Source organism: Mytilus galloprovincialis, chromosome 8 (assembly GCF_965363235.1).
Source record: "Mytilus galloprovincialis chromosome 8, xbMytGall1.hap1.1, whole genome shotgun sequence".
NCBI classification, from domain to species: domain Eukaryota; kingdom Metazoa; phylum Mollusca; class Bivalvia; order Mytilida; family Mytilidae; genus Mytilus; species Mytilus galloprovincialis.
In genome coordinates, this window is record NC_134845.1 from 76866122 (window position 1) to 76991451 (window position 125330).

Genomic DNA, 125330 nt, shown 5'->3' on the forward strand with positions numbered 1-125330 from the left:
ACTTATAATGAAGGCATATATAGAAACATAAATGGTGTTTATAATTTTAAACACATCTATTGTATCATATTATGGTGTTTTAATAGAGATGAAATTATAAAACAAATATTTGATTACATGTGTATTTATTGGTCTACACTATATTTTAATTTTTATCATTACCCCCATGATTTTGATTTTTCTTTTAATCTGATGTTCAGTAATTGTCGTTTGTTGATGTGGTTCATAAGTGTTTTTCGTTTTTTATGTAGATTAGACCATTAGTTTTCCTGTTTGATTGGTTTTTTTCACTAGTAATTTTAGGGCCCCTTTATAGCTTGCTGTTTAGTGTGAGCCAAGGCTCCGTGTTAAAGACTGTACTTTTACCTATAATGGTTTATTTTTATGAATTGTGACTTGTATGGAAAGTTGTGTCATTGTAACTTATACATGTACAACATCTTCTTATATCTATCATGTCTATGACATCATGTTTGATATAAAGTTAAAAAAAGGATAGAAAAATATGTTTTCTTGAATTTGACAGTTATATATGGATATAGATATAATATTGAGGCTATACAAGATGGACGTGTTTTTTTGTTGTTGTCAGAAAATGTAGTGAAAACATCTGTTTATTATATGAATAACATTCTTAAAGATACAAACAGTAGAAGTATAAAAGGTATATTTGCATTCAACACTTATGCCCAGATACAAAAATCCGCCTAATCAGAGCTCAAGACAGAGACAGAGGTACAATTCATCAGAAACTGAGAGTGACTCTAATCGGCCAAATGCAAAACGAATGAAACCTAAATCATATTCTTTGCCAATAAACCTAACTATGTCTTCCAATCCAGAGAAAACCTCTTCCCAGCCTCAGCCTGATCACACGATATCCAATAATGACCTTTATGAGTTAATGATGACAATTAAACAAAATCAAGATTCCCTGAGAATGTCTCTCGAACAGAGAATTACAAACATGGAAATAAAATTTACAGACGAAATAAAGATGAATATGAAAACATTAAAAGATGAAATGTCATTAGAATTCGCCCAGGTTGATAACAAAATAAAGGAATTAGAAATTAAGATGTCTAATTTTGAATTAAATCAACAAGCTACTGTCAATACACAATCGACCGTCATCGAGAAAAGTGTTCAGTCAAAACTTGTATTTAAAAACATTAAATCCGATGGTGTAGATACCGATGGCCTAAAGACATATATTACCGAACTGTTAAATGCTTTAGGATTAGAATTTAGTGTAGTCAACGCTCAACGGATCGGTAATCCTAATAACGGGACAGTTAACGCGGGCAATACATCACGTCCGAAACCAGTCATTGTCACATTCGCAGACGAAAAGCAACGCATAGACGTCCTGAAGAACAAACGAAAATTAAAAGACATTGATGGGTACAAAAACATCTATATAGAAACAGACCGCTCGCGACAAGAAAGAATGCATGAAGCAAACATGAGACAAATAATTAAATCTATTCCAGCGCTCCAATTCAAGGGCGGACGTGTAACTCAGAAAACAAATTAACATTTAAGCCAGTCAAATAGTAACGATGCTAAATTAAACATAGCTAGTTGGAATTGTAATGGTTGGTATATGACACGACAAAATGATGATAGTCGAAATTTAAGGGAAAATATTTTAACGGCAATGAACTATGATATAGTTGGAATTTGCGAAAGTCATTTGAGAAATGATCAAAGTTTAATTCTAGAAGGTTTTAAATGGATTGGAAATAATAGAAAACTAATTTCAAACAAGGCATGGCGTGGAAGTGGGGGAATCGGATTTTTAGTAAAAAACTCAGTTTATGACAATTTTGAAGTTGATATTCTAGATGATAGTAGAGATGACATCTTATGGATTTATTTAAAAGGGAAGCATGACCCAGATCTATGTATATATTTATGCGTGTGCTATTTACAACCCGAACGATCATGTAGAGGTAACATTGCACAGGAGTTTTATGACTATCTTCTTTCTCAAATGTACCTGTATAGTTCTGAGAATCCGATTTTTTATATGCGGTGACTTTAATGGGCGAGTTGGAGGTCTTCAGGATTTTAATGACTCCCTAGATCATCTACCTTCACGCCAACCTATAGACGACACACGGAATGCATTTGGTGATTTCTTATTAGACTTTTTGAAGGACTCAAAATGTTGCATGTTAAATGGGCGTGGGGATCCCTCAAAGGACGATTTTACGTATGTTTCACCAATCGGGAAATCAGTAGTTGACTATATGATTGTTCCATACACAGTACTTCCGAATGTTTGTAACTTTGAAGTAAAACTGATTTCTTCCTTGTTAATTGATTATGACATCCAACTAGCAACGAACTCACGAATACCGGATCACTCAATATTAACTTGTACACTAAATATCTCGGAATATGAAAGAATCCGCAACGAAAGGCTTAATAGATGTGAAACTAGCTCTAAAGGTATGAAATATCAATCTACACGTAAATACATGTATAATGTTTCCGCAATATCACAAGGTTTATTCGCGAGTGAGCGATGCACAAGGTGTCTTGAACATGTGGTTGACTCAATACTTGATGTTCGTAACATTGGCGGAAGAATAAACACTATTTATGAAACCCTCATTGACGCTCTTCACAATGAAATGGACGACAACATGGACTACATAGACTTCACACCAAGCTCTAACAAACGCAAACGACGAAACGCAAAGCCATACTGGAACAACGAATTACGAGACTTATTAATAATTACGAACAAAGCAGAGAAAAACTATTTACATTTTAAAGGAGACAGGCGACTGAAAAACAATTTGAAAAACACATTTAAAGAAAAAAGGCGACAATTTGACAAACGTTTACGCCAGGAAGAACGGAAATATAAAGCTCAGAGACTTAATAATATTAAAACACTTAACCGTACTAATCCAAAAGAGTTCTGGCGGGAAGTAAATAAACTTGGTCCGGGAAAAGCTAATACAAATATCGATAGCGTGATAATGGATGATGGAAGTGTCTCTAGTAACCCAAATGATATTTTGTCTAGATGGAAGTCGGAATATTCAAAACTCTTTTCCAGCGAGATCCAGCAAGCCGACTCTGGATTTATTGAGCAAATACAGCAACTAAACGAACAGTTAGAACATGAATATGAAGCTCTCAATCCTTCTACCGAAACAATTGATACGGATTTACAACTCATCCGATCTCACTGGAAGAAACAAAACGTGCATTGCAAAGTTTAAAGAATGACAAAGCAGTTGGAATCGACAACATCCCCAATGAAATTTTAAAAAGTAACAATTTGACTTCCATTCTTCATGAGTTATATAACGTTTGCTTCTTACATGGTGTAGTACCTGATATGTGGTGTCAAAGCATTATTTGTCCGATATTAAAGAACGGAAAGGATTATCGTGACCCGTTGGGATATAGAGGCATAAGTCTAATGTCAACTGTGGCTAAGGTTTTTAGTCAAATAATGAACGAAAGACTTGTAAGATATCTCGAGAACAACAATTTACTGAGCGAAGAACAAAATGGATTTAGGCGTCTAAGGTCATGTCTTGATCATATTTATTCTTTGTGCACAATTCTGCGAAATAGAAAACTGATGAATTTGGATACATTCTTATGTTTTGTCGACTTTAGTAAAGCGTTTGACTCGGTCAACCACACTATCTTGTGGAATAAACTTTTAAGTTCAGGAATATCTGGGAATATGTTCAAAACGATCAGATGTCTTTATTCAAAACTAAAAGTTGCTGTCCGATTATCGCCTGGTATACTCACGGAATGGTTCTCAATAGATTCTGGTGTTCGTCAAGGTGACAACCTCGCTCCGACACTTTTCGCTTTATTCATAGACAGCTTAGTGCCAGAGATTAACAGTCTATCTTATGGAGTTCCAATTGGAAATGATATGGTCAGTTGCTTACTGTATGCAGATGATATTGTGTTTATATCTGAAAGTGTTCATGGTTTACAAACTCAGCTGGAAACTCTACATAAATGGACAAAGTTAAATTGTTTACATGTCAATATTGATAAAACGAAGATCATGCATATTCGGAAAGCTTCCGCCACTAGATGTGATTCAGAATTTATGCTTGGAAATACCCGGATTGATTTTGCAAATAAATACCGCTATCTAGGCTTAATGATATCCGAAGATATGGACTACGCTGTTTCTGTGAAAGAGCTCTCAACAGCAGCTAGTAGAGCGCTTGGATCACTTACCTCAAAATACATTCATATGGGTAATATGGACTTTGCTACATATACAAAGATATTCGAAAATACGGTTATCCCTGTAATGGACTATGCGTCAGGGGTGTGGGGATCAAAGCGTTTTGATGTATACTTGAAAGACTCCAGTATAGAGCAATCCGAACTTTCTTGGGTGTTGGAAAAACCTCGCCGATTCCAGCAATAACAGGTGATATGGGATGGACTTCTATATTTGTAAACAATCAATGTAATATAGTTCGTTTATGGTGTAGACTTATGAAATTGTCTGATTTCAGGATCAGTCGTAAAGTATTCCTTTGGGATATCGACCTTTCCACACGCTACAAGAACACCTGGTTCAACAGTGTTAAAACAATATTGAACAATAGTGGTCTATCAGCCTTAATTAACTGTACAAACAACCACGATACGATCTCAACAAAATACGTAATTGAATCCGTTAAAACTAAACTGGTAGATACTTTTAAAAGTGAATGGATTATTAATGTTCAGAACATGCCAAAACTAAGAACATACAAGTTACTTAAGACCGAATTTTGTACTGAACCGTATGTTAAAAAGTTCTTGTCCAGAAAACAGCGATCGAGTATAGCTAGAATTCGATGCGGTACACTACCTTTAGAAGTCGAACGTGGTCGATATCGAAATATTCCAGCCGACCGGAGAAGCTGTAAAGTGTGCAACTCCAATGTGACTGAAGATGAAATCCACTTTTTGTTTTTGTGTAACCGTTACTCTGTTAGAAGGAACGAACTCAGACGAGAACTCATCTCAGTTGACTTTGACTCCCCAGAAGAAACACTAAAAGAACTGTTAATCAGCAACCCGAAAACGTTGGCAAACTTTATCATAGACTGTTTAAGGATAAGACAAGATGTTATATAAACATTTTTACTTTAACAAAACTACACGACGTAAAAACTGTAAAACTTAATATTTTATATCAATTCAAATGTAGCTATACATGTATAATAATGTTTTAAAATGACAGTGCTTCGTAAGCCTATAAGGCTGGCTGAAAATAACAATGTTCATATCATATGTATTATATAATGGCAATTCAGGTTGCACTTTAATAAATTATTTATTCATTCATTCATTCATATATGCATATGATGTCAAGATAAACCTGCTTTTCATTGAATAATTTTTTTTAACATATATCTTGGGAGTTTCATAGCACTGTTTTATTTTTATTTAGTCTTTTTATAAAATTATAAAATGTTTTTGAAATTTGAAGATACATGGTTAAATTAATTTTAAAAGCTTGTAAACAGGAAAAAAGTGTTGAAAATTTGTTTACTTCCATTCTTTCAGCTTTGTGCAGTGATGGTCATTTTTTTTAAATACAATGAAATCTTATGTGAAATTTTGCTGATTTACTGGTCAGGATAAAACTTTATTCATATCAAGTATTTTTTATTTGAATATGTTGACACAAATAAATTATGCACACTTTAAAAAAAAAAAAATTAACAAAGACTGATATCATAAATATAGGAAAACAATGGTGGTATTAATTCTAGTAATAATACAATAGTAAACATGGTAAAGTTAAATATATATACATTGATATTTTGACAATTTTTATTATTGACTTATAGTTCTTTATAGATTGGAAATTTGCACTTTATGTTGTTTTTATGCAATTTACTAATGCATTGTTAAGCCAATGCCTTTATTATGATTATTGATATGCTTTAACCATGGTAACTGCATTACAAAATAGTGATCAATTTAAATATTTGTAATATATTTATTTTTCTGTTTAAGAATTATGGTACTTTATAAATATGAAAATAGGCATAGAATGTTGATGGTTATAAACGCCTGAAAACGTGAAACCCAATTTGATGTTAATTAAATTTTACAACTTAATTCTTGTTACCTTTTAATGTATTACAATGTACCTTAAGGCCACACCAATTTGATTCCTTGTTCGACGGACCCGCCCGCACCTATTTTTTTCAAAACAGAATTTTTATGCCCCACCTACGATAGTAGAGGGGCATTATGTTTTCTGGTCTGTGCGTCCGTTCGTTCGTTCGTCCGTCCGTCTGTTCGTTCGTTCGTCTGTTCGTTCGTTCGTCCGTCTGTCCCGCTTCAGGTTAAAGTTTTTGGTCAAGGTAGTTTTTGATGAAGTTGAAGTCCAATCAACTTGAAACTTAGTACACATGTTCCTTATAATATGATCTTTCTAAATTTAAAGCCAAATTAAACTTTTGACCCCAATTTCACGGTCCACTGAACATAGAAAATGAAAATGCATGTTTCAGGTTAAAGTTTTTGGTCAAGGTAGTTTTTGATGAAGTTGAAGTCCAATCAACTTGAAACTTAGTACAAATGTTCCCTATGATAATTATCTTTCTAATTTTAATGCCTAATTATATTTTTTATCCAATTTCACGGTCCATTGAACATGGAAAATGATAGTGGGAGTGGGGCATCCGTGTACTTTGGACACATTCTTGTTTTATTTTTTTTATATTCCCGCTTCCAGCATCCGGAAATGTAATCATGTCCATTTCCCGCACCGTTTTTTTGTGTAAATATTATAAAAAGATATCAACATTATGGCAAATTTCGCCGTTTCAGAATCTAATGCATCATGGGTAATATTCTTTGGTGTACGCTACGACGCCATCTTGTTTCTAAGGACGCCGTACCATTTACCGTAGCTGGTGTAATAAAAACGTCAATAATGTGTAGGAGATGTGCATAAATACCTCTACATAACGCCACGAAGGTTTAAATTGATCGAGTTAATTATAATCATTATGGATGATAATGAGTTAGTGGGAGATGTTGAACAAGAACTAAAGTTTGATGGGCCACTCCCTGTACTAGATAACCCAGATCATTTCCCGTGGGTGCTCACGGAAGATGATATACCGGGAGCATCACTGCAAGGAAAATTGCCACATTTGTTGAAGGTTCCCGAGTTGCAGTTTTGGCTACGCTGTCGTGGTATTTCAGTTGCGGGACTAAATAAGTCCCAATTGGTTTCAACAGTGCAAAATATACTGCCAGTCCAAACGAAGTCAACCCCCTTGTATGACCCAGATTACCCATACTATACTGACAAAAAAATTCAGCAGTTAACGACATCTAAACTAACCGACAAAATAATAGAGAAATTTCCTACTTTAAAGCCTCCTGTCTTTCCTGTTAACGACTGGAAACAATTAGAAAATGTAACGGACGAAATAAATGTATTTATTAGTCTTTTTACATCCTCTGAACTGTACAAATATTTTGAAGTAATGGCGAAAAATAGAGGAACAGACCTGAGTTTCAGAACTTTGAGTCGTGGTGCCAAAATATTCCATGCAGGCTTTGTAAAAGACATTGTCATTTCTCTTCAAAATGTTGCACCTACAACAAGCTTAGTCAGCCACGGACTTTATATTAAAGCTTTTGTTTATGCCTCCATGAGAAAAGAAACACACGAGGTCCGCATTCAGATAAAGAAATATGACCCGCAAAATCAAAACAAAGTCAAGATTACATTTGCTGTTTGCTTGTGCAAAGCCGGGTAAGTGTAATACTAAATAATGCTAAATACAAAAATTACAGATCAGCAAATATAATATGTGGATATATTTATCCTACCTTGAAACAGACTTCCTTTTCTTCTTCATCCTAGATTCACACATGTTTTGTCATGTAATAAAAAATCCTATTTTGTCTCGTGTCACTTATTTAACTCAGCCTATTATGTCGCTCATCTGTATTAATTTTTTCAAAGTCAATGCGTATACGAAACACTTGATATGGTTGCATTTAAGGCACTCTTTGTCTCATTAAATTTGAGAGAAAACACAATTAAGACTGAAGACACTGAAGAATGCAACAAAACAACACATTCCACTGTCATAGTGTACTGCATTCTATACACATATTGTCATGGAGTACACAAATACATTTAGAATTTACCGCCCAATCAACTTCCACAAAAGTGGGTAAGCCAATCAGAAGCTCTTTGGACGAGTCTACATATTAGAAGGTGTTAATCAACGTTAACAAAATTATGAAAAGCTGAAATGTCGAATAAATTAATTTACCAACAAAAATATCGTGAAAAAAATTACAACGAATTTATGATCATGAAGTAAGACAACTTGAAAACTCACCGAAAGACTTTAAGTGGCAAACGTATATGAATTAATGTTGTTGTTTTTTTATTCACTTGTCACGCAATTTTATGAGGAAATATTTAAATTGCTATCAAACTACATGTATTCTCACTCGTGGTAAAAAAAAACTTTTCCTTGACAGCATGTTTCAACGCATACAGGACCAAAGTCATATTTAAGGTAGGAAACAAACTATATTGACGTTCCCTAGTTTGGGTCGTCTTTTTCAAAAGACTGGATCCGCATCCTTTTCTTTATGTCCGATATATAACCTGTCTGATAACAGGGACACGTCCCGGTGACGTATATATTTTTTTCTTTCTACAAATGCACAAAACTGCTTATATATATCAGACAAATGGACACATTCTATGAATCAGATATATAGGGGAATATAGTTGTATTACCCAGTCTGGTGACTTTTACTTTTTTTTTAACAAAGCACCAATTATTTTGAAAATAGGGGGGGGGGGGGGGTCTTTGGCAAGCCGACTTTTGGAGTTAAACTTGAAAAATGTCAATGCACTTACCGACTTACCGAAATCTGCCTAATATTTCAATAAGATGCCCTGATCTGATGATGTTTTTTGGTTTGCTTTCAGATTGTCTGGTACATGCGGTCATGTATCCGCTGTCCTGCATCAGCTTATAGAATGGTCTCAGAGGTACAAACAGAAAGACAACTCATTACGTTGTGAGAAGAAGATTAATATCGATTACAATACTCCTTGCACTTCAAAACAAAACACCTGGAAACCACCCAAAAAGAAATCGCTGTTACCTAAAACATGTATAGCTGACTACACATTTCATAAAAACCTATCTGTATGGGAGAAACAGCCAACAAAACGCAGACAAAAGCGGGATTACAAAACATTCAATTCAGACCCTTCATTAACTGAAGACAAAATAACAAGTCGTGTACAGAATGCAATTGATAAATTACAACTGTCAGACAGAGTTTGCCGCGTACAAACAATATTGCAGCTTAAATATGCCAAGAAGGAATAAATTTGTTTTTTAACACCACGATTCTGTTGCAAATTATGTACTTTTTTGTGTATTTTAGTTGCATGTGAATAAAAATATGTTCTCGTGCCAACCAAGAAACAGATATTCATTCTGACTGGACAACCAATGCCTATATAAATGTAATAAGGGTTCAGATCTTTTCTTTTTTTTTTGCTCATTGTTGAAGGCCGTACGGTGACCTACAGTTGTTAATGTCTGTGTCATTTTGGTCTTTTGTGGATAGTTGTTTCATTGGCAATCATACCACATCTTCTTCTTTTATATTTCAAATGATGCTAATGCTGACTCGTTATCATGCATAGTACAATTCATAATTAAATTTCACTCAAGTTCTGAATTAAATCATCCGGCAAATGACTGAAGACATTCTTTAATCGAATGTAAATTTATTTGTTTCATTATTTCCTTTTGCTGTTGCTAATTTCTATAATATATGTATTTTTTTGCTCCGTATCAGTTTGCTTTTTTTTCTTTTCTGTTATTTTTTAATATATTTTCGTAAGTGTTTGTATGTATGTATGTTTGTTTGTTTGTTTGTTGTTGTTTATTTAAGCATGATATATTAATTATTTGCTATTTATTTTTCACTTTAACTGTACTGCAAGTAATTATTTCTTATGACCAACGTTTTGGAGACTGCATTCTTAGTATTAGCTAATTATAGACAAAGATTTAAGTTTAGAGTTATATCTTTTTAATGTTTTGGATTTTAGATCTGCAGACTAACAAATGCTGTACACTTCATCGGTTTCAATCTCCCCTTCAATTAACAAATCGACTAACCCAAGCACCAGCTCTTCGTCATATTCTCTGACGTCAATCTCAGGAATGTCAGGGTCACCGTCGCTGACGTTTTGTTTTGCAATGATGGGCTCAGCGATGTAGAATTCCTCTATGTTTTCCTCTGTGTTTTCTTCGTTTTCATCTAGTTGTAAAAGCTGTTTGCAAAATTTTTCAATGAGCACTTTACGGCGAGAGACAAGTATTGGATCTGCAGCAGTGACGAATGAACGTTGGAAATTTGTAAGGTAAGCGATGTTTTGTATGTGTATTGAAGCCAATTGAAAAGATGAAATAGGAATTCTCCTAGTTAAGAATCTATACGATTTTATTCTTCCTATCGCCTGTTCTACAAATATGCGGGTAGCTGCTATGTGTTTTGTTTTTTCGACCTGCTGTGGGTTGAATTGTTTCTTATTTTTATTTGCAAAAGGAGGCACAAGAAGTTGCGCACCCTTTTCTTGAAACTGCCTCTGAAGAGTGAAACCTTTGTCGGCCATGTATACCTCGCCTTTTTTAATGTTATCCAATAAACCTGACTTTGTGCACATCTCAACATCTGTTGTACTGCCGGGGAACAAGTCGGAGATGAAAGATAATGATCCCCATAAAGTACAACCAACTAATACCTTTGCTGTATGACGACTCCAATACTCGGACCAAAATACTGACTGTTTATCGAGCTCACTGGGCTCATCGACCTCAAACTCTGTACAGTCCAAAATCATTACGCAGTTTGGGAATTTTTTTAGTATATCAGGGGGACATAATGTCTGTAATTCGTCCATTGTAGGGTTCATATTAATTTTTGAAAATGTTAATTTCATGTGACAGGCCCATGTTGACAAAATACACGAAACAGTAGATATTGAAACATTGAACATAGAGGCAAGAACGGTTTCACTTATGTCTTGTCGTAGCCTCAATAAATACATGAAAAACTCGTCTTGTGGTGATAAAGCTCTGTGTCTACCAAAATTTCCATCTAAAATCTTCTTGTCATAAGACCAGTATTGTTTAGGTTTGTCAAATAACGTAAACAGAATGTCAAATGTGTGATTATCAGGTAATCCGGTTAATTCTTTTATCTTTGTATCACTGTTCTTGAAATTGTTATATCTAAAGAGTTTATTACTGAGCATATTTTTTTCATTTAATAAGTTAGTATTTATGTTCTTTTCTTGTTCTAGCGCTTTTTCTAGATCTCGGATTTTCTCTTTCAGTTTATTATGTTCTGTTTCATTGTCCGTGGCCTTGGATTGTGGTTGACATGCGTCACCAGAAGGCATTGAAGGTAATTGGGATGGAGATTCATTGTTAAAGTGTGTTGAAAATTCTTCTGCTACTAGGCCATTTAGCTTAACTTTAGATTTCTTTTCTATCTTTTGAGTTTTCCGTTCACATTTTTTACCTATTTGCTTTCCAATTGAGAGGTCGGGGATACCGTTACTCAGAACCTTTTCACCAGCGAAAAAATGTTCAGAACAAATTCTTGTTCCCGTATTTACATCTTCCTCCTCTAAGTTTAAGGCATTTAACCACTTTTTCCGTAAATTGTTTTTTGGAATTCTAAAAAAGCTCAAGTTTTGTGTGTTTCTAGATGTATTTGTGCACACGGCACATGTCCAACCCATTAGTATTGACGTTTTTTTGCACCAGCTACGGTAACGTGACGGTACCCAAATTGCACCTATTTTGACAGTTTTTTCACCTACGTTTTTTTATGATCAAGAAAAAGATGTCCATACTGTGTTTATTTTGTAGTCCTATCCTTCCTTATTGTATAGGTACACCAATTTAATTTTGAATCCATATTGAGTCATAAAAAAATGGGTTTGAATCAACCTCCAAACTATCCATGATTCTGTAATGAGGAGTACCCAAATTGCATCCATGCTTAAATTCACATCATCAAAAGTCTAATAACCGAGCTTTTGTTTAATTTCTTCAAATATTTTAAACAATTGGATATTAGTCCATGCTTACTCTTCATATTTTACGAAATAGATACTTATAATATATTGTATTTGCTAATTTTAAAAAGATGACGTTTTGATGACGTCGCATGGTGACGTTTTGGTACATTTTGCTTTTTCAGTAAACAGGCCATCTGTTGATAAATACTGTGAACGTTTTATGTATATCTAAATATGTTTACCTATGTTGAAAGACGTGCATAGTATCAAATCATAAAAATACAAATTGTTTAGTCTCTAGGAAATCTTGTAAGATTTCCGTTGCTATTTTTTCTAAATAGGTGCAATTTGGGTACTCGGTGCAATTTGGGTACCCTTACGTTAAACGTTACGGCGTCCTTAGAAACAAGATGGCGTCGCGGCGTACACCAAAGAATATTACCCATGATGCATTAGATTCTGAATGTATCCCAGACTTTACAATAAGTTCCAGCTTTGCAAGATCGCAATGCATGAAAAGATCAGTAGTCCTTTTCACAAAAAATCTTAAGATATATTTTACTCTTAAGAGTAATCTTAAGATTTTTAGGTTTTTCACAAAAGTAAATCTTGAGAGTAAAAACTATCGTAACTTTAAGAGTGCTATTACCCACTCTTAAGTATATATTTTACACTTAAGAGAAATCTTAAGAGAAATATAGGAAATTAAAATGGCTGCTATATTTCTTTTTAAAATGATAAACAGAAGAGCTTTAAGAAGAAATCACGTTTTTCGAGACCTGACCTGACCTGACCGACGACCTTGATTTGTTAAATAATGGCCAATTCAATTGCACGGTATCGTTTCCCAAAGCAGTCTATTTGGATTTAACAGACACGCTCAGAGATGTCTTTAAAAGAACTTCCAACAAATCAAAGGCAATCCCTCATTATATTCAAGAAGTATAACAACACAAATCAAACTTTTAAATGTGCAAATTTGGTGCTCTCTATCACGTCCGCTATAAAGTGAAACATTGCAAATTATGTTACGCCAATCCCGAACACTTACACACAAGCATGACCCAAGGTTGTACATATATTAAGAACGTTTAAGATCAATAAACCTATTTTCCAAAGCCTAAAATTTGTCAGTTTGATTATTGTGCACACAGTTTCAGAAATGGTCACATTTGGAATGAGATATGAGGGTACTCGGATAGAGGGGGAATTGTACGATGACCTGTTTTCAACCTAACTTTAATATTCAATCCACTTCAACTGCACATCTGCATACAAATGATTTCATGTTCGGATTTTATTAATTAGAACAACAGTGCATGCTTTTCCGACTTAGAAATGTAGTAGATGCTTTCAAAGCCGGACATATAATTTATTATTACAAATTTAATACAATGTTACTGTTTCAGTCATGTTTTAAAGGTAATACATTGCTTCTTAAATGTTTGTTTAAAATTAAAAGACATAATGGGTTTCATGAAAACACTTGGTTTTCTGCATATCTTACATTAATTTCCATATACAACTAATTATACAAGGTACATTATATATGTACGTCCCATGTCCTTGCTTCAGTAGAGCTGCAGAATAATTTGCCAAAAATAGGGTCAGACATGTTGGTGACGAGTGAAAATTACAATAATAATGAGGCCCCTCATGGGGGGGTCCTAGTAATCACATAATCACCATTTTTTTGCCAATATAATCACATAATCATTAAATATTTGCTTATCTTTAGTAATCAAATAATCATAAACTAAAAATACAGTCTTAGGTAATCAAATAATCATGAAATATTTGGCTTAATAATCAAATAATCATTAAAAAAACGGCCAAGTAATCACATAATCAAAAACCCCATGAGGGCCCTCAATAATCGACAACATTAAAAAAAAAAAACAGATAGAAAACCTATAATAAATCATCTAAAATTTAACAAAGCTTCCACTGACTAAAGTTTCTTTTTTTCAATAAATATTATTTTAGAACGATATAGTCTATATACTGTTTCATCATAGGAACATATTAAAAAAAAAAAGGCAAAAGATGCAAACGGGTCAATTAAGCTCAAAGGTCGAAAACAAAACAATAATACTGTAACGAGTAATAAAAAAAATCACAGGTCTCCACTTACCCCAACATAAAAAAAAACTTAAAAACTAATCATAAGCAACACCCCTCTCCCCCCCAAAAAAAAAACCACGGGTGATCTCAGGTGCTTGTTTTTAAGCAATGATGGCTTTCATTATACTGCATGCATTGAAGGCCTATTGGTGACCTTCTGCTGTTGTCTGTTCTATGGTCGAGTTGTTGTCTCTTTCACACATTCCCTATTTCCATTCTCAATTTTTTTTTTAGTATGTATAGTTGTTTTATCAAAATTAACGCTAAATCAACACATTTTTTTTTAAAGTATATGGATTTTGTCCAGTGTCCCATCGTGATACATGATCATTCACGGCGCAGGTATATATATGATTTATCCGTTTAAATCAATGTTTCCATTCACGTTAGATTTCGCAATTTCCAGTGCTGAGTACACTACTTTCAATATCCCGTATACAAATTGTTAATCACATACAGTCATACAGATGTTCAATCCGTCCAAGCAAATATATCCTAAGTTGACAAAATCTTTGAAAAATCTCGCAAGTTGCAGGGCGTAATTTCTGCGACAGTTATGTTCTGAATAGGCAGTGGCTATTTGTCCGGAACCTAGGCCTCTTAGGGGCTATTTTGCCGGCTCCGGCAAAACAACCTCCTTGGCGCTATTTTGCCGGCTCCGGCAAAATAGTGATTTACATAGAGTTTTGCTATTTTGCCGGTCTTAATTAAGATTTTAATAGAAGTATAGACATTAAGAATTAAAAAAAATTAGAAACATCTATACCAAAATGTCTTCTTTTAAAATTTATCTAAATTGATATTCTTTACTTTTAGAATAAGTAGTCTCTTAAAATGTGTATTTTTTAAATATCTCATTCATTCATTCATATATGCATATGATGTCAAGATAAACCTGCTTTTCATTGAATAATTTTTTTTAACATATATCTTGGGAGTTTCATAGCACTGTTTTATTTTTATTTAGTCTTTTTATAAAATTATAAAATGTTTTTGAAATTTGAAGATACATGGTTAAATTAATTTTAAAAGCTTGTAAACAGGAAAAAAGTGTTGAAAATTTGTTTACTTCCATTCTTTCAGCTTTGTGCAGTGATGGTCATTTTTTTTAAATACAATGAAATCTTATGTGAAATTTTGCTGATTTACTGGTCAGGATAAAACTTTATTCATATCAAGTATTTTTTATTTGAATATGTTGACACAAATAAATTATGCACACTTTAAAAAAAAAAAAATTAACAAAGACTGATATCATAAATATAGGAAAACAATGGTGGTATTAATTCTAGTAATAATACAATAGTAAACATGGTAAAGTTAAATATATATACATTGATATTTTGACAATTTTTATTATTGACTTATAGTTCTTTATAGATTGGAAATTTGCACTTTATGTTGTTTTTATGCAATTTACTAATGCATTGTTAAGCCAATGCCTTTATTATGATTATTGATATGCTTTAACCATGGTAACTGCATTACAAAATAGTGATCAATTTAAATATTTGTAATATATTTATTTTTCTGTTTAAGAATTATGGTACTTTATAAATATGAAAATAGGCATAGAATGTTGATGGTTATAAACGCCTGAAAACGTGAAACCCAATTTGATGTTAATTAAATTTTACAACTTAATTCTTGTTACCTTTTAATGTATTACAATGTACCTTAAGGCCACACCAATTTGATTCCTTGTTCGACGGACCCGCCCGCACCTATTTTTTTCAAAACAGAATTTTTATGCCCCACCTACGATAGTAGAGGGGCATTATGTTTTCTGGTCTGTGCGTCCGTTCGTTCGTTCGTCCGTCCGTCTGTTCGTTCGTTCGTCTGTTCGTTCGTTCGTCCGTCTGTCCCGCTTCAGGTTAAAGTTTTTGGTCAAGGTAGTTTTTGATGAAGTTGAAGTCCAATCAACTTGAAACTTAGTACACATGTTCCTTATAATATGATCTTTCTAAATTTAAAGCCAAATTAAACTTTTGACCCCAATTTCACGGTCCACTGAACATAGAAAATGAAAATGCATGTTTCAGGTTAAAGTTTTTGGTCAAGGTAGTTTTTGATGAAGTTGAAGTCCAATCAACTTGAAACTTAGTACAAATGTTCCCTATGATAATTATCTTTCTAATTTTAATGCCTAATTATATTTTTTATCCAATTTCACGGTCCATTGAACATGGAAAATGATAGTGGGAGTGGGGCATCCGTGTACTTTGGACACATTCTTGTTTTATTTTTTTTATATTCCCGCTTCCAGCATCCGGAAATGTAATCATGTCCATTTCCCGCACCGTTTTTTTGTGTAAATATTATAAAAAGATATCAACATTATGGCAAATTTCGCCGTTTCAGAATCTAATGCATCATGGGTAATATTCTTTGGTGTACGCTACGACGCCATCTTGTTTCTAAGGACGCCGTACCATTTACCGTAGCTGGTGTAATAAAAACGTCAATAATGTGTAGGAGATGTGCATAAATACCTCTACATAACGCCACGAAGGTTTAAATTGATCGAGTTAATTATAATCATTATGGATGATAATGAGTTAGTGGGAGATGTTGAACAAGAACTAAAGTTTGATGGGCCACTCCCTGTACTAGATAACCCAGATCATTTCCCGTGGGTGCTCACGGAAGATGATATACCGGGAGCATCACTGCAAGGAAAATTGCCACATTTGTTGAAGGTTCCCGAGTTGCAGTTTTGGCTACGCTGTCGTGGTATTTCAGTTGCGGGACTAAATAAGTCCCAATTGGTTTCAACAGTGCAAAATATACTGCCAGTCCAAACGAAGTCAACCCCCTTGTATGACCCAGATTACCCATACTATACTGACAAAAAAATTCAGCAGTTAACGACATCTAAACTAACCGACAAAATAATAGAGAAATTTCCTACTTTAAAGCCTCCTGTCTTTCCTGTTAACGACTGGAAACAATTAGAAAATGTAACGGACGAAATAAATGTATTTATTAGTCTTTTTACATCCTCTGAACTGTACAAATATTTTGAAGTAATGGCGAAAAATAGAGGAACAGACCTGAGTTTCAGAACTTTGAGTCGTGGTGCCAAAATATTCCATGCAGGCTTTGTAAAAGACATTGTCATTTCTCTTCAAAATGTTGCACCTACAACAAGCTTAGTCAGCCACGGACTTTATATTAAAGCTTTTGTTTATGCCTCCATGAGAAAAGAAACACACGAGGTCCGCATTCAGATAAAGAAATATGACCCGCAAAATCAAAACAAAGTCAAGATTACATTTGCTGTTTGCTTGTGCAAAGCCGGGTAAGTGTAATACTAAATAATGCTAAATACAAAAATTACAGATCAGCAAATATAATATGTGGATATATTTATCCTACCTTGAAACAGACTTCCTTTTCTTCTTCATCCTAGATTCACACATGTTTTGTCATGTAATAAAAAATCCTATTTTGTCTCGTGTCACTTATTTAACTCAGCCTATTATGTCGCTCATCTGTATTAATTTTTTCAAAGTCAATGCGTATACGAAACACTTGATATGGTTGCATTTAAGGCACTCTTTGTCTCATTAAATTTGAGAGAAAACACAATTAAGACTGAAGACACTGAAGAATGCAACAAAACAACACATTCCACTGTCATAGTGTACTGCATTCTATACACATATTGTCATGGAGTACACAAATACATTTAGAATTTACCGCCCAATCAACTTCCACAAAAGTGGGTAAGCCAATCAGAAGCTCTTTGGACGAGTCTACATATTAGAAGGTGTTAATCAACGTTAACAAAATTATGAAAAGCTGAAATGTCGAATAAATTAATTTACCAACAAAAATATCGTGAAAAAAATTACAACGAATTTATGATCATGAAGTAAGACAACTTGAAAACTCACCGAAAGACTTTAAGTGGCAAACGTATATGAATTAATGTTGTTGTTTTTTTATTCACTTGTCACGCAATTTTATGAGGAAATATTTAAATTGCTATCAAACTACATGTATTCTCACTCGTGGTAAAAAAAAACTTTTCCTTGACAGCATGTTTCAACGCATACAGGACCAAAGTCATATTTAAGGTAGGAAACAAACTATATTGACGTTCCCTAGTTTGGGTCGTCTTTTTCAAAAGACTGGATCCGCATCCTTTTCTTTATGTCCGATATATAACCTGTCTGATAACAGGGACACGTCCCGGTGACGTATATATTTTTTTCTTTCTACAAATGCACAAAACTGCTTATATATATCAGACAAATGGACACATTCTATGAATCAGATATATAGGGGAATATAGTTGTATTACCCAGTCTGGTGACTTTTACTTTTTTTTTAACAAAGCACCAATTATTTTGAAAATAGGGGGGGGGGGGGGGGGTCTTTGGCAAGCCGACTTTTGGAGTTAAACTTGAAAAATGTCAATGCACTTACCGACTTACCGAAATCTGCCTAATATTTCAATAAGATGCCCTGATCTGATGATGTTTTTTGGTTTGCTTTCAGATTGTCTGGTACATGCGGTCATGTATCCGCTGTCCTGCATCAGCTTATAGAATGGTCTCAGAGGTACAAACAGAAAGACAACTCATTACGTTGTGAGAAGAAGATTAATATCGATTACAATACTCCTTGCACTTCAAAACAAAACACCTGGAAACCACCCAAAAAGAAATCGCTGTTACCTAAAACATGTATAGCTGACTACACATTTCATAAAAACCTATCTGTATGGGAGAAACAGCCAACAAAACGCAGACAAAAGCGGGATTACAAAACATTCAATTCAGACCCTTCATTAACTGAAGACAAAATAACAAGTCGTGTACAGAATGCAATTGATAAATTACAACTGTCAGACAGAGTTTGCCGCGTACAAACAATATTGCAGCTTAAATATGCCAAGAAGGAATAAATTTGTTTTTTAACACCACGATTCTGTTGCAAATTATGTACTTTTTTGTGTATTTTAGTTGCATGTGAATAAAAATATGTTCTCGTGCCAACCAAGAAACAGATATTCATTCTGACTGGACAACCAATGCCTATATAAATGTAATAAGGGTTCAGATCTTTTCTTTTTTTTTTGCTCATTGTTGAAGGCCGTACGGTGACCTACAGTTGTTAATGTCTGTGTCATTTTGGTCTTTTGTGGATAGTTGTTTCATTGGCAATCATACCACATCTTCTTCTTTTATATTTCAAATGATGCTAATGCTGACTCGTTATCATGCATAGTACAATTCATAATTAAATTTCACTCAAGTTCTGAATTAAATCATCCGGCAAATGACTGAAGACATTCTTTAATCGAATGTAAATTTATTTGTTTCATTATTTCCTTTTGCTGTTGCTAATTTCTATAATATATGTATTTTTTTGCTCCGTATCAGTTTGCTTTTTTTTCTTTTCTGTTATTTTTTAATATATTTTCGTAAGTGTTTGTATGTATGTATGTTTGTTTGTTTGTTTGTTGTTGTTTATTTAAGCATGATATATTAATTATTTGCTATTTATTTTTCACTTTAACTGTACTGCAAGTAATTATTTCTTATGACCAACGTTTTGGAGACTGCATTCTTAGTATTAGCTAATTATAGACAAAGATTTAAGTTTAGAGTTATATCTTTTTAATGTTTTGGATTTTAGATCTGCAGACTAACAAATGCTGTACACTTCATCGGTTTCAATCTCCCCTTCAATTAACAAATCGACTAACCCAAGCACCAGCTCTTCGTCATATTCTCTGACGTCAATCTCAGGAATGTCAGGGTCACCGTCGCTGACGTTTTGTTTTGCAATGATGGGCTCAGCGATGTAGAATTCCTCTATGTTTTCCTCTGTGTTTTCTTCGTTTTCATCTAGTTGTAAAAGCTGTTTGCAAAATTTTTCAATGAGCACTTTACGGCGAGAGACAAGTATTGGATCTGCAGCAGTGACGAATGAACGTTGGAAATTTGTAAGGTAAGCGATGTTTTGTATGTGTATTGAAGCCAATTGAAAAGATGAAATAGGAATTCTCCTAGTTAAGAATCTATACGATTTTATTCTTCCTATCGCCTGTTCTACAAATATGCGGGTAGCTGCTATGTGTTTTGTTTTTTCGACCTGCTGTGGGTTGAATTGTTTCTTATTTTTATTTGCAAAAGGAGGCACAAGAAGTTGCGCACCCTTTTCTTGAAACTGCCTCTGAAGAGTGAAACCTTTGTCGGCCATGTATACCTCGCCTTTTTTAATGTTATCCAATAAACCTGACTTTGTGCACATCTCAACATCTGTTGTACTGCCGGGGAACAAGTCGGAGATGAAAGATAATGATCCCCATAAAGTACAACCAACTAATACCTTTGCTGTATGACGACTCCAATACTCGGACCAAAATACTGACTGTTTATCGAGCTCACTGGGCTCATCGACCTCAAACTCTGTACAGTCCAAAATCATTACGCAGTTTGGGAATTTTTTTAGTATATCAGGGGGACATAATGTCTGTAATTCGTCCATTGTAGGGTTCATATTAATTTTTGAAAATGTTAATTTCATGTGACAGGCCCATGTTGACAAAATACACGAAACAGTAGATATTGAAACATTGAACATAGAGGCAAGAACGGTTTCACTTATGTCTTGTCGTAGCCTCAATAAATACATGAAAAACTCGTCTTGTGGTGATAAAGCTCTGTGTCTACCAAAATTTCCATCTAAAATCTTCTTGTCATAAGACCAGTATTGTTTAGGTTTGTCAAATAACGTAAACAGAATGTCAAATGTGTGATTATCAGGTAATCCGGTTAATTCTTTTATCTTTGTATCACTGTTCTTGAAATTGTTATATCTAAAGAGTTTATTACTGAGCATATTTTTTTCATTTAATAAGTTAGTATTTATGTTCTTTTCTTGTTCTAGCGCTTTTTCTAGATCTCGGATTTTCTCTTTCAGTTTATTATGTTCTGTTTCATTGTCCGTGGCCTTGGATTGTGGTTGACATGCGTCACCAGAAGGCATTGAAGGTAATTGGGATGGAGATTCATTGTTAAAGTGTGTTGAAAATTCTTCTGCTACTAGGCCATTTAGCTTAACTTTAGATTTCTTTTCTATCTTTTGAGTTTTCCGTTCACATTTTTTACCTATTTGCTTTCCAATTGAGAGGTCGGGGATACCGTTACTCAGAACCTTTTCACCAGCGAAAAAATGTTCAGAACAAATTCTTGTTCCCGTATTTACATCTTCCTCCTCTAAGTTTAAGGCATTTAACCACTTTTTCCGTAAATTGTTTTTTGGAATTCTAAAAAAGCTCAAGTTTTGTGTGTTTCTAGATGTATTTGTGCACACGGCACATGTCCAACCCATTAGTATTGACGTTTTTTTGCACCAGCTACGGTAACGTGACGGTACCCAAATTGCACCTATTTTGACAGTTTTTTCACCTACGTTTTTTTATGATCAAGAAAAAGATGTCCATACTGTGTTTATTTTGTAGTCCTATCCTTCCTTATTGTATAGGTACACCAATTTAATTTTGAATCCATATTGAGTCATAAAAAAATGGGTTTGAATCAACCTCCAAACTATCCATGATTCTGTAATGAGGAGTACCCAAATTGCATCCATGCTTAAATTCACATCATCAAAAGTCTAATAACCGAGCTTTTGTTTAATTTCTTCAAATATTTTAAACAATTGGATATTAGTCCATGCTTACTCTTCATATTTTACGAAATAGATACTTATAATATATTGTATTTGCTAATTTTAAAAAGATGACGTTTTGATGACGTCGCATGGTGACGTTTTGGTACATTTTGCTTTTTCAGTAAACAGGCCATCTGTTGATAAATACTGTGAACGTTTTATGTATATCTAAATATGTTTACCTATGTTGAAAGACGTGCATAGTATCAAATCATAAAAATACAAATTGTTTAGTCTCTAGGAAATCTTGTAAGATTTCCGTTGCTATTTTTTCTAAATAGGTGCAATTTGGGTACTCGGTGCAATTTGGGTACCCTTACGTTAAACGTTACGGCGTCCTTAGAAACAAGATGGCGTCGCGGCGTACACCAAAGAATATTACCCATGATGCATTAGATTCTGAATGTATCCCAGACTTTACAATAAGTTCCAGCTTTGCAAGATCGCAATGCATGAAAAGATCAGTAGTCCTTTTCACAAAAAATCTTAAGATATATTTTACTCTTAAGAGTAATCTTAAGATTTTTAGGTTTTTCACAAAAGTAAATCTTGAGAGTAAAAACTATCGTAACTTTAAGAGTGCTATTACCCACTCTTAAGTATATATTTTACACTTAAGAGAAATCTTAAGAGAAATATAGGAAATTAAAATGGCTGCTATATTTCTTTTTAAAATGATAAACAGAAGAGCTTTAAGAAGAAATCACGTTTTTCGAGACCTGACCTGACCTGACCGACGACCTTGATTTGTTAAATAATGGCCAATTCAATTGCACGGTATCGTTTCCCAAAGCAGTCTATTTGGATTTAACAGACACGCTCAGAGATGTCTTTAAAAGAACTTCCAACAAATCAAAGGCAATCCCTCATTATATTCAAGAAGTATAACAACACAAATCAAACTTTTAAATGTGCAAATTTGGTGCTCTCTATCACGTCCGCTATAAAGTGAAACATTGCAAATTATGTTACGCCAATCCCGAACACTTACACACAAGCATGACCCAAGGTTGTACATATATTAAGAACGTTTAAGATCAATAAACCTATTTTCCAAAGCCTAAAATTTGTCAGTTTGATTATTGTGCACACAGTTTCAGAAATGGTCACATTTGGAATGAGATATGAGGGTACTCGGATAGAGGGGGAATTGTACGATGACCTGTTTTCAACCTAACTTTAATATTCAATCCACTTCAACTGCACATCTGCATACAAATGATTTCATGTTCGGATTTTATTAATTAGAACAACAGTGCATGCTTTTCCGACTTAGAAATGTAGTAGATGCTTTCAAAGCCGGACATATAATTTATTATTACAAATTTAATACAATGTTACTGTTTCAGTCATGTTTTAAAGGTAATACATTGCTTCTTAAATGTTTGTTTAAAATTAAAAGACATAATGGGTTTCATGAAAACACTTGGTTTTCTGCATATCTTACATTAATTTCCATATACAACTAATTATACAAGGTACATTATATATGTACGTCCCATGTCCTTGCTTCAGTAGAGCTGCAGAATAATTTGCCAAAAATAGGGTCAGACATGTTGGTGACGAGTGAAAATTACAATAATAATGAGGCCCCTCATGGGGGGGTCCTAGTAATCACATAATCACCATTTTTTTGCCAATATAATCACATAATCATTAAATATTTGCTTATCTTTAGTAATCAAATAATCATAAACTAAAAATACAGTCTTAGGTAATCAAATAATCATGAAATATTTGGCTTAATAATCAAATAATCATTAAAAAAACGGCCAAGTAATCACATAATCAAAAACCCCATGAGGGCCCTCAATAATCGACAACATTAAAAAAAAAAAACAGATAGAAAACCTATAATAAATCATCTAAAATTTAACAAAGCTTCCACTGACTAAAGTTTCTTTTTTTCAATAAATATTATTTTAGAACGATATAGTCTATATACTGTTTCATCATAGGAACATATTAAAAAAAAAAAGGCAAAAGATGCAAACGGGTCAATTAAGCTCAAAGGTCGAAAACAAAACAATAATACTGTAACGAGTAATAAAAAAAATCACAGGTCTCCACTTACCCCAACATAAAAAAAAACTTAAAAACTAATCATAAGCAACACCCCTCTCCCCCCCAAAAAAAAAAACCACGGGTGATCTCAGGTGCTTGTTTTTAAGCAATGATGGCTTTCATTATACTGCATGCATTGAAGGCCTATTGGTGACCTTCTGCTGTTGTCTGTTCTATGGTCGAGTTGTTGTCTCTTTCACACATTCCCTATTTCCATTCTCAATTTTTTTTTTAGTATGTATAGTTGTTTTATCAAAATTAACGCTAAATCAACACATTTTTTTTTAAAGTATATGGATTTTGTCCAGTGTCCCATCGTGATACATGATCATTCACGGCGCAGGTATATATATGATTTATCCGTTTAAATCAATGTTTCCATTCACGTTAGATTTCGCAATTTCCAGTGCTGAGTACACTACTTTCAATATCCCGTATACAAATTGTTAATCACATACAGTCATACAGATGTTCAATCCGTCCAAGCAAATATATCCTAAGTTGACAAAATCTTTGAAAAATCTCGCAAGTTGCAGGGCGTAATTTCTGCGACAGTTATGTTCTGAATAGGCAGTGGCTATTTGTCCGGAACCTAGGCCTCTTAGGGGCTATTTTGCCGGCTCCGGCAAAACAACCTCCTTGGCGCTATTTTGCCGGCTCCGGCAAAATAGTGATTTACATAGAGTTTTGCTATTTTGCCGGTCTTAATTAAGATTTTAATAGAAGTATAGACATTAAGAATTAAAAAAAATTAGAAACATCTATACCAAAATGTCTTCTTTTAAAATTTATCTAAATTGATATTCTTTACTTTTAGAATAAGTAGTCTCTTAAAATGTGTATTTTTTAAATATCTAAAAGAAAAGCATAAACATTAAAATTGATACTACATGTAGTACTTTTTTCTTTGATAGGAAGACTAAAATAGTAACACCCAACAACTTCAAACTGCTTGACGAGCGTTACAAAACCAGTGCCTTGCTTTTTATGAAATTTTCTGTCGAGTCTAGCTGCAGACATGAACTAAACACACCACTTGTTTCTTTTGCATCTGCATCACTTTTGCAGACTGAAATTCATAATTCACTTGCCCTAAAAATGTATAAAGCAACTGCAGAAAATAACTCTAAATCCTATTGATATTAAAATGTATTTAAAACCATTCAAGAGAGAATCAACGATATACCTTCCAGAAGCAAGAGACTGACATAAATCAAACTAAACAAATTAAACTTTTTTAATATACTATATAAACCTAGTAGAAGACCCTCGTATGTTGATCAATGCAAATCCAAATGTGATAGATCAACATTATGTAGATTAAGGTTAAGTGCTCATACTTTATCTATTGAAAGAGGGCGATATATAAAAATACCAAAGCAGAGAAGGGTATGTCTTTGCTGCAACAATGGAGACATTGAAGATGAACTACACATTCTTTTAAAATGTTCATCCTATTACTATGTGAGAGATAACCTCATAAAAAGGTTAAATAATGTTCTATTGATCAACAAATTACCTTCTTTATCATATACTTGATTTCTGTAATAATGTATTACGCTTCTCTTTTATTTTTATATAATTTCTCTCATAATTATCCACTGTCACTTCTTCATTGTATATATTTCGGACCATATGAGTATTTGGACCGTACGCGTATGATCATGACCATATGCATATACTCATATGGTCCGACCACACCCGTATGGTCAGACCGTCCGCGTATGGTCAGACCATATGAGTATTATACTCGTTTGGTTATTAACGGCCCGGACCATATGAGTATTTCGACCATATATGTATTTTTTTTTCAAATATGCAATAAAAACATTTAAATAATACAATAAACTTGTATCTTAAAAATGATGGGTACATATAAAACATGTATTAATTTTACAATTCACAGGCTACATAAACATTACATATAGATGCCACAGTCAGCTGATCTTAGTTTTCATCGCTAATTGTAATCTTGCATGTATGCTTAAAATGACATTTACTTCCACACGGTACCATAGCTTCTTTGCATTTGCACGTCTTGTTTGTTCATGAACCTTTTTCGTTATACCACCTTTTACTTGCCGCAGTAACAAGCTAACACATTTATGAGGGGGAGGACAGGGGGGTACCCTTCTCCCTTATCCCACACCTCTTCTCCTTTCAACTACCCCTGTTCTCCTTTCTCCCATTAGAATAAAACATCTCCTTTTGAGATATTTTTTCTTGAAATATTAGAAATTTTTTTAAAAGGAGAGATATTTTATTTTTTCTCCTTTCTCTAACTTTTTCTCCTTTCTCCCAGCCTTCCTCTCCTTTCTCCCACCCCCTTTCTCCTTTCTCCTACCCCCTTTCTCCCTGTCTCCCTTACCCCTGTCCTCCCCCTCATTTATAATATTGTTTTCCGCTTTACCCACTCATTACATATTTAATCGTACATCGGAATTTGCCGGTGGTGTACTACATATTGATGCAGCGTGTAATATATATTATATATATTGTTTTCTTTTTCGTAGGTTTTGACAACATTGTATTGTAATTTGAGAATATTGGCAAAGGGGTGACTATAAGTGATAATCGGAAGTCGTCATTGCGCATGTGAAACGAAAGTGAAACAAGGTTGCTATGCAATTGTTTATCTTACGATTAGTCGTAAGTTTTTACTTAAGATAAAAACTTAAGAATACTCTTAAGATAAAAAATAATCTTACGACCGCCTTTGTGAAAATGACTTAAGATTTCTCTTACGATACTCGTAAGATTAAATCTTAAGATTTATCTTAAGATTTTTTGTGAAAAGGCCTTCAGAGTCTTAACCTGTATATAACGATTTTAAACATAAAAGCACCCCACCACACTTTGTAAATACCTGTGAGAATATTTGTTTCAGCATGAAACCTATTTATCCAAAGCGGGAGTGCTCCGATATAAATTTAAAAAACAAAAAATTGGTTACTTTCCCCCTTACTTATATTCCCTATCAAAAAAATGTTCGTTGTGTTTGAATAAAGTACAAAGAACTTCTGAAAGATTTGCCTTCAACTGCAATTATATTGTATGCTGGCAAAACAAAACTATCCATAGCCGCTGCATGTTTATGCACCTGTCCTGATTGATTGAGGGGCCTGTCGTTCAGCAGTTATCGTTTCGTTCAGCAGTTATCGTTTGTTGATGTTGTTCATTTGTATTTTCCCGTTTAGATATACATGATTGATATATAAATTAGATCGTTGGTTTTTCTGTTCGAATTGTGTATGCTAATAGTTTTGGGGTCCTTTATAGCCTGCTGTTTGGTCTGTATCAAAGCCCTGTGTAAAAGGCCGTATTTTGACCTGTGTTTGTTATTATCAGGTTGAGAACAATCCTCCCTCAGACAAGGGGTCATTTTACTGATGTAGAAAAGAAAATAGAAATACCAAGGATTTGTATAGTTCTTCTATACAAAACCTTTGAAAACTTAGAAATTTGTACTCAAAGAAAGGAGAGTTACATCATATTTGAATCATATTTTAAACAAATTTTTCTAAAAGAGGGGTCCACTTATTTTGAATAATATTAAACTGTTGAAGTAAATGTGTTAACATGGTTATTAAAGTCCAGGAATATTACTAAATTCTTGGACATGTTTTGACCATTTAATACCAGATAGATATATAGTTCTCTGAGAAAATATGACCCCTTTTGTACAAACAAATATATTATAACTTATATTGATCCCTCATATTAAAACATGTAAAAGGGATATTTATAACATAAAGGGGTTGTCCTCAAACTGATTATGACTTGGATGGAGATTTGTGTCATTGTCAGTCACACATACATAGACCAGATTTAATTATTTCTTGGTGAACAGGGAAAAATACTTCAGAAATTAAAGAAATGTCAAAGTACAAGTGATAAATCAAGCTTTAGTATTGTCAAAACCTACTATTTTATGTTTACAAAAAAAAATTATAATCGCTCGCCTTTACTTTTCAAGCTTCGCCTCAAAAATTTGCAAATTAAATATTTTTTTATTAAAATTTTCAAATCGCTCGCTCGCCCCACATTTTGGAGTCCAAAAATCCGTAGAACAAGAAATTAAATTGGTGTGGCCTAATATTTGTCATAAATGTACAACATGTACATAGATAAAAACTTTAATAAAGAAAAGTGATAAGTAGGAATAGTTAATTTCCGGACATAACTTTAGTTTAAGTGAATGGATCTGTATGAAATTTAAACTCAAGGATGGAAACTTGAGAAGGATAGTTGGGATTGATTTTGGGGGTTATGGTCCCAACAGTTTAGGAATTAGGGTCCTAAAAAGGGGTCCAAATAAGCATTTTATAGTTTCCAGACAATAACTTGTGTGTAAGGGACGACATCAAAAGTTCAATAAAGGATAAAAAAAACTTAATTCTCATAGTTTTTTCACTGACCCCCCTCTTAACTTAATTTGGGGAAAATTGATTGACCCATATGGATATATGTAAAAATCAATGTCGGATAATCAAATCTTGCAGCCGTTCAACCCCCCTACCCCCAAACTATTTGAATCAAGTTTTTTTTTTTATCTTACATTGATCTTTTGATGTCGTTGTTAAGTTTATGGATCTTTCTGAAATTGAACCACAAGGTTCCATACCAAAAAAGGAAGTTTGGGATTGATTTTGGGGGTATGGCTCTAACTGTTTAGGAATTAGGGGACTAAACCAATACTTTTCTAATTCTTTGTATAAATTGCTTAATTTTTTTACCAATTTCAACGTCGTTTTATTTTTGAATTCTTTGGGTTCTTTAATATGCTGAATTTTACCATGAATTATATTTTTGGATTTTGGGCCCCATTTTTAAGGTCCGCATTGAGGTCCAAAGGGTACAAAATTAAACTTTGTTTGATTTTAATAAAAATTGAATTATTGGGGTTCTTTGAAATGCCCAATCTAACTCTGTATTTAGATTTTTAATTTTTGGTACCGTTTTCAAATTGGTCTACATTATGGTCCATAGGGTCCAATATTAAACTTAGTTTGATTTCCTCAAAAATTGAATTCTTGGTGTATCTTGATATGCTGAATCTAACTGTGTAATTAATTTTTTTAATTTTGGGTTCGGTTTCTAAATTGGTTTACATTAAGGTTCAAAGGGTCAAATATTAAACTTAGTGTGATTTTAACAAAAATTGGCTTTTTGGGGTTCTTTGATAAGCTGAATCTCACCACGTATTTACATTTTGATGTTTGGGTCCCGTTATGAAGTTGGTCCTCATTGAGGTTAAAAGGGCACAAAATCGAACTTTTGTTAGCTCTAAAACTACTCAACCAAATTCAACCAAACTTCATTTGAATGATCAGTAGGGTGTATAAAATAAAGTTTGTATTTTATTTTCTATTTCGTCAAAAAACATGGCCGAAGGCATTGTTTACCATGTGAGCGATTCAGGCTCTTGAGAGCCTCTTGTTTGATTTATGGGGTTTTATTGTATACAAAAGGGGGGATTTTCCAGTTTTCGGACAGCAAACTTTGGTAAATTGTTTATATCTATATTGTTGTAAGCTTTCTTTTGGTTTTTATAAATTGAAGATTTTACGCTTCCGAGTTGTAAGTTTTTTTTCATAAAAAGGGTTGATTTTCAAGTTTTGGACAATATCCTTAAAGTGCTTAAAGCAGTTTTTATTAAGATTTTATGACTGATTTTTATCTATTAAGATAACCTCTCTTTAGTTTTTTTTTTTTATAAATTTCTGATAAAACATTGAGAAGTTATTGAATAAAATTGAGAAAGGAAATGGGGAATGTGTCAAACTGACAAAAGATTTACTAAGTATTGCCCAACAGCATACTTAGTATTGCGCAACAGCACAGTGTAGAAATCTTTTGTTGAATTTAAATTTAATTTATACAATGTTCATTTAAAATTGTCTATTTACATGGTTTACTTTAACAAAAATGTAATCTGAAACTTGTAGGTAAAATTTTACCAGACATGGCCACAATCATAATTTTTGTAAAATATGTACGCTGAACCCGTCCGCCTGCCAATGAAGATGGCAGACATGGTAAAAAAAAGGTACACAGTGTAAAATGCAAATTTTGTCTATTATATTATTTAGTTATTTACTGTAATGAATTGAGATAATCTGACAAGAGCAATGTTGGAGAGTATGTGTCCTCTGTAGAATATGCACTTAGACTAAGGTCAACAACACAGACTCTTTAGAGCCTATAGTTATTTTAAAGTTAAAGAATTGAATGCTTTTTACATTTTATTTTTATGCAGAATATAATGTTACAAAGTTATAAATGTTTGTTATATGTACATGTCATTGACCTGATTTTCACTGTTGAGTTACTGCTTTTTATTTTAAAAGCACTTGTTACATTTTATAATGATGTTTAAATGGCTGTTAGCAGGCTGGTAAGTCTTTTTCGAAGATTTTTGTATTCCTTTTTGGAAACTATTTATGGGCTATAGCTATTTAATTATAAAAAATGTAGCACTATTTAGTTTCTGGATAGGTTGCAATTGTTCAACTTGATTAAACTATTACATTTTAGAGATGGTATTAGATTTGCATGATTTTTTTATTTCACAAAAGATGGTTAAGTATATATCCCTTATATTTTTAAGTATTGATTGAATTTGTCATTATGAGTTTTTTATTTATTCTTATTTTTATATGTTTTTTTTTAATGATTTGAATGTTGGCAATTTTAAGGCAAACAGGTGGTACTTGTTTGAAAGACTCTTAAACTGTAGAACAGGGGTACTTGTTAAAATCATTTGGAAGTTGTGGAGTTTGGCGAACAGGATTATGGGATTATATCTATATATCGATATCCCTTCTGAATAACTAGGTTTTGTTAGCTTTGAGAAATAACAACATTTTTGTGTTTTGTATAGTATATTACCATAAAAGGTTGGTTATCAAATACCTAATTGTCCTAAACATGACATTTAAGATGTCTGCATGTTGATTTATTTATGAATTATGTCTTTGTATCAATGATGAAATTTATTTAATGTAATGACTAGTCAGTGATAATGAAAACCCTGGTGTAATAATTTTTAAGTAATGCAGAGATTTCTTTAATTTAAATTAAATGCATTGTTACAAACACAAGCGAAACTAAGAAGATGTTATATTTAAATAACATCAAATATATTTTAAGTTGGCGAACCTTCATTATGTTTAGAATGTTGGCGACATTGGCGGCGTTGGCGAACAGGGGTACTGGTTAGAATGTTGGTGACATTGGCGACGTTGGCGAACAGGGGTACTGTTTAGAATGTTGGCGAAGTTGGCGAACAGGGGTACTGTTTAGAATGTTGGCGAAGTTGGCGACGTTGGCGAACAGGGGTACTGGTTAGAATGTTGGCGACGTTGGCGAACAGGGGTACTGTTCAGAAAGTTGGCGACGTTGGCGAACAGGGGTACTGGTTAGAATGTTGGCGACGTTGGCAAACAGGGGTACTGTTCAGAATTTTGGCGACGTTGGCGAACAGGGTATTGTTCAGAATGTTGGCGACGTTGGTGACAAGGTTGGCGGGTTGGCGAACATTTTCCCAATCCTGCATACCGCATAGTCAGCTATAAAAGGCCCCAAAATGACAATGTAAAACAATTCAAACGAGAAAACTAACGGCCTTATTTATATTAAAAAATAAACGACAACCACTGACTTACAGGCTCCTGGCTTGGGACAGGCACATACATATATAATGTAGCGGGGTTAAACATGTTAGCGGGATCCAAACCCTCCCCTAACCCGGGACAGTGGTGTAACAGTACAACATAGGAACGAACTATAAAAATCAGTTGAAAAGGCTCAACTCATCAGATGGACAAAAATACAAGTGGACGTGGCCGGGTAATGTTTATTTCAAATAGAAATAGATTTTTAAAAACCTCAAAAGAAAATGTAAGTAAATGTAAGCAAATTATCTGGAAGGGCAGGACGAATTAGGAAAGCCCATAAAAAGCTAAAGAATTAGTAAAATTCTTATTGAAAAAAAAAAGAGTTTTATAAAATTATTTGATAGCACATGCTTACAATCCTACTTTGAAGGCCTATAACTCTGCACAAAATCATCAGACTAGAACAAAATTCGATCTTGATCTGTCACTTTATACCAATTATCAAATCAATATCTTCTAGCATGACGAAACAAAGTGTTGAAAAATGATTTGTCATGAGTGAATTTTTTAAGTTCAAGGGTCATAACTCTGCACAAAATCATCAAACCTGAACAAAGTTTAAGGTTACAAGAGCGCAATTATTTGTAATGCATTTTCCATAGGACCCCAGTGGTATTCAAAAAATTATTTCTTGAAGAATAAACAAACTAGAAAAAAATAGGTAGCAGTTCCTAAGACTATAGATGTCAGCCTTTTATTACAGCAAAAAAAAGTATAGGGTCATGCGGCAAAAAGTGCCCTAAAATGCAGTTGTTATGGAAGCTTCCTAATTCCGCACTAAATTGGAAAGGCTAATTTTGAATGGATCCTCAGTTAATAAAAAAATTCTATCTTCTACACATTGTGAATTATGAATTTAATTTTCACCAATATTCAAACCTAAATGGAAAAGCTTTCAAATAAAAAATAATTCCAACTTGCATCATCCAATCAGGAGCTTCAAAGTTTTTTTTTCTGAGTACCATCTTTGGGGTAAAAAAGTTGCCGGTTGAATGTTAACAAATAATTGCGCTCTTGTAACCTCAAACTTCAACTGTAATCTTTCATGATTAAACTATATACCAATTATCAAATCAATCTTTAAGAATGACAAACAAGAGGCTCCAAGGAGCCTGTGTCGTTCACCTGATATTTTTATAAACAGTTGATACATGAAATTATGCAACTGTTATACTTTTGCTTTAGTTTCAGAAAACTTTTGTAATAGATTACCAAAAATTTATGAAAAATTGTTAAAAATTTACTTTAAAGGGCAATAATTCCTTTTAGGGTCAATTGACCATTTTGGTCATGTTGACCTATTTGTAGATCTTACTTTGCTGAACATTATTGCTGTTTTGTTTATTTCTCTCTATATTAATATTCAAGATAATAACCCAAAACTGCAAAATGTCAGTAAAATTACCAATTCAGGGGCAGCAACCCAACAACAGGTTGTTTGATTCATCTAAAAATTTCTTGACAGATAGATATGGCACGCCTGAACCACTTTTAAAGATAATCCTAGATTATCTCAGATAAACTAAAACTTCGGATACAATTTATAAATTAGATACCCTAAGGAACATTCAGTTAATGTTTGGAAGTATTTGGCCTAGTAGTTTCAGGAGAAGATTCTTGAAATAGTTTACGACGACAGACGATGGACGCCAAGTGATGGCATAAGCTCACTTGGCCCTTCGGGCCATGTGAGCTAAAAAGTTTGTATAACTGTGATTTTCAACAATTTATCAAAGTTCAAAGCCAGTAATTTCAGCAAAAATTAGTGGAGCGGAACGAAATTAAAACTTGATCTGTAACTCATCATGGTTAACTCACATACCAAAAATCAGCCCAAAATCTGAAGGCGTTTAGAAGAAAACTCTGTATAATGGTTTGTTGCGGAATGATGGAATTTCGAAAAAGGGTAAAACTATATGGCACCGACAAATTCGTTGCAGGGCCATAAAAAGCAAAGACAAGTAAAACACAAATGTTTTCTCCTCATGGTCTTTCCGACTGATGAATGGATTTGAACAGTTACTAGAACAGCTCTTTCCATAGGCAACAAGGGTAAAAGTGGAGGTCAACTGATAGAATAGTACCAACCATCATACTAGGCAGAAAAAAATCACAAACTAAATGCAACTGTCATTTATTGTTACTGAACCAACTTCAAATGATTCAAATTCAAATTTAACAGAACAAAGAGATCAAGTTTAAAACAATGGATCTCTAGTTAATCATTCAATGATTTGATTTTCTCTCATTCTTTTAAATTGTATATCAAATAATGTCAAATGTGAGCAAAGAAAACCCAATATTTCCTGTATTTTTCTAAAATTAAAGCCCTTGGTACAGAAACCGTACTATTTCTTGTTTTCTTGTAAATATTTACAATTACTATTTAAATCATGGTGAACACATATATTAACTCTTTGAATTTTTTTTTTTTTTATCCTTTGTGTGGAAGAAATAAGATTGTTTCCAACAATAAATTTGCATGATACATATAATCTACAGATTTCATTCAAATAGAAATGTGTGTAAATCTCAACCACTTAAACAAATGGTTGTGGAGAGTTGTTTCATTGGCAATCATAGCACATCTTCTTTTTTATATTTACATTGAACAATTTTTGTGTGTGAGGGCTATTCCAGAAAAAAATGTATTGGGGGGTTGGAAGGCACATTGTATTAATAATACATGGGTGATGGGTATCAGAGCAACTTTTCACACTATAATGCACTATAAGTCTCAATTACAATTGCCTGGGTGGCGGGTGCTGACAAAAAGTGCCTTCCAACCCCCCCATACATTTTTTTCTGGAATAGCCCTGAACAATTATGACAAAAAAATTCAGTAGTTTTTCACAAAATTGTTGAAACCTACCAGATGAAATATTAATTGCTCAGAAAAGAATAAATTAAGTTATTTTTTAAACTTGACCATAAAAACTTAATACCAGTTTAATAATCTAAATAAGAAAGAATACATTAACTGATAGTATTTAGTACAAACTTTTAAATAGCACCTTATGAACAAAGACATGCAAAGAACATATAAAATCATGTCATAGTCTTTTACAATTTAAATAAGAATGTCAAAGATCATTTTTCAGATTAGCACTTGGTTTTGACTAATAACGGAATACACTCAATAGTTTTTAGCTTGTAAAGTTTTTATTTTTCTTTTGATATTGAACTTTAAAATATTTGTATGTGATATAATAAATAAATTATTTGCCTTAACTTTCATGAAAACTATTTCAAAGCCTTTCATCTTTTGCCAAATGTCTTAAAAAACAGATATTTCAAAGGAAAATTTGTCTTTGACTGTAATTTATGGAATTAATCAACTTAAAAAAAAAGACAATCTTTTCACCAAGTTTCCATGAAATCTTAACATTTTAGGAACCAACATCTTACCGTTAAGTTTTAAAAATGCAAATAAATAATTAACAATGTATAAAAATAAATCAATTTATCCTGCAACAGGTTACAATCCTGTCCAGCCTTCTATCACAGTAGTCAAAATAGCTGTCAACACCACTTACAATGATACAAAATTTGTCTTGAAGGTCATCCATAATTATCAATATTACTCACAAGTGTACAGAGAACTAACTATATCAACATTCTGTCTGTATTATATACCTGTGCAAGTAATGTTAGAAAGTTTTAATGAATTTGAATAATGGTTTCTGTTGAAAATATGACCATTCTTCCATATATCACAAATGCATTTCAAATTTATAGGAATCTTATGAATTTGGCATTTAGATGAGTCCACTTGCTTGTGAGATGATTTTCCATACTGTAAGGTGTTTTTAATGCAGTTCCATATCTTTCTTTTTGGGACTTTTAAAAATTGTTTGAAAGAGCCTTATATCCAAAGTTCCTAATCAAGAAGAATCGTAGTAATAATGCTGGTCTTCAACTAATTAACTTTGCTACTATATATATATGACATAAGTTTCCCAATTGACTACAATCTTGACAAATGTAGAATTGAGAAAGGAAATGGGGAATGTGTAAAAAAGACAACAACTGGACCAAAAAAGTGTACACATGTGATTAACTCTGATAGAATATGGCTGACCCCATTTCAACAATTATCAATTTTAATGCCTGAAGTTAGCACTTACAAATATTTTATATAAATAATAAACTGTGGATAATACTTGAATTTCACGTTGCTGGTCAATTTCTCTACACTTTCATTAATCGTTGACACATAGTCAAAATATATTTTGGCATTAACATTTTACAAGGGTCAGATAGATATTCAAACGTAGTAAAAACAGTTGTCAAAAAAAAAAAAGCCTTACTGCATTTACAACCTATGATATATGAGACGACTATTTCTGCTATTAAAAGCAAATGCCCTTGATTCAAAATTCATATCATCAATTACACAATACATATCCCAACAAAAATAATTTCAGAATCCTCATCATTTCAAATCTATCACATGATCATTAACAAATTGATAATTGACAGCTATTTTTCCCTTGAGCGGCAAAAGGTCTTCTATATATAGCTCAATAACATGCATAGAGGTCAAAGTTTGCTTCATGCTCCAATTGGTCTTGTCGTAACACCACCAGTTTGCCGCGGACAGCCCATGCAGGAAGAATTATTTGTATTGTTGTTAAAACAATTTCAGTCCTCGAGGAAGAAAAAGTTCCCAGTCTTCTTCTGTTCTGAATCCTGAAATGGAAGATCAAAAAGGTTTAGATATTTTGTCAATTAATTGAATCATATAAAATGTACAAATTCCTTTCACGATATAAAGGAGTTACATTATTTTCATTTAGGATCATAACGGCAAGAAGAAAAGAACTAGAGGCAAAATACCCATGTTCAATTTGCCACACTGTCACCACATAGCTATGACCAAACAAGACAGCAATTATCAAAGTTATGTAGTGATGGCATCAGTTGAGACTGAAAACATCCAAGACCAAGTTTTATGCAACATTGACTGTTCTATTTGATGAAAAGCTATTCCATTGATAACACAAGAAGGAAAAGGATTGTTTAATTTGTTGGCATGGTGCATGCTGGTAATATAGCATATTTAGGATAGTTTTTTTTCATTTGATTTATTCAAAAGAATGTGTTGACAATATTGTGATTTTGAAAGTCCACTCTTACCCTCACACATCCATTTTAATGGAATACATGTTTTAACAAACATTGGCTCCTTTATAAATGCAAACCAACATTATTACGCTAATTTCATGTGCAATTGATGGAGGCTAAAATGATTGACTGATTACTGCTTAACAACCAGTACAAATACTTCCTGCATATTCAGGACAATAACACATTGATGTGTCAAGAAAATACCTTTCTGTACTAGAATGAAATGCAGAATCTTTCAAACTGGTAGACCACAAGGGAAGTCTTCTGTAAAGACGAAATCAACACAATTTTCCACTAAATAGTATTTCAATAATTACATCATTTTCGGGAAAATATTTCAGCAGAAATAGTTTATTCAGTCTCCGTAATATAATCATCTGCAATCATGAGATACTTCATGAGTGGAAATTATTTTGTGAAATCTAATTTGATGCTTGCCAAAGATGTTATGCATGGAGGAAAAAAATTTTGTGGGACCAATAAGGTATAATAAGAACTCAACTAATGGAAACCTTGAAATAAATGATAACTAATGGAAACCTTGAAATAAATGATAACTAATGGAAACCTTGAAATAAATGATAAAACCACAAGCGAAGGCCTCTATTTAAATAAAACTCTTCGATCAGTATTTTTAAGTTCAGTGTATATTTTACCTTGACTGAGTGGCGTTTGTTGATTCTTGGTCTGAAGTTGTTGGGATCTCTTCTGAATGTTATCTCCAAAGACCTCAAAAACTTATTCATTCCATTGAGTAAGGATGATGGTCTGTCAATAAAATAAACACAAAAACAATTTAAAAATTATTCTTCCTATTGTATTACAATTGTACCTTTGGAATCCAGGACTCTTACCTATTTCATTTACTTTTCAAGAACTCGTATTGTTTTATCATGGCAGGTGATCTTGCATATCAGGAGATGCCTACCCTGTTGTAACAACTGGTCTCATTCTATTTGTAGATGATGAATTTCATCATGATTTTTCCTTTGGTTTGTATAATCAAAATAGATTTACAAGTTTTCAACATATAATAAATTACGCCCTTAACTGTTCTACATTTTGGGGGCCATTTACAATATGTATTTTTCTCTAATTGATGAAGGCTAAAAAACTAGTTTACAAATTATCCTTTTTTTCTTTTTTTTGTTATGTAATGTTAACGGCACAATAGATGGAAATATTGTTCCACTTATCAGGCCATGCAAAAAAGATTGTTGTTAACCCTTAACCCTGCTGGGTACATTTTGTGTCAAGATATCATGAGAAAAAAATCCAAGCCACTTACGAGTTTGCAATTGTATCAATGCCTGGGTTTCCTTCAAACACAACAACTCTGTCAGCTAGGTAGGTAGCCATGATGAAATCGTGCTCTACCACGAAGGCTGTTTTCTTGGCATGAAGAATAAATCTGTTGAAAAATAAAAGTGATTCAATATGCATGTTAAATTCATTGGAGTATGATTGAAACAACGGTTTGACTAAATAATTACTAGTCTGACTAAATTTCTTTTGCTATTGGTGAAACAAATCTTCTTTTTTTCATGATTTCAGGTGATAACCTAAGGCTGTAGCAAGCTGTCTTAATTAATGGAATTTTTCACGCATGACTTTTATTATTCTTTTTAAATGTTTTAATGAGAAAAGAAGTATATTCCATTACACTGTTTTGGTCTAGCTAACACACAAAATATGTTAATGAAATTAATAAAGCCCTAGTTCTTGTACCCTTTTCTTCATGTCAGATTACTGTATCATTTTCGGGAAAATTACTCAACATTTAAGTTCAGCATCCGTAATATAATCATTTACAGTAATCTTCCTTGTTAATAGCATTTCTGTCCATTATCAAACTTTTCTATGTCCATCAAACAAATAATTCTAAAGTAGATCAATATTATATTTTTAGTAATTAAAGACTTATATTTCAGTTTCTATTGTGATTTCGCACTAAACTTTATAATTGAAACAACCCTATTTATAACTTTTTGTATTCCCCTTCCACTTCACTTCCAGCTGAAAAATTTGAAAAAAAAATAAACAAGAATGTGTCCACAGTACACGGATGCCCCACTCGCACTATCATATTCTATGTTTAGTGGACCGTGAAATTGGAATAAATTCTCTAATTTGGCATTAAAATTAGAAAGATCATATCATAGGGCACATGTATACTAAGTTTCAAGTTGATTGGACTTCAACTTCATCAAAAAGTACCTTGACCAAAAACTTTAACCTGAAGCGGGGCAGACGGACGAACGAACGGACAGACGGACGCACAGACCAGAAAACATAATGCCCCTCTACTATCGTAGGTGGGGCATAAAAAATAGTTTTGACTAATCAACATGATCAACTTTAACACTAGTTTTCATGATTATTATTTTTACTTAATGAAAGATACTTGAGTTATTAATTTTGTTGTCTTCACAAATCAAGCTATCAGTAAACATTAGTAAATCTTCCTAGTTGCTAGTTGCAACATAAATCACAATATTTTTTTTACACTGAATGATAACTGTATCATTTTCGGGAAAAATGAATCAACAAAAAAGTTCAGATTCCGTAATATAATCATTTACAGTAATCTTTCATCCAGGGCCAACATAAGATCCATATATGTTGTATTTATTTTGAACAAAAAATTAGGCCTTAAATTTTCTCATTTGAATTGTTTTGCAGTTGTCTTTTCAAAGCCTTTTTAAATAATAGCTTACTATGCAGTATGGGTTTTACTCATTGTTGAAGGCCGTACAGTGACCTATAGTTGGTTACTGTATCATTTTCGGGAAAAATGAATCAACAAAAAAGTTCAGATTCCGTAATATAATCATTTACAGTAATCTTTCATACAGACCAACATAAGATCCATGTTTGCTTTACTTGTTTGGTACATAAATTAGTTGTCTGCTCTATGTTCGGGGTTGTCTCTTTGACACATTCCCCATTTCCATTCTCAATTTTATTTTCATTAGTTCTCTCATATGGCCTATTTTTATATTTGTCTTTTGAAGCCTTTTATAGCTTACTATGCAGTATTGATTTTGCTTGTGGTTGAAGGCTGTAGTGACCTTTAGTTGTCAACTACTATGTCGTCAGGTCTCTGGTGGAGAATTGTCTCATTGACACTATTCCATATCTTCTTATCTTAATAAAACTTAATATTTTTCTTTGCATCACTACTGTATCATGTTCGGGAAAATTACTCAACATTTAAGTTCAGCATCCGTAATATAATCCTTTACAGTAATCTTCCTTGTTTAAAAGCATTTTTGTCTATTATCAAATTTGTCTAGTGTCTGTCAAACAAACGAACTTTTTAAAAGATCAATGTTAACTTTTCCTTATCAGAGTAATAAATCAGTTCTTACTGAATGTATATATAATTAATTTCAAAGTATAGTACACAGTAACAACTTTTTAATATCTGTGGGTGACATGTACCAAGGCTAAAGGTCTTAAAACTTTTGAACTGGACCCCTTTTTGAAAGTGGCAGTTTTCATTCACTTTATCCCATTTAAAGCAGAAACATCTTAAATTAATTGAATGTTTAATTCATTCTGATCGTAAATATGTAATATGTGCCACTCAATGTTGAGCTAAGCAACACACTATCAAGGAGACCAGAACAGTTTGCTCACCTCTTAATGACCTTGGCAGCGTGTAAACGCTGTTCAGAGTCCAGATAAGCTGAAGGTTCGTCAATCAGGTATACATCAGCTGGTTTACCTAGACAGAGTACTAAGGCCACTCTCTGCAACTCTCCTCCAGATAAATTCTGAACCTGTAATTACAAAATAGGTGTAACTGAAATAAAATACCAAATATACCTTTGTTTTCTGCAGATTTACTTTATTTATTGTGTTTTGATTTGAGAATAAAATGTACTTTTTCAATTGTAAACAAACATTATACACATATATCTGCATAAAATATAGGTGTGTCTAGTATGCAGCAAGAGAAGAGATTAACACTGGATATTAAAGATAATTTATGGATAATGTAGAACTGATTCACATGGAAAATGCTGACATCAGGAGAAAATACCTGCAATGCTAAAAGCAAATGTAAAATTAATCTTTCTTCAAAATTTAGAAACCTAAAAATGATTTGCATATTTTTTTCCATGCAGATATTAAGGTCCATGCATTCCTAGCTAAAATGTTATTATTCAAATAAAATATGGATTTGCATGACAGTGGCGGATCCAGGGGGAGGGTTCCGGGGGTTGGAACCCTCCTTTTTTTTGGATGATCAATGCATTTGAATGGGGACATATAGTTGGAACCCCCCTTTGTCCTGAGTTGGGAACCCCCCTTTTAAAATGGCTGGATCCGCCCCTGCATGATTAGAAAATATGTTCTCGTAAGGGATACTTGTACTGCTTATTTTGACATCTACTCATATTTAAGCTTCTGAAAACGGTCGCTGACATAACTCTATAAAATGTGTACATCTCATGATTACTGTTATCATTTTCGGGAAAATTGAATCAACAAAATAGTTCAGTTTCCGTAATATAATCATTTACAGTAATAATCAACATCACTCTAAGCTTACTGTATGTATATACTTTCCGTGTAAATTAAGATTTATTTATTTTCACATTTGAATAAGATCATTCTCAGCAATCCTCATCAGACAATTCTGATCATATTTTTTTTTTTATTTGCCCTCATTTTCCTAGCTGACTGACATACATTCTATAAGGCATCAGATGTCAAACAATCCACTCTTTCAATTTCGTACAAAAAAAACTAAAAAATTTAATCTATAAAATTGTCACAACAAATAGAGGAATAAATACCACCAGCACGATGAAGACAAAAGTATTTGCTAAAACAGTGTACAAACCTCTTGGTCAATGATAGCTTCCATCATCATGGGTTTCATCACATCAGTAACAAACTGAGGGTGGATGTAGGCATCACGGATCCTATCGTGCAATAACTGTCGCACTGTTCCTTGAGACTTAGGACTGATCTTCTGGGGTTTATAACTCACATTCAATACAGGACAGGAGCCTGAAAAACAATATTTCATTTGAACATATCATAAGAAATATATTATAAGTCTATACATAACATCATGAACATTGATCAATGTTTTCACATTTCATTTAGTAAAATAAACAAACTTTTCCTTCAGGTACACAAACAAACTTTAAGTTACTGTGTGAACATAAAACTAACATAACAATACCCCCTCTCCACATAAATCAATGTTAGTCTACATTTTGCTTTCAGGAAACACCAAATATGAAAGGGCAGTACATAATGATATAATATGCTATATACTGAAAAAAGTTTAATGCAAGTCTGAAATAGGTATCTAGGAGAAGCAAATACAAAGGTCCCTTTGTGTTGAGAAGTGTAAGGATATGATAAGTACCATGCCTTACCAAAGTTTACCCCAATAGTCATTCCCATGATTAAATACTCTGCTTTAAATCATCTATATTTGAATCCTGAACATTTAAAGCATTTTTTGTCAACTTAAAGTATACAATTGAACCTCAGAATAAATTTTTCACCAGAAATGTCTGAATGTGAACAGCAATTTTATGTTTTCTTCATCACTGGTTCAACAGTACACATATGTGCATCATTTTCTTAGCCAAAAGTCCAAACACATTGGAACCCATGCAGATATCTATAATAGCTAGTCAAATAAAATACTTGTACAATTTAAATAACAAGATGAACTGTCAGCTATTTATTTATACAGCTGAATTCCTAGTGCTTGCAAAGTAAAACTTTGGTTGGTTTGCTTGCTTTGTTTGTATAATTGTTTATACAAGCTTTGTAAATAAGATTGACATCTTTAAACAGTTTATGTAGGCATAGTTCAACCTGTATATATCATATTTGAATTTAATTGGATATTATCCAAAATAAATCATACAATATACAAACAAAGCAAGCAAGCTAACCAAAGTCTTGCTTTACATGCATTAGGAAATTAACTGTAACAAGATGATCTGTGAGCTATTTTTGTTTTAAAAGTATATGATATATTATCTTCTTACCTCCTTCATCTGGGGCTAATTTTCCTGCCAGCATTCTGATGAATGTCGTCTTCCCTGTTCCATTCTCTCCCAACATTACAATAATTTCTGAATCTGTGAACTGGCCTGTTTTTACAGAGAGTGTGAAATTTCCTGAAAAAAAAAGACAAAATTAACATGATTTATTAAGTAACAAGTAAAACATTTGTGCAAAAACGACCACTGGGTCGATGCCACTGCTGGTGGAGATTTATTTCCCCGAGGGTATCACCACCCCAGTAGTCAGCACTTTTTGTGCCGACATGAATTATCATTGATATGGTTATATTTATAAATAAACTGTTTACAAAATTTTGAATTTTTGAAATACTAAGGCTTTTTTACCACAGGCATAGATACCCTTAGCTGGATTTGGCAAAACTTTTAGGAATTTTGGTCCTCAATGCTCTTCAACTTTGTACTTTATTTGGCCTTTTTTACTTTTTTGGATTCGAGCGTTACTGATGAGTCTTTTTGTAGACGAAACGTGCGTCTGGCGTATATACAAAATTTAGTCCTGGTATCTATGATGAGTTTATTTACAACGGTAATGTGTTTGTGTACAGTTAACAAGTTTACACAAGCTCTCTCTAATTTTAAAAGCCATATATAATTCACTGTAATATTTTTGTACAACTTCACAACCTAAATCTAACACAACTTATTCTTCAAATTTTTGTTGTATGATCATTAAGTTTTCTATTGAACCTCAGAAGAAATTTTTCACCAGAAATGTCTGAATGTGAACAGCAATTTTATTTTTTCTTCATCACTGGTTCAACAGTATACTTATGCTAATGTGCATCATTTTCTTGGACCATAGTCCAATCCAATGGGACTACTGAAGACATCTTAATGGCCCCATCAGTCATGGAGGGGGCATAAGAATACCATCTACTAAACTAAATTATAAACCATTCCAGAAGACTTCTATAATTCTCTTTTTTCCCTAGAAATAAAAACCAAGTATTGTTTCCCCCAATCCTTACAGATAATTTTATGTCATTTCATAAAAGTAACATTTTTGTTCAACCTACCTAAGAATTTTTTCTGATTAGGGTATTCGTATCTGCACATTCTTTTTATTTCTTCTTCCATAGCTGTTTCTGCCACTTTAAATGTCAATGAAGTTTCTCGGAATCTCAAATTCTCTGTTGGCACAAATCCATCCAAAAATATATTGATACCTGTCAAAGAAATGATAACCATTGTTAAAATTGGTTTCAGCATCAGAAATGACTAAATCATTTGTGTACTTCATTAAATCTGTATCATTTTCGGGAAAATTGAATCAACAAGATATTTCAGTTTCCTTAATATAATCATTTACAGTATAAATCAACAATATATGTAGGTATTAGATAAGTATTCATGGTTTGTATTAAACAAAGTTACATGTTCAACAAATATAATTATAAAAGGTTTGCTTGTAGCAACAGATATCTGTATATAATCATATTTATATGTGTATTTCATCAAAACTGTATCATTTTCGGGAAAAATGAATCAACAAGAAAGTTCAGTTTCCGTAATATAATCATTTACAGTAATCTTCAATATTTTTAAGAATTATATTAGGGCTGTTCCAAAAATAAATAATGTATGGGGGGCAGTAAGGCACTTTTTATTTGATTCCACTATGCATCAATTTTTAATTGGATATTTCCTTTTAATGTTTATTATATAACCACCACCCATCAAATTTTAATTAAAGTGCCTTCCAAGCCTCTCCCCTAAAACAATTAATTTCAGGGAAAACACTTTATTGTTTTGCTTGTAGGAACAGATATCACTATATAATATGTATACTTTATGATTACTGTTATCATTTTCGGGAAAATTGAATCAACAAGATAGTTCAGTTTCCGTAATATAATCATTAACAGTAATCATCAATATATGTAGGTAAATACTCATGGTTTGATTAAACGGTCCATTTTCAACACATTTGATTGTAGCGACAAAAATCCCTATATAAAACATCAATACTGTATCATTTTCGGGAAAATAGAATCAACAAGATAGTTCAGTTTCCGAAATGTAATCATTTACAGTAATCATTTACAGTAATCTTAAATATGTTTAGCAAAATATTCACCACATTTTCAACCAGATGCTCCACAGGGCACAGCTTTATACGACCGCAGAGTTCGAACCCTGAACATTGGGGCAAGTATGGAGACAACATTCAAGCTTGATACAGCTCTGAATTTGGATTGTGATTAAATAGTTGACACAACACAGGTTTCTGACACATACTGAATGTGGTCCATAGATGCCAACCCCATTTTGACACAATTCGTAACAAACTATCAAATTTTCCGTATTTTTGAAAAGTTTTCAGTAGTCATTCATAAACTTGCATTTACCAATAAAAATTACTGACAAGTGGTTGCTAAATGATGTGCACTAAAATTTGTCATTCAACATGTTGTCTTTAGTATGTATTCCATTCATTAATTTTGTAGATGTTCTCCACTCGTACATTTTCGTTTTGTCAAGGAGAGGTAGAGAAAGGGGAAAAGCTACTTTAAAATGCAGGTATGCCTCTTCGGAAGTCAGTTAGTTCCCAACAATAGGCTAATACTCCCGAGAAACCGGAGGCATTACATTGGCGTTTTCTAAGTACCGGACCAGAACAGAAAAGTAATGATAAAAATCCGCGTTTTACAAAATTGAACGGCGATGATTGGGAATCCGTAACTATTTGACTTTGATCGTAATAGCGTAGTTTTTATCGCAAAATCGGAAAAACTACGGAAAAATCGTTATGGTTGGCATCTATGTGTGGTCTAAGAACTTAAACTAAAAAACTTTAAATTTTAAATTGGACATTACCTATTATGGTCCAATATCCAAAATCTAAAAACATGGTTAGATTCATCATATCAAAGAACCCCAAGAATTCAATTTTTGATGAAATCAAATAAAGTTTAATTTTGGACCCTTTAGACCTCAATGTGGACCAATTTGATAACCGGGGCCCAAACATCAAAAATCTAAATACATGGTTAGATTAAGCATATATCAAAGAACCCCATATATATATATACATTTTTTGTTGAAATCAAAAAAAGTTTAGTTTTGGACCCCAATTTGGACCAAATTGAAAACTGGGCCTATAATCAAAAATCTAAGTATACGGTATGTTTAGATTCAACATATCAAAGAACCCCAAGGATTCAATTTTTGTTGAAATCAAACAAAGTTTAATTTTGGACCATGATTTGGACCAACTTGAAAACTGGGCCCATAATAACAAAAATCTAAGTACATGTTTAGATTTAGCATATCAAAAAACCCCAAGAATTCAATTTTTGTTGAAATCAAACAAAGTTTAATTTTGGACCCTTTGGGCCCTTATTCCTCAACTGTTGGGACCAAAAACTCCCAAATCAATCCCAACCTTCCTTTTATGGTCAAAAACCTTGTCTTTAAATTTCATAGATTTCTATTTACTTATACTAAAGTTATAGTGCGAAAACCGAAAGTCTTTAGACAACGACGCCGCCAACGTGATACCAATATACGACAGGGTTCTCACTAAGGCGAGTCCATGTGTCCTGGACTCATCAAAATCTGTCTGGACTCATCATTTCCAAAACTGGTGAGTCCACAGATGCATCAAGATTGAAATATTTTGTATAAACTGAACACGGTTAAACACAAATATCATCATTTTATAGCTTTAGTTTAAAAGAAATCTGAATTTAATGTGATTTCATTGCTGTGGTAGGCCATGGAGACTAAAATATTACATTATATTGCAATAAATTATCTTCTTCTTGCTGTTGGACTCACCATGGCCAAAAATGACGAGTCCCTGGACTTGCCTTCAGAAATCCTTAGCGAGAACCCTGATACGACCAAAAAATATTCAATTTTTGCGGTCATATAAAAATCGTGTCAAGATCGATTAATTGTTGGTGTTTTAACGTCACTTTTGGGCTATTTTGTGGCGGCCATATTCTTAACTTGGAGGAAGCTGGAGAAAACAATCGACCTTCGATAGAAAACGGACAATCCTAATCAATTAAGGAACAAGAAGAATGCACCCACATAGGAGTTTGAGCTCACAACCTCAGTGTAGTAGAACTATTTGTGTTAAATGGTTTGCTTGTAGGGACAGATATCCCTTTATCATATTTACAATTTTTGAATACTGTATCATTTTCGGGAAAATTGAATCAACAAGAGAGTTCAGTTTCCGTAATATAATCATTTACAGTAATCATCCATATACATGTAAGTATTAAGCAACTCATGGTTTTCAGGCAGAAAAGTCAAATTTTCAAGAACTGTGTTGATAGCTAGTTCAAATTTGTTTCAATAAACATGATTAAGAAATTTAAATACATGTTCATAATCCTGTAGTGCATGGCATCTTGTCTATTTATAAACTTCAATACGAGTAACATTATTAGCAAACTAGCAGCAAAAGTAACTTTCGAATACAAACGGTTACCAGTTGCCAAAAATTAGATATCCTTAACAAGCTCAAATTTCTTTAAAGAATAAAATTTTACTTGACAGGCTTCAGATTTAAATCCAACCTCAGTTAAGACCATTTGTCACCAGAAAAGTCTGAATGTGAACAGCAAATTATCTTATTCATCATCATTGTTTTATCTTAACACTATTTTTTATTGTTTTGTACACTTATAATACTATCTGTGTCATATTTGGTACAAATTCGTCTAACCTTTTTTAACCAATTCAGACAGCTGAATTTCTTTATAGAACAGAATCTTAATTAACATGTATGACTATAAAGCTGAGTAGTCATGTTACCTTCAGAATTATAACCAACCTCAGTTAAGACCATTTGTCACCAGAAAAGTCTGAATGTGAACAGCAAATTATCTTATTCATCATTGTTTTATAAAAAAAAAGTTCTAGGGTCAGGGGTTTAAAATAGGGTGGATTTGGTAACTAAAACCACAAATACACTTTTATTTGGCCTGAAGCTTAGCAGTCATGTTGCCTTCAGAATTATAACAACCTCAGTTAAGACCATTAGTCACCAGAAAAGGTCTGAATGTGAACAGCAAATTATCTTACTCGTCATTGGTTCAACCAAACACTTTTCTCATTGTTTTATATGTTTTTATTTCATTCTGTGTTGTTTTCTATACAAAAAGATCATTAATCCATTTTTTTTTTATCATTCAGACAGCTGACAGTGAATCATGGCCGACCAGAAGTAGCATTATTCTGTTAAATTTCTGCTCAAAAACATTGCCTTATCTTTCTTTGTATTTTGGCTGGATGAAAGTATAAACATGGTATTCCTTTTTGCTGAAAACTGTGTCAAAATCAACTGAGCATTCTTACATATCAGCCTTGTGCCAAAAACTTTTCTAGCTACAAGCCTAAATCAGAATGTCTATATTTCCATACATAATTAAAAAAATTCTCAACTTTCACTAGCAAGTATCAATTTTCATTTGACTCAAACATAGGGCTTTCAAAGAAAAAATAATTTTGTCTGGGCAGTCAAAGGTGAAATGGTTATAAACACCCTGGATAAGGCCAAAATAAACAAGAACTACAAACATTTCCTACATACTTACCTACCTGCCCATTCAAGCCATACTATCAATGACTTTTAAGATTTACAGTCAATTGCATTGAGTGTGCAAGTAAAGGTAATATCTTTGGCTAGCTTGCTTGCTAGCTGTACTGTAAAGTCATTATTTGGTTAGGTAAACTGCCCTCCTTTAAAAATAGACTAGTCCGACATATTATCGAATTAGACTACTTGGAAAGAAAGGGTAGTATACCTTACCTAATAATGACTTCACAATTCAGCTAACATGCAAGCTAGCCAAAGACATTACCTTTAGCTAAACATGCAACGCAATCGGCTGTATCATTGTGTATCATTCAGAATTGAACCAGACCTCAGAAAGGATAATTGGTCACCAGAAAAGTCTGAATGTGAACAGCAATTTATCTTACTCATCATTAGTTCTATTGTTAATTTTCACTAAGATGTGAGCATGACACACAATTATCATTCAGGTGGTGCGTTTAGAGAAAAGGGCAATTGAGATTAAAAATGCAATAGCAAATTAGCCCAAAAATGTATTTTTTCCTTGAAATAAACCAATGTTATTTGAACTCTTGTGAAGAGTTGTCACCTTCATTGTCATTGGCAATCATACCAAATCTTTTTTTTTTAAACATACAAATTTATATCATATACATTGACTTCAACCTCAGAAAGACAAAGTCACCAGAAAAGTCTGAATGTGAACAGCAAATTATCTTCCTCATCATTGGTTTGACAAAACACTTTCCTTCAAGGTATTATTTACTCTAAATGCATTCTGTATATATTTGGTATAAAAAGTGCATTAAAAAGACTGGGAGAAGACCATTATAAAACAATACTCAAGAATACGTTAAATAAACTGCTGAAATTCCCTACCAACATACACAAGAAAAGGCATGGACAAGCAACATTAAATAAAGAATTTGTTAATGTTGGACTCAAATAACCGTTAAAACTGGCACTTAAGCAGTCATGTAATTGAGAACTCAACCTAACCGCAGTAAAGATAACAAAAATGCACTCATTGACATGCTAAGTATACTCAACTCATAATCGAAAGAAATGGAAAACAGAAAGTAGGTGAAGGGCTTCAACATGCCACATGTTGTAACTCAGCACTGTAGTGCTAATGACAAAATATAAAGCAGTCATGCTAGATAGTACTTGAAAAATGTGTGACAAAGTTTGTAAAGCTATTCCATATATTGACAAACAAGAGGTAAATATTCTAAATACATTGACCTCAACCTCAGAAAGACAAAGTCACCAGAAAAGTCTGAATGTGAACAGCAAATTATCTTCCTCATCATTGGTTTGACAAACTGTTCTATGAATTTTATTTAATTTGTATTACACCTGTGGCAAATCTGGTACAACCGAACAAAAAAGTGCATTTGAAACCGTGGGAAAGACCATGTAAAAGAAGAACATCTTCAGCATGTTCAGTGAACTGTAAAACCCTATTTTTTCACTTCTTTTTAAAAAATTCACAACACATGCTTCAAGTTGATGGAAGACCTACACTGGCAGACCTATTTGGAAAATCACCGTGATTTTTGTAAAAAAATCGGTGTTTTTTGGCCAATCTGCGCGGAACGGATAATAAATAGAGGTTCATCGTAAATTTTCCGTTTTACAGAATATTTTGCGGTTCTCCGGAGATTTTCCATGTCTCAGGGAATTATCCGTTTGTCCGATAAAACGGGTGTGTATTGAGTCATTGATAGAACCAGTGATGCGTGAGCGACGGTTATTAAAAGGTCGGTTGTATAATCCGTTATGCGTGAGCGACGTTCAATCATTAATTGATCGTTGTATAATCCGTTAAGTGTGAGGGACGGTTGTATTGAGGTACAGATTGTGATATATGTAGAAGTTTACAGAACTACTAGTATCATTAATCGATTGAGATATAAGGAATTTTCAAAAATTTATCACATATGATAATGTTTCTGTAAATTTAGAGAGAAACAGATTATATATTTCTCGGGGTTAAAGGTTTACTTTTATGATGGAAAAATACATGTGTATTTCTGAGGCCGCAGATCATTTAAACTTCATTGGCAAATAGGAATTTTTAAAACGGTCTTGATCACCTGCTGATCCATTAATCTTTCAGAATGAAATGCACATTGATACCTCTTGGGGTTGAAGGCATATATTAGCAAAATTAACAATATGCTACGATGAGATAATAACTAGTTGCGAATTTTAGTCCGAATGTGTATATATATATATGAGCATATGGACATACATTCATCTTTATAATTAATCAGTTCATCTGTCATTTGTTTTATTAAATTACTTTTCAATTGTGGTATAAATACAATTTTATCATTGTGTAAGACGATTTGAGAATAATGCTTTCATCGTAAATACTTCAGAAATTATAATTGATTCAAGAACCGTTTATTGGAACAAAAATAAAATGAACGGCCTGGAGGAAGTTCTAACCTTAGATGATATCAGGGGTCAATTGGTATAGCAGTATGTTACGTAATACAACGATCGTCGATGCATAATATGCATATGTATGTATATAGTATGCATGCAACTGGATTTCGACAACTCGTTGGTTGTCTTTTAGACAAAGAAGTTCCATTTTAAAGATATGAAAGTACGTCAATGCACGTCTTGTAAACTAATCTGTTACTTTTTGAAATATAAATAAGTTATATTTAAAAGATTGGATGGTTATTTCACACGTATCAAAGTTCTTCTGTCATCATTACTGTTTTTCAATTATTTTTTGAGAGTTCGATCTTAAAACTAAGTTCGTCCTGACATTTATGGAATATTTGCCACTGGAAGTTAAACAACCAACAACCAATCATCTTATTACAAAATTTAAAATATGCCTGAGCGATAATATTCTTTTAAATTTTAATGTGAAAGACAGTTTCTCCATTTATAAGAAGGCACTTCCAGGTCTAATGTTAAGTGTATCTAAATCCCGGGATTGAGATTTATTTACTATACTAGCAAAAAAAAAAGAAAAGAAAAGAAATGATGATACGTTTTTTTTTAATAATTAATATATATAATTAACGTTAAAAATATATGTAATTAACTTGATCTAAAACTTGACCTCGCTCATAATAGAGAATGTTAAAAATCAATTGTGTCGACTGCACGGGATTGTCCAACGGCGGGAAATACCCTGTAACTATAAACACAGGTGATGTTACTGACCGATTGTGGAATGTCAATTAAAGGGTTAAAGTGATGTGTAATGATTGACATTATTGTGCGCTTGAAAGTTGAGGCTCTAGTAGGTTCATTTCAATTGATAATCGAAAATCTAAAATCATTTTTTTTTCAAATCAACGATGAAGTTTTGGATATTATGGAAGGGATTTTTTTAAGGACAACGGAGGTACCTTAAAAGTCTATAGGAAAATATATAAATAAAATAATATAAAACAATTTCGAAGGTCACAACTTGTATCTTATAAATCAATGATAAAGCGACTTCATCAGTATTAACAGTTGTAAGATTGCAATCAGATGACTTTTAATTTTGTTTGTGTTTCAGGAGTGGGAGTGTATAAGATTACCTTATATTACAATGTTTGTTTATATTGCTTGACCCTTATGGGTGTAATTTTGCAATAAAGATTAAAAATATATATTTTGGATGTTCCATTCTCAGCATTGTTTCTGGTCTTGTCTGTTCGTTTGTTCGTTCGTCCGTCTGTCCCGCTTCAGGTTGAAGTTTTTGGTCGAGGTAGTGTTTCATGAAGTTGATATCCAATCAATTTTAAACTTAGTACACATGTTCACAATGATATGATCTTTCTAAATTTAATGCCAAATAAGAATTACCTCATTTCCTCAGTCCACTCAGGGACTTTCTATACTAATTAAAGATAGTCCTTGGTCTGTTAAACATAGAAAATGATAGTGCGGATTGGGCATCCGTGTATACTAGTGACACATTCTTTTTTTTAATTTATTAAACTTGTTCTCAGTGGCAGATCCATATTTTTTTTTATATATATAAGGAGAGGGGAGACTAACTGATAATGTCATGAGAGGACCAGCTCCAGTCATTCTCAAGTGATTCCCTATATAATCAATATTTATTTTTCAACAAAAGGGGGCGGACACCGTGTCATTCCCCCTTTATAGCCGACTGAGAAACTCAAAGGGCTGTTTAGGCAGTCTATGTCGTCAAAAGCTTCTATGTGTTGTATAGCCAGTCATTGAGTCAGTGTCGTTAAAAACCTCCATGATATCAATCAATCAAATCAAGACTATTAAAAACTCTCATCAACGCCATTCCCCACTAAATCCGGCTCTGGTTCTATTAATTTCATTACTTCTTCAACATACTAGTATCGGGAGCATGTGAGTATGGTAGCACTCCGTAGATAGGTCTGTAGTTTTGCATGGCCTAACGTATTAGAAGGCCAGGGTTGGAAGGTTATTCAACATTCTGTGGCTCAATTGTAACTATATTTTCTGTGAAGTGCTACCTAAGCCGTGGCCTGGTGAACCCTACCCATTTTTTTCAAAGGATTTTCCAATAGCACATCGAAACACTTCCAGCATTCTATATTTTTTTCACCAAAAAAATTGTACCTCAGCATAATACAGGTCATGAGGTACATTTGTTTGAGAAGGGGGTTTCAATTATTGTTTAATTTCCTGTTACTACGAATTTTCGGGATTTTTTTTTTCATCAGATTTCCCCTGTTGTCTTTTCTTTTAACTCCGTGTAAACCCTCACACGCGATGTTTACAGAATTATTTGTTTGTAAAATTAAATTTGTTGTATTACCTCTTTTATCAAAATAATATTTAGTTAGCTTTATTAGCGTCTTTTCAAAGTCCAAGCATTGAACATTGCAAACACATATAAATATTTTCAAATGAATTAGAAAATATCTTCCCAAATCGACAGAACGAACAAAGAGATATTTGCCACTGGTCTTTACCCAGTTAACGATTCACTCTTAAATGCATTTCTCAAAAAACGATGGGAAACAGAAAAAAACAGACTATATCTTTTGGATAAACAGCCAAGGACATTTCCAGACATGAATATAACTGCATGGACCATCGCTTAAAAGTTTTGTGACAGAACAGACTTACAACTTTACTATAGTACATGTACAGTGCTTAGAACTCTCATAATTTTACTCCAGTTTACATAGTGCATTATTTAATGTTTTATGATAACAGAACTTTGTTTTATCAAGGTTTATCATAACTCGTATGGTTTTATGATAACTGATTTCTGAGGAATATGTGTAATAATGTAAACTTTATTTAAAGATACGTTTTTTCCAATTGGCGCTAAAGAAAAGCACCATATGAATATTCATGAACCTACAACGATTGCTCAAAATCGTGATTTAAAAATCCTGTTTGTGAGATGTAGATTCATTTTAATACCGAAATTTCGTCTATATATTAAGTTTCACAAGTGTATAACACGTAGAAGCTATCAGAAGGTACATTACTTCCATTTTGTTTGGGTGTGAACCATCGATGTTTACAGCAATATCAAAGAATAAGATGATGATGGTAGAAAGAACTATGGGCGTCGTGTGGCAAATATTACATGCATATCGGACCATGAGTTGTCAATCTGTATGAAAAGATTTCCAATACAAACATATTATTGAGAAGGAATGTTTACATGCTCTCGTACTAGTATTACAGGGTTCTTGTGTCGTTCACCTTAGACACACATCTTTTTAACGATGTTTAAAAAAAAAGACAGAACCAATTTAATGTCATATATCCCTATTTTTTAATATAACTATAACAAGAATACCCCTATTTAGCGGACAAGCAGTTTATTCTTTTTTCTGTTATTGAATATTGAATACCAAGAAGGAAAGTAAATCCCGAAATTAATTTGAAACTTTGATACTCAATAGTTTTCCAGCAAAATATTCACAACCCTTGGGGATAATTAGTGTTTGTCCAGTGGCATGTATAACATGCATGCCGGAACAGGAAATTTTGCATAATGTACTTTCAGAACCATGTTCACATCATTATACATTATAGCCAACAATTGAGACGACAACTCCTTCCTTTGTTCGAGAACAATCTTGTTGAAATAGAAATCTGTGATTTTACTATGTCCATAACTTCGATGAACCCAAAGCAAGTTAAATATCGACCTGTATTTAATTCAAATAAGTTCTCTTCTTCTTCTTCGTACATCGACATCCCATGATAACATACTGTTGTCATACGAGGACTAGTTTATTTACCGAACTTTTAACCCAAATAAACAAAATGTATGTTTCTTTCTTATGTTCAATGTAAAAATGTATATAATTTTGAATTGCAACTATCTATAGTTCCGTAACTTTCTATCAAGGCGTATTAAAGAATGGTCGATATGTGCGTATATTTTTGTTAAATCAATATTTCTTGTACGTTTCAAACTGTCCTTCACTTTTGAGAACGAGTACTTACATTTCCCCAAATTTACCCTTGGAAAAAATGTGAAAACAGATTTTTATTTTATCAAATTTTTTTTTTTTGAATTATATAGATTTTTATAAATAATATTCTTTACAACAGAAATGTAATTTATAAACAAGCTTATGCGTTTAGTAATGACTAGTATATCATGTATATCGGACACGCAAGACAGAGATTTATACTATACACCTGATAGTTCAAAAGTTATCGGTCGTATACACTGATCAATACCCTTAGAAGTGAAGCGATGCATGAACTTGCAAGTCCGACAGGAAATCGCTTGAATACCTGAACGTGTCACCTCACAATACATTTGGGAGTAATACCTTTAGCCATGCTGGTGATCAGACAAGGGAAGGTACAAATTTATTTAAATAAGTTTATTACATAAAAGAATTATGAACAAATTAGATTTTCGAAAACAATTTTCACGGAACACTTATTTACGCTCATTTAATGACTTTGAACTATGACTTTTTCACCAATTCCCATATAAACAGTTAAGTAGACAGACCTTGGTTACCACGGTATAGCTGACTTATATTAACCCTTAAACCAAATTTCAGAAATCCTTGTATTGTAGTTCCTGAGAAAAATGTGACGAAAATTTTTCAACTTGGCTATCATGTGTAAAATCAAACAAGTGTTCGGTAAACAGGAAGTTGTTGAGTGATGAATCTGAAAACGCATCAAGTTCCAAGTATAGCTGACTTATATCAAGCCTGAAACCAAATTTCAGAAATCCTGGTAGTGTAGTTCCTGACAAAAAATGTGACGAAAAATATTCATGGGACGGACGGACTGACTGACAGACTGACGGAAGGACAGACAGAGGTAAAACAGTATACCCCCCTTTTTTTCAAAGCGGGGGTATAATTAAATATCTTACAATGCAAAGCTAGTTGTTTGCGATGTGCGATGATGCGTAGCTGCATGGTAGATTACCACGTGAATTAGATCATTTTGATTATCTTTGAATTCACCACAGTCGCTTGAATTTGAGTGATATATGTATGAAAAAAAAATACTGTTATATGTATAATATATATTTATCATATGGGTGTGATAAAGGGTATGCGATAAAGGGTGCGCATCAAAGTTGCGCGATATGGATTAAACAACAGGCTATTTATCACATATGCAAAACTACTGTATTTACTACTAAACATATGATAAATAGAGAATAATACATGGCAAAATCCGTATCATATGCCGTATCACCCTCGACCAATATCATCCCTCGGGCCTAAAGGCCCTTGGGCTGATATTGATGTCTCGGGATGATACGACATATGATACGGATTTTGCCATGTATTATTCTCTATATATTATACATGTTATATATTATACATATAACAGTATTTTTTAAATTTTTTTTTCATATATATTATACATATAACAGTATTTTTTAAATTTTTTTTTCATATATATTATACATATAACAGTATTTTTTAAATTTTTTTTCATACATATATCACTAAAATTCAAGCGACTATGAATTCACGAACACGTGGCTGTTGACACATTACACACAATATACTTAAAATACCTGGGGCAATTTACACTTCTGGTTTATTGTCCCTTTAACCAGCCAGTGTATCTGTGTATGATGTATTTATCTACCGTGCAAGGGTTGTGCAGCCAGTCAAGGTCGTTAAATGTATCTCTATCTCCATTGACAGACTCCCATAATATATTCGAAAGCGGATCCCGGATTTTGAAGAAAAAAAAAGAATGTGGAAGGACGTAAAGACAACATTACAAATTGGACTAGTGTACATGCAACATTCAATCTATTTCTTGTGTGACAGTTTACTGACTGTCAAACCCGTGTTCAATTTATTATTTTGATATGGTTCCATCATTCGAAAATAAGTTATTAAAATCTCAGTAGGCTAAAACAAACTACTGGATTTTACCCACAGAGTGCAACAAACACAGGTCACGGAAATGGTTTCTACTACTTCAAACTTTGGCAATCTAAAATAAAATCTAATCAGTCAATTTTACAGTATCACAATTTCATGTAACAGAAGAAGATAGTGCCTTGAAGATAGCTGAGTAAAATAAATATTTTTTTAAACAAGATATATGTAGGGAGCTCTATTTTTAACCAACCCGCGCATGAACAGATTCATTTTTTCTTGTATTTATTTCCTGAATGACACAACTCTAGAAATGTTTGCCACTGGACATCAATTTAAAAATTAAATAGAATCAGACAGTCAGGCTCGAGCAAAAAACCTTGAGAACGGAACTTTATAGCAAGATATATACTATAGTGTATACAGATTGTATTTGAACACATACGAGGGTCTTGAATATTGTCTTATAGTTGTAAGTAATTTTTCTGTAGTCTTCATATTTTCCCCCATTATTCTATATTCTTTGTTTTCTTGGTGTCTATTTAATTTACTTTTTTGGCCCTTTGTTGTGCACTTTTTGTCCATATATATTCTCTCTTCTTCTATATAAATCCTATTCAAACCCTTATAAACATACACAATCAAAATGTTCAACTCAAAACCCCAGTTGACTTGTCATCCATGGAGTTTTTCTCAACCGTTGAGAATATAACAAATGCTAAATGAGTCCGTTTAAAAAAAAGATGTGGTGTGATTGCCAATGAGAAAACTCTCGTTAAGAGACCATATGCCACAGACTAGTATTTAACAACTGAAACTAGATAAGTTATGAAAATCAAGGAATCTATACATGCTATAACAGCAAATTTAAACGGAACCAAAACGCAAATTAGTAAAATAATAAGTATACAACTAGCATTTCAGCATTTTAATATTGGTAATTATTAATGATGTAATGCGTAAATAAGTTATCCTACACAGTGGAACAAATGGGAAGCCAAAGTACGTTAATGTCTGGATTAATCTTCTGCAAAAACAATGTCATTTTGTTTATTTTATCTGGTTAAATCTTCTGACATCAGACTCGGACTTCTTTAGAACTGAATTTTAAATGTGCGTATTGTTATGCGTTTACTTTTCTACATTGGCTACTAGAGGTATAGGGGGAGGGTTGAGATCTCATAAACATGTTTAACCCCGCCACATTTTCCCGCCTGTCCCAAGTCAGGAGCATCTGGCCTTTGTTAGTCTTGTATTATTTTAATTTTAGTCTCGTGTGTACAATTTGGAAATTAGTATGGCGTTCATTATCACTGAACTAGTATATATTTGTTTAGGGGCCAGCTGAAGGACGCCTCCGGGTGCGGGAGTTTCTCGCTACATTGAAGACCTGTTGGTGACCTTCTGCTGCTGTTTTTCTATGGTCGGGTTACTATCTCTTTGACACATTCCCCATTTCCATTTTCAATTTTATTTCAATAAACTGACTTAAATAAAATCTAAGCAAGTTAAACTGTAAGCTTGCCGCCGTTGATACCCCCGCCGATATATTTCGGTTCACAGGAAGTTGTTGAGAAATGAATCTGAAAACGCACCACACGGTACAACTTACTTGCATAAACCCTGTAACCAAATTGATAGATACGAAAAAGATAGATACGAAAAAAATTTACTTAAATAAATGTTTACATGTAATGTATGACGTACTTAAAATCATCTTTGTGTAAAGAAACGTTTGAATTGGCTGATCTTTTTGTAAAGCATGCTATTTTGACGGTTACGGATTCAGACTCATTAAAGATGCAAACGATGCAAACGGCTATGCTCGCACATGTTTTGATCATTTCTTCCAAACACATACGTTTGCAAAGTTTACATAAACTTTGACAAACTATGCAAACGCTAAAAATGCGTCTGCAGTTTGTCGTTTGTTAGTACAAACGCTGCATTTTTTTCTAACTTCAACCTGATTAAACGAAGTATTTGTTTCTACGTTTGTAAAAAAGTCTGATTACCAACAACATGTGCATGCATTATTGAAAATTCAAACCGGGTCATTAAAGATTTATCAAACGATGTATTTGTTTCTACTCGTGTAGAAAACAGAACACACGCGACACAACGTTTACAAAATTCTTGTTAGAAAGAAATGCGGCCTAAGAAAAATCTTGTTAGAATCACAAGAAGTCTTGATAGGTCGTAAAATAAACTTCCCATCACTTTATTCTTTTCACATGTCAATTTAAAAAAAGAAATTCGCAACGATGTCATAATTGTAAGCACGAGGAAGGCTGGCCAAAATGTTCAACTTGCGGCTAGTGATTGACAGGTATGATTATATCTTGGGGCTCTTGTGGGGAGCGTGGTGTCGGACGGAAAAAAGATTTCCAGTATTCATATATATATAAATGTCGATCTGATGTGGAAAATTGTGAGTTTTTTTTTAATAGCACAAAGAAAAAGACGTTAGAAGAGTAACAATGTGTGACTATAAACGAATTACTCGTTTATAATCTACGAGACTGATCAGATCGAAGTTTGATAAAAAAAAAAAAAAAAAAAAGCATTCAATATCAAACCTTCTTGGTTGGAGAAAACATGTTCAATGTATACCTGCAAATATGTCTTAATAAATTATATTGTGTATTTAAATTATCTCCATTGAATACAATACAATTTATTAAATGTATCTATGATATCCTCCATAAATAAATATCTGAACAGGTAAAGTTAAATTCGGATCAACAGACTGATTTACGACCTTCCGCTTGTCCATGTTGTATTGCAAAAATATCACAGCAGGTATTGCTCACATTAGACAAGTGTTAAATCAGTATGACATAATGTCGGATTACGGCATCTGCAGTAATTAAGAGTCTGTTTTTACTGTTTTTACAGGAACTGATTTATCTTAACATGACAATAAAGAAGAATTTTGTAAGGTGAACATATTTGTAGTATTGCAAAGTTACCACGTGCATTTTCCTGTTCATTGGTCACATTTAAATAGATTATTCTTTATTGAACTAAATTCGATATTTAAATTGCAAGTAACTTTAATATCAAAACCACCGCTTTTTATTTCTCGACTAAAAAGGGTAATAAGACGGTTATTTTTATCTGACTGTAAACAGTGTATATAATCACAACGATCTATTAATATCCGTTGCTCACAGATAACGGATTATACAACGATCTATTAATAACCGTCGCTCACGCATCACTGGTTCTATCACTGACTCAATACACACCAGTTTAATCGGACAAACGGATAATTCCCTGAGACACGCGGATAATTCCCTGAGACACGGAAAATCTCCGGAGAACCGCAAAATATTCTGTAAAACAGAAAATTTACGATGAACCTCTATTTATTCTCCGTTCCGCGTAGATTTGCCAAAAATCGCGGTCATTTGCCAAATAGGTCTACCAGTGCTACTTCACCAAATATATAACCCTGTGTTGATCCCTTATATGGATCTTTTAACAGTTTGTCACAAAAAAAATTAGACATTAAGGACATTTTTGTGGCATTACTGTAATATTACCATGATTAAATACTCAAAAGAAACAGTCAATTTAGTCAAAAAGCCAATTTTTAGCATTTAAACCATGACTACTGGTTATTACAATTGGACCTAGCTGTTTAAATGCACACATATTTTCTTGCTGTAATAAACTAATAATATGGTATTCAAATAGACATAGTATGGGCTTTGCTCATTGTTGAAGGCCGTACAGTGACCTATAGTTGTTAATTTCTGGGTCATTTTGGTCTCTTGTGGAGAGTTGTCTCATTGGCAATGATACCACATCATCTTTTTAATATTAATACAAAAAATCTTACTGCAAGTGCGGTAATCATTCCAAATTCTCGTTGTGATAAACCTAGTATCAGCAAACCTACCTTCTCGTACACTGAAGGGCATAGTAACTACACCATATGCACCAGGAATTCCATATAAAACACATATAAAGTCTGAGAGATAGTCTAGTACTGACAAGTCATGTTCTACTACAATTATATATTTGTCAGCATGAATCAGCTCTCGGATTGCCAAGGCAGCTTTCAGTCTCTGTTTCACATCTAAATAACTAGAGGGTTCATCAAACATAAATCTGAAAAAAAATTCATTTGATATATTGTAGGCGCAGGCATAAAATTGTTTATTTCTTGTATAACCATTTAAAACCAACTTCCGTCTGTTTCTATTTTAAAACATAAAAGCATATCACTAGAATTCTGTCTTTTTAAAGCTGAACATTAGTCTATTGTTGAAGACTGTTTATGACCTTTAAATGATGAAATGTAATAAATCCTTTTATTCTTTTTCACAAATTTATGGTTAAAGGTGTTCACTTAAAGAGTGGTATCACTTTGAAACAAATTCAGTAACTTGACAAGAACTATTTAACTTACATGTCAGCTTTCTGTATACACACCATTGCACAGGCAAATCTCTGTAATTCTCCTCCAGATAAATCTTCTACATTTCTATCTCGTACATGCATCAAATCTAAAGTTTTATGAAAACAAGACATTCATGAAGTTATTCTTTTGTGTGTAACATCCGAATCTAAATCTAACATTAATATCATCATTATTTGAAGTCAAAGCAATTATTTTTAAATTTTTAAGTATTCGATTTAACCTCAGAAGAAATTTTTCACCAGAAATGTCTGAATGTGAACAGCAATTTTATTTTTTCTTCATCACTGGTTCAACAGTACACTTTTGTAAAACATTTTCTTCGACATGGGCCAATACACTGAAACTGCTTTAGTTCTCTGTAGTAACTAGACAACAGGAAATACTAGTACAATTTCAATAACAAGATGAACTATGAAAAGTAAAATAGCAAAAAATACGGAAATCTGAGGAAAATATTAAACGGTAAGTCCCTAAGCAAATGGCAAAATCAAACACTCAACGAATGCTCAATAATGATAGCCCCACTTTAAGTATTAAGTTATTGAGTGGTGAACGATGGATGGCTGCTTAGGGCTTTTCCAGAATTAATTGTATGAGGAGGAAGGAAGGCACTTTTATCAAAATTTGATGGGTGTGGTTATTTAAGAAAGGTTGCTTGAACATTTTTAAATTAAATTTTTAAAATGTATGCATGGTGGAGTCAAATAAAAAGTGCCTTTCTTCCCCCCATACATTTATTTTTGGAATAGCCCTTGTAATGTACAGCTGCAAATGAAAATGCATATTCAGGACAAGAACATGTTAATGAAATATATTAACCCTGCTCTGTTCTCGACTGACACGCTAAGCTGGATTTTTATCATGCTAGTTCAGAGGATAACAGTCCACAGTAAGATATGTCACTTTACTCTGACACATTATTTAAGACATTCATATTAAAAGTAATTGTTTTGTTTGCAACTTCCCAATCTAAATCTATAATATCAATTCATAACAGATATTTTAAGTATTCGATTAACCTCAGAAGAAATTTTTCACCAGAAATGTCTGAATGTGAACAGCAATTTTATTTTTTCTTCATCATGGGTTGAACAGCACAGTTTTGCTCATGTTTTTTTTGGACAATAGCCAATTCACTGAAACTCCTGCTGATCTCACTATTTACTAAACAACATAAAATACATGTACAATTTCAACAACTAGATGATCAGTGAGCTATTAGTTCACTTTCAAGTGTTTGGTCAATGGAAGTTACTGAGAACGATGGACTATGAATGGCTGCTTAATGACAGCTTAACATCCAGGGACAAATTGAAATGCATATTCAGGATGAGAACATGTTAATGAAATATGAATATTAATTCTTCTTTGTACTGGACCACCTCGCTGAGCTGGATTTTTAATGTGCTAGTTCACTTGGTAACAGTACACAGGAAGATGTCAATTATTCTCACTATTAGTCAACCATTCTTTGCTCTTACTCATTAATGCCCTGTGCTTCGTAGAGAAGCATCAATTACAAATTTTAAAGTATTTGGTTTAACCTGGCCAGGGGTTGAACCCATAACCTCCCTTACTCACACTACCAAAGACCACTTAGGCGTTTTATATCCACTAATAGTATTCAATTGAACCTCAGACAAAATTTGTCACCAGAAATGTCTGAATGTGAACAGCAATTTTATTTTTTCTTCATCACTGGTTCAATATCGGTTTGCTTGTTTGTGCTTTGAATGGGGCAAAAAAAAAAAGACAAAACCAGGTATTTTTATCCCTTTGAAAAAAAATTTCTTTAGGAAAACAATCCTTTCAGTTTTGATAAATATCAAAATATCTTTGCAGTATGATTGTCAATGACACAACTCTCCACAAGAGACCAAATGACACAGGTCATACAGCATAGTCAGCTATATTTCACTCATCAATTACAACCGATTGTTTTTAAACACATATTTTTAGTGGGAATTTCCAGGTTAAAAAAAAATTATGGAGTTTGTACAAAAGCTTACAAAATTCAGCTAGAACCATAAAGATTATTTAATTAATTCCTACCCATTTGTTTACAGACTTCAATTTGGTTTTTCAAATCATCTTTCTTGTCCAGTAATGCTTGAACTGATCCCTGTAAATAACAAATAACATATTTTGGCCTTCAGAATCACACCAAATATCTACTGAAATCCATATTTATTATGCAATTCTCAAATTTTTCACATGTGATTTTATCTAACACCAAATTGTTATACATACCACTGTCCCAGGTTAGGGGGAGGGTTGGGATCCTGCTAACATGTTTAACCCACCACATTATTTATGTATGTGCCTGTTCCAAGTCAGGAGCCTGTAATTCAGTGGTTGTTGTTTGTTTATGTGTTACATATTTGTTTTTCGTTCATTTTTTTATATAAATAGGGCTGTTAGTTTTCTCGTTTTAATTGTTTTACATTGTCTTCTCTGGGCCTTTTATAGCTGACTATGTGGTATGGGCTTTGCTCCTTTTTGAAGGCCGTACGGTGACCTATAGTTGTCTGTGTCATTTTGGTCTTTTGTGTATAGTTGTCTCATTGGCAATCATACCACATCTTGTTTTTTTATATTTGTTACTATAATTTTTTTTCCCCTGAAATTATAATTTTTGTTTGTATTTCACACATTACAAGATAGAAATTTTAAAAGGTTATAAAGTTTAAACTGAAGATGTCTTTAGAATTTGAGTCTTTGGGATGATTTCTTATTGGTGTATACTCCTTTTGTTCATTCTCATTAAAAAAAACATCTTATATTAAATGGTACATGTGTTTCATAATTTTTATTCCATACTTCTTTTCAATTAGAAATATAGGCTCACCTTGACAGCTTTAGGAATTTGGTCCACATATTGAGGTTTGATGATGGCTTTCAGATCATCTTCCAAGATCTTTGTGAAGAAATTTTGTAATTCAGACCCTCTGAAATAGGTCAATATCTCTGTCCAATCTGGTGGATCCTACAAAATATTCAGCTAATTTTCAAGTGATCATTAAAGAGTGCATGTTTTCTCACCTATTTTTTTTTTATACTTGTGCGTTTGTGTTCAAGTGCTTGTCTGTTGTTGAAAAGCATATGGTAACCTTTAAATGCCACATTCTTGTTTATTTCTTGTTGGGTTGCTGTTTCTATTATGTTTCACACCCACACCTACTTATACTATTTACAAATGCTTTTAAATTTATATACATTTTCATCTCATTACACATAAAATACAAACAATATGAAGATAATCATGGTGAAAAATTATTTAGATTCACCCCTTTCGTAGCCTTACATCAAATCTTCCCAAATTAGGTTTCTGTTTTCCAGCCAAAATTTTCAGAGCTGTGGATTTTCCAATGCCATTGGTTCCTACCAGACCTAAAACTTCTCCTGGTCGAGGGGTGGGTAATCTGCAAGGAAATATCAATTCAGTGAAGCAATTATTAATAAACATACATTTACACGAGCTAAATAATCATTTAATATGATAATGACAAACTTTTTTGTAATTTGTTTTCACTTATGGTTTTTGATTTCATTCAGGGTACATTGAGTGTCAATTTTTTTGCAGAGTTTGAACACTTGAGTTTTCTCAATACTTTCAGCACTGAAAATTATGAGTAAATCTCTTAAAAGACCAACCTGTGTAATTTGAAGGAGTTTGCACTATATCTGTGTGTAGTATCTCTCTCAAGATTACTGGGCAAGTTGATGATTGTAATGGCTTCAAAAGGACATTTCTGAAATGGAAAAAAATAATTTACAGTTTGTGTCCAGCTTTGAGTCCCTGTCTGAGAGTCGTGCATCATATTACAGTATTGAGGAGACATTTTTCGCTAGCTAAATTAATGGTAAGGACGATTAATGTACATGTATAATGAACATTTTTTTTTAAATCTTAATTCTTGAAAATTATTACATTCAATTGGTCTTAAAATGGTTGTATTTTTTTTCACCCGAGAAACAAAATCATGGAAAACTGTAATAAATGTTTGCTTTACTTAAATTATTGAAGCATTAAGAATTTCAACAATTTTAACCTCATTTGATAACAAAGACTTGGATAAACGTCTTACATGTATAAAAATTTGTGTTAATTTGTCCCAAACATAAACCATTGTAAACCCCTCTATTTCCACCAGAAACAGCAAACCTAAGTCTTCCTTTGGCGACAATAAGACAATAGAATGTTTACTTGTATGTATGTTCTACATCACAAAAAACAAGAATGTGTCAATAGTACACTGATGCCCCAGGCCACTCACTATCATTTTCTATTTTCAGTGGATCATATCAGACATTAGGGTCAAAACTCGGAGTTGGCATTATAATTAGAAAGACCATATCATAAGGAACATGTGTACTAAATTTCTACATGTTCAAGTTGATCGGACTTCAACTTCATCAAAAACTACCTTGACCAAAAACTTAACCTGAAGCAGCTTCAAGCAGGACAGACGGAAAAACAAATGGAGCATAAAAAGAATTATTTTATATATACCACAAGATGTGTTCTACAGCTTAATATGATATTCTGTTTTTTCATACATAAAATCTTACCTTGGCACATATACCACAACCAATACACAGTTCTTCAGATATAAAAGCAATCTTGTCTGTAGGGCACACTTCGATACACAACTTTCCTGTAAAACAGATTAAAACATGATGTATGCATTCAGTGCGACTTGCGATAGGTTTAGAGTTACAAATCTGAATAATGTTGAAAGTCAATAAGATATTTGTTGTTTTTTTTATTTGAAGGTTTTTACTTAATTTTATAAGCAGCATATATCATGTACATGTATATATTCATGTCAGTATCATAAACAGATTTTGTTACATGGTTGCTACAAAAATAATTTAAAATTCCATTCCTGAAATGATGCTTGAAATAATCTGCAGAACACAATCATGTCAATATTTTGTCTGATTTTGAGCCAGAGGACTTGCTCACTTTTTACCTTAGTAACCATAGCAATAGGTGGAAGTACAAGATTTTATATATTTCTACTGGCACATTAATTTTACAACAGGTCAAAATTTAATTACAAATTAAATGAGCTGTGTCAGACAGAAATCGACCTTATGTAAGTGCATGTATACTTTGATCAACTACGAAATAAAATCTGATTGGTGGTATGTTTTGTATTGGATTCTTTTATCATGTATATCACCATAATTTTCAAACTGTTAAAGATTTTGCAAAGATTTGTTTCCCACCTAAATCAAATAAATAGATGTACTGATCATGATATTCATTTGAATAAGGTTGATTTTATCCGACAGCTCATTTGTAGATCTACTCACCCATTCTTACTACAGGACAGGACTTCTTACACTCCTGTCTGCATCTTTTTGGTTTGCATTTGTCATTGCTGACAATAGCAATACGAGTTAACTTATCTTGTGTTTTCGACATTGTTTCTGAAAATAAATTAAAGAAGTTGTAAAAGTAAACAGTAAAATATTGCTAAATGGTCTAATATTACCAAATAGTCACTGATAGAGGAATGCTTTAAGGAACCATTTAAGGTTAAAAAGGAAAATGGGTTTTTTTTTTGGCAACACACAAGCATCAAATTATAGAATTTTTTGTGGTAGGCTAAAATTAATTTACCTTTCAATTTTATTAATTGGCACAGACAGTCAATCAGAAATAATTCTTTCCAAAAAATAACCCTTCACTCCTTGAGAGTTAAATGGTCTTCCCGATGTTTAATTTTTGTTAATATTTCTCAAGTTAGAGACTAATATTATTTAACACCCACACTGGGATGTAATTTGACTGGGCAAATTGTTTTTATTTTTTTATTCCAACTTCCAAGGGAAAAAGTAAAATCACATATTAAAATACTGAACTCAGAGGAAAATTAAAAACGGAAATTCACATATAACACCCACAATGGGTTGTAATTGGACTGCGCAAAATTTTACTTTCTTTTTGTAGTAGTGTCATTTTTAGCCTATAAAATAATAGTAAAAATATCTTTAAAGTTCTGTAATTAATTGTATTTATTATAAACGTTTAACTTGAATTTTGATAAAGGAATATTATTATTTAAATCAAATCTACACTTTACTTTTTATATTTAGTTCATGAATATTCAAAAGGTTCTTACTTTAAATTACGTATCTGATTGGTCATTGCGATTTCGCGGTCAATTTATATTTTGTATTGACCAGGTAGATTTGAACGGGAATTTGAAAATTGCAGTCGCACGATATTGTGTGTCCCGAATTATTACCTGTTATGTTTTCATTCATTGTGGACACAACATATTACATATTGATGTAAGTTAACTTCTTTATTATATTATTAATATTTGCACATGTAAATGACAAATTTAGCAAAGTTTGTATTATATGATTGCGTTCTCCTTGTAAAGTTTGTTTATTACATAAGTATGATAGATGTACCCGAGAATCTTTTATTTAGCTTCGTGCTACATGTATTTTATTATCTACCGTTAATTTGTCACGATAGAACAATATATTTGCTTAGCTATTTGATTATTGATACAGATAATTTATATTTCATAAATGGCGGCATATTAGACAAAATAAGGAAAAGTGTTTAAGTGGATATTTATTAGTACACTTATATTATACATTGTAATGATAGAAGTATAACTATAAATGAACTGGAGTTATTTTGTCATATCGTATATTTTAATATTTTATGAGTCCGAATGTTTATGATTGCATTTTGGTTTTAGGACTCCATTGATGTAATTATATACAGAGTATACATTGTGAACTGTGCCTTGTCCTTGCCAGTAAGAACTCACTCCACAAGTGGTAAGAGTCAATCTATTTTTAACTATGTAATGTTGTAAACAAGACGTTATGGATTATTTCCCTTTAAATATGCGGTTTTAAGCATATTTAATATATTGGCTTAATTAGTCTTTATGAGAATAGTATCTACATTTTAATTATTGTTGTAATGTAATTGTATGTAAAGAACAAACAATATATTATGTTCCGATCAGTTTAATGTTATGTTCGCAGTTTTAACTTTAGTTTTGTACCGTACACATAGTAAAACAGTAAACACTATATAGTATATTATTTACGATCAAGGGTTACATTCTTGTGTAGTGTATAACAATGAGATTTAAAAGTACACGTAACATCATCTCACTGAATGTCTATTATATGTATTCGCAGTATAGTACACAGTATTAAAGTGCATTGTATTTTACCATAAATATATGGGATAATGTATAACTTAGGGTACTTGAGTTTTATAATAGATCCGTTATTTATAATTGTAATATTGTTATTTCAGAGTTTATTTTTATACTACTGGTATAATAAATCATCCGAACCCTAAACAGAGTTTGTTATATCTTTACCCAAGAACCGACCCTGTTACATTTTTATTCCAACTTCCAAGGAAAAAAGAAAAATCACAAAAATACTGAACTCAGAGGAAAATTCAAAACGGAAATTCCCTTATCAAATGGCAAAATCAAATGATAAAACACATCAAACGAATGGACAACAACAGTCAAATTCCTGACTTGGTACAGACATTTTCCAATGTAGAAAGTGGTGGGTTGAACCTGGTTTTATAGCGCTAAACCTCACACTTGTATGACAGTTGCATCAAAATCCGTTATTTTAATAACGATGCGTGAACAAAACAGATATAATCAGTAAAATAGTCAAAATATCATCTTACGGTTTCAGCAAAATATTGCCAAGAGAAAATCCTTACACAAAAGGCAACAACTTTTACAGATTTGTTTTTTTTATGAGTAAACCCCTAGTCCAAATAATTATGACGTCTTGAAAGGCTTCGAAGTAAGGCATCAAAGAAAAAAATTATAATAGCCTTTCAAGACGTCATAATTATTTGGACTAAGTAAACCCCTTGCATTTTCCTTCATTTGCAAAGTCCATAACCATTTTTTTGGGGGGGGGGGGGGGGGCAAAAATGCAGTTCATTTTTTTGCATTCAAAATGCAGTCAATCTGTAAATTTTCTTCTTCTTCTTCCAGGTAAGGAACCGAATTCAAATTTTGAATGAATGAGGTCCCGCGAAGTTTTTCTTTTTTCAATTTATTCTTTAGAAAGTCGATGATAATCACTGGAAGTTGAACATAATTGTAACATTTGGATACTATCTGAAAATCTACCTCAACATGGATTAATTTTCTAATTACATTCATTATATTTCATTTTGTGAAGACCCGACATATGGCAAATTGTTACAACTTCACAAGACAAAATTTTCGACAAGTACATCGAATATTGCCCAATTAAAGTTAGACAACAATCAATGACATAATCTTAGAATGATTTAAAAAATTGTTACGATTGTAAACTCATACAATGTCAGTAAAATTTGAGAAATACACAGTGGAGACACACCGGCTTCTTCAAGACTGGTTAATATGGCGGCCTCCTATTTCCACATGTTTCGCAATCATCAGCGTATCAGAGACGCTTTTATTGTTTGCTTGAATTTCGTTGCTAAATTTGCATTTATATATAACTCTTTTATTCATATCTTTCATCTTTTATTAAAAAATAATAAAAAGGACGTTTAAGAATTTTGTTTGAATGTTGTCTTGATAATATATATTATTTTTCCAAGTATATTTATGAAAACGTAAGACTGATTCGGACAAAAATAGGATTTGAGGCTCACTAAAGGAAGTTTGTAAATTCTTAAGGCCAGCAAGAGGGCATTGTTCAACCTTTTTTTTTATATATATATAGATATATGTGAGAACTCTCTGAATCAGAAGTTTACACCTTTTCCATTTAATCTGGAAAAAAAATAAAATAGCTTGGTAAGACTATTTGACTTGAAGGGCTGATGCAGTTTGATAAACGGATACTTTGGTAGAGTATACGTGGTGTGATCATCATTTTCGCCATATCTTTACATGTTTCAGGTCTTTATGTTTTTGAAGTATACTGATATTTCTATATGAAGTCAACTTCAAATGCAAAATATTCTTAGCTTGAAAACGTGTTTGTTTTTAGTAAAATCATCTGAAAAGTTGGATTAAAGGGTGTTTGAAATTTCCTAATTTTTTGTCAACGGGGGACACATATTCGCCGTTTTTACATTTCTATTTAAAACCAAATAACTGCAGATTTAAACAATATTTATCAACAAAATTTCATTATAGACGAATAGCAGACATTTGAAAGGTGTAAAAACTGAAATTTAGGGCAATCACTGTCAAAGAATTACTAAGAAATTTGAAATGTTTTTTTTTTTCATTCAGGAAATTGGCTGAAAATCGTTGTTCATTTTTCGATCCTTTGCCGTAAGTGCCGAAATTTAGTCTCACTTTCAAAAATAATTATATAAAAATATAATTAAACGGCATATTTCTTCCATTTAAGCCATCCTTTGAAGTTTTTACACCTCAAAATCATACTGAAAACGGCAAATTGTGTCCACGGCGGATATGAGCGCCCCACTCTAACAGTCGGACTCGCCTCGTCTGTTAAAATGATAAACGTTATTTCTATGGTACAGTCATTGTTCCTAAACATACACAGACTTTATTAGGGCCTTGCATTTCTTAAAGTTGAAAATGTTTTTGTGACATATAACTTTGTCTAAATATTATATTCAAATTATCAGAATTAATATGGGAACTAACTGTGCACCTATCTTTGTCATTACGCATACTCTTACAATTCTCCTTGAATGAAAAAAAAAACGAACCTGAACGCGTGGGGAAAAAATAAATTCTGTTAAATCAGAATCAGAATAATTTATTATAGTGTCACGTACCAATATAAAACATAGTGAATACATAATAATTATTACATAAAAAAAAAGATTACAATTAAAAATTAAATATTACAATTATAAATTATTGAAATTGTAATTGTAATAAGTTTTGCATATAAGAAAGTCCTTTAGCATCAACAACATAATTATGTAATATGAAATATAGTACTAAGCGAAATAGTATAAATGAAAACAGAGAGCAAAATAATGATATAAATTAAAACAGAGAGCAAAATAATAATTAAGAAAAAAACCTATTAAACAAATAGTACCTTATAATCTACCTCATAATCTACTTTATCAATTGTGACCGTAGTTTCCAGTTTTCATTTAACAAACAACAAAGTTTTAATACAAACGTTCTTGAATAAGTTTGAATAAGTGATAAACATTTTGGCATATTAAGACAACAACAAAAATAACAAGGCAAAACATCTTAGACGCAAATGGGTATAGCTAATCATTACAAAATGATATTCATTTTCAATGGTTTTCATATTGCAACATTGACAGTCTTTCAGTACGAGGCACGTTGTTATATCTTCCAGCTTCAATGTTGAACCATATCTTAGTTGTGTTAGCGGGGGCCCGCTCCAGTCATACTTCAGTGATTCCCTATGTAATCAACCTTCTTTTCCAAATAAAGGGGGGCCCAGCCCCCCCCCCCCTTGGATCCGCCTATGAGCATCTTAAATGAGTTATAAAGAGTGACGCAAGAGCACCAGTATTAGTAGTTAAAGCCAATCACAACAAAACTAATGTAAATGAATTATGATCTCCCAGAATAAAGCATCAATCAGTTTACATCCAACAAATTAAATGTAAAGACGCCACAAACAGCAACAAACAGATTGAGGAAGGCTTCATTATTCAATGCAAAAGTATCAACAGGATTTCGGATCCTGAGTTCTCATACGTAGTCGTATATACGTGGTATTATATATTTAGTTATATTTTGAAATTCAAAAACAAAATCGATTTTAGTACTGATAAAAAAAGCAATATTCAAAGATCTTTTTCTAAAGTGTTATTAAATTGATAACTTTTGAAACTGTGATTATTCAAAGCATCAATTAGTTTACATGGATCGTTTCTAAATTTACGGGCTCTACAACATCACCGTTAAAATTAGAGTTTGGTGGTTTCATTTTATTTGTCAGGTAACAAAATCCCTGAAGTGTTATCAATGATCATCAATCAGTTACCAGGTATGCAAAAATGACGTTCCTTGAAATCTAAAACGTGACTACAGACACAGCCTGGTATAGCGAACCAGTTGTGAAATATACACACTGCAAGAAGAGGTATTTTTTTAGGAACATCAATTCGTATAAAAAAAAAGAGGGAAAATTTACAATATGAAACGAAAAATTGTGCTATTTTTAATTAATTAAAAATATATAATTGGCGACTAGAGATAAAAGAAATAGACTTTATACTGTTCGAATTATTTCGGTTCTTTACATACAGCTAATGATACAACTTGTTATGAATTTTATAACATAACAATGCATTCTGATTGGTTCCTTTATATACTTGTGATTTAAAGAATTTTAAGTTTTTCATTCTGCCGTCGATAGCCGAAAACTAAATAATTTTGAGTTAAAAGCTAAACATATTTCAGGTTGCGATAACCGTTTACCAGATCTTTTGTCTAGATGGGATTTAGATTATAAATTTCAGTTAGACTTTTACGAGAGGACAAAGGGCATGTCCCTATTTAGAGATTTGATTTCTAAAGAATTGTTTCAGTTTGAACATATTTGGTAATTGTTTATTCGTGTTTTTGTAGATTTGCAAGTGCTAAGACGAGATATGTTTGTGACTAGGATTTCGGCTTTCGCGAAAGGTACTTTGGTTAATTTTAAAACGCAGTGGAGAGCTTATTTATTGTTTTGTAATTACTTTCATTTAGAACCGTTTGATATTGATTCTGAATTATTATGCACTTATTCCGAGTTTCTCAGTAGAAGTTTCAGATCAGCTCAATCTATTCGCAATTATTTAAACGGAGTTAAAGTTCTTTTCCTGTTGTTAGGATTACATGTGGATGTTTTTTCGTCTTACGAATTGAAGTTGACTATGAAAGGGTTAGATAGGAAATTAAAACATTTACCTAAACAGGCATTTCCTATTACTTTAGAAATTTTAGGAAAAATTCGTGAACATTTGAATTTGAATACGCCGCTAGATGCGACATATTGGTGTTTATTTCTTTTTGCTTTATTACTTTTAAGCAGGAAGTCTAATTTAGTTCCAGTATCAACCAAGAAATTTGACAAAAATAAACAGCTGTGCAGAGGTGATGTTACAGTCTTTCCGTCTCTTATTATAGTTGCATTCAAATGGACAAAAACAATTCAGTTGGGTAATCGTATTTTAAGGATACCTTTGCTTGCATATCCTCTATCTAAATTTTGCCCAGTAAATGCATATAAAAGGATGTGTTCTTTAAATCCTTGCACGTCAGATGATGCTGCTTTTTCTTATAAAAAAAAGGGGAAATGCATACCAATTACTTATAACCAGTTTCAGAATAAACTGAGAGAATTACTTTGTAAAATTGGGTTAAATCCAAATTTATTTTCTTCCCATAGTTTCCGAAGAGGTGGAGCAACGTTGGCATCGAAAGCAGGGGTTTCTCCTAGTTCTATCCAATTGATGGGTGATTGGAAAAGCAATTGCTATACTAAATATATTGTCAGTTCTTTGTCTGATAAAATTAATGTAGCGGAACAAATTAAAGACTTTGTTTTAAAATAAATTTTGCTCTTTATAGATTTTAGGTCTACTCTGGTGTGCGATTCCATAGCCAAGCATGTTAAAACTATAAGAAGGTGTCACTTGCAAGCCTTTCCTGGAGCAAATATTTGGGATATGATCAATTTGCTTAATTGTGGAACAATTCAGGTAAATTATGATATAATTCTGATGCATGTAGGAACCAACAATGTTGGTACCTATGAGATTGCTGATTTTGATATAGGCTATAATGTGCTTATCTCTACAATTGAGAAATTAGTTAAGCCACATACTGTCATAGTTATGTCAGCAATTATTCCACGCTTACTTGATTTTCAGAATACAAGTTATTTTGTCACTACTATTAATTCTAGATTAAGAAGTTTATGCTTTAAACGTGGTGTTCAGTTTGTAGCTACTTATAAACCTTTTTTAAAGTTTGGGATGCCAGTTTGTGAACTTTATTCACCCATCTGTAAGTTACATTTGAATTATTTTGGTAATTTAAAATTGACAAATTTTTTTGTTCAAGTATTGTCTCATTGTTAAACAAGAGGATGTTAAGTCTCATCTTGTTACTGTTAAACAGAAGGAGCAATCTTATTCTGTGCCTTTTTTGTCTAATTGTGCTTACAGTAGTGGGTGATTGTATATATCCTTAAGGGAACATTTTGTTTTCTGGCCAATCTTGTCAGAAAGATCTGACCATTCATGTCAGTGGTATTGTTTGATATCTGACCATTCATGTCGGTATTATTATATGTATTTGTTATAGCCTTGTCGTAATTTTGTATGATTTGAAAATTTATTATTAAAAGCAAAATTATATCATACACATAATTTAGTTGGATCTCTTTATCGTGAGTTTGACGAAATGATAGCTGTGATGACAATACAGGTACAGATCATCTAGTTAAGGAACACAATTGATGCCCATAGAAATATCTACAACCTGTCGACAATGGTCGACTTTTAATTTATTGCCGAAAGGTACATTGATATTTTCAAGGAAAAATTTTACACCTTTATTCATCCCACCAAAGCGACTGAATATATGTATCTGTAGGATAGTTTTCTTTTTTCATTAAAATATAAGGTTTGTATGATCGAGTTGCACCACATAAATCGAAAACCAGATTTATGAAAGGACCATGTATTTATTTGAATAAGAGACATTCGGTTAGCCTGGGGTCCTGGATAATCTTGTCAGTAAAGACAGCTAGATATCGGGCCGGGATACCAGGCTAACATTCGGTTAGATAAGGCAGATGTGTGTATAGTGTACAGAGTCGAAAAATCGAAAATGTCAACCGAATTTTACTAAAATGAACAGAACATCAAAAATATCTAAAGATCTGCTTTATATTCTTCTTATTTAGGTATAGAAAACCATTAACATTTTGAGGATTAATTTCCAGCCCATATCAGTGCCTTATTACAAAAATATAAAAAGTTTTTTAATAGAAGTAAGGAGAATACTTAAAAAAATATATCATAATTGTTCAAGGACATAACCTTGTCATCTGCCCCTATTGATAAATCAAGGACTTCAGAAGGGACTGGACTATCTTATCCATCGACCGTGAAATTCCCCTTAAAAGTTCAAAAATCTAATTTCCAAAATATAAATTAGCCAGTAGGTCTATTCAGTATTAAGAGACATTGCTCTCTGAAAGTATGTTAGTATATGTATAGCCATAGGCTGATCAAGGGGGGGGGGGGGGGCTAGGGGACCCGGGCCCCCCTTTATCGGAAAAATTTGGTTGATTATATAGGAAATCATTGAAGCATGACTGGAGCGGATCCCCCCCCCCCCTTTTAGGTCAGTCAGCGGGCCCCCCTTAGGAAAAGTTCTGGATCCGCCACTGATAGCAAATGCAATAAAAATAAAAATTAGACACATAAAATATAATGAACCAATATCAAAAGAATATAATCTGTTAAATCAAGGATTTGTATTGTAATTTGTTACTATAAAAAGCATTGGTAAAATCGGTTATTTCAATTGCACAATCTGACTTTTTTTCGGAAAAGGTATCGCACTGCTGACGGACGATAGTTTTTCTTTTTACACTACATAGAAAAGATGATAACCGAAAAGGAGAAACACTCATGGATTACATTGGTTACATGGAATACTATCAGAGAATAAATTGATTTACTCACCTAACCAGTTGTACTCATCTTTATTATTTTATTTAATAGATTAATCTAACAAAATTTACCATTTTATGTGTAAAATCGACTGATTCGTTTTGAGGTTCGTTGTGCAATATTTACTTGGTTTTCAGATACACTTTCTATAATCTGGAGGCCAGTTTTGGGATGGGAAGATCCACATAAATGAGCGTTTTTTCTTAAAAAGTTCAACAAGAATTGGCTGAAAATTAGCATGGACACGTATTTAAAGGCATTATGTGTGATCGATGAATAACTTGATTTGTATTATTTGGTAGAACTATCGGCTATCGTATCTAAACCAAGCCCGGTTGGAGTTAGGGGCTTGGCCACTGTAGTTTGTTTACATTGACTTTACTGCATTTTAAAACATTTGTCCTTCAATCAAGATAAACAGTCAAACAATATTTTAGTATGGAAGATATTTTTACTCAGGTGCGAGAAGGAAATGCATTTCACGTGCGAGTTTGGCTTGATAACACAGAAAACGATCTGAATCAGGGGTAAGGAAATATTGCAGGTTTCAGGATCATTTACAGCTTTCTACTATTAATATCAGTTCAATTTACATTTTGTCTATGAAAACAGGAAAATCTAAATATTTGCAACCAATTTCAGTTTTAAAATATGTATATTTTTGAAATGGTATGAAAATGCCCCTTTAGGTTCCCCCATTTGTGATTCAGATTCCCACTGATGTTGATTGGGTTATGCAAATTCCTTACAAGGATATGGTTAACACAGGGGTTCGTGTAGGGGATGCTTTAAAACAACAACTATAAACTTTAATCATGGATTATTTTAAAAACTTTAAGTGGTTTATACCTTAGTCTCTGTAAACATTTAGATTTCAATAATACAATATTTTTTTAAGAAATATTTTAAACTGATTTTTATAATTTTAAATATCATTTTTATGCTCCCTTTGGGGAGTTATTTTGTAAATTGACTGTTATGAATGAGCAGTAGTATTTCTACTATCTCACTTATGACAGAAGTTATCAGTATATCCTCTCATTACACAAGAATGTTAGTGTGAGGAAATATGCATCTGTTTACAACCACTTGTTGTATGGAATTTTGATGATATAATTTAAAGTGTGAAATAAAGAGGCTTATTATTTTTTTAAGGTTAAATGTTATCATGTTATAGCATTTTTATTTGTTTAGCCAGTCAATCAATTAACTATAATAATTCATGAAAAAAAGCTTGGCAATACAATTAAATAAAAAAACAGGAGTTTGATAATTTTTTATTTTTGAATTGGTTTAATACTTTATAAATCATGTATATTGTACATGTATTCTTACAAAAAATGTAATTCCATAACTTAAAATGTGATAAATAATATCTGTAATAGGACTACACCACATTAATGTCTTGTTTGATGCAGTACCAAATTTTTCAATTCCTTTATTTTCTTGAATGAAGACTTTTTTTATAGTCTGTCACAGCATTGCACATACATGTACATTTACAAAACTTTAATTTTAAAGTGATATATATATGTGCATCATTTCCAATAAAGTATATTTTGAATCATAGTTATGCTGCTTATATTGTAAATTTAAACATCAGACACCTAAAAAATGTTTCCGCCATTACCAGGCGTCAAATTAAAAAAAATAATCTTATTTTTGGTATGGCCTTGCTTGTACATTTACTAACATTAACAATTAAGAGATAACTGTATTGTATTTTGAGCTCTGATGGCATCAATTGGGGATTTGAGGGTCACAAATTAAGTTTACTGACAACGCGTTAGCAGAGACAGTAAACGGGTATTTGCGACCATCAAATACAATATTGTTATCTCCATTCTAATGAAACTGACAGAAAACAAAGTTTAAACATTAATTAAAATATGTTATATGCTGTCTGCGCTTGCACGTACGTCCCATAGCATCAATTGTCAATTGATGCCATGTAAATAAGTGACGTTATCCAATCAAAATGAACGTTACAAGCGTTGTAGCATTAGAATGACTAATACATTGTACTAAACTATGCATTAATTAATATTTTATCGATATTCATCAGTTTATCTTCATTAGTGAAATTTACCATTAAATTGGTTTCTGCAATATTTGAATGAATTAAGATAATTATAATTCAGCTCTATTTGTGAATCATGTTCAAATACCTATTATGGACTAGGGGAATACATGTAGCTCTGGTAGCATGGATGGAGCCGATTACATACAGACACATAAAAACACATCAGCTTCCATTTCTACATTTTAATGAGACAAAGATGACGTCACAAACATAAATACAAAATACTGAAAAAAGGGGAACAACTCTCTCTTACACACAGAAGCATAATCCGACCATACATACTAATATGTATAACATACCGGTTTGACTTGGTCACACAGTGTACAATGATAGAAAGCAGCTGCTGATAAGCTTTGTATTAATATTGGACATTTTAATGAGACCAATGGACATTTTAATGAGACCAATGGACATGATAGACCCTATTCTTCAGTTCGAAATTTTACTGTGCAATTTTCAAAATTTATCTTGATTGTCTGTTCTAAGCAAATGATATGTCGAAATTTAATTGTGAGGTCATGAAAAAAGACAACAATGTCTGATGACGTCACATAAAAAGTACACAACTTTCTACAAATCTTTTTAAAAGGAAGGATAAAAATCATGAGAGAAACAGATTTCACCACTATAACTTGTGTATTGCAATATTTCTCCACTCTCAACAGTTAAATCAGTACATGTATATGAAATTCAATAGAAAATATATTTTAAAGGTTTTACTAATGCTCAAATATGCTATATCAGCACATGCTGCACAATTCACCAATGTAATTATTTTTATATAAATCTATGCAAATTAGGGAAATTATGAAAAGTGGCTCTGACATATTAATTTTCAATACATTGTAGTTGAATTGGTTATAATGCACCAATTTCATCAAGAGCTCGTTGCATTGCATACATTTCTGGAGCTTGTTTTTTTAGATTTTCTCAAGAAGCAAATTGATATAGTCATACAGTCATGACAATGTTTAATACTAAAATACATTGGGTTGCTACATGTACATCGTAACATGTGAAGGCCTTTAAGTCTGTGTCTGTTTGGCATGTTTATTGAATAAACAAAAAAAACCATAGAATTAGATGTTGAACGTATAACGCATATTTGTATTTTTTCTTTTTCAGTGATGACCATAGATTTAGTTTGCTGCATTGGGCAGCACGGGAAGGAAGGACCAACATAGTGGACATGCTGATAGCCAGGGGTGCTAGAATTAATGCCACTAACATGGGGGATGACACAGCTTTACATCTGGCAGCAAGCCATGGGCATAGGGATATTGTTATGATGGTAAAATAGAGTATATTAGGTTAAACATTTAGAAATTACACATATATAATGTGTTGAGTTAAACAAGTTTGTGAGCCATTAATCCTCCATTTAAATCTTGGACTAAAGTGAAACAAAGCAGCACAACATAAGAACAAACTGTTAAAATCATTTGGGAGGGAGACTTTAAGGAGTTGACTCATAAAATCAGGATTCAGAACAAAAAACAATCAATTATAAAGATAATCTTATACTCAAATCTTCTATTTAGGCTTATGTTGCTTATTTGACAACCCTCACTATTGTACTCTTCGTCCAAATATTTATAAATACCAACAATTGATGAGCCCTTATAACATGAATAATTATATTCTTCTTGTAAACTATGTAGATTTATAAGAATTATAAATGTGTGGGTCGCTCCTGGTTAGTTTGTAATTTAATGTTTATGTTTGTATTGTTCACATGTGCTTTAATATTCATACATATATATATTCTCTGTAACTATGTAATCCGTTCATAGATAGTGAGAAATAAAATTCGTTCATTCCTCATAGGACAGCTGATTAACATCTATTTTATATTTCAGTTATTACACAACAAGGCCAACATAAATGCTGTCAATGAGCATGGTAATACACCACTTCATTATGCTGCATTCTGGGGAAAAGATCAGATTGCAGAGGTAAATATTATTTATATGATCTTACTGTCATGACATTGTGACATTGTGAATTTATACAAAATGTTATTATGGTAGTCTGAAAGAAGACATATTTAGCATATATATGTATAAAAAAAGGGAAGATGTGGTATGATTGTCAATGAGACAACTCTCCACAAGAGACCAAAATGACACTGAAATTAACCACTATTGGTCACTATAGTGACTATACGGCCTTCAACAATGAGCAAAGCCCACACTGCATAGTCAGCTATAAAAGGACCCGAAATGACAATGTAAAACAATTCAAACGAGAAAACTAATGGGCTTATTTATATAAAAAATGAACAAAAAACAAATATGTAACACCTAAACAAACGACAACCACTGAATAACAAGACTGTTTATTGGGGTTACTGTCTGTACAAAGGCTACATGGTCAAATTATCAATGGGCTTGTTCCTACAAACTTTTTGGTTCATTAGTGCATGTATAACGTAGAATATAATTTGCATATTTCAGGATCTGGTAAATAATGGTGCTATAGTTGGTATCTGTAATAAATTCAATGAAAGTCCTCTGGAAAAGGCCAAACCAAAACTGGGAAGCATGCTCAAAGGTAAGTTATAAGAAAACATACTAGTTATTGTAAGCTTATAAATAAGTACACTTAAGGATGTACTAAGGTGAGGTTTGGTAAAAATTAGGAAATTAAGAAATTAAAATCATACCTGCCAACTGTCACTATTTGCCGGGGGATTTCCCCCATGGAGGGGCTCAATTGGAAATTTTGAAATAGCGATTTTGTCCACAATTTAAAACAAAACAATCAATTTTACTTTTGGTTTAGCATTGTGAAAGTATGAAGAAGCACATAAACAACATAAAAATAAATTTGAAGGCCCCTTATAGGTTTTGTAGGACCATGGCAATCATCTTGCATGTAAAACCCCATGGACATTTTGAAATGTTGGCAGGTATGTAAAATTGATACTATAAGCTGGTAGAGCATCAATTAAGGATAAAGATAAGCTAAAAATATTGATAGGTCATGGACCTCCTTTTTGAGATATTTGAGATTTAAAATATGGCGGGAAAAGACTGACTCAAACTTTTACCTTATATTTGCATTAGTATTATTTGGGTCTCAAACAAAAGAAGAAAATCAAGAATCTTCTAAAATTTTGGTAAATGACCTTTCATGAGCTATTAAGTCTTATATGAAAAAATAAATGGGTGGTATGAGGCAAAATATTTTACAATGTATTGTATGGAAAAACACCAAGGAGTCCGAACATATGACACTAATTCTAAAACTTCACCTAAGTACATCCTTAACCAGAAAGCAACACATTGATGTAGGACCACAGAAAATAATTCACCTTTTCAGATGTGAAAAGACTATGTAATCTAATTTTTTGTACACCAAAATAAAAATAACATTACGCCATTGGATGGATTTCCAAAACCAATCACAACGCTTTGGTGTTCACTTTTAAAAATATTACCCAAAATGTATTAGATTCTGAAATGGCAAATTGATGATTAGTTGAATTTTAACTGTGATAGATGATTTTGTGATTTTATTTTTGTGTATTAGAATATTAACATGTTAAAGTTTTCAATAGAAAAGAGAACTAGAATGTTAGAAAGATTTGAAAATCCAATTATCCATTTTAAATGAAAATTGTAGTAATATTGTAACCTTATAACATGTATAAGTAACAAATGTATAAAATGCTAAGTCAAGTTCAGAAGATTGTTTTTCTTTGAAAAAAGGATAAACATGCATGCATCCAAAGTTCTTTTCTGGATTAACCTTAACCAGGAAGCTCAACACCAAATATTTGAAATCCAACGAATTATAAGGACATAAAAAAAATAGCCAAATCCAACTTAGTTCAACTTTGCCTGAGGGAGTTGAAAGTTGAAACCTTAGTTTTTACCAATTTTCGTGGATGAAGGTATACTGGAATGTTCGTGGACATTTAATCGGTGGTTTCAACGAAGTTTTCTTACAAGCCTTTAGAAACAATTTCATTCGTTTTACTGTTAATTTCTTGGTACATCTTTACCCACGAAATTCACGAAAATTGGTATCCCACGAATAATAATGAGTACAATAGACATGTAAATATTAAAATACACATGGGAAATTATGTCAAGCTCATTATCTTCCCAAATCTGCAAAACTGGAGACAAAAAAAATAAACAAAGACAATGTAAGATCTGCCATCATCTAGTTATGTGTTATAATTGGAATTTACGAAATCTTGCTTTTGTATCAAGATAGTTTGAAAGAAATCTGTTATATGAAATTCAAGTAATCAATGACTATTTTTTTATTTTACTAAATCAGAACGAGCATTACAGCTAGGTCAAGATCTACAGAAAATACCATTTAAAGATAGAAGCTGGCTTGGCTATAAAACTAGAAGCAGTAAGTCTATATTTAGGAATTATCATATTTTCTGCATATTGATGCTGTAAAATATCAGATGCTAGTCACAATTTGGTTTTTTTTAATGATCGCATTGCACAAGTTAAAAAATGCTTCAGATGTTGTAGGTCAGCTGATATTTGACAATATTAATATAATGGAAATCAGAAATTCAACTTATTGGATTGTAGTTTTATGTTTTTCATAATAGAAACAATAGATTTTCTTTTTTTTACCAGCAAACCAGAAGAAGACTTCATATGTAAGGGTCAAATAGAAAATTCAATGTCAGCTCAGACTTTGTGACATCTTTGATAAGTCATGGTAAAAGTTTTTAAGACTGGGTCAAGGGTTATTTCACAATCCTGTGATATTTTATTTTATGAAGCGCTTATAAAAGTGATACAGGCAAAGGAAAGACTGATAAGAAAAGTTATTAAATACATGTACATTTTAAATATATCAATGATGAATGACCAGTTAAGTGATGCATTATTTGTTTATTATGAAACATTGACAATGTACAAAAGAAAATTGATTAAAGTTAAATTGATGTGTCTTATTTCAAGTTTACTAATAAAGAAAAACTACCTAGAACAAACAGGCCAACTTAAGTGGAATTGATTTCAACACCTATCAAGTTTAATAAAGCAATTTATAGATATTTAATCTAAATAAACCAGTTGCAAGAAAGTTTGTTATGCTTAAGTAAAAAGATATATAAGACATAAATTACTATACAATTCAGAAACTATTGTGAGGTTTTTATTATTGCGAAAAATGTGACAGAGTTGTAAACGCAATAATTTAAACTCGCATTTTGAAATATTTTGTATGAATTAAACTGTATTTTTATCAAAAAAATTAAAATCGCATTTAAAAGTCTAAAATGACAAAATCGCAATTACAAATGCATGCAATAATTTCTGAATGTGTAGTAATGAGAAAGGTACTTGACACAACTCAAAAAACATCTAAAAGATCATGTCAGTAATGGACAGTTAACTTATAAATAGACAAATGAAAAAAACCCTAGTCATTCATTACCATATAGAATGGACAGAAAAGATATGTCATAACAAATCACTGCAGTCACTAGCATAGACTGTGAAAAATCACCACAAAGAGTGATTTTTAACTTGTGTCCAATTCATCATGAACTTTATGTAACTTTGAAACTGCTTTAACAAAGCTGAGAGTGTGAAAAAAAAAATAAACTGGTTAAAAATTTATAAATTTTTTAAACATTCATAATTTTTATTGATTTAAAGGTGGTAAGTTTATTAAAATGTAAACTTCAGACTTTCATCATACTTTGATTCTATTCATACTAAATCATGGAAAAATGATCAATGATTTTCCTTCTACATTGTCTTTTGTTTTGTTATTCTGTATGTACTTGTACTAACTTATTTTTTTTTACTGACGAATAAAACATTATTTTTGTTACACAGCTGCCAAATTTTTCCTGTCGTATTGTGGTATGAATACATGTTTCTCCCCAGCAGTGTTACTCTCATAAAAGCCCCTTCAGTGTTGCATTTTTCGAGATAATGAGAATTATAGATTCTAAGAATGCACGTTTTTGAAATTGATTAATTTACATAAATTGTACACTTTATCATCAAGCTTTTCTCCAGCAGGCAATATTAGTTGTAAATATGTTGCCTGACTATAGTATAGATTAAATCTATGGCATATCATTTACACATGAGCTGCGAGGGATAGAAATCGACCTTATGCAATTGAATATCAATATATCCGTTAACTTATTTTGGGTTGAAAATATCTATATCCAAAGTATGTAACTGTTTGAAAATTGAGTTGATATAAGAAACCTACAAAACAAACCATGATTGAACTTATGTACCTTAATTAATCCAAGTCTCATACATGTACATGTATATGTATACCAGCTGATGTATACTGGCATACGGTCAATTTCTATCAGATACAGCTCACATTGGAGACAAAAAATTGCCCATGTTAAAAATCAATTGCTTCCCAAAACAATCGGATAATGACATTAACATATAAACTTTTTTAGCAAAAAGAAAGGTAGACTTTTATAGAGGGGCTTATATGAGAATAAACAAATAACATTTCTTTTCATTAAATCACTATTTCAAAAATTCTGGTTTAATTGTTGTCTGAAATAATAGCAGTATGTTCATTTCACCTCTTGCTGACCATAATAGACATAAGGGTGATTTGTGCACTCACATTTCGGTGCACCAAAATCATTTCCAACTACTAGTCCTAAGACCAGTATTCCTTTATTTTTCTAATGTGTCTAAACAAAGTTTTGAAAATACTCACTAGTCCCAATAAAGTTTTACTAGTCTGGGGAATTGAACTAGTGGCCAACAATGCAGAAGGTCTAAGCTGAAAAAATGGAAAAAGATCAAATAACGACTGTAGGTTCAGAATCCCTCATGAGCCTTTAGTAACTGGATTAAATACTTCATTTAACAAAGAACTAACTTTCTAAATCTTCAAAGATTAGTGCATTTTCCACACACTATTAGAACTACTCTCTTATAAATGAAATAGCCTGGTGGGAAATTCTGTGAACAAACCTACACTGAGGATTTCTGTCTTAATCCACCTTTTACTTAATCACAAATCTGACCAGTATTTGATCACTTCATCTAATTCTAGAATGTTAACTAATTTGTCAGTTTAAAACGACAATATGCAGTCATTTTGTAACCCTGATGGTTTATGATAAAGAAATTGATCAACTTTTGATTTTACCAAAAAAAAAAACACTGGCTGAAATTTTTAAACAACTCAAGATTTGAATGGACAAGACATGATAAAAAACCATTATGTACTGAAGGCAAAAGATATAAGAATTATTCATACCTTTTAAAATAATGTTTATGATGTCAGCCTGGCATCACAAAATACATTTCTGCACTTATGTTTCCAATTCATGAATGTAAATATATTTTATTAATCAATAAATCAACATAATTCTGTAAGGATTTTATTTTTTTTGTGATTTCAGGGTCTTTATTATACATCCTTATTTATTGCATTGTGTTTCTCATAAAAAAAATAGAGGCAAAATGAAAGAATTATTTACTGGTATAAATTAATATCAATGTAGTTTGAAAAAATGGGACAAATAAGAAATTTGTGGTTTTTAGTCATGTTAAATAGTTAAATGCTAAAAAAAGAAATGTTAAATTTTAAAAAGTTGTTATTGTCATCAGTTTTATTGTGGAAGAGTGCTAATTTCATGTCCAAAACAATTATGTTTTTGTTTACAGGAGATGCTCTACTTTCAAGACATACTGGTATAGACATCAAACAGTTAAATCTCAGTAATCAGGTAGCAGTCACTCATTCAGGGGAGGTAAGCAATTATTAAGGTGTTTAAGAATTATATATAAAAAAGAAGTTGTGGTATGATTGCCAATGGGACAACTCTTCACAAGAGACCAAATGACACAGAAACCATTGTCACTGTATGGCCTTCAACAATTAAAACAATTCATACCACATTGTCAGCTATGAAAGGCCTGAAATGGCATAGAATTGGACAGGAATAAAGTATAGTAAATGTACAAGAAATAAGACATTTATTTAAGGAATAATATAGACCGCTCTATCACAAGCAATCAAATCTAACTGTATAAATATAAGCGCATACACTATAAAAAGGCCCTACTGCATCCACATAGCTTGAGTCTGTAAGTAAACATAAAAAAGAAGGTGTGGTATGATTGCCACTGTGACAACTCTCTACAAGAGACCAAATAACACAGAAATTAACAGCTATAGGTTAAAGTACCTCCTTCAACAATGAGGAAAGCCCATATCTCATAGTCAGCTTAAAAAAGGCCCTGAAATCAAAAATGTAAAAATATTCAAACAAGAAAACTAACGACTTAATCTAATAATGTACATTGAAAATAAAACATATTAACAAAAAGATTTTTATTTTTTAGATGTACAGAGGCCAGTGGGAAGGGAATGACATCGTAGCTAAAATACTCAGTATTAGAGAATGTACTCTTAGAATGTCCAGAGATTTCCAAGAGGAAATTCCTAGACTTAGGTAGACATATTATTTGAGAGTATCCACCTCAAGGGTGCAATCAACAGTTTTTTTCTATGACGTCATATTTTGAGGGATCATGTATAAGTGACCCTTAGTGGTGGACTGATTAATAAAGATACTTCTATAAAACTAGATATCATTGGAATCAGAATGTTCTCTAGTTTATAATGGAATAAAAAAAAGTGTACTTTTAATTGTATAAAAAAGTTTTATCCAGAGAAACTGGGAAAAACATTGCCTAATTTAAGCTTAAAAAACCTGAAACCAGGTCATGTGCACCCCCCTGAAGACATGATACCTGCACATTTTTCATAATCAAAATTGTATGAATTTCATAGATTTTTACCTGGTCTTTCAAAAAATTCATGCTTCAGGGTACTTTCGCCTGCTCCAAAAAGAGCTACAGTGGCTGCAAATAAGTTTTCATTTTTCACTGCCAAAAAAAAACAGACTGTTTACAGTGTTGTCTCCCCTCAAAACATGTATATTTAATCTAATTTTTTAAAATTATTTTAATCATTCAACCTGCTTAAATTGAAATTAATTAACATATCTTTACAACCAAATACAAAAAACATGATACTTTTTCACCAATTATGTTGATAAAAAGACTTCCCTCCATGTCTATTTTTAGTTGGAGAATAACCCCTAGTGTTGTATACGAAACTGTTTATAGCACCCCAAACCTAGAATGGAAATTTTTATAAATGATCCATGATAAATTTATTAGCAAATAAGATTTAGAGGTAAATAGTAATCATTGCTAGAGGGATGGAGTTTTTACACACACTAGAACCAATGATTCCTGATCTTGTCATTACCAGCAAACATATTATGGTAAACTATTTTAATTTGCAATTTATTTTACATTTTTTAAAATGTTTATATTTGTTATGTTGCAGGTATGTTCTTTTATAAGTTGTGTAATTTGTATTTGGCAAATTGATCAAGATACTATGGTGCTTAAAATTTACGAAATGATTTATTTAATGTTTTCTTTTTCTTAATGTCCTCATTTATATGAGTTGTGCAACGGTTTTTATTTTTTATTCAATATTAACTGTACCAATTAAGTGAATTTAAGGTAGCAATATTTGTTATCAAAATATTTTAATTTAGCATGAAATTTTCGTCTGTATTCAGTGGCGGATCCAGCCATTTTAAAAAGGAGAGTAAAGGGGGGGTTCCAACTATATGCTCCCATTCAAATGCATTGATCGGCCAAAAAAAAGGGGGGTTCCAACCCCCGGAACACCCCCCCCCCTGGATCCGCCACTGGTATTAGTTGGCATTAAATGATATTGTATTTTTACAGAATCTTCAACCACCCAAATGTTCTACCTGTATTAGCTTGCTGTAACCAACCACCAGATCTAGTAGTCATTAGTCAGTTCATGCCTTATGGATCATTGTTCAACGTATTACACGGGGAAACAGGTTAGAAAATTATAGTAGAAGTTATTTTATAGCAACATTATCTTTACTCAAAATTACCATGTAAAATTTCAAACTTGTCTTTAATGTTATATTCATTTTTATCAATTAGTTGAAAAAAAATAATCCTGCACAAACATTTTTTGCTACAATCATCCAAAAGTTTGTAGGCTGAAATTTCACTAGCTGATGTTAAAACAGAAAGGAAAACATAGTGTTGTCAGATCCTTGTTAGCAAAGTGTGGACACAGATCTGTGTTTTTTAATCAGATAGACAATAGTTGAGCTGTAAAAAATAGAAAAAATCGTCCTCATCTATTTATAATTTTTGTTTTACTAGGTATAGTAGTAGATCAGAATCAAGCCTTGAGATTTGCTATAGACATTGCTAGAGGGATGGAGTTCTTACACACACTAGAACCAATGATTCCTGATCTTGTCATTACCAGCAAACATATTATGGTAAACTATATTATTTGCAAGTTTTTTACATTTTTTAAAATGTTTATATTTGTTATGTTGCAGGTATGTTCTTTTATTAAGTTGTGTAATTTGTATTTGGCAAATTGATTAAGATACTATGGTGCTTAAATTTACAAAATAATTTAATTCATGTTTTTTTTTCTTTATTGGCTTCTTTCATATGAGTTGTGCAACAATTTATATTATCTATGTTTTTTATATAAAGGTTCATTTATATTTTAAAATTGATTTGAATTGGAAATTCTGACATTGAAATTTCAGGATCCTTGCATAATTTGACTAGGTACACATTCTAAATATATTGCTGAAATGAGCAATGGAGTTAAAATCAAAATTTTAATTCTTGATCAAAGATGAATATTGTTAATTCAAGTACTGTGGATTCATTATTATTCGTTGAATACCAATTTTCATGGATCTCGTGGGGACAGGGGAACCACCAATTTAAAAGTTCAGACGAATAACAAATATGCAACTATTCCAAAACCTCAAAATTTAATATTATGAAAATGCAAGTTTTCCTCAATCAGAGGAAGTTGCTACACGAACATAAATGAATCCACATTACGTTTGTTGGTCAAGGTATTTATATTTTGTACTTCTGAAGTCCAATCAGACTGATAAATGGCAGTAGCCATTTTGTTTCCATGGAAATGGCAATGAAGAGTATTTATGGATTTACTTGCTCAAAAAGGATTCAACCATTGAAATTTGAGCATACCACAATATGAAACTAAGATTGGAATACATGTAAAATGCATTCATTTTAGATTGATGAGGATCTGGCTAAGATAAATATTGACGACCCTAAGTACTACAGGAATACTGACGGAGTCGTTAATGGGGTAAAGGAATGCCTCCCATTGTTAGAGAGTGATTAAACCTAACTACTAACAACATTTTCTTTTTGATATTTAGGTAGATTTTGTAGGATTCAGTGTAGAAAAAGCAGTATTAGATTTTTTTTCCAAATACAGAATAGTTTTATATCTACACATTTATTGTTGAAATTGTTTAGTGAATAACCATGGTCATTTGAATAGGAATTTGTTTTTAAATAATTAGTTTTGCAAGTTTGATAATTAGAAGTACACATGTAATTATTTTAATAAGCTTTCAGTTTTCAAACATTGACTTCCCAACATCACCGAAGAGATAATATTATCGAAATGCATATCTGGTGCAGAAAAAAAGATACTGTTGGTATTATTATTTTTTTTTTACAAATTTCATTAGTCAAATTTCTGTCCTTCTTTAATTAACACGAGAAAAAATAAATTTTTACTAGTGAATAAAATTTGAAAAAAAATAAAAATAACTGAACAAAAGGGAGTAATTCAGATGATTCTAGAAAAATAATTTGATATATAGATAATGCCATGAATTAAACCAAGCATTTTAAGGTTAATATTTTAATACTTACAACTAAGTTTTCATCAGTGAATGATAATTAAAAAAAGATTTAAAAAAAATTTAAATAAACGGGATATTGAACAAAGGGGAGTAATTCAGATGATTATAGAAAAATCACTTTCTTAACAGATAATTCCTGATTCAAAACCATTCATTTAGGGTTAAAATTTACTTACTGTGCATATGACATTATTAAAGAAATACATATTAAGTTGTTGTGTTTGATATGAGATATAGATTATTGATATATTTTGTTTATTATCTGATGTTAGAATAGAAGTTTGACTTTTGATTTGTTTATTAAATCATTTTAAGTTTACAGTGCATGCATTGTTTTATTAGTATGTATTATGATTTTTCTTTGTTGTTCAAAAGTTTCTGAATTATGCTGTTTGAAGTGTATTGCACTTTCTTGTAGAATATTTGTCTCTGAAAATCTCTCCGTTTGCAGAATACATTCTCAACTGTGTCAGGGTTGTTTTGTTTTTTGCCAAAATTGTTATGAAAAAAAAGAATGCTATTCATCTTTCCCTTCCTACAAAAGCCCTTAATGTTTGAAATAATTGGGTCCAAATCCAAAGCAACATGCATGGTTATTCTGTTTTGTATCAAGACCAATGTCATTAATATTTTGTTTTAAAAAGAGTCAGAATTTTGTTAAATTTAGTCTCATTTAAGGTTCATGAAAAATGAGATAATTTTTAAAAAATTTTTTTATTAGAATTTAATGTTATTGTTAACAAGAAATAAGAATACAGTATTTGTTTTTGCTGTTACTAAATGTAAAGTAGTTATGTACCAATATGAATAATTATATATATGAAAATACATTATTTAATGTTGCCTTAACCCTCATTTTACTCTTTTCGAGTACTGTGGATCTACTTGATTTTATCATTTCAATTTGTAACAGTTTTCAACATATTTCTTTTGAACTAGTTCCATGTTACGTGTTTTTGTTTTCAGTAATTTGAAGCTTTAAAAATTTGCTGTTTCAGTTGAATATGAATTTGTGGTTTTGTCTTTCCTGGAAAAAAATAATATATGTCCGGAAATACCAAACACAATTTTTTTTGGTCTAAGTTATCTGTAATCATTAATGAATCCACAATACTTTATAAATTTGTGTTTTATATCTGGTTTTATGGTTATAGGGTCCAATGTATACTGTTAGATATCTGCACCAATATAGACTGAAATAAATGTGTATCTCACTTACCACTGATTGTGTTTTCAAAAAAAAGAAAATAAGTCTAGGGCTAATTTATGCAAGATAAGGCTTATTTTAGAATTCAAGCATAAAAAAAGCTAATTTTAGCTGAAGAATTTGGGCAAACAACACCATTTCTTCAAATAAAATGTGCATTGTAGTTTAATAAAGTCCCACAAATATGAATTTGTATTGTATTTCATATGAAGAGGCATTTTTTGAAGTCGCAAAAAAGTTTGATACTTGATATTTTATAAAGTTCGATATATTTTTGAAGGCACTATTTACGATTTCAAGATAAGTTGATGAATTCTGTATTTTTACCACCAAATTCATAAAACAGACTTAACTAAGACAAAAATGTAAACAATACATATGATATACAAAAACAGGATCATATAATTAAAAAAGGTTATCAGGGAATTATTTCAAGTATAAAACACAACCATATTTTGCTTAAACCAATTCTTATTTTGTGTACAAACCAAAAGAATTTAGCAATGATTACCAGATTTAATCTTGGGGTTAAAGATAATTCATAAGCATACGCAATTTGCTATATCTTTTATTGTTTGTTTTCAGATTGATGAAGACTTGTCTGCCAGAATCAATATGGCTGACTATAAATTCTCCTTCCATGAGAAAGGCAAATTATTCTCTCCAGCTTGGATGGCTCCAGAAGGTAAAAAATACATTAAAAGGATGAAATTCTGTTCAAAATTTGTTATATATATATACATACAGATTTTTCCCATTGTGAACTTTCCCTTTTTATGAAGCAACATCACAGAGCTTTTGTATATTCTATACCGGTATATGTTTTCAATTGCTGTATTTCCTACCAAAATTTTATTGATTGGAGAGGAAAGTTGTGTTACGAATTTGCAGTTTAACAAGGTTATATTATTTCTACAGTTATATATTTTCCAATATCTCTATGAGTTTCCCATTTAATCTTATAATCGTTGAAAACTGTACAGTTGTTGCTAGGGTGCTCTCTTCGAGGTCCGCGTTCTAAGTAAAAATAGTGGGTAGCTATTCAGTTCAAATCGTCATTTGTACCGAAGACAGCAGACAGTGAACATCGGAAGTTGGAAAGGAAGTAGTTTATAGCAGGCAGTCGGTTAAGTTTAAGTGTAGTGTAGTGCTTGGAATCTGCGGACAGAATATAGAAAGGCTGAGACTGTTGGTTCGGTACAGATTGTCCAAACATGGCTGGTGCTAAGGTTTTGTGTCTCACATCTCTCACTATTGCAGTGAGTGTTTGCTGACAAACCATGCCTTAGTGCTGCCCTATTGTTCAGACAGTTATAGACATGTTTATTAAATAAAGTGTTATAACATTTAGGTTTCAGGCCAGTTCCAAACATTTCGGTTTCAGACCAGTTCCAAACATTTAGGTTTCAGACCAGGTCCAAACATTTAGGTTTCAGACCAGTTCCAAACATTTCGGTTTCAGACCAGTTCCAAACATTTCGGTTTCAGACCAGTTCCAAACATTTCGGTTTCAGACCAGTTCCAAACATTTAGGTTTCAAACCAGTTCCATACATTTAGGTTACAGACTATAGTTTCAAACAGTTTTAATTCAATAGGTTCGGGTTAGGTTGATAGGTGTTGAAATTCGTTTTATGTAGTATTTGTTTCATATTTGTTAGTGGTAGTGTAAACTTTTTTTTGACTTTAGAACTTTTTAATTGCTTTTCAAATCCCAGGAAACTGGTACTAACCCGAGATAAAAATATCTAAACGTCCCCGCCGGGTTACACGTTGTAAGGAATATCCAAAGAACTCTCCTAGATTTCATACAAAGTGAGAAAAAAAAACATGCCAAAAAAATTCCTCTGACAGTGTTTTATAGATATAAGAAGATGTGGTATGAGTGCCAATTAGACAACTCTTCATCCAAGTTATAATTTGTAAAAGTAAACCATTTTAGGGCAAAGTATTGTCTTCAACAAAGAGTCTTGGATTACACCGAACAGCAAGCTATAAAGGTCTAGTTTTGAAGTTTTCTCAGAATAACTCATTTGTAGTACTGGGGTTATTGTAACTTTGTGTGTTTATTTAGTAAAACAAGGTATTACTTAAAACCAATTGTAGGATTTGTTGATCGCAATCTATTCATATAAAAGTATTTAATGCAAAGTTTGAAATAGTCATAATGTTCATTGATTCTGTTGTAGCTCTTACACGTAAACCCGCAGAAATAAATCAAAGAGCAGCTGATATGTGGTGTTTTGCAGTGTTGCTATGGGAACTAGAGACTAGAGAGGTTCCACATGCAGATCTGACACCTATGGAATGTGGAATGAAGGTTCATAAATACAATATATTAAATAAACTTTTAAGAAAATATTTAAAAAAAAAAAGTGGGGGATTTAAAGACACATATAATACAGTATTCATAAGATATTGATACGTATTTTATTAAAATAAAACTATTACATACTTCCACATGACATGGCTGAACATTGCAAAATTTTGTTGTTCCCTTATTTCTTGCTTATAGTAGTCTATAACCTACACCCTGCCTGGCAATTCTAATTTTGGAGTAAAGCTACTAGTACTAGACTGAATTCAGTACTCAATATAGAGTCACTTTAACCTTCTATCTGGTACAATCCATCATGGAGTCGGACTGCCTTTTTAATCTTGATGCAAGGAAACAAAAATACCTATGTTGTGTAGAGTTAATTCCCCTTAAGTTGATGATTTTTAAATAACCTGAATGTTTTTATATTTATTTATCTTAAATAATATTAAGAATAAAATTAAGAATTAACATGCTTGAAACAAATATCTTTTAAATTCTACAATAAGCAGTCATCAAGCAATTTTGAAATTTTACTAAATTTGTGTCAGTTGGTTACTTAAGATTTATAGATGTGCTATATTGTAAGGTATATATAAGAAAGAGGTTTCTGACACAGGACAGTATGATTCCCAGTTTATAATGAACCGGTCAGTAGCCCAGTATTCAAATATTTATAATGGTTAAACTGTCTGCGTTTTTGTCTCTGTTTGATCTGGAACTTGTTAATTACTGGTAGTATCAAATTATGTAGAAAACAAAAGGGCTTTAATGGTGGAATTTCCTTCCTGTACTATTGGTACAGTATCTGTTTGACCTGAAACTAGTTTATTACTGGTAGTAATGATTATGTAGAAAACAAAAGGGCTTTAATGGTGGAATTTTTTAATCAACACCATTGTTCTATATTAGTTATATATAAAATTGAATTCTTTGATTTGTTGTTTTTACGTCAAGCATTGGAAATATATTATTAAAGAGTACGATTTATCAATTGAGAAAATGTAAAATATGTTTTTTTTTTTCAAAAAGGTAGCATAAACTTCTTGATTTAACAACATGCACATAAATCAGGATAAAAAATCTGAGAATTTAAAATCTATCTGGTACCTGGTATTTAAGATTGATATTTTTTTATTTCAGATTGCGATGGAAGGCTTACGTCTGACAATACCTCCAGGTATCTCATCACACATGTCACGTCTGGTGAAAATCTGTATGAACGAAGAACCAGGCAAGAGACCAAAGTTTGACATGATTATTCCAATTCTGGAAAAACTCAAGCAGAAATAATAATCTAAACAAAATAGCTGAAAGTAGAAGCTATTGTGAAAGTAAAAATTTTGACATGATTATTTTCATTCATGAAAAACTCAAGCAGAAATAATAATCTATAAACAAAATGGCTGAAAATAGTAGCTATTGTGAGAGTATTGATATTTCTGAAGAAAAAAAGGAGTGGAAATTAATATCAAGCTTCAATAATTCAATGAAGTTTTATTCCCAATAAAAGAATGGACTAAACATGTATTCAAAGTATAAAACCACAATTTCTGAAACCTATATGAACTATCACAAATAGACAAATTTTTAACTAAATATTCATTTTGATTTAAACAAACCATACGATAGATATAAAACTGCACAATGTATAATTTGAGTCATTTTTGTCTTTAAGATATTTACTATTCAGTAAATTTAGAACCATTCAGACAGACAATTTGCAGTGGCAGATCTAGAATTTTTCACAAGTAGGGGTCCACTGACTGCCTTAGAGGGGCCTGCTTCCGTCACGCTTCAGTGATTCCCTATATAACCAACCAAAATTTTTCCATAAAAGGTGGGCTTGGGCGCCCTTGGCCACCCTCTTACGCCTCTGCTTTGTTTTGATCGTTAAATATACTTTATAAAAGTGACAATGAATATGGTATTGCTTGAAAGTGAAATGTTTTAATATCGTGCATTCTTTGCATGGAAAATACATGAAAATACATGAAAATAACATTTGATAATAACAAAGCTTAAATTTTATGTCAAGATGTTTAACATTGTATTGTGTTAATAATTGTCCTCAGACATTGAGAAATGAATTTTATTTCTGTAAAACACTAAAAAAAACTTGAAAAATGGAATAAAGTATGAATATTTGTAGTTTGACGATCTCAGCTTTAATTAGTTGGTATATTTGAAAATAGACTAATTGTCTATAAATAAATGATTAAAAATGCATGAAATGACACAACAGAGTGTCTATAAAAAAATTATATAAAATTTTATGATAGGACATTAATATTTTTTTTACATTGTTTATTTAAAAATTGGATTGAATATTTTTTATATTTGATTAATATTAACATATGGCTATACTTTCCATAATCTATGTAGAAGGAATAATTTCTATGTTAAACATCACAGACCATATAATGGTATAACAAATGAAAAAGTATATAAAATTTCTCATGTGTTTTGTTAAATGCCTTTTATAGGATAACATCTCATTGTTTTTATCGATTTGATGCTTTATTGATAAAGTATTGTTAATTTTTGTTAATGATATAACATTATTTGCTTTTTTGAATGCTGATAAAAATTGGAAGTTTTGCTACATACATGTAATATAGATGTTTTCAACAAACTAACCTAAACATATATTCAGTTTGTTAAGTTACCTGAGCTGCTATTTCAGTTTTATAATCATGTTTTATTATGCACTGAAGAATTTAACAAAAGTAGAAAATCTATTCTTACGCTATTAAGCAAAATGATGTAAACTGCCAAAGAAACGGGTCATAATACTTGTGTTGAAATATCATTGATGTGTTAATGTTTTACTTTCTCTCGATTGGTCAAGACAGCGGTCTAGAACTGTTTAAGATATGAAAAAATGTCTATTCAACAACTCAATTTTCCTTTAGTGAAACATTTACCTTTTTCTAAAGTGAAATATTTGACATTTTAGCATATAATTTATTTTAAATACTGCAAACATCAGGCTGTGCTGTTACCTCTCTCAACAGCACTTCCCAGTGCTTTGATAAAGTTGTTGAATATATATTTGAGGGTTTCCTAGACTGAAATAAAGTGCCATACATAAGTCTACCGAAAATCCAGGGAATAATATACTGGTGCTTAATTTTTATGTAAAATATATGAATATATTATAGGATTTATATTTATGTATGTTTATGTATTGTATAAGTGATGTTATTATAATGGTATTGGTTTAAATATATGTAAGCACAAAGGCAAGTCCAACAAGGTTTTTTTTTTTTTTTATTTTCCAATATTATTTTTTTGGCCAAATATTTTGAAAAAAGAAATAAAAACCACAACATAATAAACAAAATCACAACCCTGCCATATAGTGTGAAAAAAATAAAATCAATGACCACTTCTTTGTTATGTGCTAAAAAATGCAATTTATATATTTGAAAGCAATTTGAGTTTTTGTACATTTTCAAGGCAAAAAAGAAAGATATTCTCATTGATTTTTAAAATTTAAAAAAAAAATGTACCGCAAGAGAAAAAAATATTTTTTATGGCCTTCAGATGTAGTAAGATATGATTAAAAGTATATTTCTATGTTTGTCCTTTTTTAATCAGATAATATTACTATAGATATATGCTATTTTTTGTTATTTCTAAAAGAACTCTTTGTATATTATATAACAATACAAACTATTGGTACCTGGGAAGATTCAAATCGTTAATGATTTATAGCAACCAAAATTAAATTAAATGCATCTTCATAGTGCATTGTTGCAACATCTTGATAAGTTGCGTAATTCAAAACAATGTTAATTTTATATGTGCTCGTATTCATAATATTCAATGTCCACTTAACAAAGAAAATTTTCAATGTTAAAGGGGAGATAACTTATATCAACCACATATCCATTTATTATTATCTCCCTTTTATAAACACATTATGGGTTATTAATTTCACTGCCATAAATTCTGTCAACTGTAACTTATTTTCTGTTAACTTTTTTCTTGTTCAGTGTATTTTTGTCGAGCCTTCGACTTTAGTCGAAAAAGCGAGACTAAGCGATCCTACATTCCGTCGTCGTCGGCGTCGTCGGCGGCGTCAACAAATATTCACTCTGTGGTTAAAGTTTTTGAAATTTTAATAACTTTCTTAAACTATACTGGATTTCTACCAAACTTTGACAGAAGCTTGTTTATGATCATAAGATAGTATCCAGAAGTAAATTTTGTAAAAATAAAATTCCATTTTTTCCGTATTTTACTATAAATGGACTTAGTTTTTTCTGCGGGGAAACAAAACATTCACTCTGTGGTTAAAGTTTTTAGAATTTTAATAACTTTCTCAAACTATCCTGGGTTTGTACCAAACTTGGACAGAAGCTTGTTTATGATCATAAGATAATATCCAGAAGTAAATTTTGTAAAAATAAAATTCCATTTTTTCCGTATTTTACTTATAAATGGACTTAGTTTTTTCTGCAGGGAACCATTACATTCACTCTGTGGTTAAAGTTTTTAAAATTTAAATAACTTTCTTAAACTATCCTGGGTTTGTACCAAACTTGGAAATAACCTTATTTATGATCATAAGATTGTATCCAGAAGTAAAGTTTGTAAAAAGATTACTCTGTTTTTTTCTGTAATTTACTTTCAAATGGACTTAGATTTTCTTACAAACATAAAATAGTAACAAGAGGAATATTTTTATTGATTTTTTTCCTCATTGTTGTTGAGCCTGTGATTTACAGCAAAAATAGGCGAGACACTGGGTTCCGCGGAACCCTTACAAATTTTTATTTCATTATGTACAAATGTCTTCCATTAGCATTTTACACTTTTTGTAACTTTTCCATTGTTGAACTTTTAGTTTTCTTTATTTCTTTCAGAGTTAATTTTCTTGTACTTGAATTACATATATTTTCAAATATTTCTATAACAGATGTTTATAATACACAATTTTGAATATCTTATTAATTTGTACAGCTTTGGGGTTTTAAATAAAAATCTGCATGACATGCTCTAAATCCTGTTGATTGTAAAAAAAAAAAGATGACCCAATATTTGATTTTTAAAAATCATGAAAGTGCCTCTTTAATGTGATATATTGAAAAACTTGTTCATTCTACTGAAATATTAATTTTTTATTACTGCTTTCTTTAATACTATGCAACTGTTATTTCATATTGCTCGCAACAAGCCAGAAAGACTTGAAGAATGTAGTGGATTCATATTGTTATATTTCATGTAAAATCTATGAGTAGAAATATTTTAAACAGTTATTGAAATCTGCTTAAATTAAGCATTTGTATAAATCATTGATTGTTGCCATTTAGATGCTATCATAGATCATAGAAAATAAATTATGTTTACATTTTGTATGAAGCGCTTCATACAAAATGTACTTCAGTCAATGCTTTTACACCCTAATGAAGTTACAAAAAGAAACATTCACTTCTTAAATGCAGAATAATTTTGAACTGTTGTTTATATTTTAAACCATGCAAGATGGTTTTTTTATATGTGTATTTTTGTGACGTGGGTAGATATGAAAAGGAGACAAATTATAAATAGTATGCTTTACCGTGTAATAGGAAGTATTATGACTAGCATTTATTGTTATTTGATATGTGTTATGATAATAATAAAAAAAAATACATGCTTAATAATTTATCTTGATTTATAAATGGGAGACATCTGTGGATCTGTTGTCCAGATAGTTAAACTATAGTTATCACTATAAATAAGAAGATGTGGTATGAGTGCCTATGAGACAGTGTCCAAGTCACAATTCACAATTATAGGTCAAAGTTCAGTCTTCACTACAGAAACTTGGTTCACACCTTAGATCAAGCTATAAAGGTCTCCAAAATGACTAGTGTAAAACAATTCAAACAGGAAAACCAACAGTCTAATCTATAAACAAAATGTTGAACTAGAAAAAAAACTCTGAATTATTGTCACATTATGCTTTTATATATATAAGAAGATGTGGTAGTAGTGCCAATGAGACAAGTCTCCATTCTAGTCACAATGTATAAAAAGTTAACAATTATAGGTCAAAATATGGCTTTGATTAAACAGCAAGCTATGAAGGGCCTCAAAATTACTAGCATAAAACAATTCAAACAGGAGAAGAAACAGGTCTAATCTATATAAAAAAACCATTAAACACCTATAAAATGACAACCACTTAACAACATGCTCCTGACTTAATAGATATAGGAAGATGTGGTGTGAGTGCCAGTGAGACAACTCTCCATCAAAGACTTGTTCTTAAAAATTATTTTAATGCGCCAATCTTCACCTTAACCTGAATAAGTCTGTCAGCACTGAAGTTGGGAGTTTATTCAAGTTTGTGGCAAAGTGTTTTTTCCCCTAATCTTAAGGAGGTAGACCTAGATTAAGGAAAATAACTCTTAAAATCATCAGTATGTTTGTGTCAGCCATTTTCATAAATATGTTCTAAGCTTCTTGGATACATAGATTATTTTCAATCTGTTTCAAGTCAATGCTTAAAATTCATTGAGGAAACTTGACTTTTACAAACACATAACTGATTAAAAGAGTTATCTCCCTGTACCAAGGTCTACCCCTTAATGGATGAGGATTACCAGTTTTTCTACTGAAGGGTTGATAACATTTGATTTAGTTTTGATGGACTTTGCCTTTTGAATATTCTAGAGTTTTGTATTTTTGTTATTCTTTTTATGCCCCACCGTCGATAGTAGAGGGGCATTATGTTTCTGGTCTGTGGCTCCGTTCGTCCGTCCGTTTGTTCGTTCATTCGTCCTGCTTCAGATTAAAGTTTTTGGTCAAGGTAGTTTTTGATGAAGCTGAAGTCCAATTACCTTGAAACTTATTACACTTGTTGCTTATAATATGATCTTTCTGATTTTAAAGCCAAATTAGACTTTTGACCCCAATTTCACAGTCCACTGAACATAGAAAACTAGATATCATTGAGATGGGAGCCATCTCTGTGGGCCCCGCTGATAATAATGTGTGGTAAAATTTTTTTATCTTTATCATTGGACATGGAGTTGTCAACTGAAACCAAAGTTTTTTTACCTTGACCTTTTACCTAGGAAGTTGTACATACATCATGACACGCCCTCTGGTGGTGGTTAAAATGGATGTCAAGTATAAACTTTGAAATCATAACGGTTCTCAAGATATAGAGCGGACACGATCTTCACCACAGGACACAGGGTTGTCAACTGAAACCAAAGTTTTTTTACCTTGACCTTTGACCTAGGAAGTTGTACATACATCATGACACGCCCTCTGGTGGTGGTTAATAAACATGTAAAGTATAAAGTATGAAATCATTATGGTTCTCTAGATATGGAGCGGACACAAAGTTAAAGTGTTACGGACGGACGGACGGACGGACGGATGGACGGACAGACTGATCACTATAGGGCGACCCGCCTAAAGGCGGAGCCCTAATGAAAGTGGGAGTTCCAGGTTAAAGTTTTTGGTCAAGGTAGTTTTTGATGAAGCTGAAGTCCAATCAACTTGAAACTTAATACACATGTTTCCTATAGTATGATCCTTCTAATTTTAATGCCAAATTAGAATTTTACCCGATTTCACGGTCCATTGAACATGGAAAATGATAGTGCAAGTGGGGCATCCGTGTACTTTGTACACATTCTTGTTAATAAAGTTTTGGCTGCTGGATCTTAGGTATCATTACATTAACCTAGTATGTCTGTTTTAGTTGCTCACCCAATTTTGTCAATATAATAGAAATATAAACAACAGTCATACAAGTGAGAGGTGAAGCTAGCTACAAGACCAGATTTTTATAGAAGTTTTGATAATTTTATACCTCATTTCGTTGTATGATAAGTTTGAATTTACCTTGGAGTCCGGTATCTTTGTTTTACTGTTTATGACTCCGGACGTAGCAGAGCCTGGGGGCATCCAGTTTAACCTGTGTCCTTCTGTACATGTGTCTTTCCTTCTGTACATTCCAAAGTTGGTTTACGTTCTCTTACTCTAAACCTTATGTTATGACACTTATACACAATGATAATTACCACAAAAGACAGATGTTTTTTTTTGGAAAAAAAAGTTTGTTTCCATTTTTTGGAGAGAAAAATAATTTGTTTTTGATTCCCCCCCCCCCCCCCCCCCCGAAAATCAAATGGTTGCTGCCTTAACAAATGGAAAAATTGCTGAATATTTTGTTTCCGTCCTCTTACTTTAGTTTGCATAAACAAAATGATATGAAACTTGAACACAATATAGGAAGATGTGGTGTGAGTGGCAATGAGACAACTCTCCATCCAAATAACAATTTTAAAAAAAGTAAACCATTATAGGTCAATGTACGGCCTCCAACGCGGAGCCTTGGTTCACACCGAACAACAAACTATAAAGGGCCCCAAAATTACTAATGTCCATAACAACAAAATACAGATGAATTTGGACTAGTTTGAATTTTGTTGGTGTCAATTTAGCCGCTGTAGAGTTATGCCCCTTTACAAATGAAAAAATGCTCAGAATTTTCCGTTTCTCTATCTAAGGTTTGCCTCAATCAAATTTATGATACTTATACATGCTGCACAATACCAAGGATTTGTATATTTATAATTTTGTAGATGAATTCAACCATATAGTAAAAAGATCACAGGTCAGAAATTGAGCTCAGTCTTGAAAAATGAAGAAGTTGTACCGCCAAACTGTTTTTGAAGGCTATAAGATAGCAATTGTTTTCACGAATTTTACTCACTTATTTAAATTGCATGTCTATATTATTTTGTCAGAGTCTTACAAAGAATTTATCAAGTGTTAATAGGAAGTGAAAATATTTTTCAATGCAGAATTTTAATGATCTTTAATGTGACATTACAAGGGCTATTCTATATTTGAGGCAAAAATGGTTACCAGACTTCATATTAAAAGTTGAAACCTCAACGAAATATTGACTGCAACAATAGTACCATAATTGCTGCCACTGTTATTAGCGAAGGATTACCACAGAAACAGAGCAGCAGCAATTAATACCAGTAGAAGGTTTCGTAGATAACAAATGATTTCAAAGTATTGATTTTTGCTTTCCCAACTTACCCACTACGTATCAAGCTGGTCGATCAAACGTTGTTCGGATTTTCCATTCAAAATGTAAAATCACAAAAATACTGAACTCGGAGGAACATTCAAAACGGAAAGTTCCAAATCAAAAGGAAATTTGACGATAAAACACATGACACTTGGTACAGGCATGTTCAAATGTAGAAAATGGTGAACCAAGTCACTTTTTCTCAATGTTGTTTCTTTTTGAAAATAAGCTGTTATAAAAGGTAGATTTCCATTTCGATATAATAATAATTCTATCATTGATTTTGTTTTTCATTTTTTAAACATTTTATAACTGATATAGCAAAATATTAAAAAATAGTTGTACGCCCATAACTAATTTTAAAATGATAAATATATATTTTTGATTATTTCATATCATCTGATTTAGGTGATTTTGGGTGCATTAATTGTTGTGTAACGTATAGTGGAAAAAATCAAATCGAGAATAGAATATAAAATCTACTTTGCACTGGACCAACAGAAACTTAACACAGGAAAACACTATTGACAAATCATTCCGACTCCGAGCGGCTCCTACTAACCTTTGTTTTACCCCTAAATCCCACGTGCTTAGCGGTAAGCACCATATGCTTAGTGTTTGATTTGATTGGATCGTGATTTGAACCCACGACATCCTGTCTGCACTCGAAGCGTTCCCAACGTAACGACCAGGACTTTAAAATCAGTCAAAAAGTAACAGATATATAAATAGTAGTAAATACATTCATTCAGATATGTTAATAACGCATGAAAAAGGAACAGCTGATCCCTCCAGTAAAAGAGTTGACCCAGTGTTATTTTGGTAGAAAATGTGTTGTCTTGTTGTTTGTATGTCCATCTTTTTCTGCTGACTATTATGTTGTCTGTTTTAAATCTTTTCATGATTTCTCGTCTTTTAACATTTCTTCCCTTTGTTTGACCTCTAAGGGAGCTACCATTTGATTTTTATGGGGGGGGGGGGGGGGGAGCTTTTTATTTTTAACTCCATTCGGTCCTGCCTTTTTTTTTATTAGTTTATCCTGACTTTTTTTTCCTAAATTGTCATCCTGCCTTTTTTTTTTGCAAAGTGTCTCATCCTGCCTTTTTTTTTTACTCAAAACTCCTGTCCTGCCTATTTTTTTCAAATTTCATCCTAGCCCCGCCCCCCCTAAAAATCAAATGGTAGCTCCCTAAGTGTCTTAATATTTTCTTTTCTGTTTTTAACACAATACTTCAGGTCCCATTTCAGTCATATGGTAAGCATATAACACAAACTAATGGGCATAAAATAACATTTTAAATCAATATCTATAAAATGTACCAACAGTGCCGCAAAATTAGCTTACGTACGGTATACATTGTTAGATATATAAAGTAACAATTATATAAATTTATTAACAATAAAAACTTTACTACGTTTTTGCATTTTTTTCTTGATCGTTCGGATCTAAAAATTCAAAGGAAGCCACTACAGTGTTTCCGGTTTTCTCTTCCATCGCTTCTACTGCTAACTCAGTTCCTCCAAATATCATTTTCAGTAAAACCGGCCTATTTAACTCACCTTTGCTGTCGTGGAATTGAAATGTCAATAGTCCTATAAATTGCGAATTTGTGTCCGTAACAAAATAAGGATCCGGATCGGAACTAGCGAACACTTGGACATTAGCACATCTCTGCTTTTTCCGAATGGGCATATAGCGCTTTGGCCCGATTACAGTATTTATCGGTAAAATGTCACCGACTGCTACATATTTCACGAAAAAGTCTTCACACAGGTCTCTACCGTCCATTACAACTTTTTTACTTTCAGGATGTTGTCCTTTTATAAACGGAATGAAACTGTTTGTTCCGTATGTGAATCTAGCAACTCGCGCAGATATTATCGAAGGGTTAAATCCAAATAGCACTGCACCTTTCATAACGGCAAGTTCGGGATCCTCGGGTATCATCACATTAACATCTGGAAAAGCATTCTGAATACTTTTCTGCATGTATTCGGATTCTGAAAGTCCACCAACCATGATGATATGGTTGATGTCATACCTACGTTTGTTAGTAAGCAAGCAACCTACTTGTCGAATGATATCATCCACAATAGAACCGAACATTTCTCTTAAAATTCCAGCCTCCATTCGCAACTTATCTCCAGTTATGCTTACTCTTCTTCGATACGACGTAGTTTCTAACGCTTCTTTGATATCAGCACAATCAGTGACTGTTCGAAATATCTCTAAAAAAGATGGTGGAATCCTAATTGTAATTTTTGAAGTATCGTCAACTTTTACTTTTCGTTTCACCATTTCAAACTCTCGCTCTAATTCCAAGAAATCAAATAAATGCGTTTCACGAAATGTTTGAACGACTTCATGGCTGAATAATTTTTCTAGAAATTGCACAAACGCACCATCTACATTGACACCTCCCCATGCGCCACCGCTGGCTTTCTGGAGTTCTTTGATATGACCCCCATCTAACACCTGATGAACAGTTATGTCCGCAGTACCTCCTGAAATAGAAAAACAAATTGAGTGATTGGATTCGTCATATTGATCAATCAAAACTCTTGTTCAACCTGAAACAACGTTCATTCTAAAGTGCCTGTTTCAAGTCATGCAGATATTTATAAATACAAAAAGGGTAACGCAAAGTTTTTTGAAAAAGATTATTGCAAGTGACAATATTACGAATCGTTACTGCAAACAATTACCAAATATCCGTGCGACAGTCCGACTGAAGACACATTTCGTATTTTACCTGAATGCCTGTACGAAGTCAGGAATATGACAGTTGTTATCCATTTGTTTGATGTGTTTGAGCTTTTGATTTACCCTTTGATTACGGACTTTCCTTTCGGAATTTTCCTCGGAGTTTGGTAATTTCGATATTTTACTTTTTTCATTAACAAATCAGAAATCAACCGTTAGATAAAATTATGTTGTCCCGTCAGTAGATCTAGGTACTTGATTAAATGGAAGCGAAAATTTGACATTAATCAAAACACACCAAGTATTGCCTTTTATTAGAAGAGGCTAACATGATAACCTCTAGAAACATATCTTCATTACGAATTAAGTTAATCTGCATGTAGATAAATATTTTCATGTATACATAGGACTGTTGTTTAGTTACACATATATTTGTGTAATTGTGTACTTTTTGTACCAATTTATAATTATTTAATGTTGATGTTGCATGTATTTTTTCATTTATAGATTAAAGATCACAATTTTAGGAAAGGGATATTCAAGTATTGACAACTTGTGGCGGATCCTTTTTGTAATATAAGATATGTGAAATGAAAAATTCAAAACAGAAACTAAATTGCTCCTAAGTTATATTGCTTTGCCTTAGTAGTTCGTTGGATGTCTCATATATACATTCAGTCAATTTCATATTTATATTGACTGTCTTTCCGATTTCCTGTAATTAAAATAACTTTCAACCTAACTGCATAACCAATATTTCCTGATTCGTATAACTCCGGATATGCGAAGTTTAGCTTTTGGTACTTACACAAAAATATATATAGCAACAATAAGGAGATATTAAAATACTGCATGAGCGATTTATTTAACCTTTGGCTTGCAAGTTGTTAAACCGTCGAAATATCCTTTCAGAAAATTTTGACGTTGCTTCATTATCATGATTATTCGCAATGTTATTAATTCAAATATTAAATCAAGCTGATGTTTATTTCAATATTATCTAGTTATTTCAAAAATGTAACTTGTGTTTTCTCTTTCTTTTCGACAATATAACAACATTCCGTATAAAACTACATCGATTGCATAAAAGCAGTAATAGAATCATTTTCATAACAGCGTGGACACCCGCAATATACTTATGTTGGTTACAATACTACATCACTCACCTTTATCCATAACAGTGATGTTGTGCTGACCTAGTCTGTCAGAGGCCCTCCAGTGCGGATTTAAGGATAATAAAGGACTAAAGTACACACAGCACGAAAAAAAGAAAGGTTAATTATTCAAAATTTAAATCAAAACACAAGGTTTAGTCCTCTGCTAGTTATTCGTATAAGTGGATTTAAGCGTTAAGAACCTTTGGCTTGCAGCCCGACAGTCAAAAGTTAAATGTCTATAACACGTACGATATAACATGTGGGCGTTACAGACATACGTTGCCCTAATATGACCCAGTCAATTGATTACCTGATCGCGCCAAGAAATGGTCTTGTCCACGTCGTCATAAAAATGATTCTATATAATTTCGAATATTTTTAGGGAGACACAAATGCAATGCAACATATTACTGGTTGGTTGAAGATGGATGGTTTGATTGATTTATATTTGATAATAGAAAAAAAACACCATTACCTCCAAGGTCTAGCACCATATAGGACGTCCCTGCTTGGAATGCACTGATACCTCGACCTCCTTGCAACCTCTCAAATGGGATATGTTGACAGTAGACAGAAGCTGCTTCCGGCTCTAAACATAGCTGCAGACTCTTTAAGGGAATACCCGCCTACAAATTAATAAAAAATATACAATCAATACAAGCAGTATAAATTCACCATTGAAAATTCATTACGTTACTAGTATTATAATCTTAGCAATTTGTTTCTATAGATGGTAACATAGCAGAAATTAAATTGTCCCTTCTTTATTTTATTTGTATCTATTTTTACATAATTACATTAGATGTATGTTTCATTATAATACTTTATTCTGATTGGCTAACTGCACATCACGTGTTATTCCGTAAGCAGTTGCATTGCTTTCATTCATAATTCATAATAACACGTGGTCCAACAATAAAGTGCACAGGTGAATTAAATAAAAAAATATATAAAATTCGTGTTGTCATGATCATAGCTAAAAAATGTAATTATAAGTATTGAATGCTTCTTTTTGTAAATTTATAGGGTTGTAAAAGCGTTGACCGAGCGCACATTTTTAGAATGAAGCGCTTCCGTGCTTCATACAAAATGTACTTCGGTCAACGCTTATACACCCCAATAAATTTTCAAAAAGAAGCATTCAATTCTTAAATAAATAGCTTACTATTTGATTTCAAAACAATGAATCGTTGGCTCAGTATAACATGAGATTTAAAAAGGAACTCGGGGCGAAGATCACATTATTAGAAGTGAACTTAAAATTGAGAATGGGAATGGTGAATATGCCAAAGAGACAGCAATCCGACCAAAGAGCAGACAACAGCCAAATTTTTATCGTAAGATAGACTTTCAGTGATATATCTTAACTTTAATAATGTAAACATACAATGAATAATTGATAAATAACAGTATTACTAGTATCTTATTTCGGAGCAATTTCAGAAGCATTAACGCAATATAGTCTCTTTTTTGTATGTGTTGTTGGGTTACTGCGATTTTGCAATAAAATTTACTGCAGATTACATTTTCTTAATAGAGAATTAGACAGTATTGGATAATCGAGCCTATAAAATTATTAATCAAATAATTGTTAGAAATTTTATAGTAAATTTCTATGAAGTTACTGTACACAAATATATTAAAGACTCCGTCTTGGTTTTCATTGAGTTTGTAAACATCTCATGACAAGACACTTTGAGGTATCAACAGCCAGGATTTTGTGGTTAAATTACTCGACAAGAAGTAAACCTAGACCTTTTGTTTTGTTTCAGAAAAGTGGTCAATCCATTTCAAATATGCAAATGTCATTTTTCATTGACGCAGATAATTTTCGGAAACCCCCTATGTATATTTTTAGCGTTGATAAATTATTGGCACTTAGTATGACGTCATCAAAATACGGAAATTGTCAAGATATCACTACGTTATATACATTTTGATACATTTTTGACCCACAATAGCAGCTGCAAAATGTTGAGGGTCAGGAAAACATGTAAACACATTTCAGTTTGTGGTCAAATAATTAATTATGTGTTTACAAAATGTAACTTATTGTTTACCTTATATTTACTTTTATGCATTGTCATATATATATATATACAGATATTGTTATATTATAGCAACATAAATATTTTTGTTTAATATTCTCAGAGAAAGGATTACTGCATTTAAGAGTGGCACAAAAACATCAGCCAAAGTTTCAGAAAAAAAAATCCATGAATAGAAAAAAAACCATGAGAGTATTCGGTAAAAAAAAAATACCACCTACATAGCAAGCACAGATATTTACCCCCTCCCCATTTAAGAAAAGAAAAAAAAGGTGTTAGGCCATACATGTGCACAACGATTTCCCGTTTGAGATAAGCGCAGAGACTTGTGCTAAAGTGACAACAAGCCGACCAAAGAACTGACAACAGACGAGAGCCACCAATGGGTCTTCAATGCAGCGAGAAACTCCCGGAGGCGTGCTTCAGCTGGACCCTAAACAAAATTGTATAAACCAGCTGTTAAGGGATGATGGACGTCATACATTTTTGTAATAAACTCCGAAATATACACAAGAAGCTATCTAGAATAACTCCGAACTATACACAAGAAACTAAAATAACTCCGAAATATACACACGAAAATAACATTAAAAATCATACAAGACTAATAAAGGTTAGAGGCTTCTAACTCGATACAGGCACAAATATGTTTTTTAAGATCCCAATCCCCGTCTACACTGTATGTTATGTCTTGTAAATGTTGTTTGTCATGTGGTCTTTTTTTGCCATGGTATTGCCAATGTTTTTTGTCATGTGGTCTATTTTTGCCATGGTATTGCCAATGTTTTTGTCATGTGGTCCTTTTTGCCATGGTATTGCCAATGTTTTTTGTCATGTGGTCTTTTATTGCCATGGTATTGCCAATGTTTTTTGTCATGTGGTCTTTTATTGCCATGGTATTGCCAATGTTTTTTGTCATGTGGTATTTTTTTTGCCATGGTATTGCCAATGTTTTTTGTCATGTGGTATTTTTTTTGCCATGGTATTGCCAATGTTTTTTTTGTCATGTGGTCTTTTTTTTGCCATGGTATTGCCAATGTTTTTTGTCATGTGGTCTTTTATTGCCATGGTATTGCCAATGTTTTTTGTCATGTGGTCTTTTTTTTGCCATGGTATTGCCAATGTTTTTTGTCATGTGGTCTTTTTTTGCCATGGTATTGCCAATGTTTTTTGTCATGTGGTCTTTTTTTTGCCATGGTATTGCCAATGTTTTTTGTCATGTGGTCTTTTTTTGCCATGGTATTGCCAATGTTTTTTGTCATGTGGTCTTTTTTTGCCATGGTATTGCCAATGTTTTTGTCCTGTGGTCTTTTTTTGCCATGGTATTGCCAATGTTTTTGTCCTGTGGTCTTTTTTTGCCATGGTTTTGCCAATGTTTTTTTGTCATGTGGTCTTTTTTTTGCCATGGTGTTGCCAATGTTGTTTGTCATGTGGTCTTTTTTTTGCCATGGTATTGCCAATGTTTTTTGTCATGTGGTCTTTTTTGCCATGGTATTGCCAATGTTGTTTGTCATGTGGTCTTTTTTTGCCATGGTATTGCCAATGTTTTTTGTCATGTGGTCTTTTTTTGCCATGTTATTGCCAATTTTTTTTGTCATGTGGTCTTTTTTTGCCATGGTATTGTCAATGTTTTTTGTCATGTGGTCTTTTTTTGCCATGGTATTGCCAATGTTTTTTGTCATGTGGTCTTTTTTTGCCATGGTATTGCCAATGTTTTTTATCATGTGGTATTTTTTTGCCATGGTATTGCCAATGTTTTCTTCGACATATTAGTTTGAATATCCCGGCTTTGGTATCCTTCGCTTATCTTTGATAGACACAAACACGAAGAACAAAAAACACTGCATGTTCCATTTGTTTGGTCAATTGCGAACACGGAGATTGTGTTATTTATATCTAATACGTATTATATGTCTCTGATTTTGCACATTGTTGAAGGCCGTACGGTGACCTACAGTTGTTAAATTGAATTTCTGTGTCATTTGGTCTCTTGTGGAGAGTTGTCTCATTGCCAATCATTCCACATCTTCTTGTATTTATATCATTAAGATATTAAATGGCAGCATAAATTATGACAAAGTGAAATGAAACTAATTAGCAATCGGTTTAACTCGGATAAATTCGCTTTTCTCATGGAGGAACGGAATCGGACGAGTTTTCACGAATGTGAAATAAGTAGGTTTAGGTTATAGTATTGCGCGGTTTATAAATATAAAACGGAAATGATTTTTTTGATTTTCGGAAATAAGATATATAATAAATTGATTACGTGGAAATGTTATTCTAGAAATGCGGAAACTAAACAATAAAGCGTAAGTTCAGTTTAAACAGAAAAGAATCAATTAGAATAGTCTAAACAATGTCATTTAGGGATTTCACATCATTTCTCAGAGATTGGATCAGTACTTATCGGAAAATACAAATTAAAAAAAAAAACAGATGTATAGGCGTATTGTTTTGATAAACAAATTAATCTAATTTACAACGACTGAAAGAAACGAAAGGCAAAACAAAAAAAAAAAAAAAAAAAAAAACAGAATGAAGAAAATGAGTCATGGTTTGAACTTTAAACTGAATATCTTTAAGTCTTTTTTAAAGATCGGGGAATTATAAGGTTGTGTTAAAGAAGTCAAGTCAGATCTATATTTCTGATCCCCAATTTGATGGGGGGGGGGGGGGGGGATATATCAGTGTTTATATTGAATAAATTGAAAATATATTAATTATATAATAATCTCTATTTGCGAAACAAACATAACCCAATTTTGGTCATGGCAAATACATAGTCAAAACAAACATAATACAAACTCGACAATAATAGAATACATGTTAACAGTTATTGGTCTCCTTTCCTCAGTTCTAATGACTCTTTAATAAAACAACTGTTTTTATATAATGTGGTGTTGATGGATTTAGTACAATCATGAGTTTATCAGAAAAGTTAAATGTATTGAAATTGACATATTTTTTATTGTAATATTTAAGAAAGATTTCTCTTTTATTTTCATTAATTATATACAGATAAGTCATTATAGAAATGAGTAGCGGAACCCGGCGAGGACCATTAAATAAACTGTTACCATAACGTACATGTATATAGCTATTATTACGGTTTGCTCAACATAAAAGAAGGAGTCCAGATGAGTTCGTTTGTATACTTTAAATAAAACAACCTTTGTTTGTTTACATGTTAGTAACTTACATACATATAGACGTCATCTTGGTTTAGATTTTTTGTGTAGATTATAATTTTGTATTTGTTTAAACGGCAATAAAGATTTAAATTAAATCAAACCCCAACTTCAAAAGTGTAAATATTTTACAGCTGATTTCCTAATGCTTGCAAAGTAAAACTTTGGTTGGCTTCCTTGCTTTGTTTGTATAATTGTTTATACAAGCTTTGTAAATAAGATTGACATCTTTAAACAATTTATATAGGCATAGTTTAACCTGTATCTATCATTATTTGAATTTAATTGGGTGTTATCCTAATGATTGTACAATATACAAACAAAGCAACCAAGCTAACCAAAGTTTTGTTCTACATGCATTAGGAAATTAGCTGTAAAACACTTCATATACATTCACCCGACCTCTTTACGCCAGTGGTCTAGTGGGAGTGTACTAGCCTCGAAATCGAGAAGTATCCAAGAGGCAAACTCGGCAAACGGTAGGATTTTCGCTGGTTCCCCGCAAACATGCAGCATTTAAAAAGGACAAGTTGCAGCGTAAAAAGTTTGTAGATGTGAGCATTAAAACTCTCATTGATCATTCCTAGTCTGTGAAAAGTAGAATATTTTCCCATTTATTATTTTACATATATAATGTTCATGCAAATGTATAAAATATTTGCTGCTGGACGATACGTTCTACACAACAATCAATCATTGGGTTTCTCTGATTATTAATAAGTTATTTTATTATGATAAAAATGAAAATTATATAAATGATTGCTTTGCTTTCATGCAGTTTTTTTAGCATTTTTTTCTGACTCAATGGAGTAAGCCAGGCGGGAAAATAGAGTTTTGTCTGATCGTCTGCTTGTACATTCTTTACGTGCATTTCGTTTATTGTCATACATCAGTTGGTTTTTTATCCTAATTTTATTCATGCTGTTTCTTGTTATATCTATTTATATATGGTTTAGGGTTTTGCCTAATTGTTGAATGCTATACAGTGCCTTATGGTTGCTCGGGTCCTCGTCATTTGCCTTTGGTGGATAGTTGTCTCATGGTGATACCACATCTCCTTTTTTATACATTATACAGTGACACCTGACTAAACAGAATCCTGTATAAACCGAAAATCTGTATAAACCAAACATGTTTATAAGCACCATCATATCAGATTATATGCGTTGAGAACCTGATAAAACTGAACATCGACCAAAACAAACAAAATCTTAAGGGAGTTCGCTTCTCAATTTCAAAGTAATTAACTTTTCAAAGCACTAGTTTATATTGATAGGGAATTGATAAAGGAATCCAAAGAGCTAAAAAAATATATAGGTCACCGTGCTTGTTTTTGAGATATGAGCCATTGAAATTTTGGCGGGAAAAAATTCTCTCTTGACTATTCATAGCTTTATCATTGACAAGTTGAAGTTCTCAAAAACTGTTAAAAAGTAATTAAAATTTTATAAGACTTTTACAGATGGCTTATCATTATACATGTAAAAGATTTTCAAAAAGAAAAATGGGGGTCACCGGGCAAATTTTTTCAAGGCATTTAAATGGATAAAACCAGAGGATTCAGAAATTCTGACAAAAAATCCGAAACATGACAAGCCAGCTTCCTTAAGTCCCGAAGAGGTTCAGTTTAAACAGGTTTCATTGATATGCATTCCTCTGTAAATGTAAATTTTTTAAAAGTTATAGACCTTTCCTTAATTTATACAAATTATATAATGAATGATTCTTTTAATTTCCTCATTCTTGATTCTGACAAAGATATATAATTTTATTATTTTCACACGGCATTTATATTCATTAAACCAATTCCGAAAAGAATTCAAAAAGCTTTTAAATAATTGTTTTGGGGAAAGGATGTGTACGGCGTTTTTCCCATGTCATAGTCAAGTCCATTTATTATTTCATGGGGCATGGTTCAAAATGTCTCCGGCATTTCATTTGTCTTCCGAAAGGTTAATGTTGAATTTTACATTAATAAGATTTATTTTTGCAATTACTGTTTAGGGCTATACACATGATACAAACATCGCAACCTTTGAATAGAATAAGACTATATATGGATATTCAGCCACCTACTAGTTCGACACCAGGTCAGGGGCGGATCTAGGGTTCGAGGAAAAGGGGGCGTAAATGTAAATAAAAAGAATGGTTGAAATACCAAAACTTTATTGCCGATTTTATGCATTTTTGTTTTGCCTCCCCTGAATTCACCAGTTCATGTTATATAAAACCATGCTAAAACTAAACCCTTTTCTCGACTCTCATAATTAGATTACAATATCATAGAAGCTTTCAACTAATTCAAATCTGTTTTTATCATTTAAAAATAGTAAAGATTAGCAAATATAAAGAATAGTGGAAAATGACATTTACAATTACAGAATACAAAAATGAAGGACCTCATAGCTTTTTAAATGACAATATATAAACAATTTGAAAACTTTTGTTTTGAAAAAGAGGAGAAAATAGCAAATATGAGTTGATTGACAAACTATCTTTACACCTTTTCCTTGACCTTGCAATTCGGGCAGTTCACCAAGAAGTGAAAATAGGGTTAAAGAGGCCAAATAAACTGATAATCTTTTAATTAATTAGATATGAAAACAACATAAATTACAACTATAATAATGTATTAACGCTCGTACAGGTAAAAACACCACCTGCGGTTTTCTGAATGGTTCTATTGTTTCTATATTTAACAATTATGACTGATGGAAAAAATATCACCTATTTTGGTAAATATCTCTACCCATTACTTATAGTCTTGTAATTTGTTTATAATATACACCATGTATGTAGACTATATATATATGGGAAATGAGGGAAAAAATACTGAAATTCAAGCTTTGGGAAATGAGCATCATGTGCCGTTTGACCCCTTCTTAAAGAAGTCGCATACCGTCTGTTATAGGGGAGTTAAGGAATAACAGTACTGTAGTTGAAGAGTTGCCACCGTCAATTGTAGATTTGACGGTCGCAAATGCAGATTTACTGGCGACGCGTAGCAGAGACAGTAAAACGGAGATTTGCGACCGTCAAATCAAAATTGACGGTGGCAGCTCTTCAACTGCAGTACTGTTAATCCGATTCTAATACATTACAAAAAGAAAACATACGATAAAACTAATGAAGAAAATTACATATGTATTTTTTCCCTCATTTCCCACTACTTTCCTCCCTTTTTACTTTGGCATGACGAATTTATATGTTGACTTTGTAAGCTCTAAGTCTCTAGCGAAATGACAGACATCATTCTGTTAGAAAAGTTAGAACGAGCGTTATTGCATATACAAGCCAAATTAACAACACATTACATCATTTCAGACATCATCAACAATTGTACCAAGGACCAAGCGACCCCGATAACGGACGACGAAACCATCTTTCCTTTATAATGAATACAACAAATCCTTATTACGTAGAAAACTTTGATACATGTCTTTTAGAGGAACAGCTGTTCTGGTTTTTCCACTGACTGACAAAAATAGTTTAATTTTGTATTGTAAGTTTCCGTGTTACTATAATTATTTGCTTTGTCTTAATAATGCATCCATTTATCTTCCGTAATTGTTAGAAATGTACAGTATCTATCAATTTATCTAACTATATACCTAAAATAAAGTGATAATTTAGCTACAATGACATGCTTAACAAAAGTTGTGTACTTATTAAGCTACAAAACTAGCTCTTTTTGTTGTTGTTTATTTTCAAATAATTGATAAAAGTATAGACTTTGCTTCTTTGTGTTTTTTTTGTGTGTGCATGAACTGATTTTGTCACATGTTATGGACGAATACCCCATATATATCTATTAATATACTTTAGCTACAAATGTAACTCTGTTATTCTTAGTTTATATACACTCGAAGGTATAGCATTAAGTTTTTTCTCTTCCTAACTGAAAAATGTAGCTATATACATTGTCATAAGATACTATTGCTTAAAAAATATTGACAAAGGCGTTTAGAAATAAATACTACAAGCTAAGTATCTACTATATTGTCAATCATAGGCGGATCCAGGATTGGGGGCGGTTGGGCTTTTGTGGAAATAATTTGGTTGATTACCAGGTATAGGGAATCACTTAATCATGGCTAGAGACTCCCCCTTATGTCAGTCTGCGGGCCCCGTTATGAAAAGTTATGGATCCGCCACTGTCAATTCATGACAGTCAGTTAAGGAAACCGGATTACAATTAATTCTGGTGCAACAGAAGTGTATAAACAGTTCATTTGCTTTATAGTTTGCACAATATTCTTCACTTTTTGTTCATTATTCTCTATTTTGTAACCTCTTTATGTCTTTACAATTTTCTGCACGAAAACTACAGTGTACTGTAAGCGATGTTAGAATGTACAAGATTGGAATTTACATAGTTAAGATAGTGTATACTTCTTGTTCCGTTTGCCTCTCTGTAATGACATTATGTTCAGGTTTTTTCTCGGTATTGCACAAAGTCGTGTTATGTGGATCTAAGGGAAATAATGTGTGTGTATAATTAGGGGGGCATTCTTTTCTTTAACTCTTTAGTTTTTTACAATTATTCAATTATTCATTTTGACTACTGTCAAATATTCATTCTCCATTTTGATAACCTAATTCTTATTAAGTAAAGTCATACAGAAAACTGTTTACATAATTGTGAGATCTTATATAAAAAAAAATATGCGACTAAGTGCAACTAAACGTCAAAATTTATGTAACAGCTAAATATGATAAATGGCGTTTAAAAGAAGTATATAATCTAAAAATGTGGAGTTTTTTCAGAATATAAAGTAAGCGCAAATATTTGGTATGTTTTAAGTTGTGAAAAAAACCAGCTTTTCCATCTTATTTACTATGTGTTAAGATATATTGTAGATATCCATTCTGAACTTGAAAGTTGAAATGAATGATATGAATAATATGAATAATATTATATACAAAGGACAAGATCATCTGTTTCGTATTTACATATTTTGCTTTATTTAGTTAGACCCTTTTCCTATGCTAACTTAAAGATCTCTTCTTGAAATTTCTTGTTTTAAGGACTCATTATAAGTTTTCCCTGTTATTAGTCTTTTTTACTTGAAATTTTCTGCCTTTAAATGGTTTTGGTATGACAAAAGCACGACAGCAACTAGCAAACTAACTAAAGAAAAATAATATGGATTTAAGAGTACGCGTAGTATTTTTTTGAGGACTGATAAAAAGCAATGATAATAATTATTAGATACATCATGCTTGCATATGACTAAAATATCAATCAGTACACATCCAATGGATTTATATAAAAGACACCCTACAGTTTGAGATAAACAAGACATTTTGAAATGCCGAAATATAAATATTGACACTGTGTAATATACCTGACTTAGGTTTGGGGGACTAAAGACAAGTATAACATGAATAAAACGAAGAGCTTTCAAATAACATCCTTTTACTTTGTTTTCAAACACAAAAAGAGGCTGATATATGTAATAATCACAACAATCATGGATAAGGCAATACAGTTCCGGAAAATATGGATTCAACATACAAATATACAACAACAGGAAGTAGGACCGTAAATGTTAATTAGTGCACTGGAATACACGTTTAGTAAAGTTTTTATTCGACACCAACGTCAAAGTAAGTTCAGAAAAAATAATAGCACTGACTCAAATGTCATATATAACTCAAACGATGAAAACCGACAACCTTTCAGAATAAGTTTTATACAAGATTATTGAGTCTACATGGATCTTATTAAGATTTAATGGCTTTTTAAACAACACCACTGTTAAGATGTGTTATTCTTGTTGCAATAAATTCTGCACCAGCAGAGCCAAACCCAACATCAAACCCCTGTATGACGACCGTAAAGTAGGATCTATGACATGAAGCGATTTCACCTCTTTCTTAAGTAAGAACATTTCAAATGACTTATTCTGTAAATTCTATTAGACGATCAAAATAACGTATTATAACGAAACATACATGTAATGTAATTATTCTTACATATATCAGTTGATATGATATACCAGAGCATGTTTTATTTATGGTATTTTCACCAACAATGACATATTCTTATCTGAAAATCAAACCTACTTCTACAAATTAAGTTTATGAGGAAGGCCGACGTAAATTGTCACTTCATAGATTGTACTGTTGTCATGCAATATATGCAGTTTAAATATCTGTTTCCCGATATACATAGGGCATTGTGCTGGTGTTTTTGTTAATTCATTTTTGTTTGGTTTGTTTTGGGTTTTGTAGGAAAGAAGGTGGTCTTTGCTGGAATAGTAAATGACTCTGTATTCTTGGCATTAATAGAAAATCAATCTCTTAAGACGCAATTTTCATTACACCAATGATATATCCATTGGGCAACACATGTAGTGTCTGCAAATATAGTGCAGTGTAGTTATAAGAAACAGAACATTATGGGTCAATATACTTGTTGATCAAACTCCCATACTGCGATAAAAGAAAATCTAAATCAATTATCGCCACTATTTCTGCAATTCAAAAGGCAATGCCAGGTTGTATCATTATCAAACAAATACAATCTTTTTGACATTCGGCATACCAAATCAGATTTTACAAATGAAGGGAAGAGAGGTTTGCCGAATGATTTTTATGACAATAAACTGAGTTATCTCCCTTACCTTGACAGCAGCTTCTTTCATGAATTGTTTAGCAGCATCACTCCATATTGCTGGTAATGTTATAATCCAAAATATGTCGTCCTCTAGGAAACTATTGATTCTATTACATAGAACATGGACTAGAGACTCCCTTAGGTAATTTATTGCGTATGATATGATAGATAATGCTGGCATTAGCTTCCCATCAACGGATTCAATTTCTGATTCTCTTGATAAGGACTACAATTATAACAAATAATATAAATGAAACATTTTTATATTCTGATCATATCTAAGTTTGCTTGTGAAATTAGATACGTCTGACTTCAAAAGTGGTGCAACTATTGGAACAGGAGCTACGCACACTTCAGGAGCACCGCTATCCACCTCCCATCCAAAGTTGGGTTGATGCTGTCGAGTCTGTTTTCATTGTAATGTTTTGCGGACGTCGTTTATTTTTTATTTTCAACCATCGCTTTTCCTTCTTATCAGAAATCATCCCTTGCCACGAGGGTGCCACATGAGGAGTCTGGTTCCTCTTCCGGAGCATCCTACATCACACCATGCAGATTTTGTATGGGTTCGTGTTGCTCAGTCTTTAGTTTTATATGCTGTGTTTTGTGTACTGTTTTGTGTTGGTCTTTTACATTTCTAGCCATGACTCATCTTCGCTAGCCAAAGGTTACATCCTCTCCACAAAGGAGTGTCCACAGTGGAGAGGAGGTAGTGGATCATAACCTTTGACTAGCGAAGATGACCATGACGTTGTCAGTGTTTTTTTGACGTATAAGTTTGAATCAAACTCCCCGGCAGTTCCAGTTCCGATCCGCATACGGGTCCGCATACTACTCTACACTAATGATGGAGTAAAGGAAAATAGTTCCGGAACGGAAACGATCACTGCCCGGAGTTAGAGTTTGAATGTCCCTTTGGTATCTTAAGCCTGTCTTTTTGGTATATATCTCATCTTTTTATATGAGAGGGTGAAACTGAGGTGTTCATTAATCAAATCCTGATTGTTTGTTCATTTACTCCACATCCCAGTTTGTCGATTATTTTCTCAGATCATACTTTTTACCCCCTATATCGCAAATATTCAAAGCGTGTGTCCCCACTTATTCGATTATTTTCCCAGATTTTAATTTACTCCTCAGTATATCGCTAATCTTCAAAGCGTGTTATCCTTCTTAAATTACTCACAATTCGCGATAGATATTCTTTTATTTATTTTTAACAGACTATGGAGTAAACAATGACTTTGTATATATGTCTACCTTATTTTAATACCTACATGTACGTCATAAAGATTACAATATTGATATAGTACACTACATGCAAGTGTGCATGGGATTATATATTTTAACAAATAAGATAACAATGATACAATGACATAATATTGTCATTCCTAATACTCAAGGAAAACCCCTGTGTATCAAATATACTTTTCCATCTTTAGAGTATTGCACATCAGATTAAATAAACTTTGTCGAATGAAAATCCCCACTGAACTATACATATAGACATAGCACAAAAAGGTATTGATTTATTTTCTATACATATGTAGTAACCTAGCTTATACCCTTGACAATACAATCTTTTTTTTAATGTAGTTTAAACTTCATAATCGTGATTGAGACCATGTGACCCATTCAACATAAATTCAATTATATATTTGATACCTATACGACAAATTCAACCCAGCATAAACCCATTTCTGTAGCATATTAGGATAGTATATAGGAGCGGATCCAGACAAGTTTAAAGAAGGGGTTCGAACACAAATCATATGAAAAGTGGGGGTTCCAACCACATGTTCCCATATTAAAGCATAAGTTGTCAAACAAAAAAAAGTGGTTCTAACCCCCGATACACCACATGCACAGTGTAAACACTCATATATTTTAAAGAGTTACTTTAAATAGTACCTTTTGTTTATAAAGTTCCATTTTAAAACGTCGGAAATAGTACCACTCGTGATGCTCCCCATCCAAACTAAGTTCTGAATATTTATTTTCAGCATCGTATCCAAACGAATGAAATTCCTTCTTCGGATTCAACAACACCGTGGTAGGAGCTTTATGAGATATCAACCATCGACCTCCAGATTCCCATTTCGGATTTACTTTAATACACAAAGGATCCTTTTCGTGTTCATGTCTCAAAGAAAAAGCGTATCCTGAAAATGTAGTTCCAAAGTCGATTGCTGCTACCACTAGCTTACTATCCGTACTTGACATTTCCGAAGCTGTATTTTCACCCTGGTGAATACACTTGGGGCGTCTCAAAGTGTTATATTCCATAAATATACTCAGGAAGTAAATTTTTACCTTTTAAAGTTGGTAATGTCAATAGGTATAACGTATTGAATTAAATTCTTATGATTTAAATTGAATAAGATGAGCACAAAAACACAATATTATGCATGGCCTTAAGAACTCCTCAAGTGCATTTCTTTATCAAAAACCGGCAATTTCACAAAATTTTACTTTCTTTTTAAAGTGTAGAAATCCATATTAAAACACACAAGGACGTACGAGTTCAAATGATTTGTCATAACGTTCAATAACTAAATTTTAATGAATTTATAGAGAAATCTAAATTGTCCGGAAAAAGTCAAGGTGAAATATTTTTGTTTCCTGCATTTTCGAAACACTAATGGCGTTAAGTGGGTGATGGTTCATTCATATTATCCCACTTCCTTATTCATCTGTGTTCAATGCATTTAAATAAAAAGATCATTTTTTTAATAAATGTAATGGATTTTAATGCATTTTGCTTTTTTTTTTTTTTAGGTCAAATAAAAAAGAAGATGTGTATTTCCTATTAACATACCCTCCCTATTTTTAAGCTAAAAAATAGCCTAACCAAAAGTGTTTTTTTTATCATTTTCAATAGGCACGGTCAAAGTCAGAATGTCCTTCCCATAGACTCAATGTAAACAAAAAAGTTATAAACATAAATCCCTACCTACATACCCTATTTATTTTAAATGATGTAATAGGAAACACACAGATATTTTTTTTGGGACCTATATCAAACATGAATCTTTAAAGTCCATATCATAGTATATATACATTGTATATATAAATACACTTCCGGGATTCCAATGTTGCAGATTTTTAAGCGTGAAAACAATAGCAATGAGGTTCTGGGCTGGGGTCCTTTGATTATTTTTTCAATTTTCGTATACAGTCTTTTTTTGTTTGGCCCATTATTCACCATTCTTTATGTTTAGCACCATGGATCTATTTTCTTTTCTCTATTATTTTTGTCTATTTGTCTCTATTCTTTATGATTTGATTAGCCTTTAACTTTTCTGCAATTTCTATAGAGAACTGGATCTTCGTTCACACTACTTGATACATAATGACACGAGTGTACTAGTAATTTTGGGGCCCTTTATAGCTTGTTGTTCGGTGTGAGCCAAGGCTCCGTGTTGAAGGCCGGACTTTAACCTATAATGGTTTACTTTTTAAATTGTTATTTGTATGGAGAGTTGTCTCATTGGCACTCACACCACACCTTCCTATATCTATTAAAACGAAATTGTATTGCTGGGACTGTTAAATGCTTCCTCCTCCCAAATTGTTTTCTTTCATTTTATTTGCAATCAAAGCCGGCTCTAGAGTTTTTGTAAAAGTACCCACTTTAGGTTCGACCTCTGCAAAATCAACGTCAAAATGAACGTGACCTGATCAGTAATTTGAATATGATTGCTGAAACAAAAGCAGGGTATCCAGAGAACGTAATTGTATGGTATATAGATATCACAGGCGCTCCAAGAAGGAACCTCCATTTTCTAAATAATTTTGGTGTATTTAATTTAATAAATGAATACTCCTTGATATTTTAACTTATTTTTCTTTTTCATAATGTGTTGTTGCTATAATCTTTTGTTCTTTTTTCCAATAGAGAAGCGTCATGTGGTATGGATGAACCGTTGGAATAGGTCACTTTTTAAAGCCATGTTATACATAGTAATGGGCGAGATATTTAGATCTAGTATAAGATCAGGCTGCTGGATTAATTTACTAGTTTGTCGTATAAATTTAAGTGTCTAATCATAACGCAGATACCAGCAGGCTAGTATGTATCTCTCGTTAAAAATATTATTTGTGTCTTTCGTGTATATTTCATCTTTTTAAAGACACACAGTGATTGATATCGATTTTGTACATTTTGAAATTAGCCCAAATAAATGGAAATCCCAGTTAAAAATCGCTTTTTATAAATGTTTAAAAAACCAAAACAAAGATGATATACTGCAGCCTTTTTTTAAAGGTAAGTACAAAGTACATTTACGCTGAGTGACAATAGAAACGCAACACATTTAAAACACTGCAAGCTAATTTTTGGTGATTTTTTTTTTAAATAGAAATACAAAATGTTCTTTCAAAGCATTCCTCACACAATAGGCTACATAGTTCTCTAACAGTGTGGTCTCACATCAACATTTTCAGTTTTTAAACTTGCGTTTAATTGTCCAAAATCAAAACTCATATTTTTTTTATAAAGTGATCACACTTGACCAAATGCAAAGTGAAATTCTTCTTCTGCATTAATTTTTGATATTCTTTATAATATAGGGGTTCATAAAGGGGGAATTGCCGTCCAGAATGTAAAATTGTTATTTGTAAACGTTGAAATTGAAAAGGTTTGATATTGATGGAGATATTCTCTCTTTATGTCATTAGAGTAAGAAGTCCTCAAATTCTTAGAAAGATTGGTCAATTTCCAAAGAAGATGTGTCAGTTACAATTTTACAAAATTTGAGATACATGAAGGGAGTTTGTTCCTGTTGGTTTCTACGAATATTTTGAATATTCTGTATATTTTCTATATTTAGATTAACTGTATGTTTACATTACGTAATGAAGGGGATATTTTATATTCATAAATGTACAGTTAACATTTGACCACAAAAATAAACAACAATGTAGAACATCTTAAATGTACATGTAGATTAATCGGTTAATAAATTCAAATTCAAATCTTTATTGTCATAAAACTACATGTTTATAGTTGTTACACAACATACCAAAATGAAAATGAAAGTTATTATTGCAAACTATTAGTAATGGCAGATTTGTAGGTGATCTGTTTGGCAATGCAACATGTTATAAGCATAACGGTTCAAGCACTGTGGATTATACCTTGTCTGACATGGATTTGATGTCCTCTATCGAATATTTTTATATTGGCGAACCAACACATGTGTCAGATCATGTCCCTATATCTGTACTACTGAAATGTAATATATGTCATACAGAACGTAACAGTCATAAAAACTTTACTCAGTTAGGAGTGAAATATAGATGGGAGAATACATCAAGAGATACAATGATTGAAGTACTAGGGGAAAATTTTATTATACAACAAATTAGAGATTTTGAAGACTCACAGTTTGAACAAACTTTTTCAGGAATTGATAAGGCAACTTCTAATATAAAAAATATTTTTGAGAACCTAGCAAATAAATCCTGTAAAATTGTAAGATATAAAAAATATAAACAGAAAGTACGAAACAGAAAACCATGGGTAGACCATGAAGTACGTGATCTTAAAAAAAACTATTAATTAAAGCAAAAGGAGCTAAACTCCGACGAGAACCATTGAATTTAGAGCTAAAATGTAATTGTTTTACACATGCTAAAAAAACGTAACAAATTAGTAAAGAGAAAGAAACTTATATTTAAAGAGAACTTATATGAAACATTAACAAATTTGCAAGAAAAGGACCCCAAAAATTATTCGGAACTCCTTAAAAAATTAAAAAATGAAGACACTAAACAGGATGCTTGTTCCCCACCCCTCTTGTTCGATGATAAATTTTTGACTGAAGTTAAGGACTTTAAATTTCTAGGGAATTTTATTAACTATAGGGGAAATTTTACAAAAACTACTGAAGAGCTGTCTAAAAAAGGTATTAAAGTTTTATTTTTATTGAGAAAATATTTGTCAAATTTCAATTTTGATCCCCCTTATTTGTCATGTAAATTATTTGATACTCTCATAAGACCTATTTTGACATACAACTCTGAAATTTGGATTATGGATAATTTTCAGTCAACTTTTAGGGCATCAAATAGAGCAGCTGTAAATATAATACTTTTTGTGACACTCTTGCATTAGCAGAAAAAAATATCCTTTTGAGAAGGTTCATTCTAAATTTTGTAAAGCAGTATTAGGATTGAAAAAGACGGCCACTAACATAGGTGCTAGATCAGAATTAGGTAGATTTGCTTTGGACTCATATAAAAACTCAAACACTCATGTATTTTTATAGAATAAACTGTAATGATATTAATCCCCTGATTAAAGAATCTTTACAGAAAAACATAAATTTACATTCTGCAGGAATTTATTCTTGGTAATCATTTGCAGATACAATTTTTAAAGATATAAAAATAAACTCAGAAAATTACTCTAATATTAATGTACCCTTTAAACAATAAAAAAAACGTGTTAAAATGTAATATTAAAAAGTGTTTCAGAGGAATATGAAAACACTACTTTAAATAAACTTTCAAAATTGGATTCCTCATCCAAACTTTGTCTTTATGGGAAATTAAAAACTAATTCTCAGTCTGAGGAATATTTAGGAATATATAATTGCAATAACTTTATACATAGACAGTTACTCTCAAAATTTAGACTGAGTGATCATTCTCTAGGCATTCAACGGAATTGGGAAGGTACAGAAACATTCCAAGAGCACAAAGATTATGTAAAAAATGTGGAGTCCTAGATGACGAATTTCATTTCTTTTTGTATGATGACATTAACATATCACTGCGTTCTAATCTTTTTGCTAATCTAAAAGAATATGTACCATTATTTCAACATCTTGATACATTTAACAAACTAAAACACATTTCAAACCCCCATCCCTGAACTTGTTTGTCATATTGGAGTCTTCATTAAGCAGTCATTAGAACTGAGGGGGTCAGACCCATATCAGACAAGCTCATGATTGTGTTTTATACATCAATTAATAATTTGAACTCTTAAAATATGTTCTATTATATTTTGTATTGCATTGTGTTTAAAATTTATAAATGTTTGTTTGTATTGCTTGACCGTTTTGGGTGTAATTTTGCAATAAAGATATATATTAATATCCATTACAACGACTGGTTCGCAGAAATTATATTCAACTGGTTTTTTTTTTTTGCATGTTGTAATGAGGTTTGGCGCTTTGATTTTTCCTTCTAATTGTTTTGCCCTATTGTTGGGTCGTGTGTGGAATAAACACACGTCTGGCGAACGATATTGGTGGCCTGTTGATTTTTCAACACTGTCAGAGATGAGCATGGGTCATATATAAAGATTTTCAAAAGTAAAATCGACCAT

General features: G+C 32.2%; 3 protein-coding genes and 1 long non-coding RNA gene across 8 annotated transcripts; 2 read left to right on the forward strand and 2 right to left on the reverse strand.

Moving 5' to 3' along the window:
* Nucleotides 1–34811: 34811 nt before the first annotated feature.
* On the reverse strand, nt 34812–69628 carry LOC143042603 (ATP-binding cassette sub-family E member 1-like). 2 transcript variants are annotated; one of them, XM_076215004.1, is made up of 16 exons: nt 69507–69628; nt 66475–66591; nt 65725–65810; nt 64807–64904; nt 64457–64574; nt 64001–64138; nt 63205–63274; nt 61141–61237; nt 60628–60839; nt 43886–44035; nt 42831–42962; nt 41657–41826; nt 40444–40586; nt 38090–38212; nt 37458–37569; nt 34812–36363 (listed from the first exon to the last, which is right to left on the reverse strand). In XM_076215004.1, exons 2-16 carry the CDS (start codon nt 66584–66586, stop codon nt 36316–36318), a joined length of 1809 nt encoding a protein of 602 aa, XP_076071119.1. In that variant the 5' UTR covers nt 66587–66591; nt 69507–69628; the 3' UTR covers nt 34812–36315. The 2 variants fall into 2 exon arrangements, with proteins under 2 accessions (XP_076071119.1, XP_076071120.1); XM_076215005.1 differs by having other exon boundaries at nt 69547–69602.
* On the forward strand, nt 67339–68546 carry LOC143043532 (uncharacterized). The gene is made up of 3 exons (XR_012968445.1): nt 67339–67458; nt 67884–67965; nt 68459–68546. It is a non-coding gene; the product is annotated as an uncharacterized LOC143043532 (long non-coding RNA).
* Nucleotides 69629–75967: 6339 nt separating the features above from the next.
* LOC143042602 (scaffold protein ILK-like) lies at nt 75968–96685 on the forward strand. Of its 4 annotated transcripts, XM_076215000.1 has the most exons (14): nt 75968–76356; nt 79038–79203; nt 79772–79867; nt 80369–80465; nt 82206–82286; nt 83741–83767; nt 85565–85650; nt 86246–86355; nt 87674–87795; nt 88133–88254; nt 89046–89120; nt 91481–91580; nt 93084–93214; nt 94355–96685. In XM_076215000.1, the coding sequence occupies exons 1-14, from the start codon at nt 76268–76270 to the stop codon at nt 94502–94504; spliced, it is 1452 nt and encodes a 483-aa protein (XP_076071115.1). In that variant the 5' UTR covers nt 75968–76267; the 3' UTR covers nt 94505–96685. The 4 variants fall into 4 exon arrangements, with proteins under 4 accessions (XP_076071115.1, XP_076071116.1, XP_076071117.1 ...); XM_076215001.1 differs by lacking the exon at nt 83741–83767 and having other exon boundaries at nt 75969–76356; XM_076215002.1 differs by lacking the exon at nt 89046–89120 and having other exon boundaries at nt 75970–76356.
* A 6958-nt stretch (nt 96686–103643) lies between these two features.
* On the reverse strand, nt 103644–120524 carry LOC143042605 (heat shock 70 kDa protein 12A-like). Its single transcript, XM_076215006.1, has 4 exons — nt 119903–120524; nt 117999–118217; nt 106606–106756; nt 103644–104774 (listed from the first exon to the last, which is right to left on the reverse strand). The coding sequence occupies exons 1-4, from the start codon at nt 120275–120277 to the stop codon at nt 103681–103683; spliced, it is 1839 nt and encodes a 612-aa protein (XP_076071121.1). The 5' UTR covers nt 120278–120524; the 3' UTR covers nt 103644–103680.
* Nucleotides 120525–125330: the final 4806 nt, after the last annotated feature.

Coding starts and splice junctions, on each gene's coding strand:
- LOC143042603 (XM_076215004.1), bottom strand. CDS start 66,586: ATGTCGAAAACACAAGATAAGTTAACTCGTATTGCTATTGTCAGCAAT. Junction 64,139..64,456: donor CTAATTTGGGAAGATTTGAT/GTAAGGCTACGA, acceptor AATATTTTGTAG/GATCCACCAGATTGGACAGA. Junction 44,036..60,627: donor GCCCTTCAGTGTACGAGAAG/GTAGGTTTGCTG, acceptor TTTCTTTGACAG/GTATCAATATATTTTTGGAT.
- LOC143042602 (XM_076215000.1), top strand. CDS start 76,268: ATGGAAGATATTTTTACTCAGGTGCGAGAAGGAAATGCATTTCACGTG. Junction 86,356..87,673: donor GAGGAAATTCCTAGACTTAG/GTAGACATATTA, acceptor GTATTTTTACAG/AATCTTCAACCACCCAAATG. Junction 88,255..89,045: donor TTACCAGCAAACATATTATG/GTAAACTATATT, acceptor CATTCATTTTAG/ATTGATGAGGATCTGGCTAA.
- LOC143042605 (XM_076215006.1), bottom strand. CDS start 120,277: ATGGAATATAACACTTTGAGACGCCCCAAGTGTATTCACCAGGGTGAA. Junction 118,218..119,902: donor TGGAACTTTATAAACAAAAG/GTACTATTTAAA, acceptor TTATAATTGTAG/TCCTTATCAAGAGAATCAGA. Junction 104,775..106,605: donor TATGGTGCTAGACCTTGGAG/GTAATGGTGTTT, acceptor TTTCTATTTCAG/GAGGTACTGCGGACATAACT.